The 130736-nt window shown below is 42.5% G+C and overlaps 1 protein-coding gene across 2 annotated transcripts; it reads left to right on the top strand.

Annotated features, from left to right (window-relative positions):
* Positions 1-67463: 67463 nt before the first annotated feature.
* On the top strand, positions 67464-129003 carry QSOX1 (quiescin sulfhydryl oxidase 1). Of its 2 annotated transcripts, none has more exons than XM_063428312.1 (12): positions 67464-67772; positions 93880-93980; positions 94338-94386; positions 95250-95346; positions 95788-95878; positions 105231-105376; positions 105495-105629; positions 106328-106457; positions 115214-115336; positions 121624-121777; positions 124930-125106; positions 127722-129003. In XM_063428312.1, the coding sequence occupies exons 1-12, from the start codon at positions 67535-67537 to the stop codon at positions 128531-128533; spliced, it is 2253 nt and encodes a 750-aa protein (XP_063284382.1). In that variant the 5' UTR covers positions 67464-67534; the 3' UTR covers positions 128534-129003. The 2 variants fall into 2 exon arrangements, with proteins under 2 accessions (XP_063284382.1, XP_063284383.1); XM_063428313.1 differs by lacking the exon at positions 67464-67772 and adding an exon at positions 68522-68559.
* The last annotated feature ends 1733 nt before the right edge of the window (positions 129004-130736 follow it).

Raw genomic sequence — 130736 nt, 5'->3', positions numbered from 1 at the left:
AGTCTTGATTTGAAACAACGTTTCGTCTCTCCTGAGCCTTTGCCAAGTCAGTGAGTGTGTTTCAAATCAGTGAGACCGTGTGTCATTGAAAATGTGTGTCAGTGTGTTTAAGAAGCATAAATGTATGTCATAATTTATTGGGCAAATAGCTCCTTTTCAAAAATCTATGGGTGACATTTCTGCATATAATGTCTGCTTAATTGGTTTGTTTCTCTTGTGTGCTTGGACATATCCCATCATATCAAAATACATTTTTTGTTTTTAAGAAGCATTAATGTATATATCACCATTTATTGAGCAAAGAGTTCCTTTTGCAATTTCTATGGTGACATGACATCTCTCCTCCTCTCTATATAATGTTTGCTATAATTGTGTCAGCTGAATTTGATTTATGTGTAAGAAGCATTTATGTATATATCACCATTTATTGCACTGCATTCACCGTTTCTTCCAAAGTTGGAGAATTAACGTGCTTCCCAAAATACAGTCAACAAGCTACCAATATTATCTTTTGGCTGAATGAAAGGTTGTTTTATGGATTAAATTGCTATTTACTGTGGCGAACTATTTTTTTTGTGTGTGTAAATTTCTTTTTATTGAGATTATTTTTTTTTTTTTTTTAGTTAGAGAGTAAAGCATAGGACTCGCAGCAGGTCCCTCAGTATCACAAAATTGGACATGCAGGTCCCTTTACACATATACTTTTCAGGTGTGTTCAACAAAGTTAAGATATCAAATACGGTAACTGGCCACATTAATTAAGGTGAAACGGTGTGACTCCAGACGCTCCACTCCGGATAGGGCCTATGTTTAGTGCATTTTTCTTTGAGCAGTCGGGTATGCCGCATTGTGATTACCAATTGGGCCATACTCCAAGCCTCAGGGTATAGATAAAGCAATTAGAAGTATACATTAGGAAGAGAAAAAGAGGAAATAAAAGGATGAGCAAAAGGAAAGTGCGGGGTCTGAGCCGGTGCATATCAGCGTATCCGGGTCCCGGGGTCCTCTACTGAGGGATCATCAAGTCCCACATCCCGCGGCCGCGACAAGCCAGCTCCCCCAGAGCCCTGTCCCCTCCTCCCATCATCCCCTAGATATTCGACTTGGAACTCTTCTAAAAGTGGGGAAGTATATAGGCAACCAGCTGGACATTTTTATTGAAAAATTTTAATTGTGTGTACCTTTGTGCCAATCTAATCTCATGTTTGGATAAACTCTCCTGGATATGATTTAATGAGGCTGTTTAACCGTTGGCTTAGTTCATCACTATATTTATAGTGTAAATAAATAAAAAGTTTGGGTAGTTACAAATGCCATAGCGACCGTAACAATATTGGGGAAATTTCATGTACCCTGCAATGATTAATACAACCTTTTTCTTTTCAGTTGTGTTAATTTTTTGTAAAAAAATTTATGTTTTAGTCCATGGTCACAAACCTGTTTTTTTTGTTGTTGTTTTTTTTGTTTTTTTTTTAAATTCTTTATTTTCCATGCATGAGTTAACATAACAAGCTTTCATGCTATGCCCCAACAGCATTAGCATGTTTCGAAATAGACAACAGTTTAACAGTTGTGGCATATAATATAGGTGCACATTTTTTGTGTAATGGTTATCAAGAGAAAACAAGCTTAGTATAAGTATTTTAGTATGCGTTTGTAGCAGTGGTGTGTTACAAGATAGTTTTATGTTGGACAGGGTAAGTACAGGCTATGCAAGACATCCTGCTCGGCTGTCCTATAGTATAGGCAAGAGCACATCTAGTATGGTGTCTTGTGTATCGTACTAGCGTGGTTTGTGTATATCTAGTGTGCGTTGTGAGGGAGGCTTTTGAGGTGACCGTGGCAGTATTGCTAGTGTTACAAGCTAGGTCGTCCGAGTACGCTAGAATGGAAAGGAAGAGGGCAAATATTACAACATAGCGGTACAGGCTTAAATTCAAAGATTGCTGTCAATTCTTGATGTATTAAGCAGGGTGAGCAATCCTGTCTAAATGTTTGGCAAATGCAGAATAGTATAACCGATAAGAAATATAGACATGGTGAGTATTAGCTTATTCTTTCCTTGGCATAACAGGCTAGACATGGATAGAAGGATAATAAAAAGGAACATGGTATACTATGCATTACTAGGCTATATCGAGTAGGCAGTTAATTATTAAGGAGAAGAACACTGGTGGCATGACATGTTCAGTAACAAAAACATAGAGATCAGTAGCTAAGGGAAGCTGGGTCAGCTGCATACATCTCCTGTACTAAAATATAATACCGTCAGCCTATCCCTTTAACTGGTATTGCACAGTCCCACATTGCTTGAATTTGCAGGCTTGTTGCTGAAGTTGGCATTAACTGGTGCTGTGGCTGCAGTTGCTTCCCTTCTTCCTCTCCTACTTTCCAATTTTCTATCATCATGGGCATGGAGTGACGCGGCTTCAGTGTCTGCCGGTGAAGTGCCTTATTCTTTGTGCGCCGGTGCAACCTCCGTCGCCTCGGGCCTCTGGCTGGAACTCCCTTACATGCTGGGATGCGGTTCGGGTACCGTGTGGAAGGGGCCCCCTCTGCTTTAGGTAAGGTCAGCCTGCTCTCCAGCTTTCTCCAGAACGCGTCGAAGAGAGCCTCTAATCGTTGATGGATAGTGCTTGCCTCTCTTCTCTGCGCTGGGGTACTTGTGGCGCCCGCCATCTTAAGTGTGCCTCCGGCGTCATTGCTGGGGTTTACGGCTCTGCCACAGCTCTTCATAGGATCTGGGGAGCTATCAGGATAGAGACCGGGATCACCCCCGCCGGTCCAGAGGGGGGGGGGTAACGGGGCATCAGGATCATACTTGGAGCCCTGCCTGCGCGGGTCTGGGAGAGCAGCCGCCTCAACCCGTCTCAGCGCCTGCTAGGCCTCACTGGGGTGCCAGCGTCTGGAAGGAGGTAGATGACCGCGGAATGCGCTCCCAAGACGGTCAGTCAGTAGGTAGGTCTAATTTTAGATTAAACTCAGTGCGAGTTTGAGTGGAACAGCTTGAAAATAGTTTTTTGTTGCGAGCTTCTCCAGGAGCTCATAAGATTCACATCCAGTCGCCATGCTAGTCAGGCCCCCCCCCCCCCACAAACCTGTTTAATCTCATCAACAAACCTTCACCGTTACAAAAATAAGTGTTTATACTTCAACCCGGGATTGTGGCAGAACAGTCTTTTAACATTATCAATACCTGATTCTTTGTGTTTTACATATTTGTTAGACCTTGTGTTGTTCACTAGTGATTTTGGTAGTCAAATACCACACACAAACTTACAGGGTTATACCCTAAAATATATCATGTAAATGCAGTTTAAAATAGCCAAACTGTCACAATAGCCTAAATTCTTCCAAAACTGCTATTTACCCTAAATTTCTATTTAATTTTCTAATATTTGGAGTTTAGTGAATAACCTTGACAGTTGATTTCCTGTAAATTTACCAAATATATTTTAAAGAAATTAAACTGTGTGTGTGTGTTGATTGTTTAACGCAGTATGTTTTTTAAGTGTATATCCAGTTTTTACCATTAAGGAGCACTGTAATCCATTCATGTAGCTCAGGGGACGAAGGATTTCTCCACAAGGCAAGCGAATGAGTATTATCCTCACTTGCAGCTCCTTGTGTTGAAATTTGTAAATTTACAATTAATTTTATGCTCATCATAGATCCATGTCTCTGCCAGTACTGTTATTGTGAAACAACTATTATTTTACAAATAATGCATTTTGAAGTGATATTAGATGTTAAAAAAGTCAAAGTAACAACATAATCACATAGGGAGCTATGGACGCAGGACTCTAAGGGGCTGTGATGAGAAGCATTGAAAGTAATAGCTCAAAAGGGGGGGGGGGGGGTTATGTCAGACTGGCGTGTGTTAATATGATACGGACACGGAGATGCTCTGACCACTCTCACGAGGAGCATGGACCACGCTGCACAGTAATAACACACTAGTGTTGTGTTAATAGTGAGTAGTGTATTCTACTGGGTGGAATGTCATAATTTCTCAGTTCCATCAAGGAGAATTGAAAGTCCACGTTTGAATCCAGAAGACCTTTGTCAACACAGTTGACGTTGATTATGCTGTAATATTTTGTCGAAGTCTGCCAAAACTTGCACCTGGTGGGCCCACCTTGTGTTCAGGACAATGAATTGAACGTAATTCATCTCAATGAAGCTTGCTTAAGATATAAAGTCGTTAAGTGGGGATGGTGCAGTATGTTGAGGAAATAAAAGGATGATGTTGCAATCTCTTATAGCGAAGGCTCAGACGTCACATGTTGGAAAAGTCGATGCTCCAGGCAAAAGATATTCAATAAATTATCTGCACTTTGAAAAAAAAAAAAAAAAGCCTGTTTCTGGCAATCAGATCTGTGCCACATCAGAATCCTCTACAATATGTACAATAACACAATGTGCCACATACGGGATAAAGTGCAGCGATGTGTACGTCGCTGGCAGGGCTATGCTCTGCTCTTGGAAAAGGACCGGCCCAGGGAACTGTTTGAGAAGTTCAGTAAACGAAAGTTCAGTAAACATATGATACAAACAATAGGGATAGAATTGTCATACAGTGTTAGTACAAATACCTGGGGCTTCTTTTTTTCTTGACATTCTTTATTTTGTCATTGATGTCAATGCAATACAAGGAACATTTTGCGAACTTGATGCAATATGTGGTAAACTTTTCATCGATAACATCCAATGTTTAAGGGTGCTGTACTAAGCATATAATGCAGTCTAACATCAACAATTTTTATTATAGTAAGGTGTGTGGGCTTTATAACCCAAGGTCTTGGTATCATAGCCCTCTTTAGGATCCGTCTACCGTTGTATTTTGGGTGCCTTCAGAGGCACCATTGAGGAATAAGTGTGTGTTTTTGTGCGTTGGGTGATGCCCGGCGTCCGGGTGGTTTATGTAATATCCTGTTGGAAAGCGGTGGTTTTCTAGTTTGGGAGCATCACTGCCTCTGAAGTATATCTCCTGCAGGAACGCCACAGACGCCCTCGCGGCCCACAGCTTATTGAGCAGGCGCGAGCGCTTCTCTGGTACATTCAGGCCCTGGACATTGTTCGACCAGTACGTTAGCTGGGCCAGCGTGAAGCCCGTTTTGGCTGCCGCCGCAGCGGAAGGGAGGCCCCGAGCCCACCCCGGAGAGGGCCTGGCGGAAAGAGGGGGCATAGTAGGGGGTGGTCCAAAGGCAGGTATGTGTGTAGGGCTGCGTTACCTGTCAAGTGTTTATATCTGGGGCTTCTGGCCAAAAGCTAAGGGATTTTCAGCATTGCTGTAAATGTACAGTACGCTGTAAAATGGTTATTGGTAGAGAAATTACATTAATTTCATAGGAACCTGCACTCTGCTTTGGATCAAAAGTTACTTGGTCTGGGAATCTAGTTAGATTCTCTCGGGCTTATTCATGGACCTGGAAATCATTGGGCATTAACTAGAAATTTAAAAAACAAATTTAGTCCAAAATATATTAATTGGAAACATTCCCAAACTAAGCTTTTTATCCAGATGTGCTATGTTGACCTAAAATTTGCAATTCCCTGTTAACTATTCAACAATTCTAGGGTTAGTGATTTATTTTCCATTTATCTTTTTTTTTTCTTTTTTTTCAATTCCTTATTTTGAGCTTACTTAACTTACACAAGGAAGTTTTACAAATCACACTATAAATAAAACAATAATATATTAACTTTGTACAGTAATGATAAGTCAAGTGAGGGTTTTAGATATTATTATTAATATAGTAGCAAAAAGATGAAGCCTAGTCAGTGAACACCTTAGGTGAGATTACCCCAACCCACACTACAGACAACGCTAAGCAAGTATTGGCCAGGTAACTGTAGAGGATGGGGGGAGTGGGGGTTAGATATACCATTCCTCCAAGATATGCTTATTTGGACACTCCAGTGTGGGCATTAGAGTTTCTTTCAGAGTTCAGCCATCAATTAGCCTAAATTGAGTGGAATCTGGAGAGCATCCATTTGGCAAGTACCCACTAGAAGCCTTGAGGATCTAAAAAGAAAGGAAAGTGAATGAGCAACAGAAAAAATACCGTACATGAAAAAATTAGGAAAGAAAAAAAATGATTCCAAACGATAAAAACTCAGTAACTTAGGCCTCATGCGGCCTTTGGGACTTTGCGAGACCTTCCTACTCCTGCTGGGAGACAACGGGCAGGGGACCAGTCAAGTGACCGCCACAACAGGTGAGTGTCATGAAGATGTGAAGACAGGGATCTTCGTTAGACAGATGAATATCCCTAGTCTTGACTGTCGCACTAAGGCCCAAGCCGCTCAAGGTGTTTTCCATGGAGACGGAGTCAGTGCTGGAACAAGCGGAGTGTTTAAAGGTTATTTAACCCTTTGAATGCTGCGTGGGCAGCATAACACTATTAGTTAGAAACACAGCTTGTATGTCTAACACTATAGATTTCCTTTAATATGGAAAATATCTGGCCAAATGATCTATAAACACAGAAGATTCCTTTCATTTAGGGATGAAAGTTTCAAATATAGAATTATATAGGACAGTAATTTAGGATTGTATAGAAATACAGAATATGTTGGTGCCAGTAATAATAATAATTGCTGTGATTATTTGGCCTCGTCACAAAAAAAAAGTTCAAATATTTAGAAGAAAAAAAATAAATGTTCTTTAAGTTCATGAATTCAAAAAAACCTTCCTATTCTTTGCAACTTTCATTGCATACAATGTCATTCATTGGTCAGCTGACGCTCTCAGTCAATGCATGGCCACAACATTAGCTTCTGGTTTCTGCAACAGCCGAAGCCCATCACTAAACCAGCAGGGAGCCTATAGTGATTATGATGGACTTGGAGTCACTCTTTGAAGTATCTTCTTCTGACCTTCATTGAGCTCATATTACCTGATGATTTTAGTAGAAGCAGTACCAACACTGCACCATAGGGGGCACTGTGTTATCAATAAACAGTTGTTTTTTTTAGGTTGGGTGCGTACAGCCAAAGTACCTTTAGCATCTTGCAATACTTGAAAAGTTGGGTGTATAATGGAATCTCCCTAGACAAGAGCTTCGTAATAAAGTGTGTTACAGTACTGTCATAATGGTTGTGAAAACAATGTATTATTATAACTGAAGGGTGTTTGCACAAACGATCAACATAAAAAAATAAACTGATTTAATGAATTCATTGTACAACATAGGTATCTTGACAACGAAATCTAGCGTAGAGGGCAGATGTACTTTGTTTTCGATTTCAAATAATTTTGTGTGTGTTAGATGTAGGAATTATGTGATTGTGTTTTCCTATAAGTGATAAAAAAAAAAATATATATATATATATATATATATGGATTATAGCCTCTACCAATTATGCAAACTGTGTATGTAAGTAAATACGTTACTACAGAGAGCTTTGCTTATACTTTACATCAGTTTGACAAAGTTAATCGTGCAGGAAACCTGGTGAATCTGAAAATCGGACAGGTAATTATTATTATTATTATTGCCATTTATATAGCGCCAACAGATTCCATAGCGCTGTACAATATTATGAGAGGGGGGATTTAGCTATAAATAGGACAATTACAAGAAAACTTACAGGAACAATAGGTTGAAGATATATAAATTTTGGCAATTTGATAAGAATGCTGTTGTGGGGATATTTATGGGATAGTAATAGTAAACAGTTGAGAATTGCCCACTATTTCAATTCTCAGATCCCAAAGATTGTTATCGTGTAAGTGAAATGTATTCTATATAAATAAAATCACAATTTGTTATAAAAATAGATACAATTTATTGTGACAATTTAAATAATAATATGTAACATGCGTGACAATAATCAATGAATATTCAGTATAACATGAGTATGCAATACAATATGGTAATGTAAAAACATCTTCCAATGGCTAAGACAAGATTTATGACTGTCTTTCACAGAGAAACGAAAGTGAAACTTACACACAGACACAGAGCTGCAGCTTAAGGCCATAAAACTTTAGCTGACAGTTAAAATAACCCTTTCAATGCTGGCTAGACCTCCTAAGTAATTAAGACCTATTCTCATGTGATTTTAAATAAAATAACATTTATACCAGCTCATTAGTCATTTCCTGGAACCATCCAATAAGAGTAATCTACTATGTTCTATAAGCAGAATCTTAACTTGCCTAAACAGATATTTTATCTTATTTTAGAGCAAATCAATACACCTGGATAAATATCACGATATGCTAACATGTGATATGTCACATTAAATACATAATTAATATTTTCCCATCTGCAGATTGGGATGTCATAATCATATATTCTTTAGTAACTAAGATTTCTAAATATCGAAATCTGATCGTGATTTATCCAGTCATATATCATGCTATTAGAAAATTTTAATTAATTTAAATTAATTAAATGAAACCAGCATATTTACCAGTTAAAGAGATGTTCTCATCATATGTTAAGTTAAGTGTCAAGGAATGTTTCTTTCTCGCTCTGACTCTGCTTGCTTCTTACTTAGCCTGCTTCCGACTGTCTCCTTTTGCTTTTTCTGCATTCTCTGCATACCCCTCTCTTCCCTTTGTCCTAACTTTTAAAGGAAAAAATCACTAGGTGATAGACCAATAGAAACACTGGGGGTGTGGTTACCTTCCAGATAACAATTTACGTATTTGGTCTATAGAGGGCAGTCTCGTCCCACTAAACATACCTATCCAGGAAAGAGTTAACTTTTCCTGGTGGCTATTTTGACGTCATTTACCTTATCCTTATGGTTGTCTATAACTTTACTGTCAGATCAAATAGTTTCTTTAAGTTTTGTCCAGACTATGTGTCTGGCAAATTCTGCTATAATTTCTAATATGACAGTTATAACTAAGTATGACCCCTAAACTTATAATGGGAATCTTGTGAAATTTAGAAAGTAAAATTAATTACTAAGTCTTATCTGGTCACTGGTGTCTGGCTTTCTTGTGTGAAGCTAACATTAAGAAGAGTATTCCATCCCGCTTCTCTGTTTGACTCATTGTATGACTGGGTTTGTTTATACTATGCATTCCTTCAGCTCTGGCAAAGTGGTTAGTTTTACAGAAAGGATAGAAATTTTGTGTCTCTTTGTTAACTTGAAAATAACAAAATGGAGTCTGGTCTGTTCAGGGTGACTCTGACAATATACATTTTAATTTCTATCATAGCACAAAATGTCTGCCGATATAAATACCCTGACACTGTATACAAGATTTATGAAGGCATATTTTCTCATTATTGCATTATATATACATTAAATGATATCTCCCAGTGTTGTTCTTGTATTCTCCCAAATATATTTATGCATCCATCTATCAGAGTCAGACCACTGATGCCGGGCCAGGCTAACTCACCAGTAATTGTCCCTAGGCAATACACCTAATGATATATATCTGCCAACCTAAAAGCCATGTAACCAGGTTAACTCGTTTTGCAGTAGTAAGACTTGCTTTGCAATAAGGCACAAACAAGGTAAACAATTATACATTTAATTATCAGTCGCAGGTGATTTACCCAACAAATCAATGGGTGTCCAGAGAATGGATCTTGTAACCTTTCGGGGTTGTTTTTTTATTACTCATAGCTCTTTCACAAGGCTTTTTACTAAAATGTGAATTGACAGGAAATCAAAGTGAATTTAACAGGAATTTCAAATAAATTTTAAATTTTATACAAAAATAGCCAGAACTGGAAGCAACGCTGACTGGGAGAATTTTTACAGTTTTGTTATTTTGGCCTCTAAAAAGTTTAATTCACTTTGAATTCCCAGCAGTTCACACTTTGGTATTGTTTGTCAACCAATAAATCGGTTAATTGATCACAGGAAGAGATTTTAGTAGACGCGCACAAATTCTGTTCAGCTGCGACAAACAAATCAAATTCCTGTTAATCTGTGCACGAAAGTATCCCTGTGTCCAGGATTTACGTGACGGATTGATTTGTTCGGGTGTAGATTACCAGGAGTCCATCACAGGTGAAAAGGATTTGTTCACAAGTCTAGATTTGAGTTTCCACCTTGATGAGTTAATTGGTTTCCCTCTTGCAGAGTAGAAATGTTACATACAGGTTGTGCAGCTTAGCAGCAGGTAGACGACGTGTGTAGGAAATCACTGCGCATCCTTAGCTAGATGTCGCCTTGGTGCTAAGTGTACAAATCCACTATCAGTGTTATTTACTAAAGGGACAGTTTGAGGTCAGAGTAGCTCAACTAAAAGCATGGCTAACACAGAGAAAGGATTTCTTGCATGCAGCATTTGAATGATATATACCATGGGTCATCACTTTTCATGTAACATGAAGAGTAATTTGATGAAATGGTTACTCCAAGCACCAGGACCACTTCAGTGATTTTACATTTCGCTATGAGTGGATAATAGGTTGAAAATGTGAATTCTGTGCAAATTTGACATCACAGCATGCTGGAGCCAGACCCCCTCTGTGCTACCCATGTCCTCTCCTCAGCCCGTCATTGGAGCAGCGTACCCTGCCAGGGTAGGAAGGCGATAGTACCCTCTGGAGAGCTTCCCGGTAGCCGGATTCCCAGCCAGAGAGCAGCTACCTCCATTCCCGCTACCATTTCCCAATTATAACCTTCTATAGATGTCTATTTTAGCACGTTGAGTCCCCTCTCTGTAAAACCCCCTCTGAGTAACTTGCTCTACATTGTATTTTAACCAACTCAAACAAATGCTGTAAATAAATATTGATTTACTCGTGAGCCAGTAAGCTATGACCTTGGGTGTGGTACAAATGCTTTTCAAACAGCTATCTTCCCATGGCATTATCAGGATAAAGTATTGGAAGCAAATCTACATTCACCCTAACGTACCTAAATGGATTTCATTAAAACTGAATTTGTAGCATAGTTCAGTGAGGTGTATTACTGGCAGCAGGAGCAAGCTTAAAATATTGCCCATCTGTAAGATTGTGAGTCACGTTAATCTTTAGATTATCCTGGTCCGGGTGCAATAAATCTCCAATCTCTTATAACACCCCAATTAATATCTAATGACAAAGCTCTGTCCCATTAGGGCAATAGTAACACGTTGACAAGCAGAATGTCTGTATTCATCCTGATCGGTTTCTTGCTATGCTGACTAGCTGTGAGAGATGTACCTATTGGGAGGATTGGACAGGAGTATGGCATTAAATCCCAACTCTCCACATCAATAAATAGGGTCTACGTAGACACTCCTCTCAGTCAGTCAGTCTTTCTACAAACTGGAAGGAACAGGGCCCTTAACCACAATACATTTTTGGTAAATAACAACATGTTAAAGGGACATGCATCACTTTGAGATACCAAATGCATTTAAAAGCTTTAGCTTAGAGTTAAACAGTTGGCTCACTCTGCAGGTTGAAAAGCAGATAAATGTTTGGCTTTTTCCTCCATATTTAGCTACTTTGTTTTTCTTATACAATCCACACTCAGGGCACTGATCTAACCAATCGGTGTCCTATCCCTAGGAATACTGGAAAGGTGCATGGGGCATGTCTGACAGATTTACACGTGTGTAGTTAGAGCATCTCTTTACCTTGCAATATTTTGACAGGGGGAGAAGAGAGGGAGAATGATCACTATGATTCATGCAAGGCAGGCTCCAGTATTGGGATTCTCTCTCCTGCTGCTGCCCAATGATGCAGCATTTCGTCATTAGTAAACTGGTCTGAAACTGAGCTGGGAGGGGACCGAATAAACATGTAACTGAGAAGTGTGTCCAACAGTGCAATCTGACCAAGTTTTTGGTGAGTTTATAAATGTTTATTACATGCTTCTCAGTTTGTCTCTCTTTATTTTAGTCTGAATATTTGTTAAAGGTGTTTACTTGCTGGTTTCAAATAAAATGTCAAGTAATGCATGTCTCTTTAAGGACTAATGATAAACAGATGCTAACACACTATTTCAATGTTTTTCAACATCACTTTTGGCAAAAAAATAATAATAATAAAGAGACCTTATGTTAGCAGTCACGTTTAAGCAACCACAGTCATTCTTGATACAATTTATCTACATGTTAACAGAGTAATTTTTTTTCTTTATGACTTCATAAAGCCCTGACAACGCTTCTCAACATACACCGGATAAGTTATCAAACTCAAAAGATTCTGTGCAAACACTATACGCAGCTGTGAAGGCAAGTACCCAGCACATATCTCTGGGTAACATTTTATCCATAACACAGCTATAGGAGGAGGTTTCCATTATCATCTTTCACTCCCACCATGCACATGATGCTGGCCAATTAATAAAGAGGGAATCTCTAAGGAACCGTTTTGATTTCCCTTGAGAGGTATGTGATTTCTACATACTACAGGGAAGCCCTTTTCATGGAATAATATAGGCTACAGTACCTGCACTGCCTTTTCTGCATCTTCAGCGCTCTGTTTATGTAACCTGTTATGTTGGTAACATTTTACAGCAGTGAATAGCTGGTCATGATACATTATTAGGAGGGAAGGGAACATTCCGAAACTCACAAACCATAAAAACTATTCAACTATTTCAGAAACACCTGTTATGGAAGTGATTCATTTTGTGATGTCTACAGCGTATGTATTATTCAATACTAACAGTTTTATAATTGAGGTTCATGTAGCTCCAACATATCTTGCAGAGATTTACAATCTTAAAGAAACACCACAGTGTCATGAATAAAAACATGTATTCCTGACACTATAGTCCTGAAGTAGCTGTTTAAGTTTAGTACCGGCACCCCTACGATCTCCGTAAAAAGGTGATTAAACTTTTCTTGCACGCTGCGTAAGTCTTGCCGTAGCAATGTGCAGCACTGATGAAGGAATCACCTCTAGGGCCTTGACTGTTGCTAGAGGTATTACTAGGCACATAAAGGGCATTTGATGACCTGTCTGCTACTTAGCCTCTTAATTCCTATTGAAGCAGTAAAGGTGTACTTCTTTTTTCACAAATGGCTTCTCCATTTTGGCTGTATTTTTGTTGAATAACTCATGACATGGTGTAATATGCCATGTGTGGTTGTTCATCTGAGGTTGTATATACCTAATTTTTATTTTTTTATTTTTTTAATTTATAATTTTATTGAAGTTATATATATTTAAACATCATTATCTGTCTAATGCGTTACAAAGTTTCATATGGGACAAGTAATATAAAACATAAATTATGCATATGGTTAGTATGTAGGCGTATAATATTAACGTAGAACTCTTAGTGTACATATAAGTATTATATAGGTGGTTAGGTAGGGGGTTGATCTCTCGTTATGTAGCAGCAGTCCTGGGTAACAGACCCATTTCCAGTGCTATCCTTGAGTCACTTAGCAAATCTGCGTTCTGGCTCTCTCATGACTGCAGGTGTCAGCCTCTTTATTGCCACGGTGCTCGGTGCTTTGTGTTGCTTGCGCTCATGGTGGAGACATTGCTCCGGTTCCTCTACTGTGGCTTCTGGCAAAGGGGTCTCTTGCTGTTGCCTTGGGGCCAGTCCTGTGTGTTTGAGGAAGCTGTCTAGGTCATCTGCTGAGGTGAGTGTACAGCTTTCACCTGCGATGACAGTGGTGAGGGATCCATCCATGCCCAGCGGTATCTCAGGTTAGCGTCTCTCAGTTTCTTAGCCACAGGTGCCAGTTTCCTCTTTTCTGTGAGCGCTGAAAACGGCGTATCAGGGTATACTGCCACTTTATGGCCTTCGTGGGTCACTGTACCTAGTTCCCTTGATCGGGTCATAATTGCGGCCTGTATGGAGATGTCCCTGGTGACAATGATGATGTCTCTGGGCGCTTCTGTGGGGGCTGCTGCGGATTTTCGCACCCTGAAAGCTGAGGTGATTTGTGTCTTGTCCGTGGGGTCTCTAATGCTCATGGCTATCATGAGGTTATGTATATAGGGCAGGAGCTGTGCGTCGTCTATGTGTTCTGGGACTCCTCTAAGGCGCAGGTTTTTTCGTCTGTGCCTTGCCTCCATAATTGACATTGAGCGTCTCAGGTCTCGTACCTGTAGGTTGAGCTCCTGTAGGTTATGCTCGGTGGCAGAGATTTTTTTGTCTCTGGTTGTCTCCCTCGTCTCCAGGTCGTGGACTTTGCGGCGTACGTCCTCCACTTCCGTCTGGACCTTCTGGAGGTCTTCTTTCCAGATCTGCCTTAGGTCGAGCAGGAGCCTCTTGATATCCCCTTTCGTGGCAGGGGTTTCGTCTGCCTCATGCTCCGGCGAGCTGTCTCTGGCCTCTGAACGGGACGAGGGCAGGGAGTCTACTTCTTCTGCAGAGGCTTCTGGTGAGTAGCAGGCCTCAGGCGCCATCTTAGGCCTTCGTGGAGGGTCAGATTTTTTCGGTTTTTCTTCCCCATAGTCTCTGCTTGGGGGTTTTGTTTGTCTCGGGTGTTTTTTCTTAATTTTCCCGGTGTTTATGGCCTTAGTGTCTATTGTGGAGAGCGGAAAAATCCCTTGCTGATTTTGAACGTTTGCCCAGTGACAAAGAAATGATCAGTCTATAATTTTAATGGTAGGTGCATTTTAACAGTGAGAAACAGAATAACCCCCCAAAAAATCCAGAAAAACGCATGTCAAAAAAGTTATAAATTGATTTGCATGTCAATGAATGAAATAAGTATTTGATCCCCTATCAATCAGCAAGATTTCTGGCTCCCAGGTGTCTTTTATACAGGTAATGAGCTGAGATTAGGAGCACTCTCTTAAAGGGAGTGCTCCTAATCTCAGCTTGTTACCTGTATAAAAGACACATGTCAACAGAAACATAGAAACATAGAAACATAGAATGTGACGGCAGATAAGAACCATTCGGCCCATCTAGTCTGCCCAGTAAAATAATAATCGGCCCATCTAGTCTGCCCAGTAAAAGAAGCAATCAATCAATCAGATTCCAAACTCTCCACCATGGCCAAGACCAAAGAGCTGTCCAAGGATGTCAGGGACAAGATTGTAGACCTACACAAGGCTGGAATGGGCTACAAGACCATCGCCAAGCAGCTTGGTGAGAAGGTGACAACAGTTTGTGCGATTATTCGCAAATTAAAGAAACACAAAATAACTGTCAGTCTTCTTCGGTGTGGTGCTCCATGCAAGATCTCACCTTGTGGAGTTTCAATGATCATCAGAACGGTGAGGGATCAGCCCAGATCTACATGGAAGGATCTTGTTAATGATCTCAAGGCAGCTGGGACCATAGTCACCAAGAAAACAGTTGGTAACACACTACACTGTAAAGGACTGAAATCCTGCAGTGCTTGCAAGGTCCCCCTGCTCAAGAAAGCACATGTACAGGTCCGTCTGAAGTTTGCCAATGAACATCTGAATGATTAAGAGAAATGGGTAAAAGTGTTCGGGTCAGATGAGACCAAAATCAAGCTCTTTTGTATCAACTCAACTCGACGTGTTTGGAGGAGGAGGAATGCTGCCTATGACCCCAAGAACACCATCTCCATCGTCAAACATGGAGGTGAAAACATTATGCTTTGGGGGTGTTTTTCTGCTAAGGAGACAGGACAACTGCACTGCATCAAAGGGATGATGGATGGGGCCATGTACCATCAAATCTTGGAAGAGAACCCTCCTTCCCTCAGCCAGGGCATTGAAAATGGGTCGTGGATAGTTATTCCAGCATGACAATGACACAAAACACACAGCCAAGGCAACAAATGAGTGGCTTAAGAAGAAGCACATTAAGATCCTGGAGTGGCCTAGCCAGTCTCCAAACCTTAATCCCATAGAAAATCTGTGGAGGGAGCTGAAGGTTCGAGTTGCCAAATGTCAGTCTCGAAACTTTAATGACTTGGAGAGGATCTGTAAAGAGGAGTGGGACAAATCCGTCCTGTGCAAAACTGGTGGCCAACTACAAGAAACGTCTGACCTCTGTGATTGCCAACAAGGGTTTTGCCACCAAGTACTAAGTCGAAGGGGTCAAATACTTATTTCACTCACTGACATGCAAATCAATTTATAACTTTTTTTGACGTGTTATTCTGGAAAAAAATGTTTGGTTATTCTGTCTTTCACTGTTAAAATACACCTACCATGAAAATTATAGACTGATCATTTTTTTTTTTTTTGTAATTTTTTTTTTTATTATTATTTTTTTTTTTCGTGCAATAGGGTTAACAGACAAGCCTGCGATGCCACGATAGCAACTCAGGCGGTTCAAAGCATTTGGTCAGCAGGAACAAGTCAAGCCTTGTGGTAGTTGCATTTAGACCATATTAATAATATAAAATGTTAACAAGCTTGGCTAAGTAATGAAATTGCTAAAGTAAAGTAAGCTAGTCATCACTTAACAGTGCTAATTTAGTGTTGGGTTAGTCTGGTATGCCTAATGCAACACACAGGGATGAGGGAGTCTGACTTGCAAATGGAGACGCTCAAAACTGGATATAGGCAGAGATTTCACCAAAAACTCTGTCTAAAAATATAAAATAATAAAATTAACACCGTGGGATCAGTGTGATGAACCCAGGAGCTGGTCCATTAGAAAGGCTTCGGTTAAATTTTAGAAGGTCTAGGATGGATGCCAATACTTATATGTATGGAGTGTATACCTTTAAATCTGCTATAGACAGAATCAATCTGATACACGCCAAATGTTATACTTTATATAGAAAAGATATTAACCATTTCGTGTGTAAGAAAACAGTATGAGGAACTGTTTCCTAAAATGTACTGAAATTAAGTGTAAAAGTTACTGTATAATAACACAGTAATATGTGGGGTATACACCTTTAAATCTGTATAGACAGAGTGAGTGGAGTGTATACCAAATAGTTAACTTTGTAGTCCAAAGATATCTCTTATATGCATAGGCGTGCGCACGGGGTGTGCCGGGTGTGCCTGGGCACACCCTAATCCCCGTGGCACGCCTATGTATTGAGTCCTGCAGGAACAGCGTTCCTGCACTTTTATTTGAGCAGGAACGCTGTTCCTGCAGGCACTCAGCTCCCCATTCCTCCCCCTATGTTCCCCCTGTCATGGGGGGGAGGGGGGGGCAGGTGGTGAAGGACCCCCACCCCCCGGTCAAGCGCCGGTCTCCACTCAGCCGCGGCGAGGGAGCTGTGTGCTCTCTGCTTCCTCTCGCCGCGCGCTGTTTGCTGATGCTGGGAGCCGGAATATGACGTCATATTCCGGCTCCCAGCTACAGCAGACAGCCCACGCGGCGAGAGGAAGCAGAGAGCACACAGCTCCCTCGCCGCGGCTGAGTGGAGACCGGCGCCTGACCGACCCACTGGACCCCAGGGACAAGTCCACCAGCACTCCAGGTAGGGAGGCTGGGTGGACATTTTTTAATTAAAAAATAATAATTTGTGTGATTGTGTCTGTGAGTGATTGTGTCTGTGTGAGTAATTGTGTCTGTGAGTGATTGTGTCTGTGAGTGAATGTGTCTGTGTGTATGTGTCTGTGAATGTATGTGTGTGTGTATGTGTCTGTGAATATATGTGTGTGTATGTGTCTGTGAATGTATGTGTGTGTATGTGTCTGTGAATGTATGTATGTGTGTGTATGTGTCTGTGAGTGATTGTGTCTGTGAGTGTGTCTTTGAGTGTGTGTGTGTCTGTGAGTGAGTGTGAATGTGTGTAAGTGTGTCTGTAAGTGTGTTTGTAAGTATGTGTGTGTGTGTGTCTGTGAGTGTGTGTATGGGTGTGTGTCTGTAGGTGTGTGGGTGTCTGTGAATGTATGTGTGTGCACGCGTATATATGTGTGTGTCTGTGTATGTGTCAGTCTGTGTGTGCACGCATATATATATATATATATATATATACACGTGTATATTTTTTTTTTTTGGGAGGTGGAAAACGAGTTCCCACACTTTATTCCCCAGGACTTCACCGGAGATCTCCGGATCTCCACTGTCGGCTCACGCAGAGCCGGCGCTGCTCTAAGCCTCCATGGGCTGGAGGGGAGATCAAAGATCTACCTCACCAGCCCACAGCAACATGGAGGGAGGCAGTAGAGGACCCGGGGAGCTCTAGACAGCAGCTCCGCCAGGTTCCTCTCACGAGATCTGAGCTATGCCACGGCAACACTCAGATCTCGCGAGAGTTAACTCTAGCCCCGCAGGCTAGAGTTCACTCTCCACTGGACCACCAGGGATGGCACATGGCAGCAAGGATCCCCCCTCCCTATATAAGGTAGGGAGGGGGGATATTTACTAATCTGCCCCCACCTCCACAATCCCTCCAAACATACAGCCCGCACGCTCACACACACAGTACACTAACCGCACCCTCACAAACACACACAGCACCTTTACAAACACACAACACCCTCACCCACATAGCACACTACCAGCACCCTCACACAGCACATGAGCAGCACACACATACACAGCAGTGTGTGTGTGTGTGTGTGTGTGTGTATATATATATATATATATATATACACATGCGCCGTGTGTTTGTGTTTTAGGGTGCACACCCTAATGCAATAGGCTGCGCACGCCTGTGCTTATATGGTAGAGATACAGTGCAAATAACTGTATTCTATAATATGGTGCAATCGATAAAATCCAATATATTAAAAATAGAATCCGTTATGTTGAAAAAATGATGATAGATAAGAATTGCAAATAATACAACTTTTTATTCAGGCAAAAGTGACTGTGCCAAAGCATTCAAAGTGCTAAAATCAATGAAAAAATATAAAAGTATAAAAATAACAGCCAGGGATGGTTTGCAAGAATGTTACCAGCACATCTGTATGGATGATTCCGATTTAACCACAGGGACCGATCTGGATGGATGTGGATAGTATGTTGCAGAGAAAGTTACTATCTGCCGGCTGCTCGTGAGGTTGGCGTGCGTCCCAGACCTCACTTTGGGTGCTGCACGTTGTTTGCCGGTTGGTCCTCAGATCTCAGAGTGCTCTGTGCTCGGTGGAAAAAAACAGCTGCTGGTTCTACAATCTGAGTCCGTACCCCGCTGATTATGATGTGGTCTAACGCGTTTCGTGGGTGTCAGCCCCACTTCATCAGAGACAGGATAAGGATTCATTGGTATATCGTGGTTTAAATACAATTCTAACTAATTAGAACGGATTAAAAACTATTTAAATCAATTCATGATACTTTGGTGGTTATTTCAGAAGGTGGTATACTAAACTGTTAATTATGATATGTACATAAATATGCAGTTGAAATGTATATACATGAATATGCAGTTGAAATGTATATACATGAACACGGAATCGTAAATATAAAATGAAAAATAAGAATATAAATATAAACATACAGATATACAAATATATAAATACAGACATATTGTTAAGGTATACGAATTCATCATTGGAGTTATCTAAATAATTGAAGACTTTAAAATATTTGAAGACTTTAAAATATTGGGACCATGAGGAACCTTCAGAAAATATATTATACCTATGCGGTACTATACTTGTTCAGGGACTTTTTAGACTACATTCAAAATACTTATGAGATATAGAAAAAGAAAAAGATCAATTCACATTAAATATATTGAAAATAAATATCGTTATGGTTGTGTAAATTATTACTGTGAAGATCGAAAAAGAAAAAAAAACCATGGATGAAAATCATAGATGAATGATAATGTTGAAAATATCCTGTGGAGATAACAGAAGAATATACACATTAGAAGGATACACATTTAGGACTATTATAATGGAAGTGGTTACAGATACCCAAGATTGTATTAGGTAACCCTGATATGCAGTACAATTGAACCTAATTGGACCGATTGGGAACCGTTTGTTTATGCTCTCGATAATGGTTGTGGTTGATTTAGGGGATGGTATACTAAACTGTTAATCATGGTATACCAGTTTAAACATATATTTTCAGTATACAGATATAACATTGGGATTAGCAAATAAACAGAGAGACATCAGGGGTGTTTTGACCATAAGGACCATAAATGACGTTTTGGGTGCCTATGACGTAGGTCCGTGGCTTTGTGTAAATTGAAAATACATTTGAGGGAGCAATAAAGACGTTTTAAGGAATTTATAAAAAAATGTAAAAGTCGATATATGCTATGCGTGTAGTAGATATTTTTATATACTTGTGAAGGTTGTTCTAAAGTGTTTAGAAGGATTAAGGATGGATGTTGGTGTTAGTGATAGTGGTATCGAAATTACGAAAGAAAGTGTAAAAAATTTACATAAAAGTACACGTTTGGGGAAATATTATAGTAAGTGTAGTAGCAGATACCCAAAATTCTGGTAAAATGCATACAATGCTAAGGTGCAGTGTCTAATTATGTGGAGTCCTAAATGATTATATAGATCGTGAGAGAGTGTCACTTCTGAAGAAGCCTATCAGGCGAAACGCGTTAAGTGGACTTTATATTTTACTATTTATTACTTTGTTTGTTTATATTAAAGTATACTTTTTAAGTTACTTTTTATTCATTATTTTTATCATTTCCTGGTATCCTGAATATCCGTGGTGGGGATTATACCACCTAAGCTGTTTATACTAGAGCAGGTCACATGCTCTGGAAAGTGTAAGTACAATACTATTTATTACCTTTTACAATATTGGTACTTACTTCACCATATTGCTGCTATCCTTCTTTTATATCAACTACGCATATTGCACTTTGGAAACATCCGTGGAGACCACTACAAATCCATAGACGGGGATTGTACCGTCCAGGCGCTTCACAGCAGAGCTCTGTTATAGCTCATCTCAATGTGAGTGGATTGCATATAGCTACTAATCATTTGTTTTTAAGACTAAATTTACTGTATTGCACTATTATTTTTTAATTCTTTTCCGAGGTTACGATTTATTGGAAAATTCAAAGACTCATGTATGTATTTTCTACATATATAAATTACTAGGCGCGGTATACGTCTCCTTTTTTGTTTCTCTATCCAGCTTGTAATGTTTAATGAAGGTCATAGAAGAAGACCACGTTGTTGCCTTGCAGATGTCATCAGGAGCGACCTCTGCCCAATTAGCCCATAAAGTAGCCAACGACCACGTAGAATGAGACTTAAACTTGTTTGGAGGAGAAAAACCTCTTAAAGTGTAAGCCTTCGTGATGATATTAGAATTCCATCTATGTAAAGTAGAGGCAGCTTCCCCTTTTCTGGAGCCCTCTGGGATAATGAACAAATGATCTGTTTTAAGGAAAGCTCCTGTGACAGATATGTATCTGATCAAATATTCCCTAACATCCAGATGGACTTGGAAAATAGGAAGGTAGAACAGTATCCTGATTCAAATGAAAATTAGAAACTACTTTAGGAAGCAATTCTAGCTTAGGATGCAAAACCACTCCATCATGGTACACCTGAGTATACATTTCTACACAGGAGAGAGCTCTCACCTCTGAGATTCTCCTAGCCAATGTAATTGCCAGCAAAAACAGAGTCTTATATGTAAGAGAAGTGAAATCCAACTCTTCCTGGGGAGAAAATGGTGCTTCAGATAAGGCATCTAGGACTAGAGGAAGGTCTCATGGAGGTGTATAATTGCATTGAGGAAGTCTAATATGAAGAATAACCTTAAAGAACCTAGTAATCAAGGGATTTGAAGCCCAAGAATAGTTACATAGGGCCAGGGCCGCCACACGAAATTTTGGGGCCCCTGACAAAGCACAAGGTCTGGGCCCCCCCTCCCTGCCCGGCCTGCCTCCCCCCCCCCCCCCAATGAATGCAGTATGTGTGTTAGTGTAGTGGATGAAGAGTGTGTGTTAGTGTAGTGGATGAAGAGTGTGTGTTAGTGCAGTGGATGCAGTGTGTGTGTTAGTGCAGTGGATGCAGTGTGTGTGTTCGTGCAGTGAGTGTTAGTGCAGTGAATGCAGTGTGTGTCAGTGTAGTGAATGCAGTGTGTGTTAGTGCAATGAATGCAGTGTGTGTGTTAGTGCAGTGAGTGTCAGTGCAGTGAATGCAGTGTGTGTGTGTCAGTGTAGTGAATGCAGAGTGTGTCAGTGTAGTGAATGCAGTGTGTGTTAGTGCAGTGAAAGCAGAGTGTGTGTCAGTGTAGTGAATGCAGTGTGTGTGTCAGTGTAGTGAATGCAGTGTGTGTCAGTGTAGTGAATGCAGTGTGTGTGTCAGTGTAGTGAATGCAGAGTGTGTGTCAGTGTAGTGAATGCAGAGTGTGTGTCAGTGTAGTGAATGCAGTGTGTGTTAGTGCAGTGGATGCAGTGTGTGTGTGTGTGTGTTAGTGCAGTGTGTGTCCGTGTAATGAATGCAGTGTGTGTCAGTGTAATGAATTCAGTGTGTGTCAGTGCAGTGAATGCAGAGTGTGTGTCAGTGTAGTGAATGCAGTGTGTGTGTGTTAGTGCAGTGGATGCAGTGTGTGTGTGTTAGTGCAGTGGATGCAGTGTGTGTGTGTTAGTGCAGTGTGTGTCAGTGTAGTGAATGCAGTGTGTGTGTTAGTGCAGTGGATGCAGTGTGTGTGTTAGTGCAGTGTGTGTGTTAGTGCAGTGGATGCAGTGTGTGTGTTTGATCCCTGGTGGTCCGGTGCCATTGTAGGGCCCCCCGGCTCCCTATACTTGCAGAGGGGGCCCAGCGGACTGTAGCTGTACTTTACAGCATTTCCTGCACTCCCGCGAGATGTGGTGTGCGCGCCGCGCGGAGCGTTTCCATGGCAACGCTCTAACGGCCGCACGTCTCGCGGGAGTTAGAGCGAGGGAAATGCTGTAAAGTACAGCTACAGACCGCTGGGCCCCCTCTGCAAGTATAGGGAGCCGGGGGGGGGGGGCCCGCGGCTGCACATATATATAGCGATGATCGCTATATATATGTGCAGAAAGTAATTGTGGGGCCCTGGACTGCCAAAGCAGTCCGGGCCCCCCAGGACCGCCGGGCCCGTGACAACCGTCACGGTTGTCACCCCCTGATGGCGGCCCTGCATAGGGCCGATATAGCAGAACACTGGACCTTTAGGGTACACAGACTTAAACCTTTTTCTACAACAGCTTGTAGAAATTACAATATATGGTTTTGATCAGGGTGCAAGAAATACATTCCCTTGTTGAGCTTCCAAGATTTAAACATCTCCCATATACGGTGATAGCACTTAGATGTAGAAAGCTTTCTAGACTGCAGAAGAGTATCAGTTACTGCCTCAGAAAATCCTGATTGCATGAGCCTCTCCTTTTCAAAAGCCAGACCCCGAATCTCAGCTGTTCGGAGTTGGGATGGAGGACAGGACCCTGACTCAATAGATCGGTCCTGTTTGGAAGCAGCCAGTGTTTCTCCAAAGACATCCTGCAAAGGAGAGGAAACTAGAGTTTCCTTGGCCAAACTGGAATGATGGCTATTATAACTCATTCTTCCTTCCAGATTTTCTTCAGCAGGCGGTGAGTGATAGGTAGGCGAGGCAACACATAGCCCAGATCGAATTCCCAAACTTGTGATAGAGCGTCCCGTCCCACAGACTGGTCTTGCGTGTTCCGTGCAGTTGCCATCAAGTTGATCTGGGGTATGCCCCACGGAAGAGTTATTGCCTTGAGTACTTCTGAAGGAGTCTCCATTCTCCTGGCATTATTCTCGATCTGCTTAGGTAATACGCCGAAACATTCAGAGTCCCTGGTAGATACACCGCCTTTAGACCCTGAAGATAAGTCTGAGCCAAAAATATAAATGGTGTCAGCTCCTTAATAGAAGTTTGCTTCGGGTCCCACCTTGATGGCTTACATAAAAAGGCACTGCCCTGTTGTCTGTCTGAATCATTACCCAACCATTCTTCACATAAGGGAGAAAACCTTGAAGGGCCTTAAGAGAACAGCTCTTAATTCTTTTAGATTGAAGTGCATTTTTCTCTCTCTGTTGGACCACTGTCTTTGCATCTGTCATGACTACTGGCCAGTTTGGTTCTTCCCAACCAAGATTCTTCCTGTTTGTCCACCAGTTCATGTTATCTATAGTATTCTTGAGAAGAACTATCTTTTGATCCCACTCGGGTCTGTCCATGTTGAATTGCCTCAGAAATTCCATCTGAATAGGTTGAATTTCCCAATGGGCCCATCTTACCAGACCTATTGTAGATGTCAGGGATCCCAAGAGGCTCAGATAATCTCTTGCAGAAAGGAACTGTTGAGCTTGTATTTTCACAATTTTCTCCTGAATCTTTACTATTCTGTCTGGAGATAGAGATACTGTTGCTAAAGATACATTTATCACAGCACCCATAAAAATTATCTGTTGAGAAGGTATCAGAGAACTTTTTTCTATGTTCAGTATCCACCCGTGTTCCTGAAGACAGAGTATAATTGCTTGTGAAACTTTACGTGAGACTGGTGAATGGAGATCTGATAATATGCGTCCTTGAGTTCTATAGACATCATCCAATCTCTCTTCTTTATGTTTGATACTATATTGGCAATGGATTCCATCTTGAATGACTTTATCTTTAAATTGGTGTTTAAGACCTTTACGTCCAGAATCACTCTCCACCTTCCTAGAGGCTTTGGAGCCAGAAAGATTGTAGAATTTGTACCTTTGTGCCTTTAGAACTTCTGCAATAACTTCTTGTAGAAGCAGTTTCTTGATACACTCTTTCATTGCAACTTTTTTTATTCCTTTTGCCACTCGAGAACGCTTGAAGACTGGTTGTGAGAACCACAAAAACTCTATGTGGTATCCTTCTTTTATTATTGACAAAACCCAGGAGTCTGAGATGTTTTTGATCCAGACAGGGTAGAACTTTTGAAGATGACCTCTATTACCCCTGGCTGGACCTGCACACCTTCAGAAGTTCTTCTTCGAAGGTCTGATTCCTCTACCCCTGGAGAAATTGGAGGAGGAAGAAGGCTGATTTGATCTACAGTTAGAATATCTGGAGTATTCTCTACCTGGGCGATATGTCCTAATGCCCCGAAATGAGCGATCCTTAAACTTCTTATTTTTCCATTGACCAGATAGGGGTCTTCTTTTGTCTTGTGCTTTTTGGATGGTCTCATACAGCACTTTACCAAAAAGCAAATCTCCTTGAAACGGAAGTGCACACAGAGAGGATTTTGACGCGTAGTCTGCACCCCAGGAATGTAGCCACAAAGCCCTTCTGGAAGCTACATCTTAGTGATATCAAGTGCTGCTTTCGAACAAAATTCCGTAGCCAAATGGAAATCCTTCAAGCTTTCAATTAGATGTTCCCTGCGGACACCAGCCGCAATGTCCTCTTCCAAGTTCTCTAGCCATACCTTCAAGGCTTTAGAAAGGGTAGTTAAAGCCACAGCTGGGTGTAGGGCAGAACCCAAGGCCAGGTATGCTTTTATTAAATCAGCATCTAAACGCTTCTCCATGGGTTCATGCAAGTATGCTATCGAATCTACAGGTAGCGTATTAATTTTCGGAATAGACATCCAAGTTTTTTAATCCCCTGGAGAATCGGGATAAACTCTAGCTGTTTTATTCTTCAGGGTAGCTTTTTTCTCGGGACTACTCAATTCTTGAGAGATGACTTCCTTAATAGCTGAATGAACTGGTAAGATACGTCTATTGGACAGGAAGTCCTCAAAATAACTATCAGATTCTTGGACATCAGTTTTCTCTTCAGGAATCTTCAAAGTATTCCTCAGCAACAACAACCTTTTTTTACTGATTTAGAATCCAGCGTTCTAGACGAATGTTCCATCTCCTCATCCGACAAACAGGACATCCAAATTATTTTCAGACTCAGAAGTCCCGGATTCATGTCTGGAATGCTTGACTGGGATAAATTTTCCTGAAGTGGATTTAAATCCTTCAGCTATAGCCTGGGAGATCCATCTTTTAAGATCTTCTTGATGTGAATCCCTTCTGCTACATTCTCCAGCAGCCTCTAATAAGCATGACCTGCACAACTTCTTTTCCCCCATAGCAATCCCACTGCAATTCACACATCTTTTGGTCTTTTCTTTATGTTTTCTAGGAGAAGAGTGGGGCTGTAAAATAGTAAGGCCATATATAAATATATTACTGGCCCGTTTGGCACTCTTTTTGTTCCCCCAATAAAAACTCTGAAATTGGCTCACCTATTTCTTCTATCTGAATGTCTGGAGGCAGAGGTAGAAGCCATACTAATAAGAAGAAACAATTATTATAAGTGAAAAAATGAAGAAAATGAGAATAAAAAGAAATGAATTATTACTCTTAATATTTTTCTTACCATCCAGCAGAATAATTTGTTTGGGCAGCACTTTCTAATAGTATAAAAACACACCCAGAACTATCATTTTCGCGCCATATCCCTTTGAATCCTACTTGCCGTAATTTGCGCGCATGCTCGGAGACTACATCAACCTTGAAAGACAAAGTCCCCATTTCCCCTGACTGCGCATGCAAGCGTCAGAACTAAGCAGGGTGCCCGATGATGACGTATTCTTCTGATGCTCCCTGCTGATGTAGGCGCCATTCAGCGGAATCGGCGCAAAACAAATCTAACTAAGAAGATCCCCGTTACAAACAGCCTCCTCTCATCGGAATAGCTGCACACTTCCCCCAATCCAAACAGGAGAATATGCCCTCATAGCCTAACAATCAGGAGACAACAGGTAAGGCAACATAAGAGGCATCTATATTCATTTTGCTCCCTGCCTCACTGATCAATAACCCAGAATAGCCTCAAAAAAAGAGGGGCTCCCCTAAACACTACCCTAAAACAGACTTCACTACATTATAAGGGAATGCTGAGAAGTAAAGTATAAACTCAATGCTTCTCCAAAAAACTTTGCATCCTATGAGCAGAAAAATACTCAATTCCATAATTGGGGAGCATCTCTGTTGGGGGCGGAGTCTGACCGCCAAGCTGAACAGACGTGGGGAAGAAGAGCTCCTGTCAGGCGGGCAGCATAAAGGGCACACACTGCGGCTATAAAGCCCAAAACTCTCACCGGGGGCAATGCCCAAGCCGGGGGTACACTCCTGTATCGGGTGATACCTCCTTGGAGCCCATTGGAATCAAGCGACTGAAACGCCGGCTGCGGCCTACTGGAGCGTGAGCCGGAGAGAGGCGGCCGCTCACTCCGGAACCCCCACAAGACTTCGTTGTTCTCTTACCCCCCCCTCTGGACCGGTGGGGGTCATCCTGGTCCCCACTTGACAAGTGGACTAAACCTGCAGACAGGTGAGGCTAGTTACAAGGCCTGCGGGGAGACGGTACCGCTGGGCCTCCTCCAAGATGGCCGCCTGGCATGGCCCTCAGAAAGGAAACACAAGCGGTCACTTACCCTCGCACCCCCTGGAAAATCTTCATCAGTTATACCTGAGCTTCTGTACGACCCTATGTGACGGCAGTGGTGTATCCTGGTTTTGTGCTGCCCTAGGCAGGACAAAACTCAGGCGCCCCCCCTCTCCCCCCGCGCTACCCCCACCCAACCTTTCCCCCCGCCCCGCATTCTAAATACACACACACACACTCGCTAACAGAAACACACACACACTAACAGTCACACTCACACTCACTAACAGACAAACACACTCACTAACAGACACACACTCACTCACTAGCAGACACAAACTAGCAGACACACACTCACTGACATACACACACACACTCACAGGCAAACACACACTAACAGACACACACAGTCACACACTAACAGACACACACACACACTAACAGACACACACACACACTAACAGACACAGACACACACTAACAGACACAGACACACACTAACAGACACAGACACACGCACACACACTAACAGACACACACACACACAAACACACTAACAGACACACACACACAAACACACTAACAGACACACACACTGACACACACACACTAACAGACACAGACACACACACTAACAGACACAGACACAAACACTAACAGACACACACACTGACACACACTAACATACACACACACTGACACACACTAACAGACACACACACACTAACAGACACACACACACACTAACAGACACACACACACACACAGACACACACTAACAGACACAAACACTGACACACACACACACTAACAGACACAGACACACACTAACAGACACACACACTAACAGACACAGACACACACTCACCCACCCACATTAACACATTTTTTTTAAATGTATTTTTAACACTTTTTTTATTTTTTTAACACATTTTTTTTAATTTTTTTTAACACATTTTTTTTAACACATTTTTTTTAAACACGTTTTTTTTATTTATTTTTCACACATTTTTTTTTATTTATTTTTCACACATTTTGTTTTTTAATTTATTTTTCACACATTTTTTTAAAATTTATTTTTCACACATTTTTTTTTTATTTAACACCCCCCCCCCCCCAGCCTCCTTACCTTTGGGAATGCTGGGGAGGGGGGTGTCTCTTCCTCCCTGGTGGTCCAGTGGCTGCTGGGCGATCGGGCGGCACTGCCTGGCGGGCGGGCGGGCGGCTGGCCGGCGAGGGAGCACTTCCCCTGAGCTGTCTGCTCAGCTCCCTCGCGCGCCTCAGAGTGAGGCTGGGAGCCGGAATATGACGTCATATTCCGGCTCCGCCTCCCAGCCTCACTCTGCGGCTGGCGAGGGAGCTGAGCAGACAGCTCAGGGGAAGTGCTCCCTCGCCGGCCGGCCGCCCGCCCGCCAGGCAGTGCCGCCCGATCGCCCAGCAGCCCGCCGGCATGTCTGTTAGCCGCAAGGCTAACAAGGCATTTGCCCTGGGCATTTGGGGGCGGCTTTTTTTGCCGCCCCCTGGAAAATGCCGCCCAAGGCAAATGCCTTGTTTGCCTCGCGGCTAATACACCCCTGTGCGACGGGGGAGTACCCTATAGCCGAGCAGCCCGGCCACGCAGGCACCAAAAGCTGACAAGGCGGGAAACTAACTCAAGCTACCCAGACACACGTAACTGCTCCCACTCACAAGCGAGCAAGTCCACCGGGCAACTCTCATGCTCCGGCACCTCACCCAAGCTCAGACCAGCGAGATCCTTTCTGGCACCTCAGGGCCACATCTGTGCATCCCTCTGATGTGCAGAAGGAATCATTGCAGAACCAAGCTGGAGAAGGGATGCAGCAACATCTCTCATATCCGCACTCACACACCGGGAAGACAAGCCAAGGCGCCACTCAGGTGAACACACCGCGGAAAGCCACTGGAGCTGTATCTCAAACTGGCGAAGCCATCGAGACTGGCACACCGCAAACTTGGGAGATGATTGCACAAGGTATAGGCTGAAACACAGGCATTGGGGGTCTAGTGGACACTGTCTGCTGCCTCAGGTGCCCCCATGTCACAGAGGGCACCATAGCTAACTGCCGTCTACATTACAGATGCTCACAAGTTGGCAGAGTGAACTTTCTTTCAGCTAAAGCTTTCTCGTTATTCTAGTTTACCAAAGCAGTCCAAGCATAAGAGACTCAATGTACCAAGCTAAGTTAATTTACATGTCGAATGCACCTTCTATATATATGTCCTTATACACTAATATGCACGGCCACAGGGCTGCAATGCTTAACACATAGACAGCCTTTACTCATCCACAAACAGGGACAATCTATATACCGCAAATATGGTTAAAGGTATACAGCCGTAGGGGTTCACTGTGTTGCCTCCAACAGCCACAAGCATAAGGACTGGCCACCGTTCCCTTATCCTGCATAGATAAAGCAACCACCCAGCTTCTTACAAGCAGCATGCAACGTCTACCTATTTTGCTCTACGCTGCAAAGTTTATACTACTGTTGCATAATACTCGACTCATTATTCTACATTACATGCCTGACTTGTTAATCCTGTTAATTCCCATATTACTTAAAACAGGCACAGTCCCAATCTTATATATGTCTCAGGGAAATACTGATCGACTAAACACCATGCATGACCTTAATTAACTCTATTGCCTCACGTAATATATCCACACACAAGCTATTAGAAATAGAACTGACCTCTCATATTAATATAAAATTGTGCAAGTACTACCATGTAACCCATTGTTATAACTGTCATTGAAATGTTTGTGGAATGCCGTTGGGGTACCACATTCGCGTTGTTATATCTTTATGCACAACAAAAATAAAGAATTTAAAAAAACAAAACAAAAAAAAACATCTCTGTTGTCCGACTGAGCACAGAAAAAAGACTGAGGTATGGAGGGAGGAGGAACCTTTTATGCCTACTGTCTAGTTAATTGTCTAATTGTTTTCTGTCCCGATCCGGCTGAGGGTGGAGCCTCCCATAAGTGATGCTGCCATGATTAGCCAGGAAAGATTATTTTACATGCTTAATTTGATGTCTTGTATTACACTTGTAAAAAAATATATATATATTATATTGCTCATGTAGATATTTTCTTGCCAACACCTCAATAAATCCTGTTGGAAACAAAAATTTTACAGACGAGAATTCCATCCTCCTCGACATAGATTTCAGCATCTTGCTGCTAAAAACCACAGCAGCATGTCAGCAGATCTCAAACCTCAGGTTAACTAGAAACCACCAAATGTTATTGAGCCTCGTGTGTGACAGTTGTGAAGTTCTGTGGGAACTACAGCTCTCTTTATGGAAAAATAAAACACATGCTCTTCATTTTACTGAGATGGGAGGGTAGGGGGAAAAGGCAAGAAGCCAGCGTCCATTTTAACTTGTCAAATAATGAATATATATTCTCTTTCTCTTTCTGTGCAATTCATTATAAACGCTATAGACATGGGCCTTTTTTTTTTTTTTTTTAAATTCTTTATTTTGTAGTTTATAAAGATATAACAGTGCGTATGTGGTACCCCGACAGTATTCCACACGCTTTTCGATTACATTTATAACATTGGGGAACATAGTAAAACTTGCACGATTTTATATTATCATGGAAGGTCAGCTCGAATACAAGTAGCTTAGATGTGTGATCAATGCTTGAGACAAGAGAAAGGTAGGTAAAGTTATGCATCAAGATCGTAAAACAGTGGGTCCCTGAGACCTGCTAAAATTTGTAACTGTGCATTTTTAAGTGGTTTGGGTATTACCAAGGTTAATTGTTGAGGCATATGATGCTAACAAAACATACTATGAGAAGACTGGCAAAATAAAAGTAGAAGACTGGCAAAATAAAAGTAACTGGCAGGCTATACATGTTCCTAAAACAATCTAGCCTGGGATCGTATAACTATAGGTGAACATATTTTGCTAAGTAAGGCATGCTTAATAAGATAAAAGCAAAGCAAGTGCTTAAGTATTAGTATGAAACATAAGTAAAGTCTCATGCGTAGTCAGGTGCGGTTCACCTCGTTCAGTATGCTGTGGTAGGTATGTTATGATTTGATCCGTCATCTTAAACAATAGGCCATCACCAGTCACTGATAGGGGCAGTATGAGGTATGGGGAGGCTCTCCCATCTGCAGCGGTAAGTGTCCCGGTTAACCAACTCCCGTCGGAGGTATGTCACGGTCCCGGTTAGATGCCCAGGTGCGTCTCTGTCGCCGCTTGTGCTCGGGAGGTGTCCCCTTTCGTGGTTGAGTGCTTTCGTTGGTCTGGCTTAATATTGCCGCCATTTTGGGTCTCGTTTCTCGCCTTCTCCACTGCCGATCATGTGTCGCTAAGTTCCTGCTGGGTCTATTGCTGGTCGCAGCTTGTCGGTGTGTAGGGCTTGAGTGTTCCGTCTTGGGCACTCTCTTGGCCCTGTGGGTCAGTTTCAGGCTGCCTCTGTTGGTATTGGGTCTCCCTGAGTGTTGCTTCAAGATGGCGCTCCTGTGGCGCCGGCCTTTCAGATGCCTGGAACCTGTGAGAGCGTTGGAGTCATCAGGTGGGGTGGTCGCATGTAGGCCTCCAGTTTCTCCCAAAAGGAGTTGAAAATTTCGGCCAGTCGGAGCTCCGTGTCGGCTGCGATGTGAGAAGCCTCCCAAGTCGCTGCCATCTTGGAGGCATCGTGTGCCGGGTTGCCCATCTGTGTTACAGGCTCCGTCTTGCAGTGAGGCTTTGCTGTGCTGCCCCTGTTGTCCAGGGGGGACCGGGATATCCCCCGCCGGTCCATGGGGGGGGGTGGGAAGCAAGTGTGTCGAGGGGTCCGTGTGTGTTGTTGCTGTCGGGGTGAACGGCCGCCTCACCCCGGCGCAGTCTCGTGTAGGCCCCAGTGGCTTTTGAAGGTTCCAGAGGGATGTTCGTCTCTTTTTTGGGGTCGTTGGATACCCCCGGGTTTCTCCTGCCTGCATTGTGCCTTTTTGCCGGTATTTACTCCGATTTTCAGGGTGTTTGTCCCCAAATTAGTCGCTTTTAGTCAGGAGCTTTTTCGTTCTGCTGCTTTCCTGCTCGGCAGTTAGGCTCCGCCCCGACATGGGCCTTTTCGGGTTTACTCATTAAACGTTGAATTACAGTAAACTGAAGACCAACTTGTAAAATAACAGAAAAAAAGAGCCTAGCTCTAAATAAAAACGGAATTGGAATTTATATAAAATGTTATTTTGGCTGAATTTTTGCATTTATGTTTTCGATTTACCACAATTCACTGTTCCCAATGTTTTACTTGAAAAATCCTTTGAAAATACATTTGGCTTTTTTAACATGTAGAGTGATTAAAAGGGTTTACACTTTATTCTCAATACTGTTGTAGCAGTAATCTGTTAATTCCACTTTAATTCTAAAGTATCCATTTTCATAAAAAACACTTAGTTTGGAAAGTCTGTATCTCATTGACATGATTTTCCAGCTATAACTAGCCATTCACTCTCAAATGTTCTCCATATCTGTGGAGCCCATTTATGTGTAATCACAGATTTGTAAAATTCTAACAGCTCTTTAAAGGAAAACTATGTTAGGAATACAAGAATGGAATCTCTCCAGGTTATAGACTAGGAAGTCAAAGTGTATTAAAATTTAAATAAAAATTGAAAAAAATCTCCAACTTAGCTATGCTTTCAGCTTTTGTGCAAACATTTGAAATTTACTTTGAAATCAAAACAATTTACACTTTCATGCACAAGCTTGCTAGTTAAAGGGACACTCCAGACCCATCAATCACTTTAGCTTGCTGAAGTGCTTTATGTGTAATGTGTGCTCGTCTTTGAAGCAGGAACAAGTCCTTTTACTTCCCGGTTTAGTTAGCTCAGTGGAGCTAAACTTTAGTGGCAGCAGTTGCCCAGAGCAACTGTCGTGCAAAGACTTCTCATTGAGCTGCATTAGGAAGTCTTTGATTGGACAGAAACAGAAAGTCTGGACTTGGGGAGAAGGGAGGGCTTGCAAAGGCTGCAAACAAGAGATCTGCATATGGACATGACATGGGGACACTTTCATTTTAGAGGTGTGAGTGCGGGTCTGGCCGCAGGTGCCGGCTTACCTGAAGAGGTTAAACTGTTAATGAACGGTTTAACCCCAAAGTCTTCCCAAACTGCCACTCATTATTCAAAGCTTCAATCAGGAAACCTGGGACCGTGCACCAATTGCAGGCTGAGAATATCAGATCACACTCTTGGACTATCAGTAACTCCAGATTGAGAAAAGACTCACAAACACTGAGTGTAACAATGGAAATAAAGTGATAAAGACAAATATTCTAATCGTGAATCCAAATGTATAAAGTGTATCTTGTGCGTAAAAGCACCAAAATGTTATATGGATTCAAACTAAGCCTTTATAAATTAGCTTTTACATCCCATGTTGGAAAAATAAGGGTCAATATCTCCAAAATCTCTGTGTCATACTTGGCTGAACACAACTGATCCCAACAGTTGCGAACTGTATCAAAAGTGGAGGGCGAATATGTGAATTAAAGGAACACTATAGTCACCCAGACAACTTCATCTAAATGAAGTGGTCTGGATAGAGTGTTCCTGTTTTCTTAACCTGGCAATGTAAAACATGGTTATTTTTGATAAACTGCAATCTTTACATTGCAAGGATGAAGTCCACCTCTAGTGGCTGAACTCGATAAAGCTCAGTCATGGCGCTGCTCGCCTCTACCCCTCCTGTAATGTCATCAGCAGGGCCGGACTGGCCAACCGGGATACCGGGAAATTTCCCAGTGGGCCATCGGCACCTGGGGCCCGGCAGACACCTGGGTCTGCTGGCGGCCGCTGGGGGAGGTCTGCTGGCGGCGCGCAGCTTAAGCGCGCAGCTTAATGAGACCACGGGCGGAATATGACGTCGTATTACAGCCACGGTCTCATGCAGCAGCGCGTGAGGGTGGGAAGGCAGAGCCAGAACAGCACAGCTTCCCATGCGGCCACCAGCAGACCTCCCCCAGCGGCCGCCAGCAGACCTCCCCCAGCGGCCGCCAGACTCCAGCACAAGTCCCCCAGCGCCCGCCAGCACAGACAGCAGTGCACGACCCCCTGGCACGTAGGAGTAATGTGTGTTATGGTCTGTCTGTCTGTTATGGTCTGTCTGTCTGTGTCATGGTGTCTGTCTGTATGGTGTGTGACTGTCTGTATGGTGTGTGTCTGTCTGTCATGGTGTGTGTGTGTATGGTGTGTGTGTGTCTGTCTGTGTCATGGTGTGTGTGTGTGTCTGTCTGTGTCATGGTGTCTGTCTGTATGGTGTGTGTCTGTCTGTCATGGTGTGTGTGTCTGTCTGTGTCATGGTGTGTGTGTGTGTGTGTCTGTCTGTGTCATGGTGTGTGTGTCTGTCTGTGTCATGGTGTGTGTGTGTCTGTCTGTCATGGTGTGTGTGTATGTCTGTCCGTCATGGTGTGTGTGTCTGTCTGTCCATCATGGTGTGTGTGTGTCTATATCATGGTGTGTTTGTGTGTCTGTCTGTCTGTCTGTCATGGTGTGTGTGTGTGTCTGTGTCATGGTGTGTGTCTGCGAGTCATGGTGTGTGTGTGGTTCTGTCTATGTCATGGTGTGTGTCATGGTATATGTGTGTTTCTGTGTCTGTCATGGTGTATATGTGTGTTTTAAAAATAGTGTTTTTGCTCACATTTTTTTTCCCCACGCAGCGTGCTGGTCTCCCCTCGACTGGCCCTGCCTCTATGGCTAAGATCACCAAGCTTGATGATCTCAGCCAATCCAATGCTTTGCCATAGGATTGGCTGCAAAACGCTACACCAATCAGCATCTCCTCATAGAGATGCATTGAATCAATGTCTATGAGGCTGTGTATCAATGAGCTTGTGTGTGTCATTGAGATGTCAGTGTCTGCATGTGAGTATGCTTACTGTATAATTAAACGTTTGAATCTGAAAGGACCAATATTTTATATTAGAAAAAGCAATATATATATATATATATATATATATATATATATATATATATATATATATATATATATTACTCAATCACCTGTCATCTGGGGTGGTAAGATATAGCCTTACATATTACATACGGCAATATATGGCGCAATGACTTATGGGGCTGGCATAACATTTTTTTCCAGGGCTGCTTTGTATCCCCAGTCCGGCCCTGGTCATCAGGTATGCATGAACTCATTCAGCGATAGTCCAATCCAATACTCCTAAAAGAGGAGCATTTGGGGACCTGATGCACATGCGCGGCAATTGCCAAACGCACACCCAACGCTTGTCAATCGAAAGCATTAAATCCAACGAAAATAAACAGAGCAGTGAAGGGGAGAATTTGGACATGCCTGTTACAAAACCAAAATAGTGACATAGCCGCTTTAATATAGACAGAAATTAGATCAGCTCTAAACATTGATTATGTGCCATCACATCAGGAGAGCAGAGTGAGTGGCTGGGTTTTCTGGACTACGGCAAGGAAGGTTTATTTTTTGGGATTTTGTTGTTTAATTAAATCACATATAAAATCCATGAACAGATGGCAATAAACAGTAATGAAAAAACAAAACATATAACTGCCAAATATCTCTGGGAATGAAAGAGTAGCTTGTGTAACAGACACATAAAAGAAATAGACATTATTCGTAATTCTATTCTATTCGTCTGAAATAGTGTGTCACGGCCCCTCTGGCAGGAGAATGATTATTAATGGCTCTACGCTGTGAGCCAAAGTTTTTTGCAAAACAGGAAATTCAGAAGAAATACAGTAGAGACGCCTTTTCCTTGGATACAGAGAAGAATTCTGAAGGAAACTCCAGAAAACATTAAAAAAAACATTAAAAATAAACCCTTGTAAGAAAGGGTTGAAATCGTCTTGCTGTCCAGCTGCTGTCACTGTCTAGTCAGCCTCTTGGCAATTTAAATAAAACTTTGCATCACTAAAACATGTTGCTGCTTAGACCCAAGGTAATAAATGAAGGATATTAAACGCAAGAACATTTTACAAAAATTACAATTTCACAGATTCTTACATCCACAGAGCAGGGGGCACATACTTTGTCCTTAAGCATGCTGAATTCAAAATAAAGCAACAGATTCAGATCAATAGGATAAATGGGATAAAGGGAAGATATTAAGGGAACATTCTGTACCCCATCACTTCATCTGATTTAAGTTGTCGTGGGGGCCCGAGTGTTTGGGAAGTTTAACTTAGAAGTTGGGGAGCTGCTACCCCCTGGGTTCCTTCCTGTTTGCCTCCACAGTTTGAGGGCAATAGTGTCGGCAGCTGCAATCCAATTTCTGGTTTAAACAATTTTAAAACAGTTTAAAGGTAAGACGGCGCTCGAACACTCCTGGCCCATAACAATTCAATGAGCTGAAACTTAATGGCATTGACATTGTTAAAGGATCACTATAATGCCAGGAAAACAAACTTGTTTTCCTGGCACTTTAGGGTCATTAAGTCCCCCTCACACTCAGGGCCCCCTCCCGCTGGGCTGAAGGAGTTAAAGCCCCTTCAGCCACTTACCTTTCTCCAGCGCCGGGCTCCCTCGACGCTGGGGAACTCTCCTCCCTCTGCCGATGTCAACTCTGAATGCCAACTCTCAAACCCACCAAACCCATAGCAGCTCAGATATTTAATGCGTGCAGGATTTGTAACTTTATTTCCTAATTGTACATTTTAGGCAAAAATAGCCCAGCTATGACTAGAGGTGAGATGGTGAACTGTTCCAGAACAGAACTAGGGCAGCATTTTTACAGCTACTATCCTGATGCTTTTTGCACACCTAATGACTGGCTATATCTCTTTTTTTTTTTCAGATTTAATTTGTGAAAATGTGTTGTTTAGTAAATGACCACGTAGATGTGCTGTCTGCATGCGCAGTCTGTTGATGTTGTCGCTTAACGAGAAACAAACGTGTCGATGCCAGCAAAGCAGGAAATCATGAGACCACAGCTGCTTTAGCCCCAAAATCAAATTGTTTCAACAAAAACATGAGGCTAAAGAATCAGAATAAACACAGAGACATCACCAATAACAAGGTGTGAAAAAATACACCTGAGTAGCATATTACGATATTACTGCTAACTAAAAAATACTTGAACTTTGCAGAAAATATCAAAAGCGTTTTCAGTTGCTATACAGATCCGGAATGTGGAACGAGGATGAACGTATAAGCCGTGCTAGACTTATGGCTGCGTGAGCCTGAAGATGGAAAATGTGTTTGTTCTAATGAGAGAACCTGAATTTACATTTCCATTGTCATAGTAAGTATGGACTGCATGATGTATAACAGACCTGCTGCTGTTTACACAATCTCGGCATTCTCTCTCCTGTGTGATTGCAATGTTACACATTTGGCTTTGAGGTTGTGCACATAATATGAAACCCAGCCTGTGAATTACAGACATTGACTTGGACAGTAACCTTTATACAGATTAAAGGCCACATCTTTTTGTAATTGTAATTTTTTTCTGATTCCAATTTATTTTAGTATCATTGGTTTTAGCAATGATACCTATTTTTTAGGATATTTTAAAGAATCTGCTTTTCTTTTCTTTCAATTACTGTTTGAACCCCTTAAAGGGATACTATAGTGCAGGGGTAGGCAACCTACGGCACTAGTGCCATGCACGGCACTCAAGGTGTCTTTGCACGGCACTCAAGGCTGCTAGAGCCAAACAGGCTCTTGCCTATAAGGAGTCCCAGTGAAACTTCAGATATCTGCTAATACGAAAAGGTGGGGGAAGTACAATCCTCAATTTATATATTGCAGCACGTAGAGGAAGTGACCTCAGATCACTTCCTCCCAGCACTTGTGATTGGGAATCCACACTCTGGTAGAGCAGCCCACAGCGGATATTGCAGCTCCTGCCCTTCACCTGTAGCTGGCCATCTTGGTCTCCACTGGAACCTAGGGAAGCCACCCACACTGCTAGATATACACATAAATGCACAATAACCCTCCCCTCATACAAATAATACGAACAGCCCACAAACAAACATACATACAATCCGCACAAACGTAATCCGCTAACAATCCACATACATGCACACAACCCAACATGCAGCCTTTCACATCAAATACCCCAAACAGCCCCCACACATACACACACTACCAAACACACAATGTGACATATCCATCCACACACACAATTCCACAAGCAGCCCCCATGCACAGCCCATATTCATAGGTACACGATACCACAAACTACTCCTAAACTTATACAATATAATAGCTCATATACGCACAAATACAAAGATACAAAGCAATTACAATATAAATAACACAAGCAGAATACGGCAGCATACAGACCTCAATTTTAAAAAATAGGACCGGCACGCTACGGGACATCACAATCCTATATCGGCACAGTGCTGCTAAAAGGTTGCCTACCCCTGCTATAGTGTATTCCTGGCAATATCGCTCCCCCCTGCCTTCCGCTCCCTCACACCCCTGCTTCGGTAAAACCCTTTATTCACGTGCGTGATCCCAGTGACGATGTCCCTCGGAGCTGAGCCAATGCTCAGCCCCCTCTGACGTCACACAACAAACGGGCGCCAATGTGATGCAATGATTCATGAATCAATGTTTTCCTATGGGAAAAAATCTGACGCTGGGTGTCCTCATGCAGAATGTGAGGATGTCCAGCGTCAGATACTGGACCAAAGGTCCGTTTCAATCCAGGAGGAGCCTCAGGCTGACTTAGTGCTGCAATGTTTAACATTGCAGCACTAGGAATATTGTAAAACGCTGCGGAATTAGTTGGCGCTATATAGATACCAATAATAAAAGGTGCAAAAGGGGCACTGCACCCGGACCACTTCAATGAGCTAAAGTGCCTACAGTGTCCCTCTAAATAGAGGATCTGTATATTAAATTCCTACATGGTTCTTGAATCACATATAAGATGATAGTCTGCAAGTTATACTCATACAGGAATCCTGTTTCAGTAAAATGTGCTGGGATAAAGTCAAGAGAACAAAACAGACATCATTGTGCAAGTATATGGACTGCACTGTATAGTGATTCATGAAAAAAACAACAAACAATGATTTAGGCTTTGGTTATGAGAATTGCGTTTTTATCCACGGGGTATAGGTAACACACAAATAAGCTACTGGGAAGAGAATAGTTTTTAATATTGCAGGAATATACCAGACCTCTAAACAAAATTAAAACCCTCCAAGGTGCGGTATAATGACACATTTAAAATAAAGAGTTATTTACCCTTCCTTAGGTATAACAAAAGGATTCCTCTTTTTCCTTAATCAATATAAACAAAACAGAGATATACCTAAAATACTACATATTGAGAAACAACTCATAGGGTAGTATATATATGTATATATATGAAATTATGGGATTTTAAGTATTTTTACTATACCACCCTATGAGTTTCTCAATATTTTGTATTTTAGGAATATGCTAGGTAGAATTGTACCGGGATCAATTCTAGAGGCCATTGACATACTGTGCTTTAGAAGTGATTTCAGGGTTACTTAAAATGAGTAAATTCATGACATTATTGCACAGTCGTTATTCGGCATGTGCCAACCTTTAATTTTAATAACACTCAGACACCTATAAATTCTGTTGGAGTATAAAGTCCACAGCTTTATTAATTAATATAAATGTATAAATTAACAATTTAGGGTCATTGTCAACAGTACTCCTTTCGTTCCGCTCTCTCCTGTACCATACCCCCGATAATGACCCTACCAAAGAACAAACATTAACATAACCAATAATACATAACATGTAACTCACCGCCTACCAAGAGGCCCCACCTCCATTTGTCTAACTGCAGGGGTGTACCCAGACAGCCTTACACCCCTTGGTTCGTAGCCACCGATGGGCTCGAACCTACCTCCACACTTTTAACTCTGGCCTACTCCAGCCTAGACCTTGGCCTACCAATTTCCTAATCCACCAATCGTTTAACCAAGACCTTTTCCCGCCGCTGTGACCAAACGGGAACTACCTCATACTCATAGGGTGGGTGGGTGGGATAATTTACAGGTAAGTAAGGCTCAAGTTAAAATGGCCATTCACTAAAATGGCCGCTATTTAACTTCCCCCTTACCCCCCTCCTACTCCATTACCTTAGGTCAGCCCCTTGACCTAAACTTCACCTGCCTACTCCTGGCTCTGTCAAGGCCATCTCCTTCCTGCGTTGCTCCGTGGTTTCAGAATTTATCTGTGTATCAAGGAGTAGGGTAACTAGAGAGAGGACATAGATTTGGCATAGAGCAACCCATTTTAATTCTTGTAGTTTTAATCATTTAAATAATTTCATAGATAGTGAAATCTTTTAGTGAATGGAATAACAAAATCCAAAAAATGCAGGTTTTCAATTCATAAGTGTAGAAAAGTTAAAACTACAAAAAAATATTTCAGTATAAGGCGAATATTATTTGTGTGTATCTGTGTAGAATTAAATTAATTGATGTTTTCAATTCACTGTTAAGAGGATGAATATGATGCTATTTAAAGTGGAGCCTAGTCAAGTTCTTGCATTATCATTAAAGGAGCACTATAGGGTCAGGAATACAAACATATATTTCTGACTCCATAGTGTTAAAACCACAACCTAGTCCCCCCCCCCCCCTTGCCTCCAATTGCCTCCCTAAATATAGTAAAATTGTACTTGTATTCAAGCCTGAAGCTGCTGGCTTTGCCCCTGTCTGCCACAGAAATGCAAGCTGTATGCTGACATCATCAGAAGTGGTGGTCTGAGCCAATCACAATGCTTTCCCATAGGATTGGCTGAGACTGTCAAGGAGGCAGATCAGGTGCAGAGCCAGCATGATTCAAACACAGCCCTGGCCAATCAGCATCTCCTCATAGAGATTAATTGAATCAATGAATCTCTATGAGGAACGTTAAGTGGGAGAGGAGGGAGGAGATACTGATATGTTTTGATGCAAACTAAGCAAGACTGAGATAGGAAGCAGATCTAGCAGCCAGGAGTGGCCAGTGAAGTTATCACTAGGCTGTAATGTAAACACTGCATGTTTACAATAAAAAGCCTGAAGTGAATGATTCTACTCACTAGGACAAAACACATTAAGCTGTAGTTGTTCTGGTGACTATAGTGTCCCTTTAAACATCTTGGCCTGATGTTGTATCCACCATCTAATTTATTCTAGTCCTTTGATAAAGCTGTGTTATCCTTCCAAAGGATGTGTGTAAAGAAAATATGTTTTGCACCAAACTTAAGAAGTCGCAAGGCAAGATCTGGAAATGAAAATAGAGCTGCATAATTGTGCAGTATCCTAGACAACATTTTTGATTTATAAAATATACAGCGCTCAAAAAAAATAAAGGGAACACAAAAAATAACACATCCTAGATCTGAATGAATTAAATATTCTTCTGAAATACTTTGTTCTTTACATAGTTGAATGTGCTGACAACAAAATCACACAAAAATAAAAAAAATGGAAATCAAATTTTTCTACCCATGGAGGTCTGGATTTGGAGTCACACTCAAAATTAAAGTGGAATAACACACTACAGGCTGATCCAACTTTGATGTAATGTCCTTAAAACAAGCCAAAATGAGGCTCAGTAGTGTGTGTGGCCTCCACGTTCCTGTATGACCTCCCTACAACGCCTGTGCATTCTCCTGATGAGGTGGCAGATGGTCTCCTGAGGGATCTCCTCCCAGACCTGGACATCTGCCAACTCCTGGACAGTCTGTGGTGCAACGTGACGTTGGTGGATGGAGCGAGACATGATGTCCCAGATGTGCTCAATTGGCTTACGGTCTGGGGAACGGATGGGCCAGTCCATAGCATCAATGCCTTCGTCTTGCAGGAACTGCTGACACACTCCAGCCACATGAGGTCTAGCATTGTCTTGCATTAGGAGGAACCCAGGGCCAACCTCACCAGTATATGGTCTCACAAGGGGTCTGAGGATCTCATCTCGGTACCTAATGGCAGTCAGGCTACCTCTGGCGAGCACATGGAAGGATGTGCGGCCCCCCCAGAGAAATGCCTCTCCACACCATTACTGACCCACTGCCAAACCGGTCATGCTGGAGGATGTTGCAGGCAGCAGAATGTTCTCCACGGCGTCTCCAGACTCTGTCACGTCTGTCACATGTGCTTAGTGTGAACCTGCTTTCATCTGTGAAGAGCACAGGGCGCCAGTGGCGAATTTGCCAATCTTGGTGTTCTCTGGCAAATGCCAGACGTCCTGCACAGTGTTGGGCTGTAAGCACAACCCCCACCCTCATGGAGTCTGTTTCTGACCGTTTGAGCAGACACATGCACATTTGTGGCCTGCTGGAGGTCATTTTGCAGGGCTCTGGCACTGCTCCTCCTTACACAAAGGCGGAGGTAGCGGTCCTGCTGCTGGGTTGTTGCCCTCCTACGGCCTCCTCCATGTCTCCTGATGTACTGGCCTATCTCCTGGTAGCGCCTCCATGCTCTGGACACTGCGCTGACAGACACAGCAAACCTTCTTGCCACAGCTCGCATTGATGTGCTATCCTGGATGAGCTGCACTACCTGAGCCACTTGTGTGGGTTGTAGACTCTGTCTCATGCTACCACTAGAGTGAAAGCACTGCCAGCATTCAAAAGTGACCAAAACATCAACCAGGAAGCATAGGAACTGAGAAGTGGTATGTGGTCACCACCAGCAGAACCACTCCTTTATTGTGGGTGTCTTGCTAATTGCCTATAATTTCCACCTGTTGTCTATCCCATTTGCATAACAGCATGTGAAATTGATTGTCACTCAGTGTTGCTTCCTAAGTGGACAGTTTGATTTCACAAAAGTGTGATTGACTTGGAGTTACATTGTGTTGTTTAAGTGTTCCCTTTATTTTTTTTGAGCAGTGTATTATCTTCTCGCAAATGTATATGTAGTTAATAAAAATGTTACAAGGAACTTTAAAAAAAAAAAAAAATACATAAATAAAGTTCATATAAAGCAGAACCTTAATCCAGTTGGGACCATTGACAGTTGGTACCAACAATATGTTCTTTGAGAATCCTTTACCAAAATGGAATGTCTCACTCAGTTAACGACTGCAGGGCTGTGTTGGCTACCAGAGACGCGTCTTTGTCTTTAGGAACTAGACTGAGATGACAGCAAATTGGAGAATTTGGCCCTGTAAGAGGTTAAAATAGTTTTAATATTGGTTTGATATGGAAGTAGCCCAGTGTTGCCAGCCTATGCTTCTTACCTGGGCCCCCAGGTTCTCTGCAACGCTGGGAAACCGAATTCAGCTTCAAATGGCAAATTCTCCGGACTGAATTTTGGTCTGAATGTCGAATTGGCTGGACTGAATTCAGCGCATAATAATGAAGTTTGTACTTATGCAAATAAGGATTTCTACCATCCACGAATCATAAGGAATTCCCTTATAACGTGGACTAATAGAAGTTAAGCTAGTCCTATGTTTAATTACCTCTCCCTGTTGTGGTTCTTGTAACCTTACAGCGGAATCTCTTTGTATCTTCTGTTCTGGATTCTGATTTGTCAGTTTACTCACTTCTCCTGATCTTTGGAATCCTTTGATCTTGGCTTGTTATATCGTGTATGAGTATGTCTCCTTTCCTTGACCTCGGCATTCTCTATGACTCCTCTACCTTTAGTCCGGCCACTCTTAAAACTGGTATATGGCTTGTCTATTTATTGTGTTCTAGTCGACACGTTTAGGTTCCACGCCGATCCTGACTCCCAGCTAAAATAAATCTCCCTAATAGATACTCCATGGACACCATACTAATTTAGACACACAAAACTCATTCTTCCCTACCACAGAGCTAATGATTGAAATATGGGACCAGGTACTTAAAGCAAAAGGAACGATGAGGCACTTCCTCCCGGCAGCTTCTTTAATTTCATTGACTGCTGTCTCCCCTTAGCTGGCATTACAGGAATGGTGGGACATTGGACTTACCAACATAACCCAGCGACTTTCCCTTGCTTACAAGAAACCTTTAATCCTCCACCAAGCTATATTTTTCCATACTTGCAAGTAAAAAAGTATACTCAATTTCCAACTAGTCACCCTTGTAATACCTGCCTGTTCTATAATGCCACACGTATTCAAATATTCCTAAATATATGTTGGAGAGATCCATTGAAACGTGAAGCTCAATTCATGTTTTATAGGGTGTTAGAAGAGATCATAATGACCCATTCCTACATCTTCCAAAAGAGGTGAGAGGAGGAATGAAGAATATACTTCTCGGACAATGAGTGGGGGAGATCACTAAGTGCTCTCTGGGGGTGAAAAAATGCTACCACTATGTGGTAGCTCACTGCAACTAGGCTATCAGTAGGTACCGAACTCCATCTCACCTCCATAAAATACACAGGAAGGTACCATATCTGTTGGGCCTGTAGAAGGAATCAACCTTTTTGGAGGGAGGTAGGGGAGGTACTAAAGGCACTTTCTACAATGTCCTTTGATCCCCCCAGATACCTATTACTTATGCCTGCAAAGGACACTCTGCCCAAATAGAATCTTGCATACAAATATCACTAGCGGCTCGTTACATCATATTTCTAAGCAGGAAATGACCCCCTCTTTACAAAGCTTACTCAAAAAGATAAATCTTAACTACATATATCAACAAATGTGTACTGACAACATTGCTCAAAAGATTAAAATGGATAAAGCATGGCAACCATGGTTAACTTATAGGTCGGGAAAAAAAACAAAAAATAAAACACCACAATATTCATTGCTTTATTCCTGTGACCTGAATGTTAAGGAGGAGAAGGAGCTTGTTCATATTGACGGTTTATCCCAAGAGTAGAACAGGATGCCACATGTGCTCCCAAGTGTACTTTCATGTTTGTTCATGCGATAAATGAGACCATATTGTTCAGTATGCATTGTTATGTTTTATTTATTTTGTGTTATAGCTGTTATTTAACTGTTGTTTTTTTATCTCTATTCCTTGGAAGACTATTAGTTTCTAGGAACCTTACTTTGTTCCACCTGTTCTGATAGTGATTTGCCTGAGAGAGTAATATCTACCTTATATGGGATGGTATTGGTACAGAGAAAATCGCCCGTACCCAGCTTTATGTAACACAACATTGAGCGATGTCTAGAGGAACACAATGGCATACAAATTGCTAGGCTATTGGTATCAGACACCCCAGTTGCTATATGATATTGGGTTGTCCCCCGATGACAAATGCTGGAGGTGCAGGGAAGGTGGGAACACTCCTTCATGTGTGGTGGGATAACCCTTTGAATCGCTCATACTGGGATGTGACTATTTACATAGTTACATACAGGCCCGGACTGGCCATCGGGCACACCGGGCAAATGCCCGGTGGGCCGCGATGGCTGTGGGGCCGAGGAGATCACAGGATCTTCCCTGCCAGCCCCAGCAGGGCCAGCGCGCTACCCGAGCGCCGGCCCTGCTCTGAGCCTCCATGGGCCGGTGGGGAGATCAAAGATCTCCCTCACCGGCCCAGAGACACTGACAGGCGGCCGCCGGCTGTGGGGTGTGAGGGAGGCAGCAGAGAGGACCGGCGGAGCTCAATCCAGCAGCTCCGCCGGGTCCTCTCGCGAGGTCTGAGCGTTGCCGCGGTTACCGCGGCAACGCTCAGATCTCGCGAGAGTGAACTCTAGCCGTTAGGTTAGAGTTCACTCTCACCACTTGACCACCAGGGAAGGAAGCTGCAGAAAGGATCCCCCCCAGGCAGAACGGCTCCCCCCTCCCATGCTAAAGGTAAGAAGGGAGGGGGGGGGATATAACTTTTTTATTTTTTTATTATTAATAATATATTTAAATAAAAAAAAAAAATTAATTATTAATATATTTAAATTCAAATATTTAAATTAAAAAAAATCACACCAACAGCCCCCTCACACACACAGCCCCCCCCTCAGACACACACAGCCCCCCCCAGACACACACAGCCCCCCCAGACACACACAGCCCCCCCCCCCAGACACACACAGCCCCCCCAGACACACACAGCACCCAAACACATACAGCACCCCCAGACACACACAGCCCCCCCCAGACACACACAGCACCCAAACACATACAGCACCCCCAGACACACACAGCACCCAGACACACACAGCACCCCCAGACACACACAGCCCCCCCAGACACACACAGCACCCAAACACACACAGCACCCCCAAACACACACAGCACCCAAACACACACAGCACCCAAACACATACAGCACCCCCAGACACACACAGCCCCCCCAGACACACACAGCACCCAAACACATACAGCACCCCCAGACACACACAGCACCCCCAGACACACACAGCACCCCCAGACACACACAGCCCCCCCAGACACACACAGCACCCAAACACATACAGCACCCCCAGACACACACAGCCCCCCCAGACACACACAGCACCCAAACACATACAGCACCCCCAGACACACACAGCACCCAGACACACACAGCACCCCCAGACACACACAGCCCCCCCAGACACACACAGCACCCAAACACACACAGCACCCAAACACACACAGCACCCCCAAACACACACAGCACCCAAACACACACAGCACCCAAACACATACAGCACCCCCAGACACACACAGCCCCCCCAGACACACACAGCACCCAAACACATACAGCACCCCCAGACACACACAGCACCCCCAGACACACACAGCCCCCCCAGACACACACAGCCCCCCCAGACACACACAGCCCCCCAGACACACACAGCACCCGCAGACACACACAGCACCCAAACACTCACAGCGCACGCAGACACACAGCGCACGCAGACACACAGCGCACACAGACACACAGCGAACCCAGACACACAGCGCACCCAGACACACAGCGCACCCAGACACACAGCGCACCCAGACACACAGCGCACCCAGACACACAGCGCACCCAGACACACAGCACCCTCAGACACTCAGCACACATCACCTTCAGACACACACATCACCTTCAGACACACACAGGACCCTCACTCACAGACAGCACCCTCAGACAGACAGCACCCTCAGACAGACAGCACACTCAGACAGACAGCACCCTCAGACAGACCGCACCCTCGCTCACACACATACACATATATAAAATAACCCTCAGTGAGTTAACAGACAAAGAAAATTAGAAACCTAGAATGTGACGGCAGATAAAAACAACCTCACACACAGCACCCCTCTTACATACACACACACTGCGCCCCTCACACATACAATACGTCCATATATATATATATATATATATATATATATACACACACACAAACACACACACACACACTACAGCACCCCTCACACTGCACCACCACACACATTACGCTCCAGATACACGCTAGATCCCTTACCCTATATGCACTCTTAATCCTCTATATATACACACACACACACACACACACACAATCTCCTATACACACTCTGGGTCCTTTACACACTAGATCTCCTACACACCCTCTCTACAACCCCTACACACACTACGTCACCTATACACACACACACACACTACAGCCTGTATGCACACACTCGCTACATCCCTTATAACACTATGCCCCCTATACACACACTATCTACAGCCCCTAGCCACACATATTACACCACAAACACAAATGAAATTGACCTATTTACACAATACCACACCACACTCTACACACACGCAATTTCACAAGCAGGCTCCAAACACATGCACCATACACTTTCCTGGCCCAATTGTCCTCTGGTATCCCACTTGTGGAGACACCAGAGACAATTTAAAAGCAAACACAGCTCAAGCCTTTTTCTAATGCCAGAGCTCTTCAGCGCGGCTCTGCGCATTGAACCAACTTGCTCACTTTGAGAGGGGGTGTGCTTGTCATTAGTGATGACAAAACACACCCTCTCTGGCCGCGCCCCCTTCTTAGGGGGCCGCTCTGATTGAAAAATGCCCGGGCCTAATTTTTTTCCCAGTCCGGCCCTGGTTACATAGGCTGAAAAGAGACATTTGTATGCATCTAATTGCTGTTTAAACATCTGTACAGACTCTGATAAAACTATTTCTTTAGGCAGATCATTATTGTTCTTGCGGTGAATACATTTCCTTTGCCTTAGACTAAATCTTCTTTCTTCCAGTCTAAATGCATGATCTTGTGTCCTATGTATAGCCTTGTCTGTGAATAGATTTCCACACACCCCTCTGGGGCGACATTTTTCTAAACTAAAAGGGTTTAAATGTGTTACTCTTTCTTTATAGCTAAAATGTTCCATTCCTTTTATTATTATTTTTGACATTCTTTTTTTTTTGCAGTGCAGTGAAAAAACAAACGAGCTTTAGGTGACATTTCAACATGAGTAGACTTAGCATGAGTAGTTTCAGATATAACAAATGGTATGTCAAGATATTTGCACTTTTTAGTATTAAATCACAAACTAAACAGTAGAGATTATTCTGCATATTTTATATGAAGTATTCACGCTAAAGAGGTACAGTCAGGGCCGGCGCTAACATTCGCTTAGGGCGCCGGCCTCTGGGGGGCGCCCACCGGGAGGTTTCCTGGTGGGCTGCCCTGCTGCTGCCTGGGGCTGGTGTGCTGGGCAAGCGGCTTCTTAACCACCCCCCAGCGCAGTCATTCAGCTCCTGGGCTCTCTCTGCAGCCACTTGCCTGCTCGGGAGCGGGCTATGCTGTAACCCCAGCACCCGAGCAGAGCACTCAGCTTCCAGCAGGCAGGGGAAGCCGGGACATGACTTGGTATCCCGGCTGCCCCCTGCCTGTGAACACCGGAAGCACTCTGAGGGGAGCAGGAAGCAGCATGTGCTCACAGTGCACGGCTCTCCTGCACCCCCCACCAGGAACAGCACCAGCTACCTGCAGGATGGACCCCTCTGCTCCATTCACAGCACTTATGAATGGTCCATCTGAAGGTAAGGGGAACTGATTATGTGTATGAGTGTATGATGGTAAATTAGTCTGTGTTTATTGAATTGCTGTGTTTGTGTGTGTAAATAAAGTGTGACTATATGTAAAGTGGTGTGAGTTTGTGCTTGAGTGACAGTGTGTGTGTTAGTGAGAGTGTGCAAGTGGCACTGTGAATGTCACTGAGAGTGTGTGTGTAAGTGAAACTGTGTGTGCATGTCAGTGACAGTGTGTGTGTGTGTGTGATACTGTGTGTTAGTGACTGTAAATGACATTGTGCATGTCAGTGAGAGTGTGTAAGTGACACTGTGTATGTCAGTGAGTGTGTGTGTGTCAGTGAAGCTGTGTGTATGTCAGTGATAGTGTGTGAGTGTCACTGTGTGTGTGTTAGTGACATTGTGTATGTCAGTGAATGTGTAACTGACACTATGTCAGTGAGAGTGTGTGTTAGTGAAAGTGTGTGAGTGACACTGTGTATGTCAGTGTTTGTGTGTGTAACTGGCACTGTATGTCAGTGAGTGTGTAAGCGACACCATGTATGTCAGTGAGAGTGTGTGTTAGTGAGAATGTGTATGTGACATTGCATGTCAGTGAAAGTGTGTTAGTGAAAATGTGTATGTATGTCAGAGTGTGTGTGACAGTGTGTGTGCTAGTGTGTGTGTGAGACCATGTAATTAGATACTTATATATTAAATTATATTTAAAATATATGTTAATAGAATCCTATATTAAACCGAAAAAAATTTAGTAGTAACATAAATTAAATCTCAATATTATTACAAATGAAACAGCACCACATGCATTGAAAAAGAGTGGGTGGATATATTTATTAGGCAGTATGTGTCTATTGATCTATGCATTCTGCAGTATGAGTGTATGAATGTATTTATTAGGCGGTGTGTGTGTGTGTGAGGATTTATGTAATGTGCATATGGTTGATTGTATGTAATAGGCAGTCTGTGTGGATGGATGTATTAGGCAGTGTGTTTATATGGATGCATATACTGGATGAGTGTTTCTACGCAGTGTGTTCATTACAATTCAGAATTTAGTAAATAAACCTGTGAGAGAATGTAGTTGCCTTCATGAGGGGACGGCAAAATGGATTGCTGCCTAGGGCGTCAAGAATCCTTGCACCGGCCCTGGGTACAGTGCTAGTGCTGGGACATAGAGGATTAACAAGCTAACGTTTGAAGCATAGGCACTGGTTGCTTAAACTAGGTGAGATTACGGGCACTATGCCCATGAGTAGTATTACGATAATGCAGTTAAGGGATAGTTAAAGACCACTGGGTACACCTCAGACCGTCACTGCTCCTGCACTAAATTATGCGACTCAAGAATGTATAACAGAAAGGCTTAAACAGTATAGTATTCAAAGCGTATACTATATTTAAGTAAGTAAGCAAGCATATTTAATTAAGCTAGGGACAGTTGGATTTGCTGTATGTAATATAATGGCCTCAGTTGGTCATGAGAAAGTCTAAGACTGGAAGCTGGTATGTTGCCTCCTTATATATCCGTTGTTCAGCCAATGCCTGAGCTTGGAAGACTGGGGGCACATATGCCACTGGGTTGGGAGGCTGCAGAAGGACGAGTGCAGAGGGAGATCTACCTCAAGTCCCATGTCGGTAAAGAGGCCTGCATCTGGGAGCCACTGACTTGGGGACTCAAAGAGTCCAAGTCTATCTCCCATTCGAAGAGGCAGAAGGCCCTGATGTTGTGGTGCCGTTGGTGGCAGCTGGTCCCCTGTCCGTGTGGACAATGATCTGTGGAGTCTCACCCCTAGTGGCCCTCGGCCCAGGTGGGCTTGTAGCAGCAGGTCCATGTGCTGGAAGTATTTGAGTGCCCAGAGGGGGCCTGCTCCTTACTCACATCTCCCCTCCGTAATCCTCACTTGGAGGTTGAGGCAGTGAAGCTTTTTGCTTTGCTTCCAGAGAAGCCCAAAAGCGGGCGAATATTTAATTCAGCCGTCGCAGGTAGAGTGCAACATACTCTTGCTTTGTTTGCTCAGATTGTGTGCTTTGCGTACCACGAGGAGTGGCCATCTTGACCATGTGGAACATGATGTTGGTAAGTTCAATTACAGTAGCAGTTGTGAGAGAGTTGGCCCTTTATTGGGGACCGGGACATGGGCGTCCGCAGGAATTTTTCCAGGGGGGGGGGCATAATTGTAATGACATTCATGCTTGGTCCCTTTTTGACAGTGTCATGAAGGGGAGGAGCATAGTCATTATCACATATAGCCAGGGTGAATAGCATTTTCACAACTATGGTGTCAGGAATACATGTTTGTATTCCTGACACTATAGTGTTCCTTTAAGCAAATTAAAGGAACATTCTGGTCACCATAACAACGTCATCTAAATGAAAATGCTATGATGCCAGAAAGCCCCTGGGTGCTCTCTTTCCTTTAAGGGGTTAAACCGCTCTCAAATCGTTTAACCCCAAAGGCTTCCTCTAGCTCCAGATTTCCAGGTCGCTCAGTGGTATTCGGCTTCTGAAACGGAGTGTCAGGAAGTGCAGATTGACGTCAGGCATGGGTGCTACAGATTGGCTAGAGTGGTCAGTTGACGCTCTAAGCCAGTTCCCGGTTCATAAGAATGTTTTACTTTTTTATGAATGGGGAGCTACTGATTGGCTTAGAGTGCCAGCTGACCGCTCTAGTCAATCAGCGACACCCCTCCCCAGCGGCCCTCTGTGCTTCCTGACACTCAGTAAATAAAGTGAACACATTAACACTGATATTTTTTTACCTGGGGAGATCAGAAGGTCCAAAGTTTCCCTGCCAGGCCCAGGTACCAAAGCCTTATAAAGTGGAGGGTTCACTTCACTTGTCCTTCCTGCTCCAATCTCCTTCATTTGACACAGTCTTCTTTTTCTTCTGACACTGTCTTCTCTCCTCCTTGGCTCCTTCTGCTCCTTTACCTTTCTGGTACTTTCTGCTTATTGTGCTCCCCCTTCTGTTCCTGTCTCTCTCTGATCTTTCTGCTCCTTGCAGACCCTTTCTGCTCCTTCTCCTACTTTACCTTCGTGCTCCTTGCTGTCCCTTTCTTCTCCTTGCTACCCTTTTCTGCTCCTTCTCCTACTACCTTTGTGCTCCTTCTGATTATTTCTGCTCATTTACCTTTGTGCTCCTTCTGTCCCTTTCTGTTCTTTGCAGACCCTTCCTTCTTCTTGCAGACCCTTCCTACTCCTTGCTGCCCCTTGCAGACCCTTCCTTCTCCTTGCAGACCCTTCCTGCTCATATCTGTTCCTTCGCCTACTTCACCTTTGTGCTCCTTCTGTCCCTTCCTGCTCCTTGCTGCTATTTTCAGCTCCTTCCTGACCCTTTCTGCTCCTTCTACTTTACCTTTGTGCTACTTTACCTTCCAGTTCCTTGCTGACCCTTCCTGCTCCTTGCTGACCCTTCCTGCTCCTTGCAGACCCTTCCTTCTCCTTGTTGACCCTTCATGCTCCTTGCAGACCCTTCCTTCTCCTTGTTGACCCTTTGTGCTCCGTGCAGACCATTCCTGCTCCTTGCTGCCCCTTCCTGCTCATTTGTGTTCCTTTGTGCTCCTTCTCCTACTTTACCTGTTGTGCTCCTTGCTGTCCCTTCCAGACCCTTTCTGCTCCTTCCTTCTCCTTCTCTTACTTTACCTCCCCCATCCCTCAATTACCTGATCTATGGGCTATCTCTGCCTCCCCATCCCTCACTTCCCTGATCTGTAGGCTATCTCTGCCCCCCCCCCCATATGCCTCACTTCACTGATCTGTAGGCTATCTCTGCCCCCCGCCCCATATGCCTCACTTCACTGATCTGTAGGCTATCTCTGCCCCCCGCCCCATATGCCTCACTTCACTGATCTGTAGGCTATCTCTGCCCCCCGCCCCATATGCCTCACTTCACTGATCTGTAGGCTATCTCTGCCCCCCGCCCCATATGCCTCACTTCACTGATCTGTAGGCTATCTCTGCCCCCCGCCCCATATGCCTCACTTCACTGATCTGTAGGCTATCTCTGCCCCCCGCCCCATATGCCTCACTTCACTGATCTGTAGGCTATCTCTGCCCCCCGCCCCATATGCCTCACTTCACTGATCTGTAGGCTATCTCTGCCCCCCGCCCCATATGCCTCACTTCACTGATCTGTAGGCTATCTCTGCCCCCCGCCCCATATGCCTCACTTCACTGATCTGTAGGCTATCTCTGCCCCCCGCCCCATATGCCTCACTTCACTGATCTGTAGGCTATCTCTGCCCCCCGCCCCATATGCCTCACTTCACTGATCTGTAGGCTATCTCTGCCCCCCGCCCCATATGCCTCACTTCACTGATCTGTAGGCTATCTCTGCCCCCCCCATATGCCTCACTTCACTGATCTCTAGGCTATCTCTGCCCCCCATATGCCTCACTTCACTGATCTCTAGGCTATCTCTTGGAGAACTGGAGCTACAAGAAAGTGTGTCCGGCCATGTTGAGGATCAGGCCCCACCACCTCCTTTTATTAGTTTTGTAGCCGGTCTCTGCACTTTTTCACGTACCATAATATCCTTCTTTAGAACAAGTGCCCAAAATTGCCCAGCATATTCAAGATGTGACCTTACCAGTGATTTATAAAGAGGCACTTTGATATTCTCATCCCGAGAATTAATGCCCATTTTCATGCATGACAAAAAAACACACAAATGGGTCAACACTAAAATAACTTAACAATCACAAAAGGCAGCAACCATAAATGAGGATCCCTATCAAGCCTTTAAAAAGATCTAAAAGAATGGCACAAAAAAAAGGGCTGCGCCACATATACAACAGAATTTCAAAGACAGCTGACAAAGGCAAATGCAAGTCAATGGAGAAAATACACATTATATAGTCCAAAATAAAAGTTCTCACAAAAAAGATGCCTCTAATTAACAGGTAAGTGTGGCTGTGGGTATTTGATAAAATGTAGGTTTCTTGGAATTGGAAGCTGTTGCTTGGGTGTCCGTATATAAGAGAAGATAAAAAAAATCAAAAAAGCAGGGAGAACCAATAGTGTAATATGTGAAACCTAATAAGATGGAAATAATAAAGAAGTTATATTACACTCACCTTTAATAGAGCTATGACCACCTCTAGCGTATCTTGCGTACATTGGTACAATCCCCCCTTATAGGATAAGATGAAAAACATCCGCAGTGATGCAAATGCCCGAACACTCAAGAAAAGATAGAAAAGGCAACAGATAGTGCTCTCAATAAGATAATAAGACTTATTAAAATAAATAAAACAATGGTACTCACAAAGGTAGAGCAGACTCACCCCCCCTTCCTGACTCTTTCTGCTCCTTCTACTTTACCTTTGTGCTGCTTTACCTTCCAGCTCCTTACTGACCCTTCCTGCTCCTTGCAGACCCTTCCTTCTCCTTGTTGACCCTTCGTGCTCCTTGCAGACCCTTCCTTCTCCTTGTTGACCCTTTGTGCTACTTGCAGACCATTCCTGCTCCTTGCTGCCCCTTCCTGCTCACCCATATCTTTAGGAAAGCTTATGGCCTCCAAGACTAACCCCTACCTCACATACCTGTCTCTTGCCCTCTCCTAAAGGGCAGCCCACCTTATTTGATTGTAAATTCCTGTCCTAATGTGTTTACACCCCACCTCCTATAGAATGTAAGCTCGATTGAGCAGGGTCCTCTTCAACCTATTGTTCCTGTAAGTTTATTTGTAATTGTCCTATTTATAGTTAAATCCCCTCTCATAATATTGTAAAGCGCTACGGAATCTGTTGGCGCTATATAAATGGCAATAATAATAATAATAATTTGTGTTCCTTTGTGCTCCTTCTCCTACTTTATCTGTTGTGCTCCTTGCTGTCCCTTCCAGATCCTTTCTTCTCCTTCCTTCTCCTTCTCTTACTTTACCTCCCCCATCCCTCACTTCACTGATCTGTAGGCTATCTCTGCCCCCCCCCCCATATGCCCCACTTCACTGATCTGTAGGCTATCTCTGCCCCCCCATATGCCTCACTTCACTGATCTGTAGGCTATCTCTGCCCCCCCATATGCCTCACTTCACTGATCTGTAGGCTATCTCTGCCCCCCCCCCCATATGCCCCACTTCACTGATCTGTAGGCTATCTCTGCCCCCCCATATGCCTCACTTCACTGATCTGTAGGCTATCTCTGCCCCCCCATATGCCTCACTTCACTGATCTGTAGGCTATCTCTGCCCCCCCCCATATGCCCCACTTCACTGATCTGTAGGCTATCTCTGCCCCCCCATATGCCTCACTTCACTGATCTGTAGGCTATCTCTGCCCCCCCCCCCATATGCCCCACTTCACTGATCTGTAGGCTATCTCTGCCCCCCCCCCCATATGCCCCACTTCACTGATCTGTAGGCTATCTCTGCCCCCCCATATGCCTCACTTCACTGATCTGTAGGCTATCTCTGCCCCCCCATATGCCTCACTTCACTGATCTGTAGGCTATCTCTGCCCCTCCCCCCCATATGCCTCACTTCACTGATCTGTAGGCTATCTCTGCCCCTCCCCCCCATATGCCTCACTTCACTGATCTGTAGGCTATCTCTGCCCCTCCCCCCCATATGCCTCACTTCACTGATCTGTAGGCTATCTCTGCCCCTCCCCCCCATATGCCTCACTTCACTGATCTGTAGGCTATCTCTGCCCCCCCCCATCAGGGCCGGCGCGTCCATAAGGCGGCGCACCGGCTCTGGGGGCGCAAGATTTCCGTGACCGGCAGGAGGGAAGCTCTCCCTCCTGCCAGGCCACCATCTCGACCCCCGGCGCGGCTGTGCTGTGATCAGACGGCGAGGGAGCTCTAATCTCACCGCTCTACTCCCTCGCGCGCTGTCTGCTGATACCGCGGGAGCCGGAATATGACGTCATCTTCCGGCTTCCGCGGTATCAGCAGACAGCGCGCGAGGGAGCAGAGCGGTGAGATTAGATGTCACGTTCACAGTAAATGATGCGGAACACAACTGCAGATTTCTTAGGACTTTGATATTTTATTAAGACACTTAGATGGAACTGAGACTTCAGTTCCAGAATTACAGGTACTGTTTCTTTAAATAATAAACGGTTTGCTTCAGTTAGCAATGACAAGGTTCAGAATTCATTAGAGTCCGTTATTCTTGTTAACAGTTCAAATTATAAGAGATTGTATACATTGGAATTATCAGTAGCAAGACAGGTGCAGCAGAACTTAAATAGTACTTGTTTTGAGGGATGCTGTAGCAGGCTTGCTGGACAACTTGATAGCAAACTTTAGTAAGTTGAAATAAAGACTATCTGTAGCAAGACAGGTACAGCTGAACTTGAATAATACTTGATTTGAGGGAAGCTGTAGCAGGCTTGCTGAACAACTTGATAGCAGACTTTAGTAAGTTGCAATAAAGACTTTCTGTAGCAAGACAGGTACAGCTGAACTTGAATAATACTTGAATTGAGGATAGCTGTAGCAGGATTGCTGGACAACTTGATAGCAGACTTTAATAAGTTGAAAATAAAGACTTTAGCATTGTTAGCTCTTATCTCAGAGACTTTAAGATACTTAGCTTCCAGAAGTAGAGAGATTGTTTCCCCAGTTCTCCTCAGAGGCGGTTGCTTCAGTGAATGGTTGAAGAGAGAGCAGGCATTAGTCGATGATGAGGAGAGATGTTGGGGACCTCCAGTCCGGTCCGGTAGCATGTGGTCATCTCAGCGAGGTATGTGAGCCCCTGAGCTAGGCGCGGTACGCGGTTCAATAATCCAGCCTCTATCAGCTGGTGCGGTCGCATTAAATAGCAGACCGCGTCAAAGGGGGTGTGGCTAAGCTCCGTCAAACCCGGAAGCATGAGGAGACATCGGAAGGCTTAAGACATGACATTAGAGCTCCCTCGCCGTCTGATCACAGCACAGCCGCACGCCGCCCAGCAGCCACACTGGACCCCAGGGAATGACTCCTCATCCACACCAGCTCTCCAGGTAGGGAGGCTGGGTGGAAAATGTTTATTAAAATAATTAGTGAGTGTATGTGATGTGTCTGTGAGTGAGTGTCTGTGAGTGAGTGTGTGTGTGTGAGTGTCTGTGAGTGAGTGAGTCTGTGAGTGAGTGTGTGTGTGTGTGAGTGTCTGTGAGTGAGTGAGTGTGTGTGTGAGTGTCTGTGAGTCTGTGAGTGAGTGTGTGTGTGAGTGTCTGTGTGTCAGTGAGTGACTGTGTGTGAGTGAGTGTCTGTGTGTCTGTGAGTGAGTGTCTGTGTGAGTGAGTGTGTGTGTGAGTGTCTGTGAGTGAGTGTCTGTGTGTGTGTGAGTGTCTGTGAGTGAGTGTCTGTGTGTCAGTGAGTGACTGTGTGTGAGTGTAGGTGTGTCTGTGAGTGAGTGTGTATGTGTGTCCGGGAGTGAGTGTGTATGTGTGTATCTGTGAGTGAGTGTGTATGTGTGTATCTGTGTGAGTGTGTGTCTGAGTGACTGTCTGTGAGTGTGTGCGTGAGTGAGTGTATGTGTGTCTGTGAGTGAGTGTGTGTGAGTGTGTGTGTCTGTGAGTGATTATATGAGTGTTATTTTGATTGTTATTTAGACCTGCGTGTCTCTTGTGCTTATATCTGTTTAGAGATCTGTGCATCTCCAATTTCTGCATTTACGTTTTACATTATTAGGAGTCTGCATGTCACATCATTCTATTATACTTCTATGCTTTGAAAATGGAAATGTTATCCTAAACGGGACACTATAGTGGTCTGGGAATAGTGTCCCTATTTCACTAAGTGCTACAATGTAACACATTGCAGCTCCAGAGAAACCGCAATGTTTACATTGCAGCACAAAGTAAGCCTCCAGTGGCTGTCTCTCAGACAGCTTCCTGGCTGTTACCGGACTTTTGGTCCGGTAATTGACGCTGGACCTCCAGCATCAGATTTCTCCCTGTAGGAGGAAAGCATTGATAAAGGGCATGTGCATTAGCGACAGCTCATTGCGGACTGAGGAGGAGGCGGAGCTGCAACCCAGCGCCGAGGGACATTGGCCCTGGAGTAAGGTAAGTAAACAAGGGGTTTTTAACCCTTTATTCACGTGTGGGGGGCAGGGGGAGACAGAGGGAGCTATTGTGTCAGGAATACAGCTTTGTATCCCTGGCACTTATAGTATCCCTTTAACAAAAATAAATTTACAACAAAAAAAATTATAAAGAATCTAACCTTTTAAGCTGGCAAACCGGTCTTAGGCAGAGCTACTAAACTGTAGACATTCTGTACTAGCACAGGGCTTAGGTTGGGATCCGGTTGTGACAGCATGAAATACCATTGGTCCTTGTCTCTCAAAGCAAATGATGATGTGAGAATGAAACAGAAAGGAATCAAAATGATAAAATATATTTTAAATTAAGACTTATTGCCATTCCAAGTCATCAAGTTTAGTCTATGTTAATTGACGGTGTTCTCTGAAATTTTAATAAGAAGTCCATATGTCTTATGGTTTGGCAGCCATATTGGTTTATATGACCAATGATGCAAAAATCTCAAATATTTTATTAAATGGATATTTTTATAATTCAGCTCTATGCTTATGTTGCATCGTTGCTTTAGCCCCTTAAGGACCAAGCTTCTGGAATAAAAGGGGGAAAATGTCATGTGTCCTTAAGGGGTCAATGCTTGGTCATCTCTACTTTTTAATCAGTCACCTGTAGTCACTTTAAAATAAAGCAGTCCGGGTTCTTTTATTTTAACCCTGTAATGTAAAACATTACCGTTTTTTAGAAACCGATAGATTTGTAAAGGGGTAAAGTACGTGTATGTTTGCCTAGACTCTCTACACATGCAATTCAAGATCTGATTTAGATCTTCCAACTTACATGCTCATACTCATAGTTCATAATTCCTGATATACTACTTAATTCTGTCTGGCGTGGCTCGAGGAAAGTCTTGTATGAACACTAAACTTTTCTAATCGGATCTCTGACAGCAGAAATTATACAGCTCCACCCTGTAATCATAATTATTTTCACTCCATTTCTCTTCGGGTAATCTGCTAATTAATTTTATCAAAACAATAAAAATGTCAAAGGGATTTTTATTGATGATATATCGTCTGCTACGACAAACGTGCCAGGCACTAAAACCTACAGCAGGGATAAGGAAACTGTCAAAACTCCAGATGCTGTGGACTACATCTCCTCTTACAACCATAATGTTGGCAAAGAATCAGGAGAGATGTCATCCAGAACAACCTTTAGTGTCGAAGGTTGCCAACCCCTGCCCTCAAACACTGAAAAAGAGCAGGTTTCAAAATCTTATTTATGTGAAACCTAGTTTAGATTTAAATATTGGTAAATGAGCCGTGTTATCATTTAAATATTGAGTTTGTTTAAAGACAAGGAATGTTCTCCCCAGTGGGACATGCACATTGATATAATTTTCATGAATATTTATTGCCATTAATTTACCCTACTGATCTGATTGACGTTGATATGCAGATGGGAGAAGTTGGAATAAGAGAGGTGAACTCGAGAGAGAGAAGAAAATGACTAGATATTATTTGCAAGGGAAAAGTCAAATACAGGTCTGAACAGGATGTAGGGTGCATTTGTGGACATAATTTTCCTATCTATCTCAGGCATGTATTATGTGCCATTTATTCACATTTATACCTGCTCTCATCTCTCCTTTACACTTTAGACTATATGTTCAGATGGAGTAATTTTCGCACCAGTAAAAAAAAAAAAAATCTCACCAGTAATGCACACCAGCTTGTATCTTGAACCATTCCAGAACAAAACAATAAAACACAAGGAAACTGTCACATTTTTACAGCTGTCCAAAGCTTCACCTCCAGCTGCTCATTTGTTTTTCTATTTCTCATTTTTCCCCAGAGCTTTGTTTGTTTGACTACCACATTTGCTGATGTCCAGTGGCCTGTGGCCACCAGCCTTTTTACATATTTTTATGGTTCGTTTTTTTAAAGTACCTAATTAATATTCATCTTCCTGCACTCAGGAAGCCTCGCATTGTACTTTTTTCAAACTGAGTGTGGTTCCTTATTATTATTATTTATAAAACGCCAACAAGTTCCGTAGCGCTGTACAATGGGTGGACTAACAGACACGTATTTGTAACCAGGCAAGTTGGACGCACAGGAACAGAGGGGTTGAGGGCCCTGCTCAATGAGCTTACATGCTAGAGGGAGTGGGGTAAAGTGACACAAAGGGTAAGGGTAGGGTAGAAAAGTAGGTTGCTAAGATAGTATTCATTGAGGGCTTAGTGTTTTGATGACAGTTTCAGGAGAGGAATCAGGGTGTGGGGAGGGAAAGCTGTTCACAGTTTATTTTTTTATTCTTACAAAGGCAAATAAATTGTTACATTTGTTTACTGGACATTTAAGAAATAAATCCCAAACTGAGGACAATAAAGTTATATCAAAGCATTTGAAACTAAAACATATGTTTGCCCTCTTGAGTGTATGCTCTGGATTTACAAGACTGGACCTTTGTTGGTGAGAATCTGTTCTCATTGAGTCTCCTTAGTTACAACAGGATTGTTTTTAAATTGTATCATTTATTTCTGCCTGCAGATCTTCACCGAGAGAGCCTCAGGTTTGGGTGTATATCACCCAATGCGATGCACATATCTGACAATGCTACACAGTATCCGTGATGACACTCTTACAACCAGATATTTGTGTTCCTTTTATAAATACTTTCAGGACAGTGCAATTCCTGTGGAATAGTTAGTTATTACATTCTTCTTCACATACTATACTAATTAGAGTTGTGTCTGCCATGCGATGGGAAACACCCCAAACAAATGTTACATCAGCATTAATGATGCTGATTAATTCATTTACACAATAACAAAAATGATAAAATCAACAGGTATACCAACATCGTCAAATCTCTTGTCGTTTAGTACTTCAGGTAATACTTACCCTGCCCTGTGGTCAGGAGACACCTTTTTAATATCTATTTAATGTCCTCATACTCCAGACAACCTTTAATGTTAATTCCCTGTTACTAGGATAATGTTCACCTCAAGGGAAATGACTGATCATGTTAATACGAGTAATACTAATTCAAAATTATTTATTCCATTGAACAGGTTTTTTTAAAATTAATTTATATCTGACTCTGGGAGTACAGTGTGTTAAGTTACAATGTGTACAGACATGCCCAATTATGCATAACAATACAAATATGTCCAAGTATGGGCCATCAATGACAGATTGCAAGGACTGGGCTCTTTTCATTTGTTAACATTATGATCAAGGTTATTTTATTTTTTTTAGTTTGTTCCTGTAAAGGATGCATACATTGATCAGCCACAACATTAAAATCAACTGCCTAATGTCACGTAGGCCCCCCTTGTGCTATCTAAACATCTCTGATATGTCGAGGCATGGACTCCACAAGACCTCTGAATGTGCCCTGTGGTATCTGGCACCAAGACATTACCAGCAGATCCTTTAAATCTTCCAAGTTGCAAGGTGGAGCCTCAATGGATCGGATTTGTTATTCCAGCACATCTTACAGATGCTCAATCAGATTGATATTTGGGAAATTGGTGGCCAAGTCAACATCTTGAACTTTGTATGATGTTCCTCAAACCCTTACCTGAACATTTTTTGTAGTGTGGCAGGCTGCATTCTGCTACTGCCATCAGGGAATACCATTGCCATGAAGGGTTGTACATGGTCTGCAAAAATCTTTAGGGGTCACCATGGGCACTCTGACTGGTCTGTGGCTACACAGACCCATGTGCAGCAAACTGTGATGAACTGTGTGTTCTGACACCTTTCTATCATGGCCAGCATTAAATTCTTTAGCAATTTGACCTACAGTAGCTCTTCTGTAGGATCGGACCAGGAAGGCTAGCCTTCGCTTCCCATGTGCATCATTGATCCTTGGGCACATATGGAACTCATGCATACCAGGAACAAGATGTGTTGGAAATGCTCCAATCCAGTCATCTAGCCATCACTATTTGGACACTGTCAAAGTCACTCAGATCTTTTCTCTTGCCCATTTTTTTCCTACTTTCAACAAATGAAATTGAAAAACTGGCCATTTACTTGATGCCCAATATATCCCACCCCTTGACAGATACCATAATCAATGTTATTCACTTCATCTGTCAGTGGTTTTAATGTTGTGGCTGATGAGTGTATACTACATGGATGTGCAAATCCTTTCACAAAATCTAGTGGGGAGGATTAGAGAGGTTACGGTGGTGTGGTTTTTGAAACTGCATGTTTTACTATTTAAAGGAACACCCTAATGACTAAATATAATAAATCACTATTTAGTAGATAAACCCCCAATGGAAATGTGATTCCATTTAATGTTTTTTTTGTTTGTGTGTTTTCCCCCGTCTAACCCCATCCAGACTTTCTGTGGCTATCCAATATGTTTTTCTAACACTATAGAGTCAGGAATATACATTTGGATTCCTGACCCTATAGTGTTCCTTTAAGGCTGCAGAGCATCATAGGAATTGTTCAGAAATATCCAGAGGGGTGGTGGGGTCAAAGAGGGCCATTATTCTACAAGTTAAGAATGTGACAGACAGAACCTGCCTAAAAGAATATAACAACTTCTTTGAAATTACAATGTTGTGCTGGCAGGAGGTCCCTGGCTCTATTTTGCCTGAGCGGATTAAACCGTTTTCAAACAGGTTATCCCCAAAGGTTACCTCTAGTGCCGGATCTCCCCATCGCCGGGGGCCTCTGACTTCTTAAATTTACTTTCAGGGAGTGCGGAGTGCCATAGGACAGATGCAAGATTGGCTAGAGTAGTCTAAGCCAATAAGCCAAAAAGGTACCTTTTTTATGATTGGGGAGCTAACGATTCACTACCTGAAGTGTTTGTTTGAGCTGTAAAGACACAATGGCCAAAAGGCATATCCTCAGCTGTTGTTGAACACCGACAGTCATGCTGATCTGCCAATATTAAAGCTTCAAAGAACAAATTACTGGCAAAGGATCAAGGTAGTCGTGCTTCTCAAACAGATGGGTATCTACCTGGTAAAATGGTTGGTTTCAGTATCAGCAAAACATGAAACGCTTACTGTTTCCTTTTTTTTTTCGATCACAAAAGTTGTTAGGAATCATAATCCTTTCTTCTTAATCTTACCTTAATTCCTTCAATTACCTTAAACCTGCAATTTTCTGGCCGCTCTGTAGTCTACGTGATACAGTAAACGACTGCTCATGTTTTCTAAGAATGGTGTAGCAAATATCTGAGAATAAATATCACTCCCAACCACAATTATATTAGGCTAAATGTTAACCTATAATTTTTGGCCTCTGTAGGGAGGTAGCTGACTGAAATCACTATCCCTTTTTTTCATGGTAGTTGCTCTATTTAAAATTATATTGCACCTTTATTTACAATAATATAAAGAAGCTCATAAAAATATTATTTCAATTTTGGTAGTCTAAGAAAAAAAACTACGGGCTAGCAGACATGATCTATTTTTTACCAATGTTTACGCACAGGTTTATTCACTGCAGTGGGAACTAAGAAGAACTGTAAAACATTGCACATTTTTATGGGGTAGAGGTCTTTAAGGGACACTCCACTGCCCAAATAAAAACAATAACAATCACTGTTTAGTGGATATCCCAAATGAAAACAAGCATGCATTTCATTATGTGTTTTATTCATTGGTGATGAAAACAGCCTGCAAAAGCTGCAGATCTCTTGTCTACGAAGAGCCCTCCCCTTCTTACCCCTCTCAGACTTTTTGTGTCTGTCCAATCACAGACTTCCCAATGCAGCTCAATGAGAAGTCTTTGTAAGGCAGGTGGTATGGGAAATTGCTGCCTCTTTAGCTAAGGAAGAATAACTGGGGTTGGGAGGTATGGAGAGATAGCTGGGGAGGCTAGGGAGAGAATACTCGGGGGCTAACAAGATATAATTGGAGGATTTGGCTGGGGAGATATAACAAATTTATAAAAAAAAAAATATATATGTGAGTTACAATCCCATAATGCTCTGCAAACCTCTACGTCTGATTGGGCTTTGTGGGAATTTCACTTTACAAATATGTGGAGAGCATGTTCTACAATACTAAGCCTATAATACGGGCTGATCATCATGGGAATTGCTCTCTGTATTATTTATGGGGGTTTACAACCTAATCTCTTCCTTGCATTGCACTCACAGGAACACTGACATACACACAGGGCCGTTTTTAACACGGGCAAAAGGGGCAGCTGCCCCGGGCCCAGTCATTTCTAGGGGGCCCAAAGCAGCTGCCCCCTGAGCCCCAGTCCGCAATGGTGCGTGTGGCCCGTGTGGTAATACCACCGCAGGCTGCACGATGAGGGGGCCAATGCTCTTAGGGCCACCCAATAGCAACGAGTCTGCAGGGGCCCGGTCAGCGCTGCGGTGTTTTAACAGCGCGTCCAGGCCCGCTGTGATGAGGTCAGCGCTAGGAGGAAGTGCAGTCACTTCCTCCTAGCTAACACAGAGAGTACTGCGCGGGAGGGAGGAAGAGAGGAGGAGCGCAGACTGAGAGAGAGCCCAACTCCCAACAGCCTCAGACAGCCACCGGATCCCAGGGAAGTCACCCTCCTGCACCCAAAAGGTAGGAAACAGGAGGGTGCAGGGCCATCTTTAACACGGGGCAAAAGGGGCAGCTGCCCCGGAGCCAGTCATTCCAGGGGGCCAAAGAAGCTGCCGTGGTGCATGTGGCACTACCACCACGGACTGCACGATGAGGGGGCCCATCGGGTGGCCCAGGCTCTTAGGGCCACCCGATAGCAATGACCCTGTGATGAGGTCAGTGCTAGGAGGAAGTGCAGTCACTTCCTCCTAGCTAACACAGAGAGTACTGCGTGGGAGGGAGGAAGAGAGGAGGAGCGCGGACTGAGAGAGAGCCCAACTCCCAACAGCCACTGGACCCCAGGGAAGTCACCTCCTGCACCCAAAAGGTAGGAAACAGGAGGGTGACTTAAATTGTATATTTTCCATGTGTGTCTGTGTATGTATCTGACTGTGTGTGTGCGTGTGTGTATCTGTCTGTATGTGTATATGCATGTGTATCTGTCTATATGTGTATCTGTGTTTCTGTATGTGTATATGCATGTGTTTCTGTGTATCTGTCTGTATGCGTATCTGTGTGTGTGTGTGCGTGTGTGTATCTGTCTGTATGTGTATATGCATGTGTATCTGTCTATATGTGTATCTGTGTTTCTGTATGTGTATATGCATGTGTTTCTGTGTATCTGTCTGTATGCGTATCTGTGTGTGTGTCTGTATGTGTTTCTGTCTGTATGTGTATATGCATCTATGTGTGTATCTGTCTATATGTGTATCTTTATGTGTCTCAGTCTGTATGCGTATCGGTCTGTACGTGTGCCAGTGTGTGTCAATGTTTGCATCTATATGAGTGTCATCTTGTGTATCTGAATGTTTGTCATTAAGTGTGTGTGTTCCGTCAGGTGTGTCAGTGTGTTTATATGTGTATCTCTTGGTATGTGTGTCTGTGTAGCTGCATGTGTGCCCCTGTGTGTGTGTATCTGTATATGTGTGTGTGTCTGTACGTCTGTATGTGTTAGTGTGTGTCTGTGTAACTGCATGTATGTCCGTGTATGTATCTGTATGTGTGTTATTGTGTTTATCTGCATATATGTCAGGGTGTGTTTGTCTGTTCATCTGTGTGTGTGTTAGTGTGTGTATCTGTATATCTGTGTATGCACTTGTGTGTCTGTGTATCTGTCTTTGTATGTCTGTGTATTTGGATGTATGTAGCTGTGTATGTCTGAGCCTGTGTATGTGTGTATCTGTATTTTATGTCAGTGCTTGCATCTGTATGTATGTCTGAGTGTGTAAGTCTAAGTGTCTAAGTCTAAGATCTATGTGTGTGTGTGTGTTTTTTGTGTTTTCTTTATGTGCGTCTTTGGGTGGAAGGTGTGTTTGCATGTAAGATGGTGGGAGGGAGGGGATCGGGGGGCCCAAGCAAATGCTTGCCCAGGGTCAAATCAATGTTAAAGGATCACTATAGTGTTAGGAAAACAAACCCATTTTCCTGACACTATGTCATCCTTGGGGGACCCTCAGGGTCCCCCTTCCGTGGCGCTGAAGTGGTTAAAACCCCTTCAGCAGCTTACCTTAAAGGAACACTATAGTCACCTAAATTACTTTAGCTAAATAAAGCAGTTTTAGTGTGTAGATCATTCCCTTGCACTTTCACTGCTCAATTCACTGTCATTTAGGTGTTAAGTCACTTTGTTTCTGTTTATGCAGCCCTAGCCACACCTCCCCTGGCTATGATTGACAGAGCCTGCATGAAAAAAAACAACTGGTTTCACTTTCAAACAGATGTAATTTACCTTAAATAATTGTATCTCAATCTCTAAATTGAACACATACAGGAGGCTATTGCAGGGTCTAGCAAGCTATTAACATAGCAGAGGATAAGAAAATCTTAATTAAACAGAACTTGCAATAAAGAAAGCCTAAATAGGGCTCTCTTTACAGGAAGTGTTTATGGAAGGCTGTGCAAGTCACATGCAGGGAGGTGTGACTAGGGTTCATAAACAAAGGGATTTAACTCGTAAATGGCAGAGGATTGAGCAGTGAGGCTGCAGGGGCATGTTCTATACACCAAAACTGCTTCATTAAGCTAAAGTTGTTCAGGTGACTATAGTGTCCCTTTAATCCAGCGCTGGGCTCCCAACGCTGGTGACCACTCCTCCCCCGCAGACAGCTGCAATTGAAACATTTTTAGTTTAGCTACATGGCCTTAAAGAACCACTATAGTGCCAGGAAACATACTCGTTTTCCTGGCACTATAGTGCCCTGAGGGTGCCCCACCCTCAGGATCCCCCTCCCGCCCGGCTCTGGAAAGGGGAAAAGGGGTAAAACTTACTTTTTTCCAGTGCTGGGCAGGGAGCTCTCTGCCTCCGATCCTCCTCCGTTCCGCCAGCCACTAGAGGCTTTGGGGGAAGGCTTAACCCATTTATAAACATAGCAGTTTCTCTGAAACTGCTATGTTTATTAAAAAAATGGGTTAACCCTAGCTGGACCTGGCACCCAGACCACGTCATTAAGCTGAAGTGGTCTGGGTGCATAGAGTGGTCCTTTAAATTTGAAATTCACATTGAATTTCTGACAATTCTCACTTTAGTGAATAATCCTGTCAGTCTCTGTGTCCCCTCTCTCTCATCCACAGCTCTTCTGTCACTACCCTGGGTGGGATGTCTCTCAGTCTCTCTCTCCCTGGTGTGGTGTTTCCTAGGCAGTCTCTCCTCCCCCCTGGGATGTCTGCCTGGGGGTCTCCCCTCCCCGTAGTATGTCTCTCAGGCGGTCTCTCTCCTCCCCATGGTATGTCTCAGTCTAGGCAGTCTGTCCCCTCTCCGGTGGGATGTCTCTGGGCTGTAACTCCTTCACTGTGGGTTGTTTCCTGGCAGTCTCCCCTCCCCGGTAGGTTGTCTCCTGGATGTCTCCGTGCAGTCTCTCCCCTCCCAGTGGGATGTCTCTCAGACAGTCTCTCTCCCCGGTGGGCTGTCTCTCCCCTCCCCGTTGTGATGTCTCCGGGCTGTCTATGGGCAGTCGCTCCCCTCCCACTTGGGCTGTCTATGGGCAGTCTCTCCCCTCCCCGTTGTGATGTCTCCGGGCTGTCTCCTGGCCGGGTATCCTCGGTCAGTATAGTGAAGATGCCGGTCTCGGGGTGGTTGTCTGTCCCCGGGGTCCTGGTGGTGTTGCTGGCCACGGGGGTCCCGGTGCAGTCCGGTCTCTATTCGGCCGATGAGCCGCTGGTGTCTCTGGCCGGGTCCGCCCGCTCCCTCCTGCTCGGCTCCAGCAGCTCCTGGCTGGCAGAGTTCTACGCTTCATGGTGCGGACACTGCCGGAACTTCAAGGAGACCTGGAGCGCGCTGGCCAGGGATGTACAGGGTGAGAAACTTATATTATAATCTTATTATTATTATACATTCTATAATCTATACCAAGGAGACCTGGAGCGCGCTGGCCAGGGATGTACAGGGTAAGAAACGTATTATATTATAATCTTATTATTAATCACTATATTATTATACATTATATTATTATTATACATTACATTCTATACCAAGGAGACCTGGAGTGCGCTGGCCAGGTATATACAGGGTGAGAAACGTATTATATTATAATCTTATTATTATTATTATAATGTTATACATTCTATACCAAGGAGACCTGGAGCGCGCTGGCCAGGGATGTACAGGGTGAGAAACTTATTATATTATATATTATTATTATATTATATTTTATTATTAATCATTATATACCATGGAGACCTGGAGCGCGCTGGCCAGGGATGTACAGGGTGAGAAATTTATTATATTATAATCTTATTATTAATCACTATATTATTATTATACATTACATTCTATACCATGGAGACCTGGAGTGCGCTGGCCACCATGGAGACCTGGAGCGCGCTGGCCAGGGATGTACAGGGTGAGAAACTTATTATATACCATGGAGACCTGAAACGCGCTGGCCAGGGATGTACAGGGTGAGAAACTTATTCTATTATAATCTTATTAATCACTATATTATTATACATTACATTACATTATATACCAAGGAGACCTGGAGCGCGCTCGTCAGGGATGTACAGGGTGAGAAACTTATTATATTATATATTATTATTCATATTTCATGGAGACCTGGAGCGCGCTGGCCAGGGATGTACAGGGTGAGAAACTTATTATATTATTATACATTATATACCATGGAGACCTGGAGCACGCAGGGATGTACAGGGTGAGAAACGTATTATATTATAATCTTATTATTATACATTATTATATTATATCTTATTATTATACATTATATACCAAGGAGTCCTGGAGCGCGCTGGCCAGGGATGTACAGGGTGAGCCACTTCTTATATTATATCTTATTATTATACATTACATTATATTAGATCTTATTATTAATCACTATATTATATTTTATTATTATACATTATATTAGATCTTATTATTATACATTATATACCAAGGAGACCTGGAGCCTGCTGGCCAGGGCTGTACAGGGTTATTATATATCTTATTACTTATTATTATACATTATATATCTTATCTTATTTTTTTTGACAATCTTTATGTTTGTTGGTAATTTATATTTTCCAGCAATATGCGGTGTAACTACAAGTCGGCTTTTGAGCAAAGTAAATGTTCAAAGACTTCTATACAACAAGCCTGTAGGTTGTACATACGTCATTGGCAAACAAAAGTGTGCATTCAAGCTTCTAAGGTTACAAGTATAAAGTTAGTGCATAGATTGGTCTTACAATTGGACAGGTATACCTAAACATGTCATCGCCCCTTAACAAGCCATGTCTTGAGTACACAACCGTAACTTTGCAGCTCGGGACTGCTGCACAGTGGTGTATATCTGTATCATAAATTAGTTATTGCCAGGTAATCGGTGAGTGGGGGATCTGTCTTAGGGGGTTGGGTTCAGGCAGTGAGCCATATGCGTCAGTCGGTTCAGGGCATAGGGATCGTAGGTGGTTAGGGTGGTATGGAAAGAGGGGCAGGAGGAAGAGCGAGTAGTGGTTGAAGGAAGAGAGTAGGTAAGAAGTAAGTAAGAGAGAGAAAAGTAATCGAGAGAGGGAAAAAAAATTACGGGGGGATGGGGTGGGAGTTAATTTAGGTGCTTGTTATCCGCGGCAATGTACATTGGCCATGTGGCCCGTGTCTGGGTACACCTGTCGGAACCCTGTAGGGCTGCTGTCATTGATTCCATGGCATAGATTTCTCCTACCCTATCAACCCATTGCTGGACGGTTGGCACATCCATCTGTTTCCAGTACGTGGGTATCAGGGACTTTGCTGCAGTCAGCAGATGTTTTGTCAAATATTTTTTTTGGTAGGATTTAAATGTCATACTAGTATGGTGCAATAGCATGGGCAAAGGCTGGAGGGGCACCTCTCGGTCTGAGATCTCCCTAATTTTAGAGTTCAACATTGCCCAGAAAGGGGAGATGCCAGGGCATGACCACCAGACGTGAAGCATCATGCCAGTGTCTGACCTGCATCTCCAACATCCCTCCATGTTTCCGCATTCGTGCGGTGTAGGACTTCAGGGGGCCTGTACCAGTTAGTCAGTGATTTAAAGCTCATCTCCTAATTGATCTAATTGAGCATTTGTGTGTGAATATGAATATTTTGTCCCATTCCTGCTCAGTCAATGTCTCTCCAGTTTCCATTTCCTATCTGTCAATTAACTTGGGTGGTGGTCTGTTTTCCCTAGACAAGAACATTGCGTACAGTACCGAGACCCCAAGAGCATTGCATACAGTATCGGGATACATGCACTGCGAGGCAACATATCCCGACATGTTGCTTCACAGTGCATATCATCTCGAAGTGTGTGTGAGGTCCCTATGGAAATGGTGTTTAGTAGCTGAGGTGGAGTAGTAGGTCTTAATTTGGTGGTAATGGAATCTATCTAGACCAGTTGGGACTGCATCGGGGCGCATTTCCGTCAAGGTTTTAAATTTGCTGCTGCTGCACCATTGGCGCTTATAGATCCAGTCCGTCTGTACGAAATTGTGGAGGTCTGCTGGATTCAGGCCTCCGCCGACGTCTGGGTTAAGAGTGATGGGTGTCAGTGGCCAGGGGGATGTGATTAACTGCTGAGCTGTAGTTATTGATTAAAAGAATGCTCTAGGGAGTGTGATCGGAACTGTCTGGAAAAGGTATGGGAGGCGTGGGAGGATGTTCATCTTGACCACAGTGATACGGCCGAACCAAGAAATTTATAGCTCTGCCCATCTGTGCATTATTGTACATCTTATTATACATTATATATTAAGGAGACATGGAGCATGCTGGCCAGGGATGTACAGGGTGAGCGAGTTATCAATTTTCCTATTATTAATCATTATATATCTTATAATTATTGCTCATATACAAGTTTAATAATAATACTCCCCAGGCTGTGCTCACCCTGTACATCCCTGGCCAGCGCTTTTCAGGGTGCCTTGATATATAATGTTAATAAGAAGATGTATATTGGAGTAATGATAAGATATAATAACTCGTTCACCCTGGCCAGTGCGCTTCAGGTCTCCTTGATATATAATGTATATTATTATATATATATTAGCTGTTAAGTGCATGTTTGGCTGTTTGTGAGTTGCTGTGAGTGACGTCTGGGTAGCTGATGTGTTGTTCCCGTCACCCCATCAATTTATTATGAATGTAATAAGATTCCCCCTCTTCCTTTCTTACCTTGGGCAGAGAAGAAAGGTACCATTTCCTGGAGGTCACATGGGACTGGTGGGAGGAGCTCGTGGTCTGCACCTCTGGCTGGTGCAGATCACTGTAAATGCTCCTTCCAGTCCGAGACCGTTAGGGGCCATTTAAAGTAAACTGCAGGTTCTTTGTAGGAGTGAGGGAGCGCTGGGCCAGTCAGCGAGATCTTTTGATCTCCCTGTCGGCTTGTGCAGCAGCTGGGCTGCGGTGTAAGAGCAAGCCCTCCAGCTCTGTTAATGTGAGCCTAGGCACAGTCCACGTGCACTGCTATGGCTGTGTAATCGCATAGTGACAGTCAGCCACGGGTAGAAAAACTGCTGCACAACTATATAGACTGCTCCTCTTAGAAAATATTTAAAAAAAACAAAAAAAAAACGTACTGCATTCATATAGACACCGTATAACCAAATTGTGGATGTTGTGGATTTATTTAATTTGTGTAATTTCTTGGTGTGAATTCTTCCTCTTGTGTTTCTTTATCCCTTACTCCTAAATTGTAAGATCATCTGAGCAAGGCTTTCTTACTCTGTGAATATTATTTTGTATGTTAATTACTTGTCATATATCCCGATAATTATAAAGTGCTGCAGATAATGTTGGTGCTATATCAATAGTGGTGTGATAATGATAACCGTAGTGACCATAGTTTTACTAAACTAGCATTGTGAACAGTGTGCGAGGAAATAACAAATTATAGACCTAGTTGGTGGATACCCTGCAATTTTCTAAGTGCGTGTTCTAATCTAGTTTGTAGGAAAGGTGTATACCCAAACATTGTGCTAATTAATTTCCTGTGTTTCTAGCCACACACTGCCAGATTATCCCATGTGCCTTCCAGTATTTTTGTAACGTAGTAATGCTTTGCTTGCATTGTTTTTAGTTTTGAGTGTTTCATCTAATTAATTAAAGGAAGTGTTGGATGGGTTTTTAACCCTTTCAACACATGGATGTTATTGGTAGAGGGACACTATGTGATGTGTTAGGAATACAGTTTTGCATTCCCAACGATATAGTGTTACTTTAATGAGGCTTCTCCAGATTGAGGAAGTGCTAAAGATCAAAACAGAGTATGACGATCAATTGATAGGCCTATAGAGCAACTACATCTATCAGGTGAACCATTGTGCTTTTCTGGTTTTGGCACCGGGAGTGCTCTGGTTTACGGATGGTTTGACTTTTTACCTAGGGTCTGCTAGGCAGAGAAAGGTTAAGACCCATGGGGTGCTAGCAAGTTACCAGTTTTACCCCCCCTCCTCCCCCACCTTCATTCTTTAACATAGGGATGGTTAATGAGGTCTAGCAAATTAATGGTTCCGGGGCTCTGCTTAACTCTTGGGTCCTAGGCAGCCACTTAGGGTAGCCATATCCGTTTTCTTTCACTGCTGCAAGGAGCTAGTCCCTGCCTTTCAGAGAGCCAGCAACGCTCTGCCTACACCAAGACTAGTGGTGCAGGGCCTAGCTAGTTGGCTGAGAGTGATCTGCTGCCACTTTAAGCCAATGAGCTGGTCTTGCTCTGCAGGGCTTAGCTGAGGAGACATAATGGTAGATCCTATGGCTTTTAAACCCGAATAGAAGTAGCAGGGAGTAGAACCTTCTGAACCCCAGGCAAGAAGTCAAACTACTACTAACATACATTGGAGGGGTGGGGGGAAGGCCAGTGATGGTGTCACTACATGACAGGTTATGGTGCTTGGAGTGTTTCTTTAATGCCGTAGTAATGATGCCATATAGAAAACCAAACAGAATGTCTTCCCTAACTATTTAAAGGATCACTATAGGGACAGGAACACAAACATGTATTCCTTACCCTATAGTGTTTAACCCATCATTTAGGTGGCTTGCCCCCACTTAGTCCCCCTATAAAAGTTTAAAACTCACCTTATTTCTTATCGCCAACGCTGGCTCCGTCCCCTTTGTGACATCGTCAAATGGACAATTTTTAGCCAATCCAAAGCGAAAATCAGCACGGGGGCGGGGCCAAATGCCATTTTGGCCAATCAGGAGCTCCTCATAGAGATGCATTGAATCAATGCCTCTCTGAGGAAAATTCAGCGTCTCCTTGCAGAGCGTGGGGATACTGAATGTCAGGGCTGCTTTTTCGGCAGCACTGACTTAGGAAGCACCTCTAGCGGCCATGTAAGAAGTGGCGATTTAGAGGTGTCCCTTGAGGCAATATAAAAGGCAGTGTTTGCATAAAAATGCCTGAAGGGATCTATGATACTCACCAGAACAACTACATTAAGCTGTAGTTGTTCTGGTGACTATAGTGTTCCTTTAATAAAAGCAGATTGCTTGACATGGGTAAGTTCCAGTGCACGGGGTACGGACCCAAGTCCTCTTGTAAATCTGTGGAAAAGCAAATAATTCCAACACAGCAGTCTATTGCTTGAGGCAGTGGAGATTTATTGTTATAATCCATCATAAAATGGGCAGTGTTTTGATTTTTAGAACTTCCTCAGTCTGGAGAAGATTGAATAAAGAAACACTTTATCGTTCGGAATACAAAACTGCCAATAGATAAAGGTCCATCCCTCCTCCCTCCTCTCCCCTCACCCACCATGTTAAAAAGATTAAAAACCCTTTTAACACTTACCTTAATTCCAGTTCCAACGGTGCTTGCTCCATTTCCTCCTCCTCCTGGAGTCATGGCGATGGGGTAGCCTAACTCCAATGCGTGGCGAGAGCCACACATGCCTTAGACCTTCCTCATAGGAAACCATTGATGTAATGCTTTAATATGGGTATTTTTAAGACATTGGGCATCCTCATGCAAAGCGCGAGGACGTCCAACGTCATTTCACAGAGTTAAACTCGTAGAAAAGCCAAGAAGTGCCTCTAGTGGCTGTCTTAACCCTAAAATGTAAACATTGCAGTTTCTCTGAGGGTTAAGGGGGACAGAGACACTGCCTCAATGAGATGAAGTGATCTAGGTGCCTATAGTGTTCCTTTAAGGTCTGGAGTCTGAAATGCTGTCTATTAGTTCTGTAAAGTGAACTGTGAAGGAAACTGCAAAATTCATGACAAATTAACCGAGTTGGCAAAAAATCTTCAATGCTACCAGTCATAGTTTTGCTTTTAAAGAATTAATTTTGCAGTTTGAATTTTAGTTCATCACACTTCACTGTTAAGTAAATATTTAAAGTTTTGCGTGTTTCTCTTTGGCGATTGAAAATGTTAATCCCTTTGTAAATGTATTTGCCAGGAATTTGTTCCATGATTGGCACCCATTGGTTTCTGTAGGTCATAACAAATGTGGCATCATGCAGGGCTGAGCTGCAAAAGGGATCATTTTCGCTTGGATTCCCAAAAAATATTTTTGGGCTTCACCCCTGTTACCAGAAGAGGACACATCAATCTGATTTTGATATCGTTTCTGTGCTTCCATAACAAAACAAGTGTATAATAACTATTATTATTAATAATAATAATAATAATATAATATAGTAATAATGATAATAATGAAACTGCAAAATATCACTCTATATCCTTCCTATAGACATTTGGATATATATTGAAAGGGTTTTGTGCACTTGAGAACTGGCTTGTGAAATTTTCATTTAAATTGGCAAACTTGTTAATCTGTTTTCCCAACATCTGTTATTTTGGTGTAACAAAATAATACACAATACTAAACAATTTATTGTTAATTTTAAAAACTCCCAGATTGTTTCAAGACATCTTCCCTAGGAGAGAGAGAGTCAGAATCATTCTGGAAGTGACCGTCTGCTTTAAATAGAAATCAAAAGTAAAATTATATAATTGAGGGGGGTTTAAGTGAACGAGCAATTTGCTGTCTGAAGCAAATAATATGATAGACCCTGCTTGGCAGACATGAGAGAGACTGGAACCAATTACGGTGCAAAAAGCCACTTGTTGTGTTTCTGTGAACACATTTAAAATTCTGATGTTCTCGGCTGTCCCTGTTTAGCTCTCTGCGTTAACCCCTTAAGGACACATGACATGTGTGACATGTCATGATTCCCTTTTATTCCAGAAGTTTGGTCCTTAAGGGGTTAAAGGGATACTATAGTGTCAGGAATACAAAACTTTTTAAATGGCACAAGTTGCTTCATCTGGCATTCATTGGGTTAAACCGTTGCAAATCTGTGCATCAGTGTTTACCTTTGAATGTGTGAAGTGATTGGTAGAAAGGTTGTTTAGCTGCACACGTGGAATGAGCAGTCTGAGCTCATGTTGTGCACCTGACACTGTTTTGCAGACGCAAGGTGTATTTATGCACGTACATAATGTCTAGAAACCAGTACGGTTACCGGTGTGAAATAATGTAGACCAGCTTACATTTGCCCTGTAAGATGTTTTTATTGGCTGCATTTAATGTTCCCTTCTTAGTATTAATTTAAATACTTATTTATATAGGTGTACTTGATCGACCCATCAGCATGTGCGTACGTGTGGTGTGTGTGTGTGCTTATGTGCAACATGGGTGGCTTGCAATAAAGATGAATAAACAGGGTGGTTTCCTTTACCATTCTTCTAAAAATAAACATCTGTCATTTTTCTCTCTGAGCTGCGGAGTAAATGTATGTGTTAGGATGTGTTTTTATTATTATTTTTTTTTTGTGTGTGTATGTATTTAATGGATCTTTGTTAGTTAAGTGTTTATTCAACTGTCAATAAAACAATCATAGGTTGGTTAATGCAAGGCAAATACCTTTTTAGAAAATTGACACTTGTTGCCAAGGTATTAAAGTAACTATAACGCCCTTGTGTTTCTGGGTAAAAAATTATTCAACAGCTGCATAGTTCTCTGTACATTCTACCAACATTACTCTCTCTGCTGTGAAATTCATGCACCATAAACACTGCAGACCCTTTTGGTGCCAGTCGTCCCCTGGTGCTTCCCCTCGATGAGATGTAAAGCCAGTTTAGTATCATTTGACACCTTACCTGGGTTCTGTGATCACTGTCTGTAGCGTCAGGTGGGATCTCTGACAGATCCTGCATCGACTCACTTTACTCTATAGAGAAATCTGGCTTATCCTGTTAAAGACCAGATGCAGTGTGGGTGCTCAGCAAGAACCAGGTAAGTTCTCAAACCATGCTTAAACAGTTTGACATCTTACCTTGGGATGGTGCCCGGATAACTACTACAGCAGGCTTTAGTGGGTTTGGCGCTTGGAGTGTTTCTTTAATATGTGTTATGGTTCACTGAAGGAGATTACAGTTGTAATTTTGTAACTAGTTTTGCATCTCCACTGTTTTTTATTATTATTATTATTATTGCCATTTATATAGCGCCAACAGATTCCGCAGCGCTTTACAATATTATGGGGGGGGGGGGGGGGGGTGGAGAGTTAACTATAAATAGGACAATTACAAGAAAACTTACAATAGGTTGAAGAGGGCCCTGCTCAAATGAGCTTACAGTCTACAGGAGGTGGGGTATAAAACACATTAGGACAGGAAATTGCAATCAAATAAGGTGGGAGTGAAGCAGAGCTGGAGGAGAGAATAGATTGCTGCCCTTTAGGAGAGAGCAAGAGACAGGTGTGTGAGGTAGAGGTTACTCTGGGAGGCCATAAGCTTTCCTAAGATAATAGCACTGTGTAAATAAGCTAGAAATTGGTGGTAAGGCCTAATTCTATGACTTCCTGCAACTGCTATTAATCTCACAGCTTTTTGTTTTGTAACTGGGACAGTTTGTAAATAATATGACATGATGTTCTAAAATAACACAACTAGAGAATCTGATGAGCATTTCTCACCAAGATATTGAGTCCACGCATTGAATGCTTTTTCTGTAAGTGTCGCTAGGTTAGTTGAAACTTATGAAACGTTATCTAAGTCTCATCACAACACTTAAAGTCGCTCTTTCACCGTCTGAGATCCCCAACACTGGCAGTGTGGTGAGCAGTAAAGGTGACTTATTCTAACCTGAACTTTTCCCTTGTGGCCACCACAGTCTTCTTCAGCTCCTGTAGCTCTGCCAGGAGTTGACAGTCGGCGTTGTTCTTTTGCTCGTGAATGAGAGTTCAACACCGTGATCTATGGAGGATCCCGAAGGATCCTCCATAGAAAGAGGCTTTTTCACCTTGGCTGAGGGCTTGACAAAAGGCAGCTCCACTTTTTGCCAGCCATGAGAAATATACTAAGAATATATATTTTTCCATGAATTCCGTGAATGCCATCTAACCGTATAAGTGCGACATGAAACCTCTAATACCTTGCCCTTTGTGAAACTATGCAATGAGGACAAAAAAAATTTTCTTCGAGGGGAACTCTAATTGGTCTGAATTTACTCAAATTCCCGCTAGCAGTATCTGGATGTTCTCACAGTCTACAGAAAATTGAGGCTCATTCCTCTCCTTTCTAAAGTTGGAACGGATTCCCTGGATTTAGTGGGGGTTTGTAGAATGGATGACCACATTCCTTGTAGCAAACAGACAAAATTATCAATGGGTGCTTTCTCTGAACCACCTCTGTCGCCCATCTGGTGCTATGCCAGATGTGTTTTCCAAGATTATCTTCCTACTAGACTCCTCATCTAGAAACGCTACAATGTAGGATGTGCATCTTCAAACGTTAAGTCATTTAAACATCATCTTGGATAAAGCTCCCAACATCAGCTTGGAATAGAATAGAATTGGGAGACATAGTCTAGGACGAATTCTCTGTTATCATTGTTTTTTGCAAAAGGAATACATCTGCAGAGAAGAATGGCTGACCAGGGTCAACCAAAGTGGAAACACAGCTATCAAAAACATGTAAACAAACTAATGTTATAGTATGTTGGCAACACACCCTGTGGCTAAAAGTTACTTTGAATTTAAAGGGTTACTCAAAGCACCATCGCCACTTCAGTGATTTGATGTGGTCATGGTGCCTGGAGTCTGTTTGTGCAGTGTTTCGCTATTAGATGCTGCACATACAGAGTTTACCTCGTCTCGGTCATCGGTATCTGGCTCTGAAGAATCTGAATGTATGTCCCCAAACCGTCAGGGACCCAGATAAATGGGAAAACCATTTAAAAACAGTTTGGCCCATTACCAGGGAATGGGACCAGGGTACTCCTGGCATCATAACCACTACTGCGGGCTTGGCATAACCCTTCAAGCAAAATATTGCTAAACACTTGAGTTATTATACCAGAATTTGAGAATTGACAAAGTAATAAACCGGAATAGATGTGCTGGAAAATGACTTAAATTTGGCTATTTTCCCCCAAAATGAAACCGCTTAATGTGAAATCTTCATATTCTACTCTCTGAAATTAGCAACCATAATTAACCAATAGTATCATTCAATATGTTAACAGTGCACATAGACTTAAAGGGACACTAAAGTCACTAGAACAACTACAGCTTAATGTAGTTGTTATGGTGTCTATAGCATGTCCCTGTAGGATTTTTTATGTAAACACTGCCTTTTCAGAGAATGCTTAACTAGGTTTTCACAGCTATAGTGACTATGATTATAGCACTAGAATGTTTAAAGGGTTACTTTAAGTACCTTGATCATATCATTGATTTGAAGTAGTCATAGTGCCTGGAGTAGTTATGTGAAACTATGAAATGCTGCTGAAGGTGTAACCCCACCTCTGGCAGCATCATAGGGGTGCGACTTGCCACCTCATTTTGAGTGACTAATGTTAATTCTGTACAAAGTTGGCTGATATGCTGAGACCAGCATATCCATGCCAACAGCCAATGAAAGCACGCCCCCTCTCTGTGTGGACAGACCAGAGCAAGAGTTACTTTAACCCCCTTAAGAACCGGACTGCTTTGGCCATGTTGTACGTTAAGGATCAGGGCTGTTTTAACACTTTTGTGTTTTTTGTGTTTAGCTGCAATTTTCCGCTCTCTCTCATTTACGGTTCCCATACAAATGTATATGTTGTTGTTTTTTTTCAGGACAAGAAGGGCTTTCTTTACATACCCTTATTTGTATCATGTCGTCATATAATTTACTTTAAAAAAAATAAATAAAATATGGTGAAACATTGAAATAAAAAACATGTTTTTTTACTTTTACTTGAAAAATCTTTTACTTATCTTCAAAAGCTAATGAAAAAAATGCTTAATAGATTCAAAATGTTGTCCGGAGTTTAACCCCTTAAGACCGCAGGACGTACTATGCCGTCCTTATTTTGGTGGCTCTAAAAGCCGCAGGACGGCATAGTACGTCCTGCGATCTTATGTACTTACCCGGTCGCCGGCGATCCCACGCCGGCGATCGCGGTATGGGGGACTTACCTGGGAGCCCAGGGAGTCCCCCTGCGTCCTCTTCAGCCGCCCAGGGCCATGTGATCGCGAGGTCCTTGCGAGGACCCCGCGATCACATGGACGGCATAGCCGTCCAAGGCATTGCCAGCAGGGGGAGTGCCTGTAATGACAGGTACTCCCCCTGCTGTCTGAAAAAAAAAAAAAAATTTTTTAAAACAGTGTAAAAATAAATTATATATACTTAGATCATATATATATTTATTATATATATGATCTAAGTATATATATACACACATATACACACATACACATAAATATGCATACACTGTCTACGTGTATTTTAATATTAATATATACATAATTATATATATATTAATATCAAAATACACGTACAATGATATTGATTAAATATATATATATTTTCATTATATATATATATATATTTATATATAATAAAAAATAAATAAATATATAAATACGTTAAAAAAATTAATAAAAAAATAATAAAAAAAATAAAAAATATATAAACATGCGTAATTTCGTTCTAACTGTATTTTAAAATTAATATATATATATTGATATCAAAATACATGTAGAACGAAATAATATATATATCTATATACATAAGTATATACGTATATATTATTATTATTATTATTATTATTATTGCCATTTATATAGCGCCAACAGATTCCGTAGCGCTTTACAATATTTTGAGAGGGGGGGATGTAACAATAAATAAGACAATTACAAGAAAACTTACAGGAATAATAGGTTGAAGAGGACCCTGCTCAAATGAGCTTACAGTCTATAGGAGGTGGGGTATTAGAAACATTAGGATAGGAAATATCAAGTAGGAGTGAAGCAGAGCTGGAGGAGAGAGCAAAGCACTATCCCATAGGGACAGGTATGTAAGGGAGAGATTACTCTGGGAGGCCATACGCTTTCCTGAAGAGATGGGATTTAAGGCCCTTCTTAAATGATTGAAGACTAGGGGAGAGTCTGATGGCAGTAGGCAAGTTATTCCATAGGAGAGGAGCCGCCCGTGAGAAGTCCTGCAAGCGTGAGTTGGCCGTACGGGTGCGAGCAGCGGTCAGGAGGTGGTCACGGGCAGAGCGGAGGGTACGAGGAGGGGCATACCTCTGGATCAGTGAAGAGATATAAGAGGGGCCGGAATTGTTCAGTGCTTTAAATGTATGGGTTAGCACTTTGAATTGACTCCTATAGGATACAGGGAGCCAATGTAAGGACTGGCAGAGGGGCGAGGTGTGAGAGGACCGACTGGATAGGAAAATCAGTCTAGCTGCAGCATTCATTACAGACTGTAGCGGGGCAGTACGGCTTTTGGGGAGACCAATCAGGAGAGGGTTACAGTAATCCATGCGGGAAATTACTAGAGCATGGACAAGCTCCTTGGTAGCATCTTGCGTAAGAAAGGGGCGGATGCGGGCTATGTTTTTGAGTTGGAACCTACAGGACTTGGCAACAAACTGGATGTGAGACTCAAAGGTGAGACCAGAGTCAAGTATGACGCCAAGACAGCGTGCTTGTAGGGATGGACTTATGTGGATATCACTGACTTGAAGGGAGAGTGAGAGAGGAGGATCAGTATTAGGAGGAGGAAAGACAAGGAGTTCAGTTTTAGAGAGGTTAAGTTTGAGAAAGCGTGACGACATCCAGTCAGAGATGGAAGAGAGGCAAGCAGTGACACGTTGCAGGACGGCCGGGGAGAGGTCCGGTGAGGAGAGGTATATCTGAGTGTCATCAGCGTACAGGTGGTAGTTGAATCCAAAAGAGGCAACAAGTTTTCCAAGAGAGGCAGTATAAAGAGAAAATAGAAGGGGACCAAGGACAGAGCCTTGGGGAACTCCAACCGAGACAGGGCGAGGGGAGGAGGTATCCTTGGAAAAGGAGACACTAAATGAGCGTTGGGAGAGATAGGAGGAAAACCAAGAGAGGACAGAGTCACAGAGACCGAGTGATTGAAGAGTTTGAAGGAGGAGAGAATGATCAACTGTGTCAAAGGCAGCAGAGAGGTCAAGGAGAATTAATATGGAGTAGTGACCTTTGGATTTAGCGGAGATTAGGTCATTAGTCACTTTGATAAGAGCGGTCTCAGTAGAGTGGAGAGGGCGGAAGCCAGACTGAAGAGGGTCAAGGAGAGAGTTGGAATTAAGGAAGTGAGACACACGGGTAAAGACAAGTCTTTCCAAAAGCTTTGATGAGTAAGGGAGCAGGGATATGGGACGATAGTTAGAGGGGGAGGACGGGTCAAGAGATGGTTTTTTCAGGATAGGTATTACAGTGGCATGTTTAAGGTCAGCAGGAACAGTGCCAGAAGAGAGAGAGCAGTTAAAGATGTGTGTTAGGATAGGCACAAGACAAGGGGAGAGAGATCTGATGAGGTGAGATGGGACAGGATCAAGTGGGCAAGTGGTGGGGCGAGAGGAATGGAGAAGTGCAGCCACCTCTTGTTCAGTAGCTGGGGAGAAAGTCTGAAGGGTAGGGAAAGCATGATTTATGTGTGGTTGAGAAAGAGAACGGCAAGGAGGGGAGAATTGTTTCCTTAGCTGTTCAATCTTGTCAGTAAAGTAATATGCAAAGCTATCAGCTGTAAGGTTAGTTTGGGGGGTGGCCACAGCAGGGCGGAGAAGGGAATTAAAAGTGTCAAAGAGACGTCTGGGATTGCGGGAGCATGAACTAATGAGAGAGGAAAAGTAGGACTGTTTGGCGAGGGCAAGGGCTGCGCTGTACGAAAGCAACATGAATCTATAATGAAGATAGTCTGCCTGGGTGCGGGACTTCCTCCAGGAGCGTTCAGCACAGCGGGAGCAACTCTGCAGATAGCGTGTTGATTTATTATGCCACGGTTGGGGTCGTGTTCTCCTCGTGGTGCATGTTTGGAGTGGGGCTGCAGTGTTCAAGGCAGATGTGAGGGTAGTGTTATATGTGGAGATGGCCAGTGAGGGACAGGAGAGGGAAGGGATGGATAGCAGTTGTGAATCAATGTCAGCCGACAGCTGCTGGAGGTCAATAGAGTTAAGGTTCCTCCTGAGCTGAGGGGGGTTAGGCTGAGGTTGTTGGGTGAGGGGGTAATTGAGAGCAAACGATAAGAGGTGGTGATCAGAGAGAGGAAATGGAGTATTGCAGATATTAGATAATGTACATGAATAGGAGAAAATAAGGTCGAGGGTATTGCCAGCTACATGAGTGGGAGAATTAGCCCACTGCAATAGTCCAAGGGAGGAAGTAATTGAAAGTAGTTTAGAGGCTGCTGGGGTTAAAGGTGGGTTAATGGGAATATTGAAGTCTCCAAGAATTAGGGATGGAATGTTGGAAGAGAGGAAGTAGGGTAGCCAGGCAGCAAAGTGGTCAAGGAAGAGGAGAGGGGAACCAGGGGGACGATAGATGACGGCAATGTTAGCAGAGAAGGGTTTGAAAAGGCGAATTGAATGAATTTCGAATGATGGGAAAGAGAGGGAAGGGGGGGTGGGCAGGGTTTTAAAGGAGCAGTGGGGTGAGAGAAGAAAACCTACACCGCCACCTTTAATCTCCGCTTGTCTTGGATTGTGGGTAAAGTGAAGACCACCAAAGGACAGTGAGGCAGGGGTAGCAGTATCCGAGGGAGAGAGCCATGTTTCTGTTAGTGCAAGTAGGTTTAGGGAGTGTGAGATAAATAGGTCATGGATGGAAGTAGATTTAAAGGTGCTGCACACAGAGCGTGCATTCCAGAGGGCAGCTTTAAAAGAGGAATTATAGTGAGAATTACATGGAATGGGTATTAGGTTGTAGTGGTTTCTGGTGTTTGAACCAGGTGGCTGAGTAGTGGAGGGACCAGGGTTTGGAGAGACATCACTATGTATATACCTATATATAAATAAAAATAATTAAAAAAATTATATACATATATATATATATACACACATATATATATAATAATTCTACGCATATATTTATGTAATAATTTTACATAATTAGGTCATTTTATTAATTACCATTTGCAGGACCTGCCTGCCAACCCAGGCCAAAAGTTCAGGGAATTACATTGTCTAGCAGTATATTTAACTCTGTAACTTTCCAAGACACCATGAAACCTGTACATGGGGGGTACTGTTTTACTCGGAAGACTTCGCTGAACACAAATATTAGTGTTTCAAAACAGTAAAATATATTACAACGACGATATCGTCAGTGACGGTGACATTTTTTGTATTTTTCACACACAAATGGCACTTACACTGACGATATAATTGTTGTGATACGTTTTACTGTTTTGAAACACTAATATTTGTGTTCAGCGAAGTCTCCTGAGTATAACAGTACCCCTCATGTACAGGTTTTATGGTGTTTTCAAAAGTTACAGAGTCAAATATAAGGTTTGCGTTTCAGTTTTTTCACATTAAAATTCGCCAGGTTGCCTTTGAGACCGTATGGTAGCCCAGGAATGAAAATTATCCCCATGATGGCATACCATTTGCAATAGTAGACAACCCAGGGTATTGCAAATAGGGTATGTTCAGTTTTTTTAGTAGCCACTTAGTCACAAACACTGGCCAAAATTTGCGTTCAAATTAGTTTTTTGCATTTTCAAATATTAACACTAACTTTGGCCAGTGTTTGTGACCAAGTGGCTACTAAAAAAGACTGGACATACTCAATTTGCAATACCTTAGGTTGTCTACTTTTGCAAATGGTATGCCATCATGGGGGTAATTCTTATTTCTGGGCTACCATATGGTCTCAAAGGCAACGTAACCAATCTGGCGAATTTCAATGTAAAAAAACTGAAATATGTAACACGCTATATTTGACCCTGTAATTTCCCAAAACACCATAAAACCTGTACATATGTTTTACACGCGAGACATCGCTGAATACAAATATGTGTATTGTATTGCAGTAAAAGCAAACAGTATTATGACATTCACAGTTAGAATGTCACGTAGAACTAAAAAAATTTAAAAAATTCTTATTTTCTCCCATTTTTTAAATATTTTTTTCATATTAAATTATGTTCCATACCTAAATATTTGATGTTAAACGAAAGCCCCGTTTCCCCTGAATAAAATGATCTATAATAATGGGGGGTGCATTTAATATGAAAGAGGTGAATTATGGTTGGACAGACATATAGCGCAAATGCCAGGTTTTGTTTACGTTTTTTTGGATCACAACTTGTACATTTGGCTGCGGTCTTAAGGGGTTAAAAACACCCAGTGTTTACATTTTTTTTTTTTTTTGCAAGTTCTAGGGCTATAAGTACAAGTAGAACTTAGCTTTTTTTCGGATGACACAGTTGCAGGGGAGGCAGCAGGGTAAGCTGTATGAGTACAGTTCCTGAATTGATTTAAAAACGATCAGACGGTATAGGCAATTTTTAAAGTACTATAAATGAGACACAGACAATGCAAGGCATTTATTTATGTTTGTTATTCCCGTGGTTTGTGCCTATAGCTCTGTAGTTTCTATGAAGTTACTGACAGCCATCCACATGTCTGTATAAAAAGGATATAATTTTCAGACTTGGAGTGGAACCCAACCAGGAAATGCATTCACTACATGTGTCCATATTTCCCATTATCAGATTAATAATACGCCTACGTTATGAGCCCCTTTCATTGATCCTCAGAAATTAAAGTGGCTCTGTCACTTTTTTTTCTTATTAAATAGTACTGGCATGTCCAATCCCCCCTGTGGGCAGCCCTGATTTTGTCTTGTACATAAGGAAAAGTAGGGCATAGTTTTTTATTTCATAATAGCTGCAGGTTGACAAAAGGTGGAGCTTTTTTATTTAAGCTCCATGTCCTTGTTCAACTTTCGTCATTGTCCTCACTTGCCTCCTTCCAGCGTTGCGTCCCCTCTGGCAGAGGCAGGGATTTCTGGTGGCTGCCATCTTGGAAGTGCATAGTTGATGACACCATGAATGAAAACCCAGCTGGACCAGCATAACCATTAGCAGGAAATTAGTACCAGTCCCGGGGCCACAAAAGTTAATATGTAATAAATAAAAATAAATATCATGGGGCAGCTCTAACCACATTAATCCTTGTTTAAGTTATTAAGAAAAGGAAATAAGCCCAAGGAAAAAAGGAATTACTCCTCCCTTCAGGGAATTATTCTATTTTTGTTCGTAGGGAATGAGGTGGTTTACTTCTGACAGAAAACAATTTGAGACCATGTTAAATTAAGCTATTTTATTTTTCATGGACAATTCCCAGGGGGCACCATGGGTCTTTGAGCTTTACCTGAATGGCATGCAGTTTTGTAGTGTTTTGTTATGCATTATTGTTATGTGTTACGGCAGACATTCTTTCTTGATATTTCGTAATCACTGTCTCCCAGTGTGTGTGTATTTTTATTTTTTTATTTTTAAGCCTTCAAAAAAACGATTATTCATATTTTGCATAGAAATGACAGCTGCTGTTCTTGCACATTCCTTATTGGAGATTTTTGCCCTTGGGGGGGCCGATGATCTGCGTGAAGTGCTGTTTATGTTTTGAGGGTGAGTTAGTGATATCATGTATTGATGTATGGCTTTAACAGTTTCACTGCCAGCTTGCGCAATGCGTTGTAACTAATTCTGACATACATTTATTAAAAGGACTTTTACTCTGCCACCTCTCCAGTCTTCTGATTAAGGATTGGTGTGAATTTTTGAGAATGATAATATGCCTGTAACATGATCTTCATTGTTTTCTTATATATTCTCACATTCCACCATATCTAAACGTATATCATAGAAAAGTACGTGCAAAAGAACACGTGGCATTGTGGTAAAGCCATTCCAGGTTATTACCATAGTATCAACACTGCGGACTCTCCGGATATGACTCGAATGCTTTTGTTTGGTAAGTCTGGTCCAACAGTCGCTCCTTTGGAATCTGGTCCAACTGTCCCTCCCAGCAGCAGTAACAAAACAACACCTTATTCTGTATAGTCTCTTGTGGTTCGGCAGCTTTAAGTAAGACTTTGTTCTGATTGCTAGTTCACAAGGGTTGAATGTTGCCTTCTGCACCTGCCCTTAATCTGGAACAGCGGTGTCTAGTATATGCACCATTGGAGTTGGGTTATCTATGGTTTTCTTTTCACAGTAATACCTGCTAGGATATTTTCATCCAGAAATCAGGTAGAATATTGTCAAGCGTATTAAGCAAGACCAATCCCGTAGTACACCGTCCTGGTCCTGGAATAGTGTGTTTTGTGTGTCTGTAATCAGTCAGCTCTGAGTCATCTATTTGTTTCCCAGCGGTAGGTTGCATCCAGCCCAAGCACAGACTCTATGTGCTGGGATAACCCCCACTGGCAAGAGGGGACAGCAAGGAGCAATGTGCAGATAGTTCTGGAGCAGAGGCGGCTCTAGACTTTGAGGCCTTAGGCGAAACTCAAACATGAGGCCCCACTAACAAAAAAGTGAAAAAAATAGAATTGCAATACATGCACGCTGTCACATATACACATTGATGCACAGTTTACCTGTGTATGTGCCTGAGAGTGTGTCTGACGGAGAGTATCCTTGTGTGTGTGAATGTATGTCTCTGTTGGCATGTTTGCGTTTTTGTTTGTGAGCATGTATGCTTATGGGGTAGTTGCTTGAAGTGTGTTGTGTGTATGGGAGTCTGCCTGTAGTCGTTGTGCATTGTGTTTATGGCAAAGCTATGTTTCTTGACTGTGTGTGTGTATGATGAATGTCTTTTGCTTATGACTGTGACAAGATGAGTAAAGGGGTACCAGTGGAAGGGAGAGCGTGACAAGGCGAAGAGGGTAAATGGTTTGATGAGGGAGTGTGACAGGGCGAGTGGAGGTAAGTGTGTCAGGGCAATTGTGGCATGGTAGGAGGGACGAGTGTGACAGGATTAAGGGAGGTTAATGTGACAAGGTTACTGTGGCAGAGTGAGGGCAGGTGAAATTAACAGGATTAGGAGTGGTTAATGTGAGTGGATGCATGAAGAGGCTGACAGTGTGTGTGTGGGGGGGGGTTAATTACCATGTTGGGAGGGGTGACAGTGTGAGGGGATGCTAACAGTGTGCAGGGCCGGCGCTACCATTAAGGCGGACTAGGCAGCCGCCTAGGGCGCCCCTTAGGAAGGGGCGCCGCCAGGAGCGCCGGCCCCCCTAATGCTGCAGCCGCCCGAGCGCTCTGTAGAGAGCCTCAGGCAGCTGCAGCTTCGCCCGGGCTGGTGCGTCCATGAGGGCGCACCGCCCGGGTGCAGCATGAAGAGAGGAGCTGACAGGAGGGAAGCGCTCAGCGCTCCCTCCTGTCACTCCCTCACTGTAGCGTGGCCAGCCCTGTATGATCCGCCGGTACAGGGAGCATTTGTCTCCTGTACCCGGACGGACTAACAGGAAGTGAACACTGAGTGTTCACTTCCTTTTAGTCCGGCCGGGTACAGGAAACAAATGCTCCCTGTACCCGCGGACAGTACAGAGCTCGGCCACGCTACAACATAGGTAGGGGAGGGGGGGGGGAAAAGAAATAAATGGAGAGGGAGGGAGGGAGGGGGGGGGAATAAAGGGAGGGGAGAGAAATAAATGGAGAGGGAGGGAGGGGGGAAATAAATGGAGAGGGAGGGAGGGGGGGGGAAATAAATGGAGAGGGAGGGAGGGGGGGGGGGAAATAAATGGAGAGGGAGGGAGGGGGGGGGAAATAAATGGAGAGAGAGTGGGGGGGAGGAGAAATAAATGGAGAGGGAGGGAGGGGGGAAACAAATGGAGAGGGAGGGGGGAGAAATAAATGGACAGGGAGGGGGGGGGGAATAAATGGACAGGGAGAATAAATGGACAGGGAGGGGGGGAATAAATGGACAGGGAGGGGGGGGGAATAAATGGACAGGGAGGGGGGGGGAATAAATGGACAGGGAGGGGGGGGAATAAATGGACAGGGAGGGGGGGATAAGTGGACAGGGAGGGAGGGGAAGGGTGGACAGGGAGGGGGGGATACATGGACAGGGAGGGTGGGGGAATAAATGGACAGGCAGGGTGGGGGAATAAATTGAAAGGGAGGGGAAATAAATTGACACGGTGGGGGGAAGTAATTGACAGGGAGTGGAATTGACGGGGTTAGGAGGGGGAATGAGAGTGGGGAGGGGAGAAGAGAGTGACAAGGGAGGGGGGAGAAGAGAGGGACACGCAGGGGAGAAGAGAGTGACAAGGGAGGGGGGAGAAGAGAGGGACAAGGGGGGAGAAGAGAGGGACAAGGGGGGGAGAGAAGAGAGGGACAAGGGGGGGAGAGAAGAGAGGGACAAGGGGGGGAGAGAAGAGAGGGACAAGGGGGGAGAGAGAAGAGAGTGACGAGGGAGGGAGAGGGGGAGAAGAGAGTGACAAGGGAGGAGGGAGAGATCGACGTCCATCACACACACACAATGCACCCCTTGCACACAGAAAAACACACAATGCATTACACACACAGACACACACACACAAGCAATTCAACCCTTACATACAATGCATCCCTTACACACACAGAAACACACAATGCATTCCTTACACACACTCAATGCACCCCTTACAGACGCACACACTGCATCCCGTACATACACAGAAACACACATTGCAGCCCTTACACATACAAACACAGATTCACACAATGCATTCCTTACACACATATCAGGACATCCCCTACTCCTGTGAACAAACTATTTGGTGGAACATGAAGGTGGACCCTGGGGCCCAGACCATGAGCTGTGTAAAGGGCCTTTAAAAAAATGGAGCTGCTTTCCGTTCTCCCAGAACACAAACAGCCTCCAGAGAGCCTGTTATACACTAGACGAGTGGAGCCAGACTGCAGCTAGAGCCCATCACCATCCTCATCTGATTGTAAGTAGGCAATCTAGTATATTATTCGTGGCACTAATATCTAATTTACCTCACATTAAAGGGACACTTTAGTCCCCAGAACCACTGCAGCTTAATGTAGTGGTTCTGGTGTCTATAGCCTGTCCCTGCAGGCCTTTTAATGTAAACACGGCGGCACTGCAGCACTTGCGTTAGTTAACATGGGGCATTGTGATGTCATATGGGGGGGGGGGGGGGGCGGCAAACTTTACTTTTGCCTAGGGCGGCAAAAATCCTTGCACCGGCCCTGACAGTGTGTCTGGGGAGGCTGTGTGTGTGAGGGGGGAGGGTGATGGTGTGAGGGAGGGAGAGGGGTGGCCATTACTTCCGGGCAGACCATGTAATCTCATGAGATCTGTCAGAGCGTTGCCATGGTAACCTGCGGCAATGCTCTGATTGGCCAGTTTTCGCGAGACACTGCTCACTGCGGAGCAGCAGACCAGTGTCTGCGGTGGCTGGCCGGGCAGCCAGTAGGGGCCTCGCACCCGGCGGCAAACTGGACAAGTCACTGTGCCTCCTCATGGTGTCAGGTCCTCAGTCACTGACCGAGGACCCGACACAGTCTGCCCTCAGGCGGTTTAGGCGGCCGCGAGGCCTTAGACGGCTGCCTAAACCGCTTAATAAGAGAGCCGCCTCTGTTCTGTAGTCAATGGCAAACTCTTCCAGCTGGATTTGCAAATTAGGCCACACAGTTTTTACTGCCCTGGATCAGCAAGAAATGATCCATTGGCTGAAATGAAGTCTCAATAGGATGTTTTCGTGAGTATCCTCTAATATTAGACAGGGATTTAGCCCTGGGATTGCTCCAAGTGATAAATGTTGATGTTCCATTGCAAAACCAACTCTCTCCCCTCCCCCCCCATCTTCCTTCCAAGGAGTGTTTGTTATAATACATCACATACAGTCAATGTAATATGAACATGTAAGCAAAGGAAAAACATAATCTCACAGTTCTACAGAACCACATCAGTACATTTTGCACATATTGATATGACCGATTAGAAATAGTTTAAACCTATAAATTGTTAGTATAGACCATTTTGGAGAGCAGACGGTGAATAATGGTACAAGCCATCTTTATTTATTTTTTTCCTGTACTTTTTTCCGCAAAGGAACTCCTCACATTGTAAATCATGTTTCAGGGACAGTAACCCTTTAATAGACTATTGTGCCATTAGCCATTTGTTTTGATTCCTACATGTGAATGTGTCAAGCATCCCCTCTGAGAGTGATTAGTGGATTTCCTAATGAAAGGTGGTGGCTCCCTTGTGACCTCAGTAGGAGAGCTCTGTTGGGGATCCTTTTGCAAACATTCTATTAATTCTTGCATCCTTGTTGTGTACATTTTGCCTAAAGTGATTTTAAGAAAATCATACTATATTCCTGCCTTAACCCCTTAAGGACACATGACATGTGTGACATGTCATGATTCCCTTTTATTCCAGAAGTTTGGTCCTTAAGGGGTTAAAGGAATGCTACAGACCTGAGCTGGGTTAACCCCCGGTGTTACATTTTTTAGCAGCTTGTAAAGGCTACGGATCTCTAAGATAGAATATAAACAAGGACCAGGCACCAGTTTCCATGCACCAAAACAAATGAATTTTAATTGCAAAACTGAATTTCGGTTCAGTAAAGTGTTTTTAAAAAAGCAAGCTAAAACTGGTTGCGTCTGTCGCAATAAAACTGCATTTGGATCTGAATTTTTGTGCCTGGTCCTTCTCGTTTTATGATGTTGCAACTGCATAGCTATTACAAAGGCCGTACAGAGTTTAATAGTTGAAGTCCAGTTTTGTGATTTACTTTTATTAACAGTCAGAATTTGTTTATGTTTCTCTGTGTAATGAGCACGTTGCTATTCTATTAAATTTACAAATTCCAACTTTTTGGGGGGTCTCTGTACTCTCACATACCTCTTAAGGGTCCCTATTTAAGAGGGACAGTCCTGTTTTTGAACCCAAATCACTCTGTCCCTCTTTTCTATCCTAACGTTCATACACAAATATTCTTGCTGTGTCTGAAGATATGCCATAATCCCCAGCAATAATACTCCGGTAAGGTGTTTAGAAATAACTCTGGGTAAATACAATAGGTTGCTCTTGTTTTAAGTTGAATTTTAGTTAGATAAATTGTTAGTAGTAAATAAGTCGTGAAATGACCTAACATTTCCTAGAACAGTATAGGTGCTGCAAACAGAAAAATTTAGAATACAACTGCAGATCTACAACAGAATAAACATTATATAGTGCAACACATCAGATTGGGGTTTTTTGCCTTTTTTTTTGGACCAACAGCAAAAACATATGTGAGGAAGGCTGAACTTGATGGACGCAAGTCTCTTTTCAGCTATGTAACTAAGAAATATGTAACTGCGCTGAAACAGGCAACACTCACAGGATAGAAGGAAAAATATCGCCCAAGGGCGCCTCCCCCTATGAAAATGGGGGACTAAATCAGCTCCTCTTTGCTTTGGTATTGATGAGACTGGACTCCGAATAGATGAATTAAACAATTCTGCTTTATTATAAAAAATGATAAAACCACAGTAAAAAGTGGTGCTGTACCCGGTCCTGCGCATTTTGTCCGAGAAGGACTTCCTTACGGACCTCCTGGTAGTTTGAGCCACCAAATAAAATACAGACGACAAGCATAAAAATGTAAATATTAGCAAACAAGCAGTATGTACTATAGTATGTAAATATATATATATATATATATATATATATATATATAATTTTTTTTTTTTTTTTTTTTTTTTTCCCAGTTAGTGTTACTTGAATTGCTCAGATTGCTGGGCCTCCCCATTTCCTCATTGAATGTTAAAAACTAGGCAAACTCACGTTTATTCCAGCACTGGTGGAGGTTTCTACGACTCCAGTCTGTTTCCTGGGAAGTCATCACAGGGCTATGGAATGTCTGAAGGAAGTTTATTCCCTGCTTACTTGCCCATGAAAAGCTGTTTAATGTCACAGAGAAACTGTCAAGATTTAATTTTTGGTGTTTTTTTTTTTACAAGGTGCCTCATTAACGTTTTTTTCTCTATAGTTTTTCATACTTGCAAAAACAGAATATTCAAGGATATAATCTTTCAATGTAGGGTAATAACTGCTTGATCCAAGGATCAATCTGACTGCCATTCTGGGGTCAAGAAGGATTTTTTTTTCCTAGCTTGTTGCAAAATTGGAAGCGCTTCAAACTGGGTTTTTTTGCCTTCTTTTGGATCAACAGCAAAAAACATATGTGAGGAAGGCTGAACTTGATGGACGCAAGTCTCTTTTCAGCTATGTAACTATGTAACTTTTGTCAGCATGAGGTACTTCTAAAATAAATCTGGTTTTGCAGATTTAGCTAGATAATGGCAGCTGCTCAGTAATCAATTATTTATATTTTCCAACAACACTTTATGTTCCAACCAGTTGGTATTTCTGTAAACAAACCTTGATTTCAGTGGGGCAGGGCCAAACTGGGACCAAAACACAGCCGTGACATTTAAAGGTAGTGCAGCCCAATAGGAAGCATGAGTGTGACCAGAGATGGGGTGTGTTAGGTCATCATTGATAAGAACCTTGCTGCCCACCTCCCCATTCCCCTCAAATGAGTATGTTAGTTTGATTCCCCGCCAGGGTAGCCCTCTGCTGAAGTGCTCTTGGATGGGGAACTCACCCTGTTTGGTATACACAACATAAGTAAGTTTAATGACCGACTTGTGCTGCGTTTGCTAATGACTTGTATCTGGTGTTCCCAATGGCTGGATGCTAGAGGACAAATTGAAACATGGCTGGTAATGAATGCTGTGCATTTGTGGGAGGGTTTATTGTGGTGTTGTATGTGTTTTTGAGGCTGCTTGTGGGATTGCATGTGTGTAGAATGGGGATGTTTGTGGTGTAGTGTGTGTAGAGGGGTTTGTTTGTGGCATAGAGTGGGTGAATATTTTATAGGGTTGGCATAGAGTGGGTGAGTATTTTATAGGGGTGGCATAGAGTGGGTGAGTATTTTATAGGGGTGGCATAGAGTGGGTGAGTATTTTATAGGGTTGGCATAGAGTGGGTGAGTATTTTATAGGGGTGGCATAGAGTGGGTGAGTATTTTATAGGGGTTGCATTGTGTGTGAGTGTACATGTATAGGGGCTGCAGTTAAAACTAGAAGTTTATCTCGTAGCTCTGGCATTTACAGTCTCACAACGTTTCCGTGGGTTTCTGTGGCAGCACTCTGACATTAAGGGACAGAGCTCCTTCCTTGGGCCAGCAGGGGGGATACTTTTATCTCCATTACCAGAAAGGCCCATGGCCATTGTGACCCACCGGTGCCTTTACCTGATGACCTGTCTGGGCCTGCAGTGGAGACTCGTTTAGTGAGTTTATCCAAGGGGTAACCGGCAATGAGAACGGACATTTCATGCTAAGGTAGTGATATAACCATCATGTAGTGTCAAATATAAAGACGATTTTTGTGCTCTTCAATCATACACTCTCTTAAAAACATGATGAAAACTTGAAGTTTCTGGTAAACTGATAACACCTGTCGGGCTTTCTCACTTGCTTCCGAGCTGCCTGTGACATACCACTGTTGGCGTCAAACGTGTTTGTCTTATTATAAATTCCTTTTTATGAGGTTTTCTGCAGCAGCTGTAGTATTTCCAGGTGGCTAGTATTATTGATCATTGGCCTGTAATGGCAATATAATATGTACTTTAAAAACCCTTAAACTGTATCTGTTTGTCTCTTTTGTTCCTTCAGATTGGAGGCCTGCTGTCTACCTGTGTGTTTTAGATTGTGCAGAAGAATCAAACTCCGAAACATGTAGCGAATTTGGGATTACCGGATACCCTTCAATGAAGGTAATGTTTTAAATATCTGTTGTCTGCTGAGACACTAAGATAAAACGGCATTGTTACATGTATACCTTGCAACCTTGCCGCGACAGAACCACAAATACGATCCCACTTGGCTTATTTAATCTGCTTTGTTTATCTTGATTTTTTTTACTCCTGTATCATGTTCTCAAACTCACAAAAATAAGGTATAAGAGTTATACCAAACAACACTTTTAGTGTTGAGCAGCTTTTACATTTCAGGCACTGTAACTGTAACACTCTCTATCTCTTTTTTAGAGAGAGTTTCTTATAATGTTCCCAAACTGTTTGCTCTTCACTGCATTCTGTGCAAGCTTTCAATTGTACTATTTATATTTTCAGTTTTTCAGAGCCTTTGCAGAAAAAACTTCGGATGGAATCAGAGTTTCTGGTAGGCTGAGAGAATTCTGATTTATTCTAATGAATATGGAGAATTTTTTTTCTTATTTTTCTATTGCTTTGGGTTCTTATTTAATTCTGTTTCTACGTCTCTTTGCTATTTTATCCCATATGTTTGATTTATTTATTTTCTGCTTCCTCTGGTCTTGAAACACTCCAGCATTTATTTTTAACATTGGGATGTTCATTTGTCTCCCCCACCACCCCCCCCCCCCCCCCCCCAACTGTTATTTTAAAAGAAGCAATTACTTACCTCTAGACCAGCAGTTAGATAGTCCGCTATGCCCCTAGGAGGTCCTCACTAGTGAGGTTATCCCAAGCAAAGCCAGTGCTTCTCATTAAGAAGCATTGTGATTGTACAGCGCATGTGTGGCAATCGCCAACACGGCTTCTCACAATTCTACTTTGAGTGAGTGATCTAAGGTTGTAAGAAAGAGCACCCCCTCGCTCTCTGATTTTTATAAAGTAAAACAGATGGGATGTTCTATTAGCCTCTAAGGCTCTTCAAGTAAGCCAACCAGCTTCAAGGTTTGGAGTGCTGCTTTTAATGTTCTATCCATTCAGTGTTTGTTTGGTTATGGAACATACATGTATTTTATCTGCTGCTGGTTTACAAAAGGTAAGAAGATGGTCAATGCAGATCGACCCCTTATGTTTGTTTTGTTTAGTTCACAGGATTATTTTAACCATTTCAGACAGAAAATGGCCACTTTAATTTGTATATACCTTTCATGTGTTTGTCTTCAAATTGCAGTAGTTGCAAATCAGATTGACAGCGACTATGATGCTCAGCAAGCATGGTCCTATACTTGCCACTGTTTGGTTTAATGTTATTCTCGCATCATATTTCTGCAGGTTACACTGTCGATTCACTCAGAAAGCAGATCATAGATCGACTTGAGGAGCAAAAAGAATCTCCACCACCAGCCTGTCCTCCATTGGAACCGATCAGGTCAATAAATAAAATAATACAACAGCAACGACCGTGTACAACACTGGATTGTGCGCATTTCATTTTTCTTTCTATAACTTACTCCTAGTATGTACAGGACATTAACCCCTACTGCAAATGTAAAAGTAGCTTCATTACCCAGCCTTAAATTGTAATTTATACTAAAATATGCTCTGCAAAGCACATTCATTCATTAGATACATCCAGTGCCAACTGCTTGCTACTTTAAGTTTTTGTAAGGAACTGCGTAGCAGATTTGATATGTGTGTTCCATGGGTCCATATGGACTGGAACACTATTATGAGTCCTGAGATTGACAGATGGGAGGAAAGGCTGTTATTTTACTTTGTGTTACCTTCTGACTGCCCAATAGTTAATCCCACATATTGCTAGAGTGGAAATACTATTCAGAAGATTTTGATGTTTAAATTTCACTTTCAGTACCCCTGAGCTGGACCAGTTCTTTGAGAACAACCGTGAAGAATATCTAGCTGTAATCTTTGAAGAAAACAAAATGTACATGGGAAGAGAGGTAAGGAAATCATGTGACAACCACACATTCTATTCCATCCTTCAGATTCCTTTTGTTTAATTTTATTCGCACACTTGTGCACCTTTGTGGATAGCACAATAAATAAAATGCATAAATAACTAAAATGACTCAGTTGAGGGGCCCAGAAAATTGAGTGCACTCAAGACACATCTCCTAAATCTATCACTGGGCTGAATAAGGCACCATTTTCATATAGAGGCGGTGTTTTATGAAAGACCTTTTTTTTTTTTTTTTTATATAAATAAAGCTTGAGAGACTATGTACATTCTTAGTGTTATCATTTCATATGATGCTATGGAAATGTATTTTTGGGGGGGTTATTTTCTTTTTAGGTGGGTAATGCTCAGTTATTGAATTATTCAAATTTTCATCAGATCCTTCTGCAAAGGCACGTTCGTGGCATTTTATGAAAATGTAATAATTCCCATAATTCCCCTCACTGGCACATTTTGGAAAATGCCATCAAGCTTCCTTACTGGTCGTATCACCTTTGAATTCAATTTGCAGCTCTGCAAGTTTGGGAGCCTATAGAAGCAATCAAAGGAGCATGTGATCCACAAGGTGGAGACTTTCCAATATCTGGTCAGTGCCCCTGGGGTTAATGGCACCCAGCAGCGTATCTTTAAATCGTAAATTAGATAATTTTTTTTTGACAATGTGTTACACCTTTGCATATGAAATAAAATAAAAAGCATTAGTTGGGAGGAACTAGTTTTAAAACCGCAATTTAAATCATAAAGTTATACAGTCAGCAATTGTTTTGAAAATAATTATTCGCATATGATTGAGGACCATTGGAATGTTTGCAGGGAGACTGATTTAACTGCCTGTTTATAAGCTGTGACTAGGAATCTGGTAACCGGGAGCAGGTTCTTTATCTGCACACGAGCCAAGTGTGAGTTAAACAATCCACAAATCCCACCTTTGTTATTTCTTCATTGTAGTACTTTTTAATTTTACTTTGTAATGTAAAGTTCTGAGTACTAAATTTTTATTTCATATTTATTTTTATTTTTTTAGTTTTGCAATGCAGGTTTCTTAAAATTTGTAATGCTGAGCTTGCAAACTAGATTAACAAGTGAGAAAAAAACCTCAGATGTCCAAAATGGTTCTCTTAGTGTTTCGATAACTCGGGTTCGGGAGAATTGCATTTGCTGAAACTTGAGTGCTTCACGTGTGGCGTAGGGACATTTTTCCACAATGGTAAAAGTGTTGTCAAAAATTCTCAGAACAGTGGGGTTGTCATCAGGTCCATGTCGTTAATGGCTCATCAGCTGCCATTCACATGTTAATCATTATTGAATGTGGGGTTTTAAGTTGCCCCTAACTTTAATAAATGAGATACGGATGTTACCCAGATTCTGTGTGTGGCGGACTGCCTGGCAACCCAACTGGGTGCCTCCGCCAATCGATGCTTCCTAGTGCTCACCGTGTACTCCAAGCACTCCACCAGACACCATTACCACCGTAAACCCCGAAGCCAGCGTTACAGCTTGGTTGGTGTCTTGTTGTCCTCCACCCACCATGGGCCCAAGACCAGGATCCAACTTCCAGTGTGTAGATCTCTCCCAATCCAGAGAGCAAAGCAGGATTGTTCTTACAAGAGCTAGTGATTTATAATCCAAGGGAGTATAATGAGTATAGCAATCCCCAGAGTAAATATAGCTGTTACCTGCAAACATGAGACGAGGCTCTATGTTGAGGGTGAAGAGGAACTGGTTTACTGGGAGCCACATGCAACTCCCCATGCAAGGGGTTTCTGGATAAATATTCCAGGGGCAATCCCCTTCTGGACCTGAGAGGGGACTGTGACAAAGTACACACTGTAATTACATTGGCTCTCAGGTCCAGGACACTCATACACAAAACAGGATAATCCCTCCCCTTTGCCTGAGAGATAATTGAGTCAGGAACTGTACTAAACTAAATTATCTCCAGGCACAGAAAACCTATATGTAAAGGTCCACTATAGTCACCCAGACCACTTCAGCTCAATGAAGTGGTCTTGGTGCCAGGTCCCCCAGGTTTTAACCCTTCAGATGTAAACATAGCCAAATGTAAACATAGCAGTTTCAGAAAAACTGCTATGTTTTCATTGCAGGGTTAATCCAGCCTCTAGTGGCTGTCTTCCTGACAGCCGCTAGAGGCGCTTCTGCGAAGCTGGATGCGAAAATCTCATTCAGCGTACAAAACGTCCATAGGAAAGCATTGAGAAATGCTTTGCTATGGACTGTTTGAATGTGCGCGCGGCTCTTGCCGCGCATGCGCACTCCACTCGGGAGCTGACGTCAGTGGGGGATGAGAGGTCACCAGCGCCGAGGGAGCCCACCACTGGATTAAGGTAAGTGACAGTGTTTTAACCCCTTCAGCGCCATGGGAGGGGGGCCCTGATGGTGGGGTTGGGTCCTAGGGAGTATATAGTGTCAGGAAAACAAGTTTGTTTTCCTGACACTATAGTGATCCTTTAACAACATCCCGAAAGTACCTCCAAAACACATGGAAACCCCACAAGTCACTTCCCCTGATAACCCCCATCTGGGGGACGAACATATCCAAAAATCACCCAGATCGGTTCAGGGGTTCAGGATTTCCATGGAAGTCATAGTTTTGACCGACTCTGCACATAGTACTATGCTCAAAACCGTTCCAGGGAATCAGAGCGAACGGTTGGTCTCTCTTTCTGGAGTACAAAAGTACATAAATCCCCTGAATGGAACCTTTTTAAAGTGCATTGGGCAAGGTATATTGCAGGGCCCATAGTCCTGAGGCAGGAGGCTGGCAAGCAGGCCGATGGCGAGGTTCTGTTCGCCACACTGTGTTTTAATATGAAACAATAATAGACTGTAAGCTTGTTTGAACAGGACCTTCTTCACCTATTGCCTATGTTATATTATGTATGTAAATTACTTGTGGTTAAATATCCCCATTGTATAATTGTAAAGTGCTGTGGAATATGTTGGCGCTATATAAATAATGCTAATAATAATAATAAACTGGTCTTTTATGAGGTGAATACTATATTCGGAAACCGTTATATGGAAAGTCTTATAGGCAATCTATAAATATCTGAAGCCATAAAGACCCAATGAGAAACATGATTGATAGGTGTCCACTACCACAATATAATACACATACTCAAAATTAAGGTTAATATCAATAACCCAAGATCATGATTTTTAATGGCCAGAGCTACTTTGTTCAACTGTAAGTGCTGTCATTGTGATGTGGAAATGTCTAAAAGAATAAAGGTTTGTCTTCAAAGTAATAGGCCACACACGCATGCGTAAAAAGCAACCGAGTGCTGATGGACGTACTGTGTACAAATAGTCTGCCCTTGGTTGAAAAACTCACAAGATCTGAGCAAGAACCCTTTTTTAGGTACTTCTTGAGTTATGATGTCTGAGCAGCTGGATACAATATTTCGATCACCATGTGCAATTCCAAGCCTTGGCTCATTTAGTGTAAATCTTGCCATCAATAGATTCTGGATCAGTGAAACATAATCACAGTTCATTACTCTTGGTTTGAAGCATACAAGGAGAACTCTCCCGTTTGACTGTTCACTGCCCACTGTAAAGGAGGAGGTGGCACTGGCTTTGGTTCATGTTGCGCTTCACTGGAGGGACATCCTAAAATTGCAACATACAGTGACAGAAGGCTGTCCTGTATTTCATACTTTGTCGTAGCAATTTGGGGAATGCCTATCCTGATTTTAGGGTGAGATTGTGTGCAGGACCGGTGCTAGGATTTTTAGTTACACAGGCGAAGATGCATTTTGGTGCCCCCCACCCTCGTTCAAAATAAGGTTCATACAAACACAGAAATAATCATACAGACATACAGACACAAAAGAGACATACATGCAGGCATATAGACATCATGGTGGCGGGCACCTGGTCGCAGGGATGTGACCCCTGCGACCGCGGTATGTACGCCAGTGCATGCAGATGCACACACAATTAAAGGACCACTACAGACACCCAGATCACATCAGCTCAATGAAGTGGTCTGGGTGTCAGGTCCCTCTAGTTTTAACCCTGCAGCTGAAAACATAGCAGTTTCAGACAAACTGCTATGTTTCACCAAAGGTTAATCCAGCCTCTAGTGGATGTCTCACTGACAGCCGCTAGAGGAGCTTCTGCTATTCTAAAACACTGAACGTCCATAGGAAAGCATTGAGTAATGCTTTCCTATGGGCGGTTTGAATGCATGCGTGGCAAGAGCATTCGGAGCTGAGAGGCGGAGGGATCCCCAGCGCCAAGGGAGTCCAGCGCTAGAGAAAGGTAAGTAAAAAACAAAAACAGATAGGGGGCGCTCCAAATAGTGAATCAAGGCAAAGAATACTTATACAGACTGGTTCTTCAGTTCATATGTACACCACCCAATATGGTACATTCTTTTGCTCCCGTTAGGAGATTTGGGTAGGAACGTCCCTACCAAATAATGTATTCCCAGATGGAATCCTGTGATCCTAGTTTTGTATCAAAATGGCAAGTGGTCAGGACCTTGTCTCAATGATTGTGAAGATAAAGACTTCTCGAGCCGTAGTCAAATGAATATCGGCCAAATCAAACTTGAAAGACGAATCAGAGTCTTCATTGAAAACTGTTTAAATCCTCTCCTCCTCGGTCTTCAGCCTTTTCAGCCCTGTCTTCTTAAGCCACTCCCACGCAGTGCTGACACAGGATAGAAAGCTCGTGCACAGTCTGAATGCATTCAATGCATTCAGACTGTGCACGAGCTTTCTATCCTGTGTCAGCACTGCGTGGGAGTGGCTTAAGAAGACAGGGCTGAAAAGGCTGAAGACCGAGGAGGAGAGGATTTAAACAGTTTTCAATGAAGACTCTGATTCGTCTTTCAAGTTTGATTTGGCCGATATTCATTTGACTACGGCTCGAGAAGTCTTTATCTTCACAATCATTGAGACAAGGTCCTGACCACTTGCCATTTTGATACAAAACTAGGATCACAGGATTCCATCTGGGAATACATTATTTGGTAGGGACGTTCCTACCCAAATCTCCTAACGGGAGCAAAAGAATGTACCATATTGGGTGGTGTACATATGAACTGAAGAACCAGTCTGTATAAGTATTCTTTGCCTTGATTCACTATTTGGAGCGCCCCCTATCTGTTTTTGTTTTATATTCTAATCTTGTGTGTTTTTTAAGTGGTTTTTAAACACTGGGGAAGTCGCACCTATTTAGAGAGCAACTAAAATACCTCACCTCACTTGCACCTTGTGTGTTAAGGTTTCTTCTACAGAGAAAGGTAAGTGCTGAAGACACACACACACTCTCACGAACAGATGCATACACACCAGCTAACAGACACACACATTTACTGACAGACACACTCAGCGACAGACATACATACACACTCACTTACAAAACATACACTCTCACTGACAAACACACACTCACTAACAGACATCAAACAGACTCACTAATACACACACAAACACACTCAGTAATAGACACACAGTAACACACTTACTGACACTCACTAGCAGACACACTCACTAGCAGACACTCACTAGCAGACACTCACTAGCAGACACACTAGCAGACACACACTGACACTCACTAGCAGACACACACTGACACTCACTAGCAGACACACACTGACACTCACTAGCAGACACACACTGACACTCACTAGCAGACACACACTGACACTCACTAGCAGACACACACTGACACTCACTAGCAGACACACACTGACACTCACTAGCAGACACACACTGACACTCACTAGCAGACACACACACTGACACTCACTAGCAGACACACACACTGACACTCACTAGCAGACACACACACTGACACTCACTAGCAGACACACACACTGACACTCACTAGCAGACACACACACTGACACTCACTAGCAGACACACACACTGACACTCACTAGCAGACACACACACTGACACTCACTAGCAGACACACTCACTGACACTAGCAGACACACACACACACACACACTAACACTAACACATGTTTTTTTTTTTAATTTAATCCCCCAGCCTCCTTACCTTTTTGGAGTGCTGAAGGGATTCCCTGGGGTCCACTGGTGCTGCTGGGCTCCTGGGCTCCTTGGTGGCTGTCTCCCTTGGTGGCTGGCTGTCTGTCTCCCGGGCTGGCTGTCTCCCGGGCTGGCGGGCGGGCGCGAGGGAGCACTCTTCCATGTGTGCTTCCTCTTCAGCTCCCTCGCGCACCGCGTAGGGATGCCGGCGCCGGAAGATGACGTCATCTTCCGGCTCCGGTATCAGTATGCGGCGCGCGAGGGAGCTGAAGAGGAAGCACACATGGGAGAGTGCTCCCTCGCGCCCGCAGAACCGGGCGCTCGGCCACGCTACAAAAGGTCGTCGGTTGGAGGGGAGCGCAGTGCGTTTCCCTCCTTCCGGTCAGCCTGATTTTGCGCCCCCAGGGCCGGTGCGCCCTAAGGCGGCCGCCTGGGCCGCCTTATGGTAGCGCCGGCCCTGATTGTGTGTGTGTGTGTGTGTGTGTGTGTGGTTGAGTGTTGTAGAAGTTCACACACAGTTCTGGAGTAAACCCTGACATTTCCCCATTAAACAACTTGTTGGAAGCATCTTGGCTAATACAGTAGCAATGAGGAACGAAGTTGTTATCCACATACACCAAAAGTAGTTTTTGGGGGGGTTTTGTTTTTTGTTTTTTTGGCCTTCTTTCTCTTAAATGTATGGAATTATAATTCTAATTAGCGTGTTGTCAAACACCTTTTGTGTGATGTGGGAGCTATGTATCACCTGGTTAAACTTGCTTAACCCCTTAAAGGAACACTATAGTCACCTAAATTACTTAAGCTAAATAAGCAGTTTTAGTGTATAGATCATTCCCCTGCAATTTCACTGCTCAATTCACTGTCATTTAGGAGTTTAATCACTTTTTCTGTTTATGCAGCCCCAGCCACACCTCCCCTGGCTATGATTGACAGAGCCTGCATGAAAAAAAAAAAAACTGGTTTCACTTTCAAACAGATGTAATTTACCTTCAATAATTGTATTTCAATCTCTAAATTGAACTTTAATCACATACAGGAGGCTCTTGCAGGGTCTAGCAAGCTATTAACATAGCAGGGGGATAAGAAAATCTTAATTAAACAGAACTTGCCATAAAGAAAGCCTAAATAGGGCTCTCTTTACAGGAAGTGTTTATGGAAGGCTGTGCAAGTCACATGCAGGGAGGTGTGACTAGGGTTCATAAACAAAGGGATTTAACTCCTAAATGGCAGAGGATTTAGCAGTGAGGCTGCAGGGGCATGTTCTATACACCAAAACTGCTTCATTAAGCTAAAGTTGTTTAGGTGACTATAGTGTCCCTTTAAGGACACATGACGTGTGACATGTCATGATTCCCTTTTATTCCAGAAGTTTGGTCCTTAAGGGGTTAAGGACACATCACAAGGACACAGTAATAGCAGCAGCAAGTGGAGGCAAGAACACACAAACACGTTCCTCCCAGAATATACATGCATTGGGCCAATTTTAATGACTCACTAATTGTTATTGAAATAGAGTTGGTATTTGTATATATGGTTCCAACACCAGCGCTTTAGAGAATGGCAGCCATGTGATAGTCAGGTATATACAAGATAGGAAATTTTGGGATCTTGCTGATGTGCCTAAAAATAAAGGACAAAAAACAGGGCAATATAGTTTGGAACCAGTTATTAAACATAGAATTCCATTACACTCACAGATTCCAAAGGATAAAAGCGTGTTAGATGTGCCTCCCCATGATGTGAAAGGGGGGTTAAATAAGAATCCACCTTCAATAATGACCGCAGGGTGTCCCGGTTGCTAGGATATGTGATAGTCAGGTGCTGGGAATGATGTACAGCTGTTTAGTATTTCCTCCCTGTATTGCTGTTAGAGACACTGATTTCACAGGGGTGAATAAGTGTCTGTTGATTAAGAACTTGTAACCTACACCACTATATAAGTCTGTAGCATCTTGAGTGTGGATCCAGCTACCCCCAAATCTAAGCAACTACTAGTCCGAGCTGTGACATTAATATCAGTACTTTTATAAATGATGCTGTGACAATGCAGAATAATTATAGATACAGCTTCCTTACTGTGTCACTTAAACCAAGCTTGACATTTTAAAAGTGATGATTTGAATGGATACTTCAATAATTCTTCAACCAAACCATCATTAAAGCTGAGGGTTACATGACATTCACTACACTAGCAATTGAGATGTATTATACATACAATAGACTGTAATATATGTAAAATGTAGAGAACATGTCTATATTCCCATATATTCTTCAAAGAGTTCTGTTTTATAGACTAGTTTTTGCCGTCTTTGCATTGTCTGGTCACTGGCCATAATTTGAGCCAGGAGCACTTTGACCTTTTGCTGTTATATAAAAAAAAAATATGAAAATAGATTTGATTTCAGATTGGTCAGATATTATTTTTTGACTTGATCCTCTGTCTCCTTGTAGCTTATAGGTAATTTTCCCAGTGCATACCAGTCGAGTCCCAAAATTATTTGAAAAGTATCTGTGCTACAACATAAAACATTTACCCATTTAATGTTTGACATATACACTAATTTTTCATTCTTAAATCTAAAAACCAATGGGCAAAACACACCAGTGTTGAAAACAAAGATACGAAATTTAATTTAGTTTTTTTTGGTTTTTTGATTTTAGTTTTTTAAACCAGGCAAATGTGATTTGGATATCTGTTTAAAGTCCTACTTTACTAGTGAGCAAAATTAAAGGATCACTCTAAGCAATATAACTGGCAATGTATAATGTAGTAGTTTAGTTGCCAATAGTCTCTGGCCACTGTCCCCTGATTCTTTGTCACACTGTTTGGGAGTGATTTATGAAAAACACATTTTATTTTTGGTGCGTGGTGTTTTTTTTTTTTGGTTTTTTTTTACTGCGTCCCTTTAAGTTTAGTCTGACCTTCTCTAGCAGATAAGTTATTGTCACAGGTTAATCACAATGTCCAGTAAATTGCAGTGTATTCAAAAACAAATTTGCTAAACAAATAATTTTTCTCTCACAAATAATACTCTCACAATCTCTTCCCACGGTTGTGATTTTGAAGGAAATGTAGCAAGTTCAATTTGTAGAGACAAGGTGGGGTCCATAATCCGCAAGATTGACTTGATAATTAAAGGTAAACAAATCTTTGCTGGCAGTGCCAAGTGATTTTGATGAATTTACCACTGGAGAACATGTTGATCAAATACACATTGAAGCCTAAACAGTATTTCTCCTGTTTCATGAAATTGTTTATTGAACAGCTCCATTGTTTAGTCTGAACCTCTGGTTTCTGTCATCTCAGGTGGCTTTGGATATGCTTCAATTTGAAGGCATCTCTGTACGGAGAGTAGTAAAGGATCAGACGGACTTGATTGAGAAGTTCAAGGTATCATCGTTCCCAACTGGGTTTTTATTTTCGAAAAATGGATCTATCAGTAGAATTGACCCGTGAGTAGCTTTATGACTATATATATATAAAAAAAATAAAACTTTCCTTTATTTATTTATTTTTTTCTACTCCTTTATTATTTGACCTTGTCCGATGCTTAATGTGTCTTATTGTTAGTGGAGAAGAGACCCGTTCCTCCTATACCAATTTGCTGCGCTCGTTGCCTGGGGTGAAACGAGCTAATCACCGTCTCATTGGCTGGTCAGAGAAGACCCATGATGACGAAAACACTGTAATAAGGAAAGCAGACAAGTAAGTGGAACTTTTCATTTTCAGGTAGAAAGTAGTTTGCTTATGGAAATGGAGAAGATTAGCATTAATGATTAAATATACAACAACTCCCATTACTGGAAGATGTACGTTAAAGGGATACTATAAGTGCCAGAAATACAAAGCTGTATTCCTGTCACTATAGCTCCCTCTGCTTCCCCCCTCTCTCCCCCCCCTATTTACTCACCTTTTCCCAGTGCCGCTGCTCTGCCCCCTTCGATTGTCCGCCAGTAGCAGGCGAGCATTAGACCTTTTCATAGGAAAGCATTAAATTCACTGCTTTCCTATGGAGAAAATCTTACGCTGGAAGTCCTCATGCAGATACTGGACCAAAGGTAAGTTTCGATTCAGGAAGCCCTCTAGCAGCTGTCCGGTAGACTGCTACTGAGGGCAGTCTTGAAGCTGCAATGTAAACATTGCAGTTTCTCTGGAACTGCAATGTTTAACATTGCAACACTAAGTGCAATAAGGACATTGCACCCAGACCACTTCAATTAGCTGAAGTGGTCTGTGTGCCTGTAGTGTCCCTTTAACTGTATACTCCCTATAGTGTCCCTTTAACGTTATGCTCCAAGTAACAAAATTAGAATTGTGACCTTTTCGTTCATTCATTGCCCATGGCTTTCCCAATTTAGGGTTTCATGCTTGTTGCATTCTTTTCTCCTTGTTTTTTCCCACAGTTCGAAGGTATATATGGCGGACCTGGAGTCTGCATTACATTATTCTCTGCGAGTGGAGGTGGGTCGTTTCCATGTATTGGAAGGAGAGCGGCTGAAGGCTCTTAGCAACTTTGTCAATGTGGTCAGAAAGGTGAGCTGAGAAATCCGTTTAGATATATAATAAATGGCATTAACCACTGATGTTTCTCTGGAGATGCTAATCTTTTTGTAAAGCAATGCAGGAGTCCTTAAACTTGTGAGTAAATTCGCTGTCTATCAAGTAAGATCGATGCTATTCAAGGGGCGTAGTGTTAAATGTTGGGACTGCTCCTCATTCAGCACTATGTTCCAGAATAGCAACTCGTTAATCTTCATTAGTAATATAAAATAATACCTTCATTAATATGGTCATTTGATTGTCAAGATGGGGGATCTGATGCAGAGCAATATATATATTAAGATGGTAAAAGCCGGGCACAGGATGGGAATCTATGTTTTGGTAACTCGTATAATATACCCTTGTGGCACACAAATTGTTACCGTGAAACCAAACACTGCGCTGCAGATAAATCTATTTATTTAAGGTGTGTATTTTCCAGTCTGGGTGTATCACACTGTCCATGTTTATTTAGATTTGAGGCTTTGGTCTACAAAAGATTTCAGAGCTTGTTCCATGTACTTTACACCCACACAAAGCGGATCAAGCTCTGGCTCTGTATCAGATTTAGCAAACTGCTCACCAGCTGTCCTAGAACTTCAGCTGCCTACACCATGGCAAAGCATAATGGGAGTTGTAGTGACTAACTGCTGGCAACACTTATTTTATTTTTTATTTTTTGCTTTTTCAATTATTCCATCACTAACCCTTTCATTGCCTGAGATGTTGCAATGATAATATATCTTGCACTCAATAGTAAAGTAGTTTTCATGAGCGCGGTTGGCTTAACCCCTTAAGACACATGACATGTGTGACCTGTCATGATTCCCTTTTATTCCAGAAGTTTGGTCCTTAAGGGGTTAAAGCAGGGTATTTTTACAGCTTGTTAGAGGCAAGCACATTCGTATGGAAAAATACTACGATGGAGACTCCAAGTTACACAAGAAAAAAGTGTGGGTTTATATATTTTATTTTACGTTTGACACCTCACAAGCCTTTATTTATTTATTTTTAAATATAAGCGTATGAATTAAACAGTATTCCAAATCTTGTGAAGTGACATTTCTCTGTTGAGTTTTAAAGTCTCTAGGTCTATTTGTTTATAGTAGACTAATCGTTTATTAACCAAAGTGAGAATTCTAATGGAATTTTAAACTTAAGACCCGAATAGCTGAACCAAAGGTTTTAGAGACTTTTCCCACTTTGACGCTTTTGGGCTAAATTTAAAATTCACTTTGAATTCTAAATTTAGTAAATAACTCAGAGACTTTGTTGCAAACAGAATCTCAGACTGCAACAAAACATAGTCCCACAGACGTTCTAAGCTGAAAAAGCCTAATCCGAATTGATGTTCTACAACTGTGGTCTGCGTTACTCGTCTGAAACTAAAAACTGAAACATAGATCTCAAATTAATAAGATTTTTTTTCTTTCAATTCTTTATTTTTGTTTGACAGGGGGATACAGAAATACGTTTAGTCACATAAATGCAGTGGTACAACGGTGTTACAACATAGTCGAAAATGAGGCTCTGCTGCACCATCCTAATCAGGCATTTGAATTTAGTATATAAAAAGAGACATAAGGAAGATCTTAAAGGGACACTATGGTCACCTGAACAACTTCAGCTTAATGAGGTTGTTCAGGTGAGAACTATAGCTCCCTGCAGCCTTTCTCATGTAAACACTGTATTTTCTGAGAAAATACAGTGTTTACATTGAAAGCTAGGAACACCTCCAGTTGCAGTCACTCAGAGTGAACCAGAGGGACTTCTGAGTTGATGGAGGCATAATATGCCTCCATCCACTCAGATCTGCTGTCAGCAGAGCACAGGGCAGCACTGTGCACAGCATCCTGTGATTCAGTATCTCCTCCCTCTGCATGCAGACACTGAACTTTCCTCATAGAGATTCATTGATTCAATTCATTTCTATGAGGAGATGCTGATTGGCCAGGGCTGTGTTTGGATCATGCTGGCTCTGCCCCTGATCTGCCTCCTTGTCTGTCTCAGCCAATCCTACGGGAAAGCACTGTGATTGGTTCAGGCTATCACATGTCAGCAGACTGTTTGTTTTTCATGAGTCTAACAGCATGCAGATTTACAGCTATTGGCCTGAATACAGTAAGATTTTTGCTATATTTATGGAGGCATGAGGGGCCCAGGGGGGCTAGATGGTGGTTTTAACACTATAGGGTCAGAAATACATGTAGTTGCACTGGTGACTATAGTGTCCCTTTAAGGATAAGAATAATGGTTCCCACAGCTTCGTCCATAGACGCTATTGTACAAAAGAAGAATCCAATGTAGTGTTACATACCATTGGCTTATATATATCTTGTCGTAAAGACGCTAATGATAGATGTATTCTTTAACTTGAATCTTGGAAAATGAAAATTAATAATATTTAATAAGCAAATGTTAGGAAAAATGTCCAATTGATTTATCTACAGAAGATTAAAATCATTGGGAATTTTAGTAGATAAATTGTTTTAGAAAGCTGATTAAAGAAGCAGCTTCAATGGTATACTTTTATGAAGCCACTGTGTAAAGTGTGCGAAACGTAGCAAAAATGGGACGGGAGAAGGGGCTATGGCAGTGATGGCGAGCCTATGGCACGCATGCTACGGGTGGCACGCCAAGCCCTCTCTGTAGGCACGCAGCCATAGGTCATGGGGGGGAGGGACACTGGCGCCAGTCGGCAGCAATGCAGAGTAGGCTCCTGCCTGCCCAAAACATCAGGCGCCGACTCTGCTTTCGTATCGGGAGGACCCGGAGGCCAGTGGAAGGGATCTAGGAAGCAGCTCTCCTGTATTGCATTTGTTGGAGATACTAATAAATATAAGCTTAATTTTATCTATAATTTATATCATTATTTATCATTTGTATCATTGAACTCTCTGTTTTGTTCTTCTTTTAAAACAAAAGATGTTAATTAGTTCAGACAACTGTATGAGTCGTGTTTTCTAAACTTAAACCTCAGTATTCAGGTTTATTCGCCGTGTTGGCACTTTGAGGAAAAGTTGGCATGTATTGCGGTTTCGGCACTCAGGCTCAAAAAGGTTCGCCATCACTGCGCTATGGCAACATTCTGCAGTAAAAATAATAAACTAATTCAATGGCTCCCTCTAGTGGCCAAAGATGATGTTTTTGGTTTATGAAATCTGCATGATTTAGGACAGGGTTCTCCAAACTCTGGCCCTCAACATGTGACTGAATTACAACTTTATTGTTTCTTTGAATGAAATAGAGAGCCAGAGAATGATGTTGGAGAAAAACGGCACTATGTATAGCAGATTAATTCAGTAGTTAAAGAAACACTAGAGTTTCGGATTACAAATCTGTATTCCTGTCCCCATCTATAATAGCCTTCCTCCTCGTGCTGTAATATTAAAATAAAGCTTTTTACTCACCTTTTATCATCATCAAGGCTCACTGGGTGCTGCTCATCTCTCCGCCTCCAGTGATGTCTTAGAGGATGTGCTTGCGCGGTGAGCTCCATGCGTCGTCATTGCTTCTCATAGGAAGACAGAAATTGCTCATATGGAAATATATATATATATATATATATATCTTTACATTTTAGTGCAATCTACTATATGGAGCAAATATATAATATGGTCTTGTTGTAGTTTTTGAAGGAAATGGAAAAAAATCCAATCAAGGTCTCATGTCAAGGGATCTACTACTGTGTGGGTGCTTTGTCAAAGTTCGTAAAGGAAGGATTTATTTGGGCTAGCAACAGAGGACAGTTAGAGGTTTTCAGCTTTGCCCATACAATGGTTGCTTCATTGGGGATCCTGTCTCTCTCATTGTGCAGTCCTTCTGTGAGTTCACCCACTTGAATGGACCAGTCGAGGAGAACAATCCTCGGTTAACTCTGCATTATGGCACCCATCAGCAGCTTTATTGATGAGTATTCACAAGTTTCTGCCTGCATCGGTCCTGTGGATGTTCCTGTGTCTTTGTGGAATGTTGAGTTACACACTGCTTATGAGTGTATGTGTCCCTGATCTCCATGTTCCCTGGTTATGGCCATTTTCGGTGGTTGCCCTTTAATGGAGTACCCAGTTTAGTAGTGCATGCCTGTGTCCTCCATAACCTGCTGGCTAGTTTGCTTTCTGTTGTATGCATGCCGCTTTATAGGACTTTCCTATACTTTAACCATGGACATGTGCTGATGTTATGTTTGATACGTGGTAGCTATTTGACCGCTCTCCATATAGCCTTTCGCAACCATAGCGCCTTTCGCAACCATAGCCTGTATTGTCTGCCCCTGCTCCCGTCCCTCTGTTACTGAGTTTCGTACACTTCTCACAATATTCTCTAATGTGCTAGCCTGCCTGTCTGCTTTTGGGGGTGTAAGCCTTGCTCTCTTGACCATCTTCTCCTATTCCTAGACATTTCTGTGGATGATGTGGCAGACCCCTGCAGTGATTGTAAGGGTGGGAATGATGGTATTTTAAACCTTTTGTTTATTATATTCTATTTTTACTCATTACTTTTATATCAGGCATTTTAAGCCTAATAAAAGATATTACTTTTTAACCTGATCCCTGACTCCGTTAAGTTCCTGTACCTGCTGAGTATCTATCCTGACCCAGTGTGAAGAGAGAATTTCGGTAGCCCAATTGAGGGCCTTGAGGTGCTTCTTGAATCTATATCTTGTGAGTGCAACAAATAACTGCCTTAATATACATTCATATTACTGTACTTCACTATGTATTGTTTATTTTATTTGTTATAGATTACACCTGGATCCCTATTTTTGTATATATCTACCTTTTCTATGTATGCCCCGTGTCACACTGTGTGTACGTCCTGTTTGTGGTTGTAGGCCAAAGATGCACGGCATGTTTTAATTTGCTCCTGGCTCCGGAATGCTCCTTGTCAAAGGGTTCTCAGGCCCCCTATCTGAGGACTCCCAGTATGATTGTAATTTGGGTCTCTTAGTCCTCCTGAAGGATTACAATCCTATGGGTTAGTCTTTTTCACTTTCTGAGCTTCGACCTTCATTGTGCTCTTCTCATGGTTCGAGTGAAGTCACCTGTAAAGAGATGAGTGTGTGGGAGTCCCAATTCCTCTCTCCAAGAAAACCTGGAACAGCATTGCAAACTGATAGCAGCCATACATACTGAAATCACATTATACACAGCCTGACTTATTATAGTTTGCTGTAATACGGCACTAATCAACCTTTAGCACTTATTATGGTAGTCCACAACATCTGGGATGCTGAAGGTTTTCTACTCTTGCTGTAGTGTAAATGTTGCTTATAGTACGCCTACTATAAACTTTAAATACTGAATTACTCTGTGTTACAACGTGCCAGTGTTTCAGAAATGATACAGATTCAATCAACCAAAATTACTGGCTTTAGCCACCAGAGGGAGTTATTATCAATGGTTTTATATTGGCCAGCGTGGAAAGCTGTCATGTTAGATTTTCAGTGTCTATTTTACATCCCAGGTAAATCCCTGTGAATTGTGGAAATGCAATTCCAGTGAGTCTCTGCCACCCTTAAAGAGACACTTGAATGTTAAAAATATTATATATTTAATTTTCCAACTCGAGTAGCTCCAGTCCAACAAGATACTGGTACAGCAATTGAATTGTGCATCATTTTCCGCACTCTGCCAGTCCAACACTTCTCTTCAAGTAACAATCAATGCACTACTTCTATATGTGAAGCACTGGCCACATTTAGCTGAGCATGCAGTACGTGAAGACCTTCAAAAATCTTAAGGAGAGCCACTCAACAAGTGTGTTTTCAGCCAGATGTAAAGCATGATGTTTTACATTGTCCAAGAAAAAAAAGCAGCATTGATGCTCCAAAAGCAATACGTTACGATGCAATGTATTTGTTGCTTAGTGTCCCTTTAAAGTGATGCTGTAGGCACTCATTGAGTTGGTTATAGTCTCTCCATTCACCGTTAAACTATTTTCAAGTTGTTTAACCCTAAATAAGGGCCCCTAGCCACCCACTGTCCAGCAGCCCCTTCTGGAGGTACAGCTAAGGCAGAGATTGCACACGTACTTCTAACTGTACCAATTTACACAAATATGAACAAATAATATGTTTAAAAACATTTAAAGATTTAGTCACTGTGGATGAGAGATCAAGCACTTCTCCATTCAATGACATTTATGAACTTTAAATAATACTGTATCCACTCCTCAATGTAAGAATAGCAAACACTGCAACACTGTGTATCCATCTGGGGATTATTTTTAAAATGAAAATTGTTTCAATAATAATAAAGTCGTGAACATCGAATGGAAGGACATTAAATGGAAGGACCGCCCCAGGGGGTGGACACTATAACCACTTCAATTACATAAAACGGTTATAGTACCTACAAAGTCCCTTTAAGTCTGCAGCAACTGTAGGACTTTTTTTTGGTCTGATGATAATCGTATCTAGTGTTGGGGAATTTGGTTCCAGAATGACTTTAAACATAGAGAACAGGGGCGGGGCCTGAGCTTCATGGCGGCTGGACGCGTTTCAAGAGAGCTCCACGCTAAACTGGAGAATTAAGCGACAACACTGCGTCCCAGCAAGCCAAAAAGGCTAAATATGCGACGAAACTCAGCCAGGAGCCTGCCGGGGCACCCTGACACTCGAGACTATCAGCCACACCTTACTTATAACTGAGGTCCCGGCGAGGCCTGGAGAAATTGCCGGGCGGGCGAGGCGGCCGCTCTCCCGCACGGCATACAGCACCGCACTGACATGCCTATGCTGACCCGTTCCCCCCCCTCTGGACCAGTGGGGGTCATCCCGGTCCCCACAGGCCAGCTACAAACCACACCGAGAAATGAGGACACTGCAGCCGTTCCTGCCCGGCATGCAGATCCCGCTTTCAAGATGGCGGCTGCAACCCCACCTCGTGGCACTGAACCCATTCTGCCCGAGAGAATGCACTCTGTCAGCGTCCAGCAGACCCTGAGGAAACTGGACCAAATATTTGCCCACTTCTGGGCCTCTCTGGAGGAGAGACAAGCAATAAGGGCATCTCAGCTCCCAGCGGCAAAATAGGTACCGGAGAGAGTGGAGGAGGGTGGGCCTACCCAGGGCCTTAACCCCAAACGCACACGTGCACCTCCGACAACCAGAACCCCTAGACCACGGGCAAAAAGGAGCAAGACCCTGCAACATCGCTCACCCCACCAGCGAGGAACCCGCAGGCGGCGGCATCACCACAATACAACCTCCTCTCCCCCTCCATGCTGGAAGGACAACCGTAGCCAGATAAGCACCACTGCTAAACGGGCATACTTGCCGACACCAGGCTGGAGAGAAGCTTTACACGGCACCTTCCCCGCTACGGAGTTGCTGGACTCTAACACCCAACACGAGCAGATAGAAACCACAGGCATCGGCTGAACACTGGCAGCGTTACGTGCCTCTTATACTGTCACTCTTCTCACAACCGAATCCATGGGACATATTAATATAATTTACTTCTCTTTTATCTATGCTCAGCTATGCACCACCCTGCTAGGCACACTGGCTCTGCTAGTTTAGCATATCCAATAGATGTTATACTTCTCTGTAGTCTGGATACAGGGCATTCCTTTGTTATTAATCCCTGTAATTCCTGCCTGTTATGCAGCAGTCTTACTTAGGGGCAACCACAGTAGTAGCCCTTGCTTGTTTTTACATATCTAGCCTGTTTTGCAGCAACCTGGCAGGTCAGCATAGTCTGTGAATGTCTGTTAGCCTACTTACTATAGAAATGGGGCAAAGCTATACGATGCAGAATCCCTACACCACATGTGCTCACCCCTTCCACCTCACAGTCACACTTATAGCTAAGCAGAGCACTTATTCCTGTACCTAAGTATGTTAAAGCTTGTTAAGGTTAGAATATATACATGTCCTAATGTTTAGATGCATGAACCTGGCTTGTGGTTTATAATACATCCCTCTTGTCTGACATACTCTACCAATGGGAAAGTTTGAAGCTTGATTATATAATCAGTTAAGCATACCTAATCTATTTCGGATAAACTCTGTTTCTTAATTTTGTTTTATAAAAAATGTGCACAGTTCTTTATGCCACACTTATGTACTCATATGTTTAATACTGTCTGCGCCAGCTATTGTGGCGACGCAATTCTACCTGTAAACCATATGCACAAATAAAATAAAGAATTATAAAAAAATAAAAAAAAAACCATAGAGAACAACATGTGGAAGAGTTACAAGCCAGTCGATAAGGACACATGTGAGATTCTGTAAGAAAAGAATCACAATCCAAGTTCTAGAGAGAACATTTTCAGTTCTCTCCGGAGTACTGGTGCTCAAATCACATGCACAGCAAAAAGTAAAATGTTCCACCATACGAAGACTATTCATGGGGAACCTTGAGCTACTGCGGATCCAAGAATCCAGTTATTTATGTAAAGCACAACACTGGGTATGAGGAGCCTATGATGAGTACATTTTCTACTGTATTGTAAAATCAGTTATGCAGTTATGATGCAATGCAGGGGCAGTCACCACGGAAACACGTGGACTCTGCAGGGTGCATTCCATTCATCATTTTTACTCAAGTTTGTATCACTTTAAAAAAAAATAATAATGTATTACTACATTTGCAAGTCGTGTCACTTTTCAGATCACAACACTTTGCCTCGAGGTTTGCTATACTAATATTATTAGAAGTCGTTTTTAATTAAAAAAATTTTTTGTGCAAGCGTATATTATGTTTAGTTTTTTTCTTATTTCTGATGTCTTTCTTTCACAGTATCTCCCTGCTCGCCCCTACCTGCGTACGCTATTGAATTCTCTCTACGTTTGGATAAGAGCGCGCGCCAGAACAAAAGTTTTGTTTGACGATTTTGAGGATGTCTTGAACAACAAGAATACGGTAAAATATTTCTATTCATTTCATGAATTTCTGTGTAATTACTGTGCATGCGCATTAGGTCCCTCCCCCTCCCTGGCTTATGCCGGGGGAGGAGCGTGGGCGGGGCCTGTCCCAGCGCCGAGGGAAATCGGCGCTGGATTCAGCTAAGTGACTGAAGCTGTTTTAACACCTTCAGCTGTGTATGGGGGGGGGGGGGACACGGACGCGAGGGAGGGGGGCAGTGCAGGAGCCTATAGTGCCAGGAAAACTGCTTTGATTTCCTGGCACTACAGAATCACTTTAACATAATTTCTGTGATAAATATGATCTTTTTTTTTTTTTCCCACAGCAGTCTGATAAATTCTGCTAAAATAGAAAATTACCCTCTTTAGTACTCCTTGCTACTTGCAATCTGACCTTCTCAAACTAAAATGTGAAAGGCCATATTAAACTGGACTGCATAAAATATACATATGTATCACAAAGATCTGTTGTGTCCTATCGGTATAAGTTCTTTGCTGAAATCCAGCATAACCACTTTTAAAAATAACGGTGTGCATTAAAAACTTTGAACATCATTTACGTTATTCTGAAATGCCTGTCCTTTTCTAACGGAGCAAACTCATTACAATGCTATTTATAACTGGGCTGTTGGGAATAGATAAAATATTACTGTGCTTAATATATGGCAACCGCAGCCTTTTCTGGTTGAATATAGTAGGAATTACAATCCACAACATAACCAGTACCCAACATGGTTAAATTATGCACGTGTACATGTATGCTCTAAGAGTACACTGATTTATCCCAGTACTGATGACATGTACCATTCTCAGCTATGCTCTGTGGATGCTGCACTCTTTCATATGTGAGTCCATTATAGCATAACTATAGTCACACTTGTTATGATGTGATTCAGACAAATGTTAGATTTCTTGCAGCCAAGACTAATAAGAACATGGGAATTCAAATTGAATATCAGATATAAGGCCAAAAAAGAAAAATATACAAATTAGCTGTGCTTCTAGCTTGGCTAATTTGGCCCTAAAATAGTGGTTTAACTCCTAAATGGCAGAAAATTTAGCAGTGGGACTGCAGGAGCATGATCGTCTAAGTTGAGCTCATTCATAGGGGCACTGGGGATAGTGCCCCACCAGTTTAATGGTGGAGAGGGGGCGGGGAATGATTTGCAATAGTTTAGAAACACGAGGATTCTTTTTCTGGAGGGGAGGATGATAACCCCCCAAAAATATGGGAACAAATCGTATCTCTCTAAGTTTGGTTAATATGTTTTAGTCCTGCAAGGCCCCTCCCCCTCATTGGCAGATGTTTAGAGAAGTATTCTTGATAGCATCTAGGCATGTAAAAAAAAATGAGGCTGGTTTGATATATGCCCTGTTTCAGCAGGTTTTGCACATGCCTAGTCTCTTTTAAGAAGGAATTTCCATTGAGTTTCCGTACGAGCAGCAGAGCCAGCTGCCAATGAGTGGAGTGATGCTATTGGCCTCTCTATTTAGGTGCCATCACTGTCTGATAGCACCAGTGGTGGGGTTACAGTGCCCACAGGAGAGAAATGCAATAAGGCATCTTAGAAGTAGCACAGAGAGAGCACAGCAGCTGCAGCTCCTGGCCCCTGCCAAATGTAAGTTATATTGTGCTTTTCTTTCCCCAAAAAGCCCTAAGGACCTACTCAAGGCTGAATAAGCAATGGATTTTACTCAAATATTATATATATATATATATATATATATATATATATATATATATATATATACTGCTCAAAAAATAAAGGGAACACAAAAATAACACATCCTAGATCTGAATGAATTAAATATTCTTCTGAAATACTTTCTTTACATAGTTGAATGTGCTGACTACAAAAATCACACAACAATAAAAAAAATGGAAATCTAATTTTTCAACCCATGGAGGTCTGGATTTGGAGTCACACTAAAAAATTAAAGTGGGAAAAACACACTACAGGCTGATCCAACTTTGATGTAATGTCCTTAAAACAAGTCAAAATGAGGCTCAGTAGTGTGTGTGGCCTCCACGTGCCTGTATGACCTCCCTACAACGCCTGTGCATGCTCCTGATGAGGTGGCGGATGGTCTCCTGAGGGATCTCCTCCCAGACCTGGACTAAAGCATCTGCCAACTCCTGGACAGTCTGTGGTGCAACATGACGTTGGTGCATGGAGCGAGACTTGATGTCCCAGATGTGCTAAATTGGATTCAGGTCTGGGGAACGGGTGGGCCAGTCCATAGCATCAATGCCTTCGTCTTGCAAGAACTGCTGACACACTCCAGCCACATGAGGTCTAGCATTGTCTTGCATTAGGAGGAACCCAGGGCCAACATCACCAGCATATGGTCTAACAAGGGGTCTGAGGATCTCATCTCGGTACCTAATGGCAGTCAGGCTACCTCTGGCGAGCACATGGAGGGCTGTGCGGCCCCCCAAAGAAATGCCACCCCACACCATTACTGACCCACTGCCAAACCGGTCATGCTGGAGGATGTTGCAGGCAGCAGAACGTTCTCCACGGCGTTTCCCGACTATGTCACATCTGTCACATGTGCTCAGTGTGAACCTGCTTTCATCTGTGAAGAGCACAGGGCGCCAGTGGCGAATTTGCCAATCTTGGTGTTCTCTGGCAAATGCCAAACGTCCTGCACGGTGTTGGGCTGTAAGCACAACCCCCACCTGTGGACGTCGGGCCCTCATACCACCCTCATGGAGTCAGTTTCTGACCGTTTGAGCAGACACATGCACATTTGTGGCCTGCTGGAGATAATTTTGCAGGGCTCTGGCAGTGCTCCTCCTGTTCCTCCTTGCACAAAGGCGGAGGTAGCGGTCCTGCTGCTGGGTTGTTGCCCTCCTACGGCCTCCTCCGCGTCTCCTGATGTACTGGCCTGTCTCCTGGTAGCGCCTCCATGCTCTGGACACTGCGCTGACAGACAGCAAACTTTCTTGCCACAGCTTGCATTGATGTGCCATCCTGGATGAGCTGCACTATCTGAGCCACTTGTGTGGGTTGTAGACTCCGTCTCATGCTACCACTAGAGTGAAAGCACCGCCAGCATTCAAAAGTGACCAAAACATCAGCCAGGAAGCATAGGAACTGAGAAGTGGTCGGTGGTCACCACCTGCAAAACCACTCCTTTATTGGGGGTGTCTTGCTAATTGCCTATAATTTCCACCTGTTGTCTAGCCCATTTGCATAACCGCATGTGAAATTGATTGTCACTCGGTGTTGTTTCCTAAGTGGACAGTTTGATTTCACTGAAGTGTGATTGACTTGGAGTTACATTGTGTTGTTTAAGTGTTCCCTTTATTTTATTCTTTGAGCAGTGTATATGTATATATATCTCCAGGAAAGCCCCTGGGTGAGCACTTTGCTGTCTGTCACTAATAGTTGTAATAACCCCTACTGCACATACTCACCCTCTTCTTCACAGTGCTCAGTCACTCTACACTTGAAACCTGCAGTACTGTGTGGGATAGTTGAGTATCTCCTTTTGTGGACAACGCTGTATGCTATGTCAGCTCTGCTTGTTGTATGGTATCTCTGCAGTCCACCCAGCTCTGTGTATTGTATAGGTATATTTTCTCAGCTGTTTGTGGTATGTTTATCTCTCTATTGTACTAAGCTCTATGTAGTTTATAGATATATTTATGTTGTCCCAAGCTTGTTTCATTGTATGAGCATCTCTGTATTATGCTCAGCTCTCTGTATTGTATGAACATCTCTGTATTATGCTCAGCTCTCTGTATTGTATGAACATCTCTGTATTATGCTCAGCTCTCTGTATTGTATGAACATCTCTGTATTATGCTCAGCTCTCTGTATTGTATGAGCGTTTCTTTATTATGCTCAGCTCTCTGTATTGTATGAACATCTCTGTATTATGCTCAACTCTCTGTATTGTATGAGCATCGCTGTATTATGCTCAGCTCTCTGTATTGTATGAGTATCTCTGTATTATGCTCAGCTCTCTGTATTATGCTCAGCTCTCTGTATTATGCTCAGCTCTCTGTATTATGCTCAGCTCTCTGTATTGTATGAGTATCTCTGTATTATGCTCAGCTCTCTGTATTATGCTCAGCTCTCTGTATTGTATGAGCGTCTCTTTATTTTGCTCAACGCTCTCTGTATTATGCTCAGCTCTCTGTATTATGCTCAGCTCTCTGTATTATGCTCAGCTCTCTGTATTATGCTCAGCTCTCTGTATTATGCTCAGCTCTCTGTATGGTATGAGCATCTCTGTATGGTATGAGCATCTCTGTATGGTATGAGCATCTCTGTATGGTATGAGCATCTCTGTATGGTATGAGCATCTCTGTATGGTATGAGCATCTCTGTATGGTATGAGCATCTCTGTATGGTATGAGCATCTCTGTATGGTATGAGCATCTCTGTATGGTATGAGCATCTCTGTATGGTATGAGCATCTCTGTATGGTATGAGCATCTCTGTATGGTATGAGCATCTCTGTATGGTATGAGCATCTCTGTATGGTATGAGCATCTCTGTATGGTATGAGCATCTCTGTATGGTATGAGCATCTCTGTATGGTATGAGCATCTCTGTATGGTATGAGCATCTCTGTATGGTATGAGCATCTCTGTATGGTATGAGCATCTCTGTATGGTATGAGCATCTCTGTATGGTATGAGCATCTCTGTATGGTATGAGCATCTCTGTATGGTATGAGCATCTCTGTATGGTATGAGCATCTCTGTATGGTATGAGCATCTCTGTATGGTATGAGCATCTCTGTATGGTATGAGCATCTCTGTATGGTATGAGCATCTCTGTATGGTATGAGCATCTCTGTATTGTATGTGCATCTCTGTATTGTATGAGCATCTCTGTATTGTATGAGCATCTCTGTATTGTATGAGCATCTCTGTATTGTATGAGCATCTCTTTATTGTATGAGCATCTCTGTATTGTATGAGCATCTCTGTATTGTATGAGCATCTCTGTATTGTATGAGCATCTCTGTATTGTATGAGCATCTCTTTATTGTATGAGCATCTCTGTATTGTATGAGCATCTCTGTATTGTATGAGCATCTCTGTATTGTATGAGCATCTCTGTATTGTATGAGCATCTCTGTATTGTATGAGCATCTCTGTATTGTATGAGCATCTCTGTATTGTATGAGCATCTCTGTATTATGCTCAGCTCTCTGTATTGTATGAGCATCTCTGTATTATGCTCAGCTCTCTGTATTGTATGAGCATCTCTGTATTATGCTCAGCTCTCTGTATTGTATGAGCATCTCTGTATTATGCTCAGCTCTCTGTATTATGCTCAGCTCTCTGTATTATGCTCAGCTCTCTGTATTATGCTCAGCTCTCTGTATTATGCTGAGCATCTCTGTATTGTATGAGCATCTCTGTATTGTATGAGCATCTCTGTATTGTATGAGCATCTCTGTATTATGCTCAGCTCTCTGTATTATGCTCAGCTCTCTGTATTATGCTCAGCTCTCTGTATTATGCTCAGCTCTCTGTATTATGCTCAGCTCCTCTGTATTATGCTCAGCTCTCTGTATTATGCTCAGCTCTCTGTATTATGCTCAGCTCTCTGTATTATGCTCAGCTCTCTGTATTATGCTCAGCTCTCTGTATTATGCTCAGCTCTCTGTATTATGCTCAGCTCTCTGTATTATGCTCAGCTCTCTGTATTATGCTCAGCTCTCTGTATTATGCTCAGCTCTCTGTATTATGCTCAGCTCTCTGTATTATGCTCAGCTCTCTGTATTGTATGAGCATCTCTGTATTATGCTCAGCTCTCTGCATTATGCTCAGCTCTCTGTATTATGCTCAGCTCTCTGTATTATGCTCAGCTCTCTGTATTGTATGAGCATCTCTGTATTATGCTCAGCTCTCTGTATTATGCTCAGCTCTCTGTATTATGCTTAGCTCTCTGTATTATGCTCAGCTCTCTGTATTGTATGAGCATCTCTGTACTGTATAGGGAGGAGTAAAATTCTGGAGGAGGAGTCTGGCGCCCTACCATCTTAAAGCTTCACCAGCCACCACCGATCTATACACTAAAACTGCATCATTAAGCTCAAGTTGTTTTGGTGCTTAGTTCTCACTACAAAACACTATGCCGTTGTATATTAGTCTGTATCCTTTGAATGTAGTAGACTTTGTATCTAGGAATATTTCAGGCTTTATATAATTCTAATGTTCTGTTCAAACCATTTATTGGGTTTGCTTCTGAATTGTGATGGTTTTGTTTTATTTTTTTCGTGCTTTTTAATTCCCATGTCTGTCTCCATCTCTAGGACCAGAAGGCAGTTCTCTCTTCTGAAGAGAACTATGTTGGGTGTCAGGGTTCCAAGCCGGAGTTCCGTGGGTTTCCATGTTCCCTGTGGACCCTATTTCACATGCTAACTGTCCAGGCCTCTGAAATGACAACACAAAGGACAGTAAAACCTGGTGAGTGTAACAAACACACTATTCTTTTAAACAATGATGTTTATCTAGCCTTTGAGAATTTTATAGTATTCTATTGCAAACCCATCCGGTCCTGGGGCTTTTCCTGCCTTTTTGTTTTTATTGCCCAAATTACCTTCTCCTCCCTAATGGGGGCATTAAGGCTTTTTTTTCATCTAGGAGAGCGAGATTGTTGTGTGTCTCTCGTGTCTCATTGGATCTTTTTGGCCAGGGAGGAGGGACATAACACTTCAAACCCTGGTGGACCAGTGAAGGCACTTTCACTTTATCCTGCAGCTTCTCTGGCTGCAAGCTGACTCTCCTGTCCTATAGCAAGCACAGCACTGTATCAGTGTTGCCATGGTTACTTACTACCCTGCTCGCGGGAGGCACACACTGTCTCCCGGGTCCTTCCCTCCCTATGCTGGTACGAAGTGCCAGCGGGCCAGCGAGGGTGGTCTTTGATCTCCTCACTGGTCCGAAAGGGTTTACATCAAGGCTTGCTCTGCATAAGCCGGCAGGGGAGATGAAAGGATGTTCCCTGCCAGCTTTGGCTCATGATCATCGCGGCCCATCGGGGGTTTGCCCAATGGCCAGTCCAGACCTGTGCCGCAGAACTCATTACCAATAAGTGTGGGTGCACTTATGAAAGGGACAAATAATCGATGAACAAACTTATAGCTCATATTCCAGAGGTTTATTTTGGTTGCTGCTGTCCTTATTTTTTTATTATTTGTGTTTTGTTTATTTTTAAAAACACTGTATTTTATATTAAGACCAGCCATGTAATCAAGTGGTACATAATTCGGGAAGTCAGCGTAAAGATTGGTTACCTGACTACTATTTATGTAAAAGTGTAGCATTCCTTTTAAAATCTAATCTGTTTGGATCTGGGTAAATAGACTCCAAAGCTAATCTTTCTATTTAGTATCCAATCATTTACATCTTTGTTCCAATCCTACCAAAAGCTTACAAGTGCATTTTCTTTCTTCTTTTCATATTTATAGAACTATTTAATTTGTGATTCTCTGTGATCGATCCCCGTTCTGCATTCTGCTAAAGTATCCAATCTGATTTAAATCAAACTTAAAAAAATCAAAGCGAAACTATCAACTTTAAAAGTAATTTCCAATTTAAGTGGCTGCTCAAAGTCATAAAATATTTAAAAGAAAATATAATCCTAAAATGGACAACCAATTCCAGAACAATTTCTGCATTTAATACCATTAAAAGGGATCTTGTTAAATGGAATGATGTAATTATGTGCTGGCTTAGAAAAATGAATTGCATTTAAATAAATATATTACCTAGATTTCTTTGTCTGATGCAAACCATTACAATTCCATTGCTTCTAACTGTTTTCAATCTCTGCTAAAACTAAGAACAAATTTTATATCTGTGTTTTAAAAAAAAAAAAAAACTCAAACACTATATCTTTCAGAATGTGCGGCATGGCCATTAAAGTTAGCCGCACTGCATTTTGGGAAAATACATTTTTTCAGAGATTTTAGATTATCGGATGTTGATAACATATAGAGGTTCTGTCTAAAATAGTGGTCTTTAGATTCCAAAATGTACAATGTATAATAACCAATGGTTAAAGGGAAGCTGTCACTTTTAGCATTGTGTTTAATAATCCCCTACATTTAAAGTGTTTTGTGAGGTCTGAAATATAACATTTATTAAATGTTGAAATCCCCACTATTGTGTTTACTGCTATTCTGAAAATGGGTGCCTCCGTCTTGGCTGCTTGTCAGTCATTGTTATAGGCCCCGCCCTCTGCGTCTGGCAGTCAGTATAGAGGGAGCGTAGAGAATGGAAGATAAACAAAAACAATGATTCTGTTTCTCCTTCTCCATTACTTTGTGTGCCCTGGCTGTGCCTGGATTGTAATGTAATTTACCACATTTTCAGTATAACTAAAAAGCGAGCCTCAAAAAAAAAAAAAACAAGGTTTAACACCAGTCATAGGTGATTTTTTTAAAATTCTTTATTCAATTATGTGATTACCTGAAAAGTGCCACTTCTCCTTTAAAGATTTAGAAAGTGGGGCTTTATTTGCATTTGCAGATGTTTTAAGTCTATTATGTTTTTAATACCCCTGTTTCTAAATTCACACTCTTCGATATGTTGAGACTGTTAAAATAAAATGGTAACTATTTTTAAACAAAATATTTTCAGGTAGACCTTGCTTGTGTAGGTTCCTTATGGACCTTCTAACTGCCTATGGAATTAAATACTTTAGATCGGTTCTAGGTTCTTTTCCATTGCCAATTGGTTATATAGTTGTCAAGGTTCTCATACCCTAAGAAACCTACAGAGATCTTGCTTCCTCTAGGACCTAAGCATTACCAGTTGAATTTCATACCTATGAGATTTTTCCTGGACCCTCTCATTGCCAGTGAAATGTTTTACTTCCCTACATTATTTGTGGAATATCAAACTGCTAATATTGTCTTTTATACATCAAAATGCATTAATTTTGTTTCTGGAATAAAATAATAGGAGTACAAATGTGTATCCCTCACGCGATAGTGTCCTAATCACGGTTTAGGTGACCGCCCCCAGAAGGGTTGAAACATAGTTAACTCGCCTTTTTGTCCCATTCTGTGCTCTCCACGCTTGTTGCAGCAATATGTCACGCTGCACCAATCAGAGGGTCTCTGGGTTTTGCTGGCCACGTTGAAGGAAGCCCCTCTTGTTGCTCTCAGAAGGACTGCCACTAGATTACATTATTCCCTGCATTCTAACTGTTGCGATATTTTACGTTGCAAGATTAATACTAGGGGGGCATGGCACTCATATAACTTATTGGGATGACATGGTCTGGGTGCCTATGGTATCCCTTTAACCAACAGTTTGATTGCTCAAAATCTGTATTATTGTGATACAAAAAATAAATCTAATATTTTGCAGTTGTAAAAATTTTCACACCGCTTGAGAATAAATATTATGCAAGATCCTGTACTTGTTTAACACTTGATGGGCTCTTTCCTCTCCAGTGGGACACTGGAATAGTTGTGTCTATATTCCCCTATGGCTAGTTCACGGCAACATATGATACTGTAAATCAATTGAACAGAATGTGATCATACGATCTATTAAAACACCGCTCTCTGACTTCATTGTTTTCCACTCTTGTTTTTGTGCTTTAGCTCCCCGGGAGGTGCTCTCTGCGATGAGAGGTTATGTTAAATATTTCTTCGGCTGCAGGGAGTGTGCTGAGCATTTTGAACGCATGGCCCAGGAGTCTATCCGCACTGTCCGCACCTTGGATGAAGCAATAAAGTGGTTGTGGGAACGACATAACAGAGTTAATAAGCGATTGGCAGGTGAGAATACAAGAATGGATTGCAGTGCTTAACTTTATTTAAAGCGGCAGTGTCATGTCGAACTTGCCTTTCTTTAATCACTTCCTCTTCTCTTCATCTCTCAGGATCTTGTCTTCATTTCTTCCTGGCTGCTCTAGTTTTCTTTAAAACATAAGACAAAGTTGGGACTACTTTGTCTTATGGAAGTTTCCTACGCTTGACCATCTATGACTAGCGGATGAGCAAAGTGTGCTCAGTTTCCTGTGGTCAGAGAAATTTTCCCACAATTCTCCCCTTTCCTCAGTGTTCTCCCGATGCCTCCTTTTCGTATTCCCAAACGCCGGCAAAACTACCGAATTCCATCCTAACAGAATAAGAGCAGTTCGTCCATTCCTGTTATGACGAAATTCTGGACTTTGTTCGGTTCGAAATTTATTCAAATAAATGAAATTCCGATCGGATCGCGGCTGTAGATAGCTCCCTAAGTCCCACGGTATTAGGGAGCTATCTACCAAAAGGCTAAAAGACCAAGAATGGTCTTTCAGCCAACTTTACTAATACCAAGTAAAAATTACCATCCCCCTCCCCCGGGAAATCCAACCAAACAGAGTGCTCTGTGTCATTTTACACAGCGTGTAAAAGTTAATCACCAAAGAACAATAAAGACTTCAGGCCTAATAGGTGTTACCACCTCCTAGGTCTTCAGTCTTTAAGAGTGCAGCGCTATATAATATGTGAGGAAAAAGTGCTTTACCTGTGATTCAAAGACACTTATCCTCTATATTCTCCAGTATAATGTACATACAAAAGAAAAAAATATACAAACAATTGTGCAGTATATTAAATACTATAGTGAAAGGTTTAGTGAGTAACAGATGTATCTACACTCACATTTTTTTAGAGCCTTTTCTAGTTTATTAGGCTCTAAACTTCCTCTCCAAGGAAAAGTGTGTATGTTCCTCTCCACAACGTGTAAAACACACAGATATTTCAAACTAAGTGTAGCATCTTTGATGATAATTTCATATAAATAAAATTTAATTAAAGTGCTCACCTTATTTAGAGCCTTTTGGTAACTGGCTCTAAGTATGTAAACCTAGTGTCAATTTGTGGGGTGACACTACCCCTTCCCTGGAATCACTTGTGCAGCATACAGTGGATTGGATTAACCCCTTAAGGACCAAACTTCTGGAATAAAAGGGAATCATGACATGTCACACATGTCATGTGTCCTTAAGGGGTTAAATAGGGAAATGTATTACAGAATATGTATAAAATTACTATAAAAATATATTTCTAGAAAATAAAAAACAATTATATAAAAACATATTTCAAATATTGGTGGTCCAAAATTGATAAGTCTACTTTGAAGCTAAAACTCGTTTCGCCGGTAAAAACGGCTTCCTCAGTCAGCTTGTGAAGGTCCTCTAGTTGTGCTGTGTTATAAGCGTTCGAAATCCCGCCAGACGTTTCATTGTCCAATCGGATTGGTCCTCTGTTTCACGTCACGTGGCTAAAAGCCGTCGCGTCACTTCCGGTTTTACGGCACTACAAGGTCCATGATTCATTGCGCGTCGTGCGCAACTTCCGGTGTGCGTCAGGATCTTTGTGTGAAATGTAGTCCTTAAAGCAGGGCTATAAAGTCTATGTTAGAACCTGCTTAGGCTCATAGCAATATGGGGATCAAAATATTATTATATAAAATTGATGTTAAAAATATATACATATATACATATTAAAAATTGTCCCATGTATTCTTCATACACACTTTTCCTTGGAGAGAGGGGTTGTGTGATCTACCCAAAAAGACACAGACGCCTGGAAGTTTAGAGCCTAATAAACTAGAAAAGACTCTAAAAATGTGAGTGTAGATACATCTGTAACTCACTAAACCTTTCACTATAGTATTTAATATACTGCACAATTATTTGTATACATTTTTCCTTTTGTATGTACATTATACTGTAGAATAAAGAGGATAAGTGTCTTTGAATTACAGGTAAAACACTTTTTCCTCACATATTATATAGCGCTGCACTCCTAAAGACTGAAGACCTAGGAGGTGGTAACACCTATTAGGCCCAGGATCTAGAGTCTATACAGCCATACGCTTTACTCCATGGCTCTCCGTATTTATATATGAGGTCTTTTAGTTTTGATTTATGTTTGTTATTGTTACATGAGTTATGTAATATCTACACTTAACGCAGCCCTTCAAAACCATTATGTATATCTACGTATTACATTGTGTGCATAGCAAGAAATGTTCCTTTCTGCTAACTGATCTGTACAAAATGTGCACGGATGAAACTATGTAACCATTACTGATCTTTTTTCCTACTGGGGAAAAAAAACCCATTAAATTCCAATAGGGGAATTTTAAAAAACATACGGAATGCTCAGGCTTTCATCTATTGCTTTATGTTAGATGGGTTTCCTCCTCTGGATCAAAGCTGCACCATGCTGATAAAAACATGTCTGTTTTACATGGAGGATGCACTACTGAGGTGTTTGACATAGTCAAAGTCGTCCATACTTTTAATTTCTGTGTAGCTTTATTATTGTAAGTGCAGGTCAGGGGAGAAAGCGGGGTTCTTGGTATTTGAATTCTCACCCATCGATTTTTCTTTTAATAGGTGCAGCGAGTGAAGACCCAGACTTTCCTAAGGTTCAGTGGCCCATGCCCGAGCTGTGCCCACTCTGCCAGGTTAAAACAGAGAGTGAATTGGTGACCTGGGATGATCCCAATGTTATGCATTTCATGAAGACCCATTTCTCAAAGGACAATATAGCAGACACCTATCTGGTGGATGAGGATGTGCTCCTGGAAAAACAAAAGAAGGCAAATGGGAAAAGAGACAAAAGAGATGTCCCAGATCAGGAAAATAAAGAAGAAATAAAAGTGAACGAAGACTTTTCAGAGAACACGTTTGACAAGAAACAGGAAGAAGGTGGCAAGATGAGCAGTGTACATAAGAAAGAACCAGAAGACCGTCCACATCAAAAACCAACCATCATAAAGATGAAGCCTCAAGTACCCTTGAAACAAGCAGTTCAGGAGGAAATTTTGGATCTAGATTCATACGGGCAAGGCCTGTTTTTGAGCAGGTCTTTGCAGGATTCCAGCCTACATAAGGAGAACCGTGCTCTTCATCCTAAGGTCCTCCATGAACCTCAAGATGCAGATTTTGATGAAGCTGCTGTGAGGAGTCGTCTGCTGAAGAGGGGTGTTGATACAAAATATCTCATTGGGGTAGTAATGGAGAACGGAGATGTGAATTGGAAAGGACGCTGGGTAAAAATGCTTGAAGGGGGATTCTCTCGTTTGGATATAAGCTTATGCGTTCTTCTTTATTTCCTTTCCAGTATGTGTCTGTTTGCCATGTACCTATACATGAGTCTCCGAAAACGCTGCCTTCGAAAGCGATATTTGTTCCCGCAAGCATGATGTGGACTATTCTCTAACCTTTCACCTGCCATTGTATATTTCACAGAGAGAACTGTGCATCTGTTTACATTTTTATTAAAGTGCCTTTTAACCCTTAGCAGTCTTGAATGTACAAGGGCTGTCCACTATAGAGCCAAAGAAATGTTAAGAATATTGGTGCTTTATCAGCTGATGCCTTAAAAAAGTCAACCAAATCTGACAAATATACAGTTTAACATTAAAAAAATAAACATTATTTTGAATAATTTATTGGAACTCCTTGTAGAAAAGGCATTTGTGTAGTTTTCAACAAAATATTGGATTAAAACAGCTGATCGTAGAAGCGGTTGTCCATTTTAATGATACTTTTCAAGGAATTTCACTATTACCAATTACATACAATAAATCATAATCTTAGAAAAACTACTGTGTGCAGAATTGCAAGGCAATCATCCTGATCAAGAGAATAAAACTGTTTTTAAATTAACCAATTTTATTTGTTTTGTTTTCCTTTTTTTTTTTCTTTTTAATTCTTTATTTTTGTTCACTCAGCATTTAAATAATACATTACTTGGGCTGTCGCCCCTGATGTTCATATATAATGGTCAAGGCATAGTTATTGTCTCATTCACAACAACATGCAGAGTGATTTTTTTTTTTATAATAATAACAAGGTTATCAACAGTTCCAACACAATGATGCAGGCCCCCTGGGACACAACAGTGAGGTACATAGGATATCATCATGTCTCGTGGAAGCTAAAGTGCACCAGGGGGTCACCCCTTCCAGGGTTTTACATCACTGGGTTATCTCCACTCTATTGTGGGTACTAGAAGGAGTGGGGGGGGAGGAGAAATCTGAGCCAGTGCTAGTTTTAACATCTCTAGCGTGTGACTGCAAGATGTGCGGGTTGATTCCCCTGAGCGCGTACCGTAATCATAGAACGTAAAACAGAAAGTGGGGATGTGTATCTACCCACTCTGACATTTCTAAATAAGCAAGTTATGCAAAATTAACAAAGAAAGAACAACCATTAAGCAAAATAACATTAGTAACTTGGTGAGCATAACCACGCGTCGTGGTGGCGGCAGAATGTGTGGCATCCTTAAGGATGTGCAGGTTTCAGCTAAGCATAAGTCCCTCAGATGGTATGTTTTCCCTTTTTTTAAATGGGCTGTATGTCACAAGTGTGATTGCATATTTTGCCTACATTTATTTCATTTACCACAATCCATATGCTTGTATGGCTGCTAGTTACCATAGGAAAAGATACATGAATGATTCTAAGTCCTATGTTACTAACCAGGCCTAAAAGTTACTTCCCACTGCAAGTCTGGAGGGGTCCATGGCACACTCACTTGGGGTGAATTTCTACTCACCAATTGTTTGCTCGCCAGTGGACGGTGGGTGACTGGAACCTTTGAGCCATGCTTAGAATCATGTAGTTTGGCATAGAAGGTGCTTGATATATAAAATTCCATGACGCTCATTTAGATTTTTGCATAGTTGAGCATCATGTAGAATATATTCTACAAACAGGCAGTGGTTATTGTTTGGGCTAAAGGGGTCTGAGTAAAATAATCACTTCAATGAGGCTGCAGAGATTATTGAAGTTGGAGAGCCCCTGTAATAATTTTAGATTTTTTTTAATTTTTTTTTTGCTGCAAAATAAATTGCTATTTAAAGGGATATGTAAAACTATATACCGTAATCCGTTACGCTCCTTGCATCTGTTATGTTGCTGTATATGAACTTGTTCCCACTCAATTGTGTGTCTGTGTTATGTGTATTTCAAACGTGTAACAGGCTGGTATTGACTGGACACCCCAGGACATATGATCATGTGATAAATCTTCTTGTATCCTTCCTGATAAAACACTTTCTTAATCATTAAAGGAACACGCTGGGCACCAACACAGTTTAAGTGCATTTGAGGTTTTGGCTTCAGACTCATGCTGTGGTTTTCTCCCTGTTCAAATCTCTTTGGGTTTTGCTTTTTAAAAATCATTGTTTGGCAGAATTGCCCAATCCCTTCCACAAAATCTCTTCTTGATTGGAAGGTAAGTCATGCAGCTCAGCCAATGTAGATCCCTGTCCTCTTACTACTGGTATAGAATTCCAAAGCTATACTAAGGGGAAAGGGAACAAAATAGTATTTACACGGACTGTGGGGCAGACTCATGTTGGCATCTCAGTATACACTCTTCTCTGATATATATGTAGT

Source organism: Pelobates fuscus, chromosome 7 (genome assembly GCF_036172605.1).
Source record: "Pelobates fuscus isolate aPelFus1 chromosome 7, aPelFus1.pri, whole genome shotgun sequence".
In the NCBI taxonomy this organism is placed as follows: Eukaryota; Metazoa; Chordata; class Amphibia; order Anura; family Pelobatidae; genus Pelobates; species Pelobates fuscus.
The sequence above is the reverse complement of the archived record's forward strand: the minus strand, read 5'-3'. Positions and strand labels throughout refer to the sequence as shown.

Coding starts and splice junctions, on each gene's coding strand:
- QSOX1 (XM_063428312.1), top strand. CDS start 67,535: ATGCCGGTCTCGGGGTGGTTGTCTGTCCCCGGGGTCCTGGTGGTGTTG. Junction 105,630..106,327: donor GTAATAAGGAAAGCAGACAA/GTAAGTGGAACT, acceptor TTTTTCCCACAG/TTCGAAGGTATATATGGCGG. Junction 106,458..115,213: donor TTGTCAATGTGGTCAGAAAG/GTGAGCTGAGAA, acceptor TTTCTTTCACAG/TATCTCCCTGCTCGCCCCTA.